Here is a 128,372-nt window from a genome sequence, read left to right as displayed (position 1 = left end):
TCTCTTCCTGAGCATGCCAGGGACAACCTCCGTGTCTATGGCCTCTGCTCCGTGCTGACTTCTCTTGGGGCATTTCCATCCACAGCCGTATGTGGGATGAGGTGATGTGGCTGCTAGGAGCGGTGGCCCCTGCCACGGGGAGGGGATCATCCCCGCTCTGCCTGGCCGGTCGTACACAGCAGGTGACAACTTGTCTGTCATTTATGTGATCAGAGGGAATTAAATGTCCCATGGCAGTTCACTGCTGTCAGCAGGAAAACCAATTGGTTAGTCTTATTTATAGTCTCTTTGCTGTACTCTAGGCTTATGCAACCTGCTGGGTTTGTGTCTGTGTCTGTGTCTATGTCCTGTCCTCCCACCAGCTTGAACTCTAGTGCCCATTTCAGTCATGTCCGACAGATGCCTGGAGTTCTTCAAAACACTGAATTTCCCCAAGTTTCATCAAAATAGGTGGCTGGGTAGAGGAAAGAATTTCTCAGCTGAAGAAAGTGCTACAAGATGATCTTGGACCTCAGCAGACACCAGAAAACACAAATGAAAGCCAGGACACATGTCCCACTTTCAGAAAAAGGGTCAGTCTTGAAACTCCTGTGGGGACCAAATCCATAGGAAGTCAGGCCTCATTATTTTATTCTTTGGTGTTGCACTCCTGACCTCTGTTGAACAATGAAGTACTACACAGGACTTGTATTTTACCTGAAAATTTAATACGGTTTTATTATTCAGAAGATTATTTTTGTCTTTCTGTGCATGTTTCCATATTCTGTCATTACATCATATGTCCTAGATGACCCATGCTTCAGAAATCCAGCTTTCTCAAGGCTGATGCATAATGAATCTTTCACCCTCAGTGACAAAATATGTTGCATTGATTTGTCAAGGCATTCCTTTTGCTACATTTTAAACTATATATTATTCTATAATTTATCGCTGGGACGCTCTTTATTAATGCACAGACAGCTCACATGCATTTCACATCCTATTTATAGATTTATTGATAACAGTAATACAGCAGCATGCCAGAATGCTAGATAAATACAGCTGAATATAATTTGAGAAAATATTAGATGCTTTTAAAACTCCAATATTTGCATCTTCCTACTGTCTCATCATGTAATTTGTCATTCAGGCCAACAGAGGTTTCCAATAATGGGATGTTTCATTTACCTTAAAAGAGAGAAAATGTCAATATTTGCCTTCTTCAGTATATCACAACACAAATCAAAATACGGAAAGCATGTATTTTGCTGAACTCCATAATCCCAAATTTAGGTGAAAATGGGTGTGCTACTTTTGCAAAAAACCATGCTGATACAATTATTATCACCTGTTTGTGAAGTAAAAATACTTTCTAAGAATCAAAGCAGTATTTCAGACAATATAAATATCATCAAGAAAATGTAATATGGAAAGAAATATCAGTCTGCTTAATAGACTAATTCAGCATTCAAATCTAGTGATGCCATATCTAAATAAATACACTCCAACAAATATTTCAGGTACTGTCCTGGAATATTGTGGTTCATTATTTTACATTTACTAATTTGGCTTCAAGTACCAGGTAAATACAGTTGTCTTAAAACCTAAAATGTGAATAATTAGGAACTCCTTCCAATTTTCCTGTGTTGTCTAAATACCAGAAAAGGGGAGAAATCCAGTTTCCATTTTACAAATTTCACATTTAGATCTCTGCATCACATGGGCGTCACTTACCAAATAGGAACTCTGAACTGAGGGAGCATTTTGTAATTGTTCTTTGTTTTGACAGCGATCCCACAGCAGAGAACAAGCCGCAAGGGCAGGTTTCGCATTTAGGATGAAATTGAACATAATGGCATGATTCACTGGAAATGAACGTTCATATAGAATTGTTGCTTCAGTAAATTTTTGCTTCCTGCTGCGATAATCTTTGTTAACAGATTTCCTTTTCTATTAAATTACATTCATGGATTATTTTTTTTCCCCTTCTGCAGAATAAGCGGAATACAATTCCTTTAGCTGTCTGTCTGCTATTGTCTCCTGGTGACCTCCCACATGCCATGAAAATGTGATTTAGTGACTACATAATATACATAGGTAGATTCTGGCTCTTTTGTAATTTGCAACTATTGAGAATATTGTGCTATTTATCACCACAGGAAATATCAAAGCAGCACCATACTTTTAGACCGACCTCATAGGGTCATTCTTTGTTCTCATCAATGGAGGAAACAGCCTGATTCATGTAAGAATATCGCTTTACATCCAAAGCCTTTTTTGACTATGCAGACTGAAAGCTTTGTGGCAAGATGAATTTATTCTAAGCAGTGAGAGCCTCAGAACAGCGCAAGTTACTTGAGGACTCTGCTGTGCATCTCTAGGCACGACATTCATCTACTTGAGGTATTGTTTCCCCCCACGTCATACTGTCACCACTGGGATCAGCAGAACTGAAATTTGGTCTTGTGTGAAAGGGAAGGGCTGCTGGGAGAGATTGTCTGTGGAAGGATACTTTTCCTCTGGAAAACATTTTCCGAAGTCGCAAGGCAGTACAAAGTTGTTGGCTCTTCAAATGTACATCAGTTCCATCTATTTCAGAAAGTATTGGCAGATGAGGAACGTTATTTCCTTAGTATTATGAAGACACATCCCTGTTGCTCAGAATGTTGGTGTGTTGTTTTGGTTTTTTTTTTTCCAGAGGGTATGTGCTAAGCAATTTCTGAAAGCTCGGTCCTTATAGAGCTTAAATGTCAGGCATGATGAAAAATGAACTACACAAATACTCTAGAAAAATCTCTGGCCTGGCACTTATTCCCACAGTTTCCACAATCTTGGTACCTGACCTGGGGCTAGTCATTTATCTTCTCCATGCTGCTTTTGTAAAAAATGAGTTCTTTTCCCTCATTCTGAGACTAAGGCCATTCAAATATATCTTCCCGTATCTCCGGGTTTGCCTGTTGAAGAAGTTACCACCCACAGCACCTTCCCTTAAGGGGGTTTATTACTGCCTCTTTTCTGGGGCTGCCCCAACAGATTTGCTGACTGAAAGCTGTCTGCTGAGTTTTTCATATAATTGCTTTCTTTTTGTCACTGAGATCAATGTCCTTTCAGTCAGTGCTGACTGGTGATGCTCACTAACTAGTTAGTTTAAGCTAACTTAGGCTGCTTTGATCGAGACAAATTAGGAAGTAACCGTATGAGTAGCTCTGCAAGAGGATGCCTGTATCTCCCACCTCTCCCAAAAAAGCAGCAGAGCAGCTGAAAGTGGTAACCTCAGCTGGCAAAACTAGAGTAGGGAGATGTGTATTCACTGACTTTAATCATTAATGTCTTTTAGTTCATTGGAAGGAAGGAGTGGGCACTAAAGGTTATTATTTAGATAAATGATCCAAAAGACAAGCATAAAAAAGACAGATATTCTGGGTGAAAGCAGAAACCCATTTCCCCAATCCATTAGCATTTTTAGTTTTAAACTATAAGGAGATTATCTAATACGTGACACAAGGATTACTGAAAAAATGTAATCAGATGACTTTCTTGTTATTAAAAGGAAGAGGTAGGTTGCAACTAAAATGAGCTTTTAAATTAGTCCTTTGTGCACATCACTGTTAAAAAAACAATTATAAATCAGGATAGCGTCATTGATCGGTGTCCCACATTATGGCACTTTGCATTTCCTATATGAAATTTTTATAATCAAAGTTTCTGTGCCAAGAAATGTAAGTCTTTATGGAAGACTTACTCTATACTGAATGCTGACCTTATCTAAGGAACACTTGTATTATATTGTCATTTACAAGGTAGTTTTCATCAAAAAAAAGGTAAATATTTAACAAGGGACACTTCCTTTTCCTTCTGTTCTTTCTCCTTTGTTGTAGATTGCTTAGCTTTAATATACCAATTGTAATTCTATTCCCTGAAGATCAGTCTTTATTTTTATTAGCTATTTCTTTAATTCTGACAAGGCAACTTTAAAAAAAGAATACTCGGAAGTAGGTGTGACACTCTGGAATAAATACCCATGAATGTTTGAATTCAACATACAAATCCCCTAAAATTAACAGTTACTGTTACCTCGTAAAAATCACCTTTTACCTGCTTATTTATCTATAAAAAGTGAAAACACTGGCAAGAATAAGTATTATGCCACCGACACAGGAGCAATTGCAACAGGAGTAGTGTGCATTGTTACTGTTCATCCCACTGCTAACACTGTCTTTTCTGTACATGGTGCAAGGTGATAGTTTTCAGGGACAATTAATTTCCAGCTGCTTTTTCTAGCTCAGTGGGGTGCTGCTAGCTATTAACAAAGGTCTTAACTGCATTTTTCCCGAGGCTTTGCTAAACATGCAAAATATGATATGTATCTGAGCCAAATACAGTGAAATATTTGGAGGTCTTTCTGGGATGACAGCAAACTTTGGATCTGGTAACTTATACTGTGACAACATCGATTTGTTGGTTGCCATTCCACATCTTAATCTCAGTTGCTATAATGCATTATGTTATTGTTTGTAATGTAGCGTTAATTTAATATACAGTTCCTGTTCAGGAACTCCTTACCTGACCATAACCAGAGTGCAGCAGTGACTTGTGCGTACCACATTTCTAGTTAAAGACCCTTCTCTCAAAGTACTTTGAAATAGCAACACTGATTTAACCCTGACAGACAAGATAGATAGAGTGATTCTCCCTCAGTTTAGAGACATATACAGCAGAGCCAGTCACCCTACTGTTTATAGTCAAAAGGAGAGAAATAGTCACTTTCAGAGAAAAATCTCATCTAATCCATTTTAGGCTTCTGCTTCAGGATGAGATGGACGGTGCCTTAGACTCTATTAACCTGATGGTTTAGATCTCCGCTGATTTATAAGGGAGTCTCTATATAAACCTGATAAGGCTTAGATGCAGGCAACTGCATTGTAGATACCTAGTTAGGTGGTGCGTACGCGAAGGACAAGAAAACACATACACATGAGCTTGAATAACCTCATCTTTTTACAGTTTGTGTCTGGTACATATCTGACATTAGAAACCACCTGAATCTGCTCCTACACCTGCTAACACCCCTTTCAAGCAATCATCGTCTTTCAAGACTGCAGTTTTGTGGCTACTTTAGGACAACCTCAATCTGCCATACGCTTGTCCAGGTAATGCATTTCCTCATCCTTCTTCATGTTAACACCAGGATTTGTGGCATAATCCACCAAATCCAAGATTTGATCCAAACAAAACTAATAAATTTTTCAATTGGGCTATGTTAATTTCCTGATTCAGCTACAGAAAGAGGTACTTAGCAATGGGAAAGTGAAGAGAACTGCTCCTTCCAATGATAGCACAGACCAGGATCACCCTAAATCAGTTATGAAACTACACGATTAGCAGATTACAAAAATTATTAAATCAGGGTAGCCTGCTGGTAGGACAGTTATTTCCAATGCTGCTCTAAAGGGGAATTCATTACTCTTAACAACTACAGCTGGTCCTTCTGTTGTGCAATCTGTAAGCGTGTACACCTGTGCCCAATATAAAATAGGTTTTGAAACACAGGTAAAAACAGGAGCAATTACAAAAGCCCCTTTTGTATAATTACGTTGTTTATCATGAAAGGATTTGTCTTTTTTGCACTCCTGAATAATTTTGCCAAAAAATAGCATAACAACAAGTAAGCTAACATTAAGAAACAAATCCCTACACAACTGGATTACGTATGTGTATGCCTAGGGAGCTGGCTGGTTCTGTACAGCTTGAGTTTTCTTTTTCTCAGTGGAAATTTCCTGCTTGCTTACTGGTGGCAAAGGTATGATATCTGTTTTTAGGACAATCCACATTTGTCTGGATGCACTTTCAGAGTGGTGGTGTTAAGCTTACTGCAGCTCATTCCTGTACGTAATCATGGGAAAACACACACTTAAAATGAGGTACGTGTTGGTGTCATTTAAAATATTATGATTACAGAAATCAACTGAAGAGACGTTTTTATTCTTCATCTTATAATTGCAGTTGTAAATTCTTAACTGCAGGTGCCATATTTTCATTAAGTGTTTAAATAAATCCTCACAGTATGGGGCCCTGATCCCTGATGGGGGACTCCTGCAGCACCATAATGAAAAAGAAACAACAAGAATAAGCAACTGTGCCCTTGCTTACAAGCCATACCAAGATGTTTGTTTGAATTCTAGCTCTTTAATTAATCCTGGGTCCTGCATGTTAGTGATTCCAGTTCTAAGACCTGTTACCCGTGCAGTGATATTACTGCCTGGTTTTGAGGTCTGTAGACAAAAGAGTAAACTTGAAGAGTAGCATACTGGCAATTTGACCATATATATATGTGTTAATTTTTTTTCAGTAGAGAGGATAATTAAATGTATAATAATACATGGCAATATTGATGATGTTACCTGTCTACAGATGAGCTACCTATATGCAGGACTCATTTCCTTCCTTGGCATTCAGAGAAGTAGAACACCACAGGCTATGTGATCCTAATGCTGCTTTGTAAATTGATTGCGGCTTCTTTCCATTTCAATTTCAGTAGAAAGAAACTTGATCTAATGTGTTTGAACACAGGACCAAAGACCAGATACAACTGAGTTCCAATCCTGACACAGTTAACATCCTCTTTGTAGCCTCAGGCAAGTCATTAAATCTTTGAATTTTGAAGCTTCAAATTTTGTTATGTAAAATAATTATAAAGATGTTATGGTGTTAACCTGAGCCACGTTAGTGGTGGGAGAACTGTTTAGATGTTCTTTGTAAAGGATAGTAAAGAAGGAGGGTGCTAGGCAAGAAGTGTTATTACAGATACATCCAAGCAGCAACATTCAGGCACTGAACCTAACCTGGGTGTCCCTAAAGATGAAAGAGCACTGGGATTTAGGGTTCAATATGACCTTGATTATTTTTTTATTCACAGAAGCAAGCGGTTAACCTGTTTTGTTAGAGATTTGGAATTTCTTATTCTTCCATAGCTTTCACATGCCCAAGTTCAATTGCTTTTTCCCATCAGCAGAAAAGGTCATTCTCATTAGGAAACAAATAACGCAAATTGGATTAATCCAATTTGCATATTCAAATATGCAAACGAGCACACTTCTCATTTTTCTTCCCAAGTACTGACCTCTGAGTCAAATGGAATTTCTTCTACTCTGAGCTGAAAGTGAACTTCTATACAATAAAGATGATTGGGTATCACAGGGCATCTGACATATTTTATCTAATTGTGATTACAGATATTTGATGTTGGACAGAAAGAAAGCCTGTGGCTGGATTTCACAAGAATGAAAAATTAGAAGTCAGCCTAGATTCCAGTTTTTGTGTAGAAACAGAGGTGATTAAGCGAAATTATTAGACCTGTTCAAGGCCAACATAAAAAATTGTTTTAAAGACCAGTGCTTAAGATTGATGTTACCAGCAGCCTCTTGATGCAGACTGGGAATGTAGCCATGGAACAATCCCAACCTCCAGCAATAAGGATACAGAGATTCAAGGTCACTTGCAAGCTGAGATGCTTTATATAGCACATTTCAATGCTTGCTTACATTCTGGACTGACCATAGGTTCTTATAGTACCAAGGATTGTCCTTTTATTAGGTAATCACTATGAGTGATTATTAGATGAGAAAAATCTTGCCATCATTACCTGTGATGGACAATACACTATTATTCTGCAATAGAATTTAAAAACATTGTCTCGTTTTATTCTTTAGTAACTAAGTTGAATAAGGGTGTGATCCAGTATTACTCTCCAGTTCCTTCAAAAATAATTACACACTAAAAATGGTAATACATCAAAAATTTAATTACATTAAAAGTGCTTACTAATGTTTTGTTATTACTCTGTTTAATCTTGGCATCTGCATGCCATCCATTAATTTATTTCAGTAAAAACTATAGGTCACATTGTGAAGTTCTTATTATATTTCTATGTAGTCAAAACTCCCTTTTTTTTTTCCGTGGAGTGTAGCTTCAGTGAAGACATTGATTTGGGGTACATGGCTTTGTGTATGCAGCGATGCATCTAGCAGAGGAAGGTAACTAAGATGGTGCTTTAGTTAGTGTATATTTCAGATTTCTATATAATTTTTTTTCAATTTATAATACTTAAACTTATTAGTTCTTGTATTTAAATCAAGCAGCCATTTAAATAAATAAAAAAAGGACTTTATTTGGGGCACAGGCTTCAATGCTGTTTTTGAAAAAATATAAACTGCATAATAAAATGATACACTGAAGAGACACTTCAACAGTAATTAAACTATATTTTTGTTTCTTTCGTATACATACTCCTACAAACTCATATGAAAGAATACTATAAGCTGCTGCTTCTTTATAAAGACAAGAATACTGTTTTCAGAAAAGTCAATACACAGCGATTTTGTCAAAAAAGAAAAGGCAATACCAGTATCTTGATGCAAATTAATTCAGCGTACAACTTAGTATATTTTGTCTCTTGTAAAGAAATTATATAGAGGACACTATGCAACACTGTCTTCTGCACCAGCTTGTTTTAATACTGGGGTAACCATATTTTTCAGATAACTTTAAATATAAATAAAAATAAGCACACACACATATAAATAGGTACATAAGTACACAGACATACATTATGTATAAGTATCCATAAAATATATAAATTCATTTAATGATTTTAAAACGTACCCTTTAAAATCTATTGTATGAGTGAATCTTTAAACAAATTCTTCCAAAAAATGCAATAAACTTGTCCCGCTGACTTTGTGCATAAGTATTTCCCATTCCGTAACATAAGACAGGAAGAACGATCTGAAAATTATGGTCTATAGTTATTTCTTGACTCATGAATCTTTTATGAGGATTGTGCATGTGTAGAGCAAAAGGACAATATAGTTTCTCACATTTTCTAGTACTCTCAGTACTAAAAATGGCATGGGCCAGACAGAAGAATACAGCTGTGATTGCTTTGAGTGTGCAGTGTAGCTCACAAGCATTTCTCTCTGTAACAGTGGTGGCCGGAGTGGCTCCCTCTGCTCAGTTATATCATTCCTTCTGCTGTGTGAACATGGAATGAACTGGCTCAGAGAATTCATTCTGATTACATTTTTCATTTTTGCTAGGTTATTTTCCCCAGGTGTGTCTGGCCATGTATTACTGTGTCAATACTGCTGAAGAGGTAGTGGGAACATATTGAACAAGAACAAAGCTGGACAGGATCAGCGCTACAGCCCTAGAGGTACTTGCTTAGGTACTTTTACGAAGTGCTGAAGTGAAATCCTCACTTGAGTTTTTCAGAAGCTCCATGGAGATTATTAGCCTGCAGTAATATAAAAATCAATTAGATGTAGGGAACTTGGAGTTGGTATAGTGTCTGCTGCAGGATTACTTCACCAATGCCAAATTATGTGAAAAATTTTATAATACGAACAGACAAAATAGTTTTTGATTCAGTTATTCTGTAAGGGTCTTTAGGCCACAGAGAAGGAATTTGAGGCTTCCTTCAGAGCTATTTGACAGGAAAGCTGATGTTCCCTCAAACCTGTCATGACTCAAGGCACGACCAGAAAATATGAAGGGTAGAAGGATGTACCAGTAGATCCTGCTGCCTGGTGATGGTGTTGAAGATGGGAGTCAGTGGTGGGGATGTAAGACAGAGGAAGGGAAGGAGTATGGATGGCATTTCAGCCATTGAAAAATTGTACCTCACTAAGGCACTGCTAGTGTTTTACTGTGGTGCGTGGGGTGAAGAGAACTTGGAAAGGTTATGAGTTCACTGCTGTGCTACCTCTACCACTACAATAGAAAATCCAAACATATGTCTAGCATGTAGTGTTATTTAGGACAACATCAGTGTTCAGTAATGATTTCCCTTACAGATTTACTGGCAGCCTGAAAGCATTCAAGACTAAATGTCACTCTGGTAATAGAGTTGAAAAGTGGAGAAGACCCATCTGAGAGAGTCGGGTTGTTTTCTTACTTTGTTGATGAGATCCAGGTGTTAATACACAATGGGACAGCAAATAGGTCTAAAATTATATTTTCATTATGCTAATTCTGGGAGCATGCAACTATAAATGGATGCAAGCATGCTGTGGGCTAGGGTTTAAAAAAAGTGATCGTATCAGGTCAGTGTATGCCCAGAGTAATAGCACTTGGATACCCACAATGATAACAGGACAGAGTGCGGTATGGGGAGGTGCCTGTCAGGCTACAGAAACCGCATTCAGCACAGACATGGCTGCGTAAACAGTAAAACTCTGCCATGTGCTATGCAGCATTATCTGTACTTCAAAGAAAGCTACATCCTATGCAATACTTCATCAGTGACTGCAAACTGCAGAGTTATTTCCTATGATTTGTTGTTTCTACTAATCAGGATGAAGTGACCCCTTTGTATCCAGGTTTCCCAGTGTGCCTTATAGTGTCTTTTAATGTAGGCTTTTAGTGTATATTTAGCTTTTGACAAATTAACCAACAATACAAAAAATATTGTTTCTGTAAAAGCAATTAAGTTTTGAGACATTGACACGCAAAATGCAAAACAATACGAATGTATCCTCTGTAACCTTGTTAATTTTGTACTATCCCTACAGTTTAAGTAAGTGATTACTCACAGAATGACGTGATTTAGAAACAAAAGACCATCTGTCTCAAACAGATGACACCTTTGTAACCTTATCAGTACTGAAAACAGAAAAACTAGATTCTGCAAGTTTATCAGTAACCAGTTTATAGGGAATATGCTTCAAAGAAGAATGAATGGATGGTGTACCTGGTTTTACATTGAAAAGTAGGTCTTGTCTTTGTCTCTCTGCTTCTCTAAAAGCTCTGCAGCCTTCTCTCCTTCCATGTATCATACAGAGTCAGCGTATTGTGGTGAACTAAGGTCATCAGCAGCCCTGAACTTGTCAAATGGTGGGCCATATGGAGCTCTATGCTTTTTTTCTATATAAGGTGGGACCAGAATTTTGGGAAAGCCTGACTGCAACAGCCATATCAATGTGGAACATGTGAAAAATTGGGGGAACTGGCTAGAGGTAATAAAACTGAAGAACACCTATAGCAAGGCCAAAGGTAGGATTATCTCCTTGGCCCAGGGAGAAGATGCACTCCTGTGTCAGTTAGTAGTTATTACAGGTTGAGCCATGCATGACCACATCTTTGATGAGAAATGGGGTCAGTGACCATTACCACACACTGATGGAGATGAAAGGATGAATATTTACACTTTTAACCTTACGTGGATAAGGCTGGGAGTTGTCCCACTCCTCTCATACCGGCCATTAACAGCGTGTAGGAGAGCAGGGTGTACCTGGTCAGGCAAAGACGGCATCTTATACAGTTCATCAAGTTCAAGATGTATCTTGAAAGCCAGTAATGTAGGCAGACCTTCCCCTCTGCAGCTCCTCTGTTGAAAGACCAGGAGATGCATACCTTTTCCATGTGTAGGATTCAGCTGACAGGGAGAGGGCTTGGGATGACTTCATCCAGGCCATGGATGAGATTTACTGAGGGAATGGCAAACAGACAGGCCAAGGAATAGTGGCATTGTCATGAAGAACTTTTGGCCCTGCTTGCACACCTCTGTTTGGAGCACAGGAAAACCTGAGACAGAATAAGATGGTGGCATTGCATATCCACGATGGCATAGCCTGAACCCACCTCATTGGGAGCAATTGACAGGGTCTGCTTCTATAGTTGACTTATCCGGGATTCAGGTGCCTCCATGAATCCCCCTGTCTAGGCAGCAGCCTCAGATATCAGGCTATTAAGAGGCTTTCAGGTATCAATGATATTTGAGTAGACAATACAGGCAGAAGAAGGGACAGAGAGAGCATCTGCAACATTTCTAAAATAGTTGGTGGCATCCCTAGCTTTATGAGATCAGGAGAAAGGGATGCACAGGACATCATAGCAGCTGACTGATGCCCATACCCTACCACTCTTAAACTGTGATATTGGGTTTTTATTTTTTTTTTTATTGAGCACATAGACTGGCATGTCCATCCCTTTAGAATCCATGTCCCTCCTTTAGAGTTACAGTACCTATAGAGATGTATGCACAGGAACTTTCCCATAGGGTTGCTCACAGCTCCAGGTTACCTTTAGAATCCTGGTGGATACTAAGCCCAGCCACAGAGGCAGATCGCAGCCCTGACGGCTTCTGCAACACCCTCATACCCAGAGTAATTCCTGTTCCCCAGCACCTTCAGTGGGGACCAGGCAGGGTGAGGTTTTTTTTAGCTGGATGTGGCTAATCTTTTCCACCTACCCAGAGGTCAGCGGGTGGATGTGGCATAGGTGGATGTTCCTGGTGGAGCTGGTCAGGGGCCTTTTGGGACATTTAGGGCCCTGCCAACCTGTCCAAGCGAACAGGCTGAGTGTGGTCTCTGCTTGTACTTTGACTGTACTTTGAGAGATTCCAGTTATCCCAAGGAACACAGGAAGACAGAACTATGTCTTTCAGCGTGTGATAAGTGTCTGCCTAGTTTGGGCTGGCTTCAGGAAGAAGGGCTGACCTTTATGAGATATTTTCTCTTGTGGTTTTCTCAGTCATCTTTTTAAATGTGACCTGGCATTCAAGGCACAGTCCTTAGCAATAACCTCTCTATGCAAGTCAGAATAGGTGAATTGAAGAAAGCGGATGATGGATGAGAAGTGTGTGGACAGTAGTTTCTAGACAAACCTTGGATTCGGAGGGTTTGTACGACAGCTGCATACTTTACTGTATGTGGTGTAAGTGGACCTCTCCTTTTGCACAAGCCAAGGCTTATGACTCAATAAAATTGAGAAAAAAACTAAGCAGGCACAGTGTGATAGTGACTTTCAACGTTCTGCCTTATGGAATGGAATGAAGCTGTATCAGCGGAAGTTCAGACTGGACATTAGGAAAAGGTTCTTCATTGAGAGGGTGGTTGGTGACTGGAACAGGCTCCCCGGGGAAGTGGTCACAGCACCAAGCCTGTCAGAGTTCAATGAGCACCTGGATGACGCTCTTAGTCATAGGGTTTAGTTTTAGGTAGTTCTGCGAGGAGCACGGATTTGGACTTGATGATCCTTATGGTCCCTTCTAACTCGAGATATTCTATGGTTGATTCTATGTGACATGCCACGTGTAAAATATGGTCAAATATGATATATCTGCCTCGTAGCATAGACATATATGAAATATTCAGCACGAGGTATCTCTGCAGTTGCTATCGCTGGCAGGGTGTGTATAATTTGAATCTAATGTATGGCTTACAGGGCCTAAAATTAGGAAGATAAAAATACTTTAAAGAGTTGCATGAATCACAACCTATTCCTTCTTCTATCCTCTCACTTTCAAGACAGTATGAAATCTCTGGAGTGCTCCATTCAAATACTTAGATATACCCAAATGTTTAAAGTCACTAGAGATGGCTTTTGCTTTTATATGAGGGCCAGAGGACTATATATCATCCCAGGGGTTGAGGATCCTGCTATATTTTTGTTACTTGGAGGTGTAATTACTGTAATGTAGCATCTACTTGAGAAAGGAAGTCAAACTCTCAAGAACAAATTAGCTAATGTCACATTACTGGCATGATTTTTGTTAAAAGGCCTGCTAGATCTGAGTCCAGTTTCTGAAAATAAGTATCGCCTTATGTTATAAAATAATCTATTCTCATGATGTCAGCATTTTCTGATATACTGCTGGTGGAATAGATGAGTGCTATATGTTCTGTGGATCAAATACTGATCATCGGAGCTCTCCTTAGAGCGTAGTCTGTGATGGGATGAGTGCATAAAGTTCTCCTGGTCAGGAGATCAGACTTGACAGTTGTAGTGTCCCTTTTTGGCCTTCCAGCCTTTGATGCTAGCAATAAGCTTATATAGCAAAGAGAAACTTTAGCATGGCAAATGGCAGATACCGTAAAAGTGCGTTTTACATATGACTGTTGCATGAAGGGATACCTGATGAAATTTATTTGCGATGTCCTTGAACAACATTGAATTCTCCAGATTAGGTGGTGCCTGTGGAGCAAACCTATTCATTTTGCTAATGAGACAGAGGAGGAAGATAAAGATTTAAAAAATGCCTGGCATCATATTTTATTAGTCACCCAATATAATTATTGACAGGGATCGAGGATGTTAAGTTCCAGAAAAGGACTACTTATTATCTTAACACTCCTGAGATGCATTAAACACATTTGAATTTAATTAGAAAGGAGTATCCATGATTTAAGAATAAATCTTGCGCCTATTAATTTTAGAAATTAAGATGATTTATTTCCTTTAAAATTTCTAGCATTTTGGATAAAAGTCCTTCATAAAAGGTGCATGGCTTACTTTCAAAGACTAAATTTATACAACGTGATTTTGTCAACCAGACTGAAAAATGGTTCTAGTTTAATACTGGATAGATTTTTGAAATGCTTTCCATGTGATATTTAACAATACAGTCATCTTAGTCATGATGAGTCAGATACTGAGTTTAAGTGAGAAAAATAAAATGATTTAACTAATACCAATGGCTTTTATTGTTTAAAGATTTGTCAGTGCAATGCATTTACTCCAAAAATTGTGAAATTTCATTTCTCAAAACTATGTAACTAACAAAAAATAACTTGAGGGTAGTTTAGAATGAGCACAGATGGTCCAGCAGATTAATGATTTCAGTATTTTTTTTTAAAGGACAATGAGTACAGCCATGTTAAGTAGTCAGGAACCGATAGTACGTGTGAATATTTGCATTTTCATCATTTATAATACAGCTAACGTATGGTCACATGTTTTAGAATCAATAGTAAATTGGCAGACTAAGATGTCTGATGAAAGATATCGAATGGCCCACAAATCAAAGAAGAATATTCAAAAAGGACAGAGAAACAATGAAAGGTAAACAATCAGCAAAACTCGCAGAGAAAGCACAGGCGTACTGATGGGTGAGACCCTATAGCCTGTGCAGCATGTTGTGTAGATGTAATGCTATAGTGCTACATATGCAACAAACCGAGGTGGAGCAGAGGCTGGAGTCAATTTAAATGGAACTATGTAAGCGCTTAAAGAATGGGAACTAAACATAGATTGAAGAGAAAGCACAACAGTGAAGAAAGCACCTGTTCTGTAAGAACAGAAAAATTATGTGTGACACTGGTTTCAGAGACTTATGCTGCTGCTATTATTCAACCAGTGGCAAAACAACATTAAAGCTTCTAATGATTATTTGCTAACACAAAAAATACTGGCTTGACTCTCAAATAACTCTTTTGGATTCCATTATGAGGTTGCCATGGAACCCACCCATGATATTGGCGAGCTCGTATTCCGTATGGGCAAACATAACACTTGATACCAGCAAAATATGTATTATATGTACTTAGTATGTCAGGAAGTCCTCAAAGACAAGAAAAATTATAAGGAAAATGGTTTTGGATAAAAAAAAATGGGATGCAAATGATTTTTTTTTTTAAAAGGATGTATTTATTCTGGTCGACAAATCACTGCTAATACTACTGGCAGATGACACAAAAAAGTTGGCAAATACTGGAAGTAACAGAGTGGTAAATTACAAAGATAAACTAATCATACAGAGCAATATGAAATATTTGGGAAGCAGAAAACAAAAGAGGCTTCAGTTCCATGAATGTCCATGGATGCACCAGGAACAAGGAGTCAAGGTCCTGTCTACAGAACCAGGGCTATGTCTGTAGAATAATGATTCAGAATAAAAATTATGCGTGGCTGCTGGTGGGTATGAGCAAAGTTCAGAGGTAGCCACTATTTTCTACCTGAAGGAAATGATTGCTATAGCATTTGGATTACAACGCCCCTAAAACTGGCTTTACTGTATATAAACAAGTAAGTGGACATGACAACCCAAAACAAAGATAAAGAGCCGTTAATCTTACTTTGGGTCCACCATGAGGAAGCCTTTTACCTACAGCCAGACCTCTGATAGCAGGAAGACAGGAGTAGACACAAGTTTCTTCGATTGCACATCCCGTTTGCTTCTGGGAAGTAATCATGTTTTTTCACCTCTGAAGCTGCGTGGTGTTTTCCTCTATAATGACTAAAAAGGTCTGTAATAGCATAAAATAAGGAGGTGTTTTACATCTGTTCATAGACTTGATAAAATCAAGCCTAGAATACTGTTTTCAGTTCTTTTGCTTGTGTTTTAACAGATATGTTAAAAGTTTGAAGAGAATTCAGGGAAGAAAAAAAAAATAGGTTCATGGTTAAGAAAAATCTTCAAAGAGTAGATTTACTTAGAGTAAATCTTTTTAACTGCCTGAAAAGGAGATTTTGAGGTGAATTGTGATTATCAGGAAATATCAAGTATTAAAGTTTTTAGTTGTAGCTGGGAAGGACAGAACAAGAACCATAGTTAGAAGCTGAAGGCAGTAAAATTCAAATCAGAAATAAGGCATGATTTTTAATACAGATGGTAATTAAATATTAAACACACCATAAAGAGAAGTAATGAGTTTTCAGTGTTTTGATCCATCCACTCTAGCTGAACACCTTTCAGAGGCTGATTGAATCAAACACTAATTTCTGGGCTCAAAACAGACACGGTAAAAGTAAGGCTTTTTTTTGTTGCAGGGTTTTGTGGTGGTTTTTTTGTTTGTTTGTTTGTTTGATTTGGTTTGGTTTTGATTCTTCAACTCTGTAATAATATTGACCCTGGCAGGAGTTCAGGAGTTCTACCAATAAATACCTACTTGAAGAATCAGCCGAATCAGCCGAATCAGCCGAATCAGCCATGGATAGACAGCATGGAGCAGACGTCCCCGGCCTTGTTCATATCTGCATAGCAGGTGAACTTTGAGTTTTATTTGCAGTCACATGTCATTGAATATTTTCTTTTATCTCATTCCTAACTGAGTTTAAGCTGCAATGTGGTGGGTTGGTTTTTTGTTTTGTTTTTTTTGTTTGGTTTTTTTTTTTCCTTTGAATCCTCACAGTGGGACATGAAAGACACAGTAAAAGTGCAAGGAAGCAAAATGAGTTTTCGGTCACTTCATGCTGCCTAGATATGGAACTCAAACTGTTCTAACTTCCTGACATGATTTACGCTTCCTTTATGTAACAACGCCGAGCTCCTGCAGAGTTTATGCTTCTGACTATAAACTCTGCAGCGGTCTGACTCTGGGCTTCTATCAGTGAAGCAAAGGTAAGGACCAGAAGGAGTTTTACTCATCACTGAATCCAGTTCCTTGGTTATTGAAAGCAATCTCCTAAACTTTTTATAAATGGACAAAGCTCTAAGTTAAAAGTAGTGGAAATGTTTTACGCAAATGCTCATTTCAAAAGCTTGTTCAAAACTGTATTACTTCGATGAATCATTTTTTTCCTTCTGTTTTTTTTGGGTATAGATTCATCACACATCATATATTGATGAATAGATACACCATATCCAGCACATACCTATGTGAGTCTATACTGAACTAGTTTAGATCATTTTTTTGGTGTCAAAATTCGCATTTTTAATTTAATTTTCTTTCCCTTGACTGTTTCAAAAATATAAGTATTATGCTGTAATATAGCATTTAGCTGGGGAGTTAGTGTTACTGGGTTGACACGATGAAGATACAGGCTGGAAATATTTGGAACAAAAAAAATCATGCTTTTTTATTTTAAAAAAGCAAACAAATATAAAGAAAGTATGAATAGAATTGAAGTGCCAGTCAGCAATATTTCAAGTTGAATCCAGATCCAAGTCTGATGGTTCTGACTTTCTCAAATTCTAATGCAATTCTTGCTATGCTTTATCTTACCCAATACAAGACATTGAAATGATCACCCATTATGTATGTAATTATGATAGCATAACATTTCTTTTATACCATGATCAAGTTATTTTAACTTTTCAGTCTTTCTTTTTGTCTTTGTAATTGGCTTCTGTGTATGTAAAGTGCTGGGTATCATCTGTGGCGTCTGTGTACCCTAAGTTCTCTTTAAAATCAATGGTCACTCTCAGCAACATACTAAATTGTGCTTCAGGCATCAATCTGGCCAATTCTTAGTGATATCTTGCATGTAATCATATAAGTAGTCATGTTAACTGGGAGAATAACTTCCTATTTTCTGTGTAGTCCAAGCTGCATTTGGCTGAATAATGACTGGAAAAGAAGGCATCACCTGTTCAAATGCTGCTAGATAAATTGAGATTTAAAGGCATGGTGCCAATTTCACATTTACAGTCAAAGACGGTGATCTAAAATCCATTGACAAATTCTGTGGGCACCTTCCCAGTGAAACAGTTCCAACTTTAGCAACTTCAATTCTAGCCAATTCAACTAATTTTATTAGCGTGAATATCCCCACATTTTTCTGGAGAATCTCAGAGATAATCCAGTGTGCATAAAACCCTCCTTGGGGATTCAGGATACCAGGCACTTACTGGTTTACCCAAAAGCTGAAAAACTGTTCATTTAAAACTAGTAGGCTGAAAAAGAATAAACTGAGCAAAATCCATTAACTTTGCTCAACCTCTATGCTGAGGGGTTAGGCATCACTATATGTAAGTTTAATAGAAGTCTGTTTTTCATTACTGCCTTTGTGTTTGTATATCTGTACATTAGCAACTTGAGAAAATGTTTTATTTGCACCTAAGTCATGTCTAGATTAAACCTAGACCAAGCTCCTTAGAGTTACCGAGGATGTCCTAAGAATTACTGAGGAAGTCCTAAGAATTGCTGAGGATAGTCCCTCCAGCCCTTTGTTATGGCTGAAGTATGGAGGAACAACATAAAGGCTTTTAACCGCCTTCTGGTGCAAGGTACCTCAGGCTTAATTTTCGAGGTTTTTCTTTTGGTATGCTTCAAAATACTACTTTTGTACTCCCATCAAAAAAATCAACGGGTTCATCAGTCAGCCTTCTCGTCAGTTTGCAACAGCTGCCTACTCTAGACTGCACTTCCTTCAATATAAATAGATTTTGCAGTGGTGGCTACCATGTCCTTCCTTCGTGATGTAGACACCTTGGAACTGAGCAATAACATCTGTCCAAGAAAGGATCGAAGCTAGGGGGTTTTTTTTGGGTTTTTTTTGGTTTGTTTTTTTTTTCTCTCCTGTCTTCTTAGCAAATATGAATGTGTATCATGTTTCTGATGATTCATCTGCTAGAAATGGAAGAAAGCACTTGCCAGTCCATAGTATGAGACATATTTATATCTCCTCCTTGGGTATATTTCAAATATATTAATATATTTATATATATATTTATATTATATACATTTTATACATATATTTCAAATATATTAAAAAGAAAACATACAGCCCAAGTAGAAGCTGAAGGTTCAATTCTGCTAAGCTTTAAACTTAATTTTGTTTCTATAAGAGCTACAAAAGTACAGCTCATTTTCCTTACAACCTTCTATTCCAGAGCAGTGTTTACTATATCTTCACATAAAGTTAGAAATATATTAAATCCTTGATGCCTAGATGCAATGCTCAGACCTCCTTAATGAAGTAAACTTCGTTTCAGATTCAACAAGCTGCTAGATTTCCCAGGTAGCTCAGGAACTAAATCTCAGCTCTGGCCCAGATTCCAAACAACTGGCAGCAGGCGTTGGTATTTACTGGCAGAGATTCCCCAAGAGCCTATGGCTTGCCCTGGCCTAAGCTGTGTTCCTTCTCTTGACTCCTAACTACAGCTTCTGCTGTCTCTTCTTCCCCAAACTGCCTCACTCTTCCATCTGCTTCTTGTGGGTCATCCTTGTTGCCTGGGTCAACTTGCTGCTTGCCTGTGGCCTGAACTCCAGCAACACTCCTTGTTTGTCTTGGTGCTAGTATGTGTATTTTAACATACTGATTGCTGGCCTAATCTCTGATTGTTCCCATTTTTCCCCTTTGACTGGACCTTCTTGTCTCCCCTGTTCTTAGCTCTGGTTTGTTCTGGCTCCAACAGTTTTTGTTCCTCATGCCCTGCTTCTAACACCATTGCAATTTATTGCGTAGGTCTTTATATAGGATGATGAAAAGTGGGAATCTGTCTGTTCTGTATAAGCGTTAAGCATGATGCTTTGTAAGAAAAGAGGGTTTCTCTTTGAGACATAATTTCTATAGGCGACTCTGAGAGAATTTGATTGCTCTGGGGACAGGTTCTTGCATACCAAACAGCTGTCTGCTTTTTCCAGTTGTATTTGTTATTATAATAGAAGATATTACTTCTACCTATAAACCTTGGCTTCAGTTACACTGTTCCCTCTGGACTAAGTCTGGAGAGAATAACAGCTGTAGCCACTCTTACAAGCCAAAGTCTCATGTGAAGTTCCTCTTGGCAGCTACAGATGCTTTCACCGCTTTCAGGATCGCAAGAAGAAATGGTGATTGAAGATAAGTGGGAATAGCTGAAGAAAAAAACCCAGCGGAGTAATAATATTGTCCATCAGATACAATCTAGTGCTGCTCGGGGAGTAGCTGTCAAGTAGGACAGCTTTTCCTGAGAATAATCTCTCTGCCCCCTGCTCCTCCAGGTCTGCTTCTAGTGGTCCTCTCCTGTTCCTACAGCCTAGTGAATGCCTAGAAAGTCTCCCTCCTCAAGCAGGGGGCTTCAGAAGGAGAGAGTGGGGATATCTCTGACCTCTTGCCCCCATGGCGTGATTCTGCCTGCAAATACCTCATCTGTTCTTCCAGAGTATCAGAAGAACGAGGGTGAAACCGTGGCCGTGCTGAAGCTGAAGGAAGTTCTGCATCCATTCAGAACTGCAAGAAGTACGTTAGGCAGTCAAAGATTGCTTTTCTAACCCTAGAATTCAGTAAGTACTTCACCATCTGCGTTTAATCAAGAAAATGGGCCAGAGGCTGGGAAGCGAATATAATTGAATTATGGTTGGCGTGGACGTCATGTATAATATATCAATCCGTGTAAACAGGCAGAAAGTGATGATCCTTATTTTTGATACTCCCTTGGAATTACATTATGTATTTGGATAGAAGCGAGTGTTTGGTTTGCTAAATCACCATCTATAATTTATAGTGTGTCCTAGATTACTAGGTTTTTTGTGTATATTTAGGCAGTTGATCTACTTGCAAACTTGGAAACAAAGACAATTGCGTGTGTGTGTGGAGGGATTGGGGAGCAGCTGGGAGACCGGGCCTTTGCCCTGCAGCACAACACCAACACAAAGCTGCTCCAGACAAGCGCAACACGAGTTTGAACTTCACTTTTAAGTACAATCTTCCAAACCCTGGTGCATCCGCGGGCGTTCAGCCCGACCAGGGCACCCCCGGCCTGTCCCGCCCCCGCCTCGGCCACGACCCCTTCAGCCGAACTCCCGCCTTCCTTCAGCCACGCCCCCGGGCATTGGTTCGCGCTCCCTTCGCTCAAAGACAAGCCCCGCCCCTTCCCCCGCCCCCGCCTCGGGGAGGGTTGGCCACGCCTCCCGCCCGCTAGCCCCGCCTCCCCCCCGGGCTGTTGGGGCGGGGCCGCGGTGTGCGCGGGGACGCTGCGTGGTGACGCAGCAGGAGGGGTTGAGGCGGCACTGCCCGCCCTTCCTCCACCTCTTCCTCCTCCTCTTGCCGCTCCGCACCCGCCGGTCAGTGACAGAGCGGCGGACCCAGCCGCCAGCGCCGCCGCCGGGGCCCCGCAGCCGCCGCTGGGCCCGGGGGAGCAGCCGGCGCTGCCGCTGGCCATGGTGGCCCGCCTGCCGCCGGGGGGGCAGGAGCAGGCGCGGCGGCGGCGGCCGCCATTGCGCGCGGGGGCCGCGGGACTATGAAGGATGGAAGCAGACGAGGTGACGATCCGCGAGCAGAACTTCCACAGCCAAGTGCGGGAGTACACGGTAGGCGACGCCGCCCCCGCACCGCCCTGCCCTCCCCCATGCCTCCCTGACCTGTCACTGCGGTGCCCCGGCGGCCGCGCTGCCTCCGGACCCCCGCCTTGGTCTGCCCTCCTCCCCCCTTCCCCCCCGGTTGGGCAGCCGTGGGGTTGTCCCGCTCTTTCCCTCTTTCCTTGCTTTTCCCCTTGCCCCGGCTCCCGTGTCCAGATTGGCTCTGGTGGGCTGTCCCGTGTGGACTCCGCGGTGCGAGCATCTCCCCCTCCGGGCTGGGGGCGAGGGCGGGCTGTGAGGACCCCCGCTCTCAGCCGGCGTGGGTTTTCCTCTGCCTGTGGCTTCAACGGAAAGGGGAAAGGCTGTGCATGTGTGCAGGACACGGTGTGCTCCTGACCCTGCTCCTGTCCCCTGTGTTACGTGTTCAACCCCTCAGCCTTCGAGTGCAGCCCTGCTACTGCACGGTGCGCGTGGGGTTTCGTGTTATCGCTTGTGACACGAACATCCTCCTGCCTTTTCCTGCGCTGTTTGCAGCGGATGCGTGTAACCTTCGTGTTTTCCCTAACCCTTGGTGTCGTTCCCAGTGCTGCTGCGTGCCCCGCGCTCTCCAAGCCGAGCGACGTAGAGCAGATAAGCAGTGCCCGTGCTGTCCCATCTCCCTCAGCCTTCTGTAGTCAAGTGCAACACCGCACCGTGCGTGCGGATGGAGAGAGCTGTTGTGGTTTCCTCTCCGACTGCCTCATAAGTGTTTTCGGGACTATTGAAAGCTGAAAGAGGTGTTTTGATGGGGCGTATCTCTCTTCTGCCTCAGTTCAAGGAAGGAAATATGTGTTGCATGTAGGAGACGTGCAGTGTTGTCTTCTGTGCACGTGCTATCCTAACTCAGCTGGGTAGTTGCATTCTCCTTGCAGTTACTGCTGTTTAAGAGAGAATAGATTTATTGAATTAAAATATGATTTCATAATTTAGCTTCAATTATTTTTCAGTTGTATTGGGAGACAAATACCACTGTTAACTGATTTATGTAGGTCTATGGCTAGGTTATTTGATAAAAGATAAATTGCTTCGATCCGTTGTGTTAGTTGCTTTTCTGTATTTTACAAATCCATATGTTAACACCTTCTTTCTTCTGGTAAAGTATTAGATTTCTGGGATGTTTTTTTTCTGAAGAGTGCAAAACAAGTCTGTATGAAGAGAATTGTCACTTTAGGAGACTTTTCTGGACCTTCTCTTTTCTGTGAGTTGGTGTAGCTTATGTCATGAGAGCCAAGACCAGTGGAGGGGCATAAAAAGGAATATACTTTTTCGTAAAGAAGTCTTTAAGCATTATCTCCTTTGTGCTACGAAAACACAAGTGTATACACAAATTGTGCATCTCTTCTGGATGCTAGCATCTGTCTCTTCCTCAGTGTCTGTTTTCTCATTTGTATTTCTTTGTGCGCTAATGATCTATTTAGGTCCACCAGGGTCTTGTTTTGATACATCGTATGCTACGTATTGTGCTTTTGTAACTATCAGGATGCACACATTTTGAGTCTGTAGGAATGTCTCTGTGCAGCCTCTCCAGATACTGTTACGAATAGTGAAGGTCTGTTGAATTGTTAAAGAACTAGCTCATCTATACTGCAGCTGCTTCTGTTAAGCTACTTCAGCCCATCTAGAGTAACTGCTAACTCTTCCTGTTGGTGTAGTCACGTAAGAAATCATGTAAGACGTCAACAACTCAAATTTTAGAGGTGCAATGTTGCTTTGTTTGGACAGGGGAGGCAGAATATTCTTGCTCTTGAAACCGTACTTTGATCTTTAATATTAATGACAAGGTATCTGTGTTAATGTTTAATCAGTGGGAATAAAAATAATAATAACAATTTTGCCTTTTAAATCATGCATTGGTACAGTTGTGATGTTGTCTTTAATTTATGTTGGAAGACCGGAGGGTTTTAAGAGTGCATAAGCTGCTGCCATCCACAGCTGAGAGTATGCAACCTTCTTGTGGCTCTCGCGTTGCTGCAAAAGCATATTGCAAGTGTGATTACACTTGTGGTTAGTTTAAGCATAACAAAGTACACAGAGTATGTTGTTTACATGTAGCATTATGCTAAACATTCCTGGCCTTGCTGGTCATGAAGTTACATGGTGACTATAATTTCTTAAAATATGCAAATAAACAGTTGTTGTGTGGGTAGTGGGTATAATCACCAGTCCTTCAGCTGGAGGAGGGAACATATTCCACGTTCTGACACGTGCACAAGGCTTTCATTCCAGCTGCAGGTGAGCTGGGGGCAGGGGAGAAGTTAATAGGAGGATTTGATGTTTGTTATGTAATATTACGCAGCCAAACTCCACTAATATGCCTGTAAGAAGTAAGTAAAGTTTATGGAATTTGATAGTATTGTCTTTGGAGACCTAGTTGTGTGGCCCAGTCTTTCCTGGAAGCTAAAATGGTATATTCATGAGAGAACAGAAATCAAAATAAGTTGATGTAGTTGAAAAGAAAACCCTTTTCACTTTTCTTTTACAAATTTTCTTCATGTTATTTGAATAGATATAGAATTTCTACGTTGTGCTTTCTGATGGAGTCCTAAGGGCACACTAAGCTTAACTTCAGTGTAATGCTTGACTTCTGTTTCATCTAGTCTCTCTTTGTAGCTGGCAAGCTACAAAGTTTTCCATAAAGTTGTGTTCCATAACAAAAATCCAAGGCTTGTTATTCTTTTGCGGGTGGTGCCTGTTCTTTCTGTAGGTGCCAACTTCTGCTAATTCCACATTGAAAAGACAAATGTTTCCGACACATGTTTACTGATTGAGCAAGGGTGGAAGATTATTTTTTTTTAAATAAATCCTTCATCTGCTTTTGAGGTGACTGTCTCTGATTTAATGCTTAATTTAACTCCGGCCCGTTCACTCTTGACCTCATTTGGAGTGTCTGTATGGTACCTGTTTTTATTTTTTTTTTCAAAAGGGTGCCAGTTTGCAAGAAAATAATCTGTCTTGTGTTTTGTTGCTTCACGAGGATGATCTTTTATTAATAGGAGGTTAACTTCCCTGTTAACTAGGTTAAGCCCCTAGTTTCGGCGTGGCTTTTCAAATGTGAATCTGCTGTGTTGAGGATCTGTTGTTTGGATCAGTTATTGAAAACACCCGGTCTCTTTCAGGCTTGTATGGACTTTAAAATTCAGATTCGGTAAGGTAAACATGGAGACTGAGAACTGATGACTCGGTTTAAGAGTCATGGCACAGCCATGAGTTTGCTCTAAGTCAGTGAGTGCCTTGACTTCAGTAAAGCCAGAGTCATCCTCAGTTCTAACTAAAAAGGGCATCTTTCTGAAAAGCAGCTTTAGTTGGTTACAATATGTAGAAGTGTCTGTGTTCTGTACTTCAGCAGCATCCATATGAAGGAGTTGTAAAGGCCAGACAATGTTCTGTGCTGGTCTGATACTATCTGTTATTTTTGTACCGTTAATTAGTTGCCTTTCTTGATCCTTTAGGTTCATTTATAGTTTGCTGAGATCTTGCACATCCATGGAAGATACTTAAGCTTTTAGGGGACTGCTTTTCTCTTGTGTCCTGTTGTTATGTCTGTTTATACAACATAATTATAAAGTGTTCTGGTTTCAGCTAGTGTTAGTGTGAACTGTTTATTTCAAACACAAATTATGTAAGTGCAGTGGTTCAGTCTCTTTGTGTTCCCTGGGTTTACTTTTTAGAATATTCTTACACTCTTTTTTTTTTCTAATTTGAGTTTTCTATTCTGCAATATTAGTTTGTATTTTTAAAATTCAGTTCTACTTTTTGTTGTTATTTTTCCATTTACATGATGTGGGATTTTGTATTTGTGAAAATATACACATACACTTGGTTATGAGGTTGCCTTGGCAAAATAAATACACTGTGCTTGCATTTGTAGTGTGGGGAAAACTGTGGAAGAAAACAATTTGATGACCATGGAATTATTAGTTAGAAAGCTTAAGAACAAACATAGTGTGTTTGGAAATGACTTTATTATAGTAAATACGTTATGAAAAAAATCAGTCCTGGTAGAATAAGTTCAAATAAAAAAAAATTGCTATTATAACTCTAATTGCTTCATACAAGTCCAGGCAGATGTTGAAACTGGTGTAATATATAGTTTTATGATTAATGTCAGATGCTTCAGTTTGAAGGACTGAATGTTTTCAGGGGTGGAAGCTTCAGATGCTAGATATTTGGAGAAGCCTAGTTTCTCTACTTTCTAATGCAATTTCCTCTACGAGAAGGCTTTTTTTTTTTTTAAATCGTACCACTTTTAAATAGTAAGGGTTTTTTTTTTTTACAGGTGATACAATGGTTATTTAGTGTGTGTGTAAATCTGAATCTAAAAATACTTTTCAGCAGTTTAGAAAGGCCTTTTTAGGTAGTTGCAACTGCGTCATGTCTTTGATTTTTGTTTGCAACTTCACACTAATACCACTGACTTTGTTTTCTTCTCTGATTTCTTTTTGTGCCTTTTGTCCTCTTGTCCTGTTTTTGGGGTAGAGAGGTGTTCAAGATTCTTCTGTATGAACTAGTGCAGTGTGGATGCTGCTGGCGTTTGTCCCCTATGTGTCTGTAAAATGAGAAAGGTGATTTGAGCACTGGGCGCCTGTTGGTAGTGTGCTCCTGTTCCTGACCAGTTCTGCTTGCTTAAATTTATTCCCCAGGCAAAGTATGTAATCCTCACAGACCCTTTTTTATGCCAGAAGTGATGATATTCTGATAGTGCGCCAGGAAGAAAATGCTAATTAGAAGCATGGGTGATTTTTAAGGACAAACTTATTACAAATACTGTAACCTGGTCTAGTGGGAGGTGTCCCTGCCCATGGCAGGGGGGTTGTAGCTAGATGATCTTTAAGGTCCCTTCCAACTCAAAGCATTCTATGAAGTGTTTTTGTTTTGAATGTTTATGCAAATTTATCTTCAAGAAAATTGATGCCTTTCAATTTTTGTATCCATACACTGAAAGTTGAGGAATAATTTATATCTTACATGGGTTCTTGTATCTCAAAAATAACTTCACCTAGGTTTCTCAGTATTGCTTCTTTTTAAAAAAAAATTTTTTTGGAAAAGAACTGTAACTGAATAAAGGAGTGTTTGTGGTAGTGGCATGAGATGTAAGGCTGAAAGACTGGTGGGCATTTATCATAATTACATATATAAGATGTTGGCATCATTCTGTCCTCTTAAAAATATACCTTTACTTGTAAACATGGGTGCTGTACTGAACTTTAAGAACTGGTGAGTCATCTTCTGGCTGCTGGTCCTAAGGATCAGCATTGGTGGATCCATCTGGAATCAATCGGCATCTCCAAATACTTGGCATAGACAAGTGGATAGAGATATGCTTATCCCAAAACAGGAACAACTTTTGGCGAGTTCCACTTTTTCCATTTACATAAAATAAACATGAAAGGCTGAAGTGTAAAAAGCTGCTATTAGTTACAGTTCAAGATAATTCCTTTTGAATACTTGAATGTTTCTTTGTGGTAGCAGTTGACCAAAAGGGCAGCACACTTCATGGAAGATACAGACGTCTGTTTTAAGAAAATTTAGATTAAGGTGTAAATTAGATTTGAGAAAAATCTAATGAAAAGTGAAATAACTGACAGCAAACAAAACCAGCTATTGATTACAAGACCACAGACAGCACAATCCGAAATCTTGGATTTTGTTTGGGTAGCTGGCTATGTAGTAGAGGGACTGGATAAGATGGCAGGATGTAACTGGGAGATCGTAGGGTTTTAATGAACATCTCTATCTTTGCTGTGATGTAGGGATGCTGAGTGTGATTGACTTTATAAGCAGAAAACCTTCTGGAAAGAAGTGTTTTCAGAGATGTGGAGGATGGTTGAGGGGTGGGTGAAGCGGAGAGCAGAGCAGCAGAGGACATGGTAGTAATGTCAGAGCGGAAAGAGAATCTGAAGCACGTTGCCGGTGAAGTTCTGGTAAGAAGGCGAGAGTTCAGTTCTGGTGACACAGATGGAAATTTGGGTTAAGGAAGGCTATCTAAAGAAAACACTTCATTCTATATAAGCTTACTGCTTTTATTTGAAGATTATGTAAATTATTTTTTTTAATTGCAGTGCTTTCTCCTTTCCTGTCTTTCACCCTTCCCTATTTAATTTGGTATTAACCCTCATTTAGGAGGGCAGTGATGACTCTTGCTGAGAAAGTCTCAACTTCTGCAATATTCTCTGCTCTCTCTGTGCCCTCATCCTTACCCTGAAAACCACTGAAATTTTCCTGTAAACATGTGCTGTCAAATCACTGGGGACACTGACTTCTTGGTGACGTTAATGTGCAAGAATTTACATCATTTATAACACAGGAACAGGAGAGACTTTGAAAGTCATGATTGTAGTTTATGTTTTTATGCATATAATAATTAATGGTGTTGGTTGTTGCATCACTCTAAAATGTAAGCATACAGCTAGGTAGAGATGACCTGGAATAAGTTACTGTTGTAACCCACTTATTAGTAATTCACGTGACAAGTGAAACTGCTTCATACTTTCAGCAGCTTTGATCTGTTACTTTTTGGGGCCCAATTTACTCTCATGAAGATGGTGACAAAACTCATGTTGACGTTTTATCAGCTTGGTGTTGAATATGTATTGTAGTGTTGCTGAGCTGCTTCCCACACAGAGGTTTCTAGTTTCTCGATTACCTGAATATATTAAAAGTTGTTTCTAACAACTGTCAACATGGTTCCAAGAAAAAGCCCAGTGCTTTTTACTGTTTTAATATTTGATCGCGTTGTTAATAATTTGGCTTTGAAAATTTTGATTAACTGGAAAATATTATTTTACTGAACTTTGTTTCGGTTTCTCTATTTCCATATCATGTGTGGTCTCCACAGCAAGTAGTATGTGTATAAATGGCGTTGAAGTCTGTATGGCGGAGTTTAATATACAGAGGACAGAAGCAGAGTATATGTGTGACTTCCACCCCCTACCGCCCTGCCTTTAACTTCTTGGCTTATAGTGGTGTGGTTTCCAGTGTTAGGCTCCAAAATTGTCATCAAAACGTGGTGCTTCACAGTTTCAGTGTTGATATAAAGTGCTTGTTTATGCCTTGAGTCTCCCATTTTTTCCATTACCTAACTGTGCTTTCTATTTTTAACATATCTAGCTGATGGAAAGAATTGATGCTGATGAGTTTGTGTTGAGTTTGACAATAGCAACAAGTCTAAAATATTTGCTGAGTTTAAAACTGTGATAACTCACATCCAGTAGAGAGTCTGTATAATTGGTGAAAATTATGAAAACATAGAAGTATTGCAGTTTAAATATGTTTGAGTTTTGGGAATGGGGGTGAAAAGGAAGATAAGCTACTTAAAAATTCTACAGTATGTATGTGTTGAGAAGACAAGGAAGAGGATTTTCATGAGTTAAGAGGAGAAAATTCATTAGCTCTGTTTTCTAAGATAGTTATGTATCTTGCCCTGGAAATTAATATTAGCCAAAGAAACTGTCTTAACACAAATAAATTGTTTACCGAGTTTGTATTAATGAGACTTTTGAGGTTATATTTTTGTTTTAGAAAAGAATTTTTAATGGAATGACTCTGTGAAGTTTTAATATAACCGATTATTATACCATGGCTGTAAAATGTTGAGTAATACCTTCAGTCAGTGGCAGAATGTTAGGGTGATCGAGGTTGCTGCTGTTGGTGTTCATTCTAGAGGGTGTTTTTAAATCTTGCACTAATGCTGACAAATATTCCTGAATCAGATTTTAATGGCATTGCTGTAGCCCGTACAGGTCAAAGGAAAAATGACTCGCAGTCATTTTTTGAGGGGTTTTTGAGTGTATTACTGGGTATAGAATACATTACCCTGAACAAAGGTATCTTGGGCCTATTACTAAGGGTCGTGGAGGTGTCATAAGGTATTTTTCCCCTTTACCCAGCATCATAAATACATTCCCATTAAGTATATAAAAGGGGAAGTAAAAGCTAACACTTGTATATTGATTTGAATTTCTTCATTACTTTGAAGTGGGGCTTTGCTCCTGGTGTAGTTAACGTGCAGGTAGTTTTAAGCGAGTGACGTATGGAAGTTACCTTCTGAAGGGCTAGAGAGGCTGTTTTTATTTTAATCTTCAGCTGAGCGTTGTTTCTAGCACATGGGATATGTTCTTGGATGTTTTGTACTTTCTGTTAGGTCATGGAATTTTTTCCTAGATGAACAAGTCTGGGCACCCAGCCTTTGAACCACTTACGATTTCTTTGTGACTTAGGAACCAACTAAAAAAGTGGGTCAACCTCTTGCACACCTCTTGTCTTAAGTCAGGGAGGAGTCCTGAGAGGAGACCATACATGCGGGGGAAATCATAGGTGTGGAGGGTTGTGTTAATGAGTAAAATTAATCTGTAGTCATAAGACGTATTTGACATTTTCTCATAAGCTTGGATTTAGCGTGTCATGCTAAGTGTATAAGGCTGACTAGATTATAGTGAACTTAATTTAAGCATACAGTGCAGTTTTTAAGAATAAATAGTTAATATCTCATTTTGAGAAAAATGAGATGTCCAAAGCAGATGATATTATGAATGCCAAGGTCAAACTGAGAGCATAGCTAAAAATTTTTGTTTTCTTCAGTATGCATAGTTTATTATGGGTAGCTTACTGTTAACACATCTAAACTAGGTGGAATACCTTGTTTGCTTTTTAGATGTCAATGGGATAGTGGAGTTGTTAGAAATAGACGAAGCAGAACTGCTTGTCTCCACCTGTATTTTCTTGCTGTTTATTCCTGACATCCTTTTCACAAGTAAACAAAAGTCGTTGCCAAGTGGGACAGTAGGAGGAAGCTTTTTAGTTGCCATGTGGCATTTTAATGCACATTTAAAATACTTCAGCAGCATGAGAGCGGTAAGAGATGGGTGTACAATGTCATATTTACTTGTTTTCTGTTGTAGAAATCAAAATCCAGAAGTGCAACACTATTACTTTTCTGTAGGTAGTAATCACAGTCAAGCAAAACACTGATAGTTCCGTTTGCAGCCGTTAAACATGTTCTTAGACATCTTCTACAGGGTGATGTTACCCAGAGTGACCTCTACCTTCTCTTCTCTGTGCTGTTTTTTCTATGTAAGGGAAAAGGACACATTCTGTAAAGTAAACAGCAAGAAGTGGGGATATTCTTCGTTATGTCATTTTGTTTTTTTTTTCTTGCGTACTCTTTGCATAGAAATGCTGGTGGATATAACACCAGTAACATTTTTGTTTTAATACTGACACAGCCGCTACTTTATTTTAAAGTTATTTCCTTCCTTCCCTTATTCTGTAGTTTTTTGGAGCTTCTTGATCTTTTGATTCCTACCTAGTATAGTAAAACACGATTCATTTCTTGTCTGTTTTGCTTCTCCAGATTTACTCTCCCTGTTCTAAATGCTAGTATGCAAGCAAGTGGGAGGAAATGATCGCTTGTCTGCTTTGATGCTTTTCAAGTGGAACTGTTGAACCTGTGTTTCATACTTTGAAGTGTGCTATATCAAAGAACGTTACTAAGGTGCCCTGGTTTGAGGTAGAACAGAACCAACTTTCAGTACAGTAATTTTACTTCTTAGCTAAGATTCTTCTAACTCCCTGAAACTATCAGCATATTCTGCAGAAAACACTTTGTTCTCAGAGTGCTAAGACCTGATTATGCCACGGAGTGGTACACAGAGAGGCTCTTGCTTATACTTATTGCTATAACAACCAAGGTCAGCTGATTTCATTATTTGCCCCATTGGAAGGTTGGAACCGGAAAACCGTAGAGGGGTTGCACGTGCAGGGAGGAGTGGACAGGACAGGTGACCCAGAACTGACCAACAGGGTATTCCATCCCATCTGCCCCATGCTCAGTATAAAAGCTGAGGGATCAAAGGGTCAGCCTCTTTCTTCAATGGCTGATGTCTGAGGAGGACCCTGTCTGTCTGCCTGCCTTTGATCCTGATCTGTGTGTTCCTGACTCCAGCTCTGGAATCCAGTTCCCATCCATCGCTGAGTCCAGTCTGGGACTTCCCCAGTGCCTGCCAGTGATGTCACCCTGGGAGCTTGATACAGTTTTGTATATATTGTATTTATTTCATTATTTCCTTTTTATTTTATTATTAATATTTCGTTAAAGTAGTTTGGTTTCTTCTAAACTTGTAAATCTCTTTATCTCTCCTCCTTCTCTCCTTGGAGGGAGAGGTGGGGGGAGAGCATCTGTTGTCTCGTAATTGGCCAATTCGTCCCAAACCACAACATAAGGTCTGTGACTTCTTTCTGCAAAGGAGTTCTGTGGTGGTTCCTTACTGCTAGGAGGTGTCGTTCTGTAAGACGTCCAGCTTTTTCATAGTGGGAGGACATCCCTGATGTAGTCCTACAGGGGACTGTGTTTACTTTTAAACACATCCATAATACTCACAAACACACTCATAAATAACCTGGAGTATGGTATGAATTATGAGGTGACAAAATTTCTAATGGTGCTACTTTATTCAGGATTGTAGAAAAGAAGGCTGACTGGACCCCAGCCTCCTGCTCAGAGCAGTGTCATATATGAGATCAGACTAGATTACTTGGGGCTTGAAAACCTCCAGGGATGGAGATTGTACAGCCTTGCTGGGCAACTGGTTCCACTGCCTGGCCCTCCTCATGGAGTGGATTTCTCCTTACCTCCAGTCTCATCCTCCCAACATGCACCACAGTCAAGAGCCCTGCTCTGCCTTCTTAATGACCTCCTCCTCATAGGTACTGGCAAGCTGCTATCAGGTTCTTTTGAAACCTTGTTGTCCTCAGGCTGAACAGGCTGAGGTCCTTCAGCCTGTCTGCACCAAGCAAGTGTTCCAGCCTCCCGACCATCTTGGTGATCCTCCTTGCTGCAATTACCAATGTCTTTCCTATATTGAAGCATCAAAATTGGGCGCAGCAACTACATGTGACCTGATGAATGCTGACTGGAGAGAGATAATTACTTCCCATGATTATGTGCTTCTGGTAACATAGCCCAAGTTGCTCTTGGGAGTGCTTGCTGCCACACCGATTTACAGGTATTGAACAATTACTGGTCCACGCAGCTGTATGCTTTCTTCCTAGTATAAACTACAGCTATATGTCCTGCACAGCAGTTGGGAAGAATATCACGCTATATAAGTAAAAGCTGTTGATCTTTCTGTACACAAAAATGCAGCTTTCAATGCACGCACATGAATTACAATTGTGAGGAATGGTCGTATCCTGTGCATCAGGGGAAAAAAAAATACCTTGTGCATTTTGAGCATATTCCTTCTTAGCATGAAAGTGTAGCCCTAGCACTTGCAAGAGATGTTTTACCAATCCGAGGCATGAATTTCAGTGCTAAAGTGTTAAAGATCATCCACACAGACAAGTTAATGTCAGCTGATCTTTAGAAACCATCAGTAGGATAAGTAAAATGGAATGTGACTTACTTCAGACCTTTATCGCATGTTTTTAATGCTAGACTCTTCAGTGCCAGCCCCTTAGATGCACATAGTTATGAACTGAAATGCATGGTGGTTTATCTCTAGCTCTGTTCTGACAGGAGCTGAGAGCTGTCTGGTACAGATCCAAAAGTATGACTTGGATCATAGTTGGATGACTTTGGATGACAGATCCAAAAGTATGACTTTATGGAAGAGCTGGATACAAGATACCTAAGAATGTAGTGCAGTGCATCTCCAGAAGTAGCCTCTCTTGGCACGTCTAGTGCGTAATCTAAGCAGAATCATAAAGCACTTCCTTTTCCAAATGAAGATTAGCAACTCCAGGGGAAGACAGGTTTCTTTTGCATGTCCTACCAGAGGTTGTAATTAGTCCATGGAAAGAAATGTAAGTGAACTATATGCTCGAGGTTTGAAGACTTCTTAATGTGCCACCTGTTAAAAGGGAGCCCCTAGATGTAGTATAGAATCTATGCATTTTGCTTTCAGTTACTGAGTGGTGTGGGGAACACAAAAAAGACATTAATAATAAAGAATTGCTTTGCTTGACTGTTTCGCTATAGCCATATAAAATCCTCAAACTCCTTTTAATTTCCTTTATGTTTTGATGCAGCTGGTCAAATGGGGACTGAGTGTATTTCCCCTATAATGTGGCAATGTACCGTAGCTGGTCTTCAAGTAGCTTCCCAGGAGCAGTCTAACTGTGACAACAGATCCACAACTGCTTTGCCCCTCTGTAAAGTTGGAATGAATTTAAGGAAATAAATTTCAAGATTAGAAGTTACTATTTGTTTGTTTGGTTTTTGTGTGGGGTTTTTTTTGTTTTTAAGTTGACACTATTGGGAATGTCAGAAATCCTTATTCATTGTAGTTGTGTACATTCTCTGCATGGTGTCTTCACTGTCTCCTCAAGTCAAACCTGGAAGAGCTTCATTTGAGCTCCAGTGAAAAGCCCCTTGCAGAGGACATGGCGTTATGAGGAATGTAGCATGTCCTACGTTTCCTGCATTTGCATCATCCGTAGCTTTTGTCAGCTCTTACCGTAGAGATGGGGGATGGCATAAACCACTGCTTTTTGATTGAAAACATGGCTTCAACAATGTATTCCAATATTGGCTCCAATACTGTTGCATAATAGTTTTCTGAAGAAAAGATTGAATTTAATGAACGTAGTCTTCTCTTTCACTGAAGATATCAATGTAGCTTTGTGTATGTTGATCTCTTTTGATTAGTGCCCTATTTCAGTATGACTACCTATGCCTTTTAAAAAGTGATTAGAAATTAAATTTGGCAGATAATTTAGGGTACTATGAATGTACGTATATGTGAATTTGCCCTCTTCTAAGGTTTTTAAGAAAGTCAAATTAGGAGTTGTTAAGAACTGTATTTTCTGAAGACACATGACTATAGATAGTTTCTTTTGCATGTGCCAAGGGCTGTATCCAGGAAATGCATTGAAAGGTATTTCTTAAACTCAAGTCACTGCGCCGTAGTAGAAGAGCTGTAAAGTGAATAAGAAACTGGCTGTAGTGTACGTGACAATAGTGTTGTATTTGGGGAAAAAAGATACTATACAGTTTCCTTAGGTATCAGTCTTAAGAGCAATCTTGCTCAACTTAGATGAAAATGAAGTAAAGCATTCTGTTGTTAGCACAAAACCAGCTCTCTAGGAGGTGTAGTCAGTACAAAGGAGGGTTGGAACATGGTGCAGAAAGGACTTGATTACCCCCAAATAATAGATATAGTATGAAATTAAGGTGTGGTTTTTAAAAGAAAAAAAGATGTGTTGATGAACTTGAACCCTAAAAATGGGTTTCTGCTGTAACTTGAGAGCTGCTCTGCTGGAAGCAATCGGGAAGGACAGCATGAATGGATTCAGTGATGGGAGGATAATGCAAAGTTCCTAGCATGATTCTTAAGTAAATATGCTGAAGTATTTTCAGGACAGAAAGGAAGGCTTAGTGTTGTTATATGTGGCCACAAGATCTTACCTGGAGTACTGCGTACAAGTCCAGTCATTCTTAACTGAGAAACGTGAACTGAAGCTAGAACAAGTAGAAACAAGAGCTGTATTTTTTTTTTTTCCAGTACAAAAGATCCTGAAACAAAGAGCAGCATGAGGAATAAGAATCCAGGGTTGCAGTGTGACAGGACAGTGGAATCTATTCTTTAGCTGTCATGGACAACGCATTCCTTTTCCCCAGCTTAACTGAGTTCCACTCTAAAAATAGTTAGGATACTGGCTTTTGCTACTCCCTTCAGAAAGCTGTTCAGAACACATGGTTAGAAACACTTCAGGATCACAGGTTTCACTAAGTAGTAATTGAGACTGAATCAATGTGTCTGAGTTTGCTTATTGACTTGTTTTGGTCAGTATGAAGGACTTCTAATTTACGGATTCTCTTTTGTTAAGCTCCTAAAGCTTTCACTGATTAGAATTTACTTCTTTTCTTGCTGATCACTTTAAAATTATGTGAATTTTCAATAATAAACAACTTTAGTGTATTTACAAAACTGTTCTTGGTTCGGACAGAAGTAGAGGGATAATTACACCAAGATATATAGTTACACCTTATTGCTGAGTTGCAAAGTAGCTGTCATCTAAAACTAGAAATAAAACATTTGACAGTTCGTGTTACTGGACAGCTTTCATCTGCCCTCAAAATACCTCAGTTATCTCAGTGGTACCTTATAAGTAGAGACCCACATTTTCATTGTAACCTTGCTATCACAGATAGAATAAAGGTCATCTATTTTATTTGAAGATGCAAACAAGATTGTGGTAATTTTTATTCTTGTCTTAAACTCATTTTTGGTTTAATTTTATTTAAACACGTCTTTATTTTACACAGGGGCAGTGTTATTTGGGTCTGACAGATTTTTAAAGAATTTTACTGACCCTGTATACGTGATACCTAATTTTCAAAAGTGGATGCCTAAAATTAGATGTCTCTGTCTGTAGCCTTGGTCTAGTTTTCAGAGGAACTGGAAACTTAGAGCAGGACTCTTTCAGCTCTGGCATTGCGTTTTCCGATACTGACAGGACAAGCTGTGTCAGAGTACTCTGAAGACCCGAGGCTATTCTCAGGTTCCTTTGTTCCTGATTCAAAAATACACCAGCATATTTTTTTATTGAATCGTAATAAAATTCTTTATTAATAGAATTAGTTATTTGAAGAATTAAATTCTTTATCAAGACCCTTTCCTCTTTGAAGTGTCCTCTGGAAAGTTGGAGTGGTGAACTCTATTCAGATTAAATATTTGAGTTCAGAGATCTAGTTATGCAATCTAATTTTCAGCATCTATATTTCAGATATCGCCAGTGTGTTGCCTGCGCAGAGAATGAGCTCAGCAGCCACTTTCAGACCTGTGGCACCATAATACTTCTGGGGGACATCTGTAGGGCAGTTGCAGGCACCCAAATACCAAGCTCAGATGCTTGGCTATGCTTTGTTTTTTTTATCTAAAATGTCTGACTACAGAGAGAGAAATAACTCTCCCAGTTTATTTTTATTAGTATTTCTTAAAGTCTGTCTTTCCTGATTGATACATTCGTTCACCTTCTAATTCTGCTGATTTGTATGTAATATGGTTATTTAGATGTAAATTTTTAAGGACTATCATCACTACCTTCGCTTTCACTTTTTACTTTCACTCAGGGTAGCTTTTTTGCTCCTGACTTTTTTTTTAAGACACTGAGTTCTTAAAAGCAACAAATCTTTAAATGATTGATTAAATAAATACTTCAGCTATTGCCCGGTGAAGTAGTTTTGCAATTCCAGATCATAAAGGAGACTAAAGCTTGGATTGAAATAGAACACATTTAGCAAAAGCACACAACATTTAGCAAGAACACAGAAGCAAAAACCCTGTACAGATAATAGGGCAAACTGACTTTAATAGTGAAAACTGCTACAACAGTTTTGCCTCATTCAGTTGGCGAACTGCTGTGTGTTAAGACTTACGAGGTGGCTACTGGTGTTGTGCACAAGCAAAAGAGTCTTAACAGTTTGGGCTAGCTCAGGTACCTTCTCAGCCTGTGGGTGCAGGTAATCCAGTTCCCGCTGGCTACCAGAAAGCAGAGTATGCTGCCGTTAGTAGCACTGTTCACTGTGACTGCTCGGGTACTAGTGAAGGCAAAGAGCCGCAGCGTCACGGGATGGCATACTTCGTTCTTGTTCATTTCTGACTGACTCATGTTTTTAATAGGTATTAACAAACAAGATTAAGGAAGCAGCGTTGAGCCACTTATGCCTCATTCAGAGGCAAATGTTTTGTTTTTTCTTTTTGTTTCCCACAAAGGCTTGGAGGGTTAAAACTGTCTTGCTGTTTGATTCTTTTCCTTCAAGATTGCCAACATATTTGTAGGTGTTTTGGTTGTCTTACCTTATTGTATTGAAGTTCTAGTGCCAAATTTTAGAAACAACTTGATGCAAGTCACGCTGGGCTCAAGGTGCATCTGACCTAAATAAGCTACCTGCCTTATGAGGAGGGAAACTGTGCCCTTGGCCTCCGAGTGTAAAGGAAACGTGTTTGACTAGTTCATGCTTGGACATCCACTGTAGGCAGATGAGTCCCTCTTGTGCATACTGTCTCCTGGAATTTGTTTGATTCCAGACATGATGGAAACAGTAAACATAACTGCTTTCCTTACACGTATGTTGCTAGTGTACTCCAAAATCGATCTTCAAGAGCCCATTGTATAAAATACGATTACCCTTAGGTTACGAGTGAAGGGGATACAAAGTGTGGTAACTTTTACAACTCAAGTGCATTCAAACTTCAAAAAACAACCCAGGCAACCCTGCCCCTCCCTCCCCCAAACAAAAAATTGCACTGTAAATAATTCTTAAAATTTCTTAATTTTAGAGTAAAACTTGCTGGCCATATAATTGATCTAATACCTGTTACTCTAAACTGTTCTTATTGGTTTGACTTTCTATTAATAAGATATGAAACATAACTGTTGACACTTACATGGAGTTTTGTTTATCTGAATTCAGTTTTAAATTGTCGATACTGGATTTTCTGTTTATTTTATTATAATCCAGGCATTTCTTCACAACATAATAAATGCAATTTATTTTTTTCCAGATCTGTTTTCTCCTATTTGCTGTTCTCTACATAGTTTCCTACTTCATAATCACAAGATACAAAAGGAAAGCAGGTAAGCACAGACTTTTTTTAAACATATTCAAAAATAATTTTGTTTTTCAAGTGAATAGGTGATTTTTTTTTTTCCTTTCTGCCTCCACAAGGAAAGCGGAAGGACTAGATATCTGACCAACTGTGTTTCTCAGGCTGCTGGTCTATGGCAGCCTGGGCCGATCTGATTGTGTATGCTGCCGTCTTGCCCTTCTTCTGCTCCCTTTGTCCCCAAGCCATGAGTTTCCATCACTTCCCTTGTGCCCATCTGGCACTTCTCAGACCCTTCAGGGTGCCTTCTAATATTACTGACCAAGCGAGGGAGAGCACTGGAGCATCTTGGAAAAGGATCAGTGAGTGCTGTAGCTGGAACTCTGTGATTGAGAGAGACTGGGTGGCTGTTATGGAGGTGGTCTGGATGGCCACAGTCAGGTCTTCTGTTGTGGCTCTGTGGCAGCCTAAATTTTATCTGTTTTGAGAGGGAAGAAAGGGGAGAATTGCAAGTAGATGCTTCTGCCTCACTTGCCTTTAGATCTTGTTGTTCTCCTTTTATGTCAGTTTTTCCAGAGTAAGTATCTTCAGGCTGTGTTCTAGCATCAAAACCAAGTTCAGAGCTTTAGCTGGTAAAGTGAAAAGGTTTCCAGTAACACAGAAGGGAAGTAGCGGATTTCTTAACTATACCTGAGCAAAGCAGGATTTTTTTATTTCAGTGTTCTTAGCCTCTTCCTTATGACTTCACCACTGAAGTCTTATTCCTTGAGATAATTCTGTATTTTTTTCCTTTAGAAACATTGTCTTTCTGAAACTAGTCTATAGGAATCCCTGTCATTTTCTTCTAAAGACAAATAGCATAAAAATCTGTATAAAATGGCAGAATCTTTGACTCTTGACAGCCTATCTGGGACCTTGGTGCTTAGTAATACTCAGTTGGTCACGCTGGAGAAGCATTCTTATGCATGATGATCTTGGCACTTTGAACTTCAATGGAAACTGTTTATTGAACTGTAGTGGCCTGTGTTATGATAGAGCTGCTTTCATAGATGGATTCATGTTTAGGAAAGTAAACTCTTCAGGAAATTTAATATGTTTTAAAAAAAAAAGTGCACCCCTTTAAACATAGGAAATAGTTAAACAAGTAAGATGAATACTGATACGTATTTTGGATACTACAAAGCTGTTACCATTTGGAGACAGGGAAGAACAGGGAAGGGGGAAATGATTTGGCAAACAGTACTGGATGTAAAGAGACTTTTATTACCTTTTTGGCAGCTGATCTCATCAGCTAGTGAGAAGAACTGCTCTGCAGCTGTCCTGACTTCATGAAAGCTCTGTGAGCATTTAGTGAGGCAAACTTTGTAGCCTGCTCTAGGATCTTCCTGATGAGACATGTTTGAGGAGTTAATACGTCTGGAATTCTTTCAGGACAAATTGTTTGCTGTTTCTACAATAAACTTTTTAGCCAGAATGATTCATAAGGGACCTTGACTTAGTCTCTCAAAACACCATGAGATTCCCATCAAAAAAACCCAGAAACTATAACCCAATCTACTTTTCACAGAAGAATTTCGAAATAGCATGCTGTTAGTGGCTACATGTTTATTTCCAGTGTGTGCCAAGACTCTTAAGAACTTGGAACACCTGGCTGTATTTATTCTAGGTTTTTAAAATACATTTGAGTTACCTCTCATGGAAAACCTGGGAGACGCAAAAGAAGAAAGCTGACTCTAAAATCATTTCACATGTAGAAATGCATACATTTGTGTAGAGATGTGTGTAGAGAAGGCTATAAAGAATAAATTAAGGATATATTAGTGATTGACCTCTGAATTAAATGTTGATAATATTTCAAAAAGTTGGAGTATTAATTCAGGAATAAATGAACAAAAATAATCTAAACTGTGAGATACCAGAAGGGAAGCCATGGTATCTTTAATCTAAAACAAGAACAACTCTCCTTTCCCCCTCTCCCAAATCCCCAGGAGTCAGGAGGAGGGATGAGTAAGGGGAAGCAACTGAGTGGTCATCGCTACTCTTCTGTGTACACTTTCTTATTTTAAAAATACATTAATACCGAAAGTGAAACATCTATTTAGGGATTTATAGCAGTAGTTAATATGGGCTTGTTGCCCTCCGTGGTTTCAGAGATGCCCAAAGAGAAAGTTCCTTGCAGCAGCCATGGTAGTAGTAGTCTGAAAGCTTGTTTGACGTAGGGCCCCCTGGAAGATGTTTCCAAGAAGTTTTGATCTGGATATTTAAATAAAGGGAAGTAACTTCATAGTTAAAGTCAGGCAAAAAAAAAAAAAGAAAAAAAAATATTCACTTTTGGTAGGAATGTTTTTAAAATATAGGTGCTAATAAATTGTTTTAGTAATTCTAAATTTTAATTGTAAATTAAAATCATTCCTATGTATATATGTTTTAGCCTGAGGAAAGATGACTAAGTATTGAATATAACCTGCTGTAATTTAATTTTCAGATGAGCAAGAGGATGAAGATGCCATCGTTAATAGAATATCGTATGTATAGCTCTTCTTTGCAGAATGCTTTTTCCTGAATATATTGCCGTATGCTTCCAAATAAATAACAGTCCACTTTAAATGTGACAGTAAATAGATTGCTAGAGGTCAGAGGAAAAAGATTTGATCAAGTGGCACCTTGTATTATGGAAGGCATGACAAGAAGCAAGGCAGTTTGGTCCAGGGCTCTTTTTCACCTGTGGTTTTCCTGGTAGGCATGAAGTTGGCCAGAATATTGCATGAGGACCTGGTGCAAGAGGTGGAGTTCAGTGCAAGACCTGCACCTAAATGTAGGTCTCTAAAATATAGGTGTTTATCGGGGAGGTAGGCGTTTAGGTTCCCACCGCAGTTGATGGAAGCTCTGTGAAGGGTGGCAATGGATCCTGGAAAGAAAGTTAGCTCACCCTGAAGTAGACAACTGTATTTGATCATCTTAAAGCTTAAAAAAAGAATAACAAATGGAAGACAAGCACTTGCCAGACCTGCTGGTCTGCCAGCATCTCTGTCCTCTTCCTGTTCCTTTGTAAAGCTAGATATTAATCTCCCCTGTTTAAATGTGTCTCAAGATTTACAGAACATCTGTGAGCTGTTGCTGCCCTCTCAGTGGTTTGCTAAACTATGTGCACTTGCTACTTGCTTATTACAATGTTCTTAGTTCTCCCGTGGTGGTACTGTCATCCTCTTGGAAGGAGAGCTCATTGAATATTTTATTGATTTGTCTTGTACCCTGGGAAAGTGCCGAGTACATTGCAAGCTGTTCACTTTGAGTCGTGCATTTGTGGCAGGCTTGAAAGATGTACAAAGATGATGTAAATCTTAGGCACGCTTCTCCCAGTATTGTCTGACACCAATACTTTTTATGAATTTGGAATACTTACTTGCCACAAGGTCTGCTTCAGATCTAGAGAAAAATTATGTACTTTTAAATGTTATGAAGCTCTTCCCTCTCCGGTAGAGAAGCACCTCTCCTGTGCTTTTAAGACTACAGTGAAGGCTTTTCTAGATTGAATGATTTTCATAGCAGCTGTGGTCTTAGCCTGGTTCTGAATTTTTCAATATTCAAAGAATAAAATTTGTGTTGTTAACTGTTATCCCCCCTCCATCTATTTTCTAGGTTAGCTTTAAAATACAACAAATATCAATTGTAAATACTGTGTTCTTCATGCGAAAAGAGTGTAAGACAAGATTAGCACTTCCATCAGACTAATAACCTTTTGTTAAGTGTTGTTATAAATACAAAATGCTGCTTGTTCTTTCAGCCTAAGCTTTCTTATTTCTTAAGTGTGCATGCTACTTTCCAAAAAGCAGTAACTGTCAAACATATGCAGATTGATATTTCTTTGCATAGCATAATCGTCAGGAGTTTAGAGGCTGGTGGGGGGAGAAAAGAAAACCAAACTGCTGTAGGACCTTGAAAGGCTGTAGTTTGTTAGGTTTCACAATTCTGGCTTAGAATACTCAAACATCCTTAAATAAAAGGAAAAAAAATACCTCACCAACCACCAATAAAAACATAATAATATTTTTAAATTAAACTAGTCAACCAGACTTTCTTCTGTACGGTAAGTATTGTGAGAATGAAAAATGGATTTGTAGACTGCTAAGGAAAAGAAGATCTCTGTAAGCGACTTACTGACATTCCTGTTGTAGGGATGATCTATTTAAGCTTATCTTTTTTTGTCATGCAATTTTTTTGAGAATTACTTCTGATTTTATTCTAGCATTGGATTAGTTCTGTAGGAATGTTTTTGTTTGAAGAACAAATGTTTTTTTGAAGAACACAGTGCTTTTTTAATGCCACAAGATGGCATTTGGTATATTGTATTTGGGATCTAAAAAGAATAAGCTTAAATATTTTAAATAATTCTGACAGTTTCTCGGTATTGACTTTACAGCTATCAGAAAACACCAAGCTATTAGATGATACTCTAATAACTACTTTGAAATAAAAGCAATTTTTTTCAGTTCGGTGTTAAAATATTTGCTTATGGATAATTGTACTCAGTTTTTAGATATTAACAAGCTGCTCTGCTATTAAAAATTGTAGTAAGAATATAAAAATGGATTTTTTTCGTTATGAGTATTTATGTGGAAAATGAAAACTAAAATAGGAGGCTTATGAAAAGATAGTCCATGAACTCCAATAATTTAACCTGCGTATGTCATTGGAATTGAATACATGCAAGTCCCAAGAGAATAATTGTGGTAGTTGGTAAAAGCTAATTATTTTTACTGGATTCTGTAAACTACCTGGTATTTGAAATTTGCCTTGTGGAAGTTACAGTTTCTCCTGCCCTTTTACAATATAAGGATGTGTTGCCTTCAGTTGCTGATTAATAGGTAGGCTAACTACTTTTCTTTTTCCCCTGTTCAGAGCATGTTGGTGGTAACAGTGGTACATTTCTTTAAATTTCAGGCTGTTCTTGAGCACCTTCACTCTAGCAGTTTCAGCTGGTGCAGTCCTGCTTCTACCTTTCTCAATAATCAGCAATGAGATCCTGCTTTCTTTTCCACAAAACTACTATATTCAGTGGTTAAATGGCTCACTAATTCATGGTTAGTACTCAGCATAATGTAATTAAAATGGATGTCTTCATTATACGTGCACAGATATGTTCTTATTTTCAAACTAATAACTCCATTTTCATTTAAGAATCTAATTGAATTGTTAATATGTTATTGGCTGGTTAGTTGTGCTGCTGCGTGATATATTGCAAAAGTCTGTCTTAACTGTTCTGTTGTTTGTTTGGTTTTTTTAAGAATTATGCTGACTTGATGGAATTAAACCAAATTCACTGCTTTGAATATTAATGTAGAATAAGAGCTACTAGAAGCTAACTTGAAAACACGCTGTCAAACTTCTTCCTTGTGTGCTCATGCAAGATTCATAAGCCTCTGTCTTTATGATGATACATATAAATTTATTCTCAAAATAAAAAAAACTGTTTTAAGAAACTTGCTAGCTATGAGCAGTTGGGATTAGATACAGTTACCTTCAGCTGTTAGTGATTTATTTTTAAACAAGGGAAATTACAGAATGTAAGTGTATTTGGTATAGTAAAGAGACACAATAAAAATAAGCTATTTCAAGGAAAGCGCGATGCAAGAAAAAAATATTACTTGTACAAGGTGCCTTGGCATCTGGCAGAGTGAGTTTTGCATGCTTTCCAATGTTGGTTAACGTGCTTATGGCTATGACATGCATAACGGATACTAATATTTGAAAATAATTTGGACACTTCCACGTATCTAGGGGAAATAACTGGTGGAAACAGGACATTCTTTAATAGATTTGGCTGAAGAGAGGACATAGTACCTTCACTATGTAAAACAATTTATTTAATTTGGAACAAATAATTTACAAGTTAACTGTGGTGTCCTTTTTCTGTTCTTGTGAAGAGATAGTAATTAGGCTTTGGAGGATTTTTCTGTAAAATGTATGCTTTCTGCTAAATGTCTGATAATACAGATAGCAAATTAATGAATTTGCAGGTCCCTAATGTGCAAGGGTGGGTTTTTTGTTTTGTGGGTGGTTTAGTTTTGGTTTTTTTTTAGGTTTTTTTTGAGATTAAAGTTGTTTACAATAAATTAAATGTGGATAAGTGAAGACAGGAAATAAAGCATATTGTCTGTCATCTTTCTGAAATTAGTTGAGTATTTTTTGTTATCTGGACAGTAAAAGAATTTTTTATTTTTTTTAAACCAATGAATAAGGAGCTGACTGTAGGTATGGTGGTCAACGGTGACCCTAGCTCTGGTGAGTTTAAGACCTGAGAAAAGCGAGGACGGAAAATAGTAGAATAAAGACATTAGATTTTGAGAGAGTAGACTTTGTCCTCTTTCGGAGATGTGTATGTGAGACCTTACTGAAGAGTGCCCTGAAGGCAAAGGAAGCCAGGAGAGATGCTTACTTTCAAGGATAACCTTCAAGTACCATAATGTGCACTTTGGTGTGCAAGGAAATGAGCAGGTGTAATAGGAGGCCACTTGGCTTAATGGGGAACTCCTGAGCTCAAAACCAAAAAGAAAGTGTACAGAAGGTAGAAGTAGGTATGGACTGCCCGCGAGGGGTATAGAAATATCACCTTTGTTAATAAATGGTGTGAAATTAGGAAAGCCAGGGCACAGCTGGGTTTGCAAGTGATGAGGGGTTTGTCTAGAGCCAGTTTCTTCCCTGGAGCATGCAGTGTGGGGCAAGAAGCAATGTTTGCAGGACATAAAGCAACAGTTCTTCACACTGGAGATGGTTGAACACTGGAAAAGGTTGTCCAGAGAGACTGGGAGATCTAAATCCTTAGAAGTTTTCCAAAACTCAGCTGGGTAAAGCCCCGAGCAACCTGATTGTACCTGCACCTGAGCTGTTTTAAGCAACAGATCAGACTACATGACTTCAGAAGTTCTTTCTAGTTGAGTTGTTCTATGATCTGTTTTGTCACACATCATGGGGGGGGGATTGCTAATTTTGTATGTCTCCTAGTTGGAAGAAAAAATCCTGGCTAATTCTCATTTTTTCACACAGATTTAGCTGCTCAGACATATTTATATTCTTTACTCCCAGACACGGAAAAAAAATACTTAATGGAAAATAATTTCTTCTGTGTCTGAACTGACTTTAGAAAAGCTACAATAAAATATTCCAGAGTGAAAATTATATAATAACCAATTCAGAAATTTTCACTGACGGAGTTGCTACAGTACTTGAGCGAAAATGGGTTAGTTAGAAATCTGCTGGAAAAAGTAGCTGTCACATAGGAACATCTTTGAATTTTCCAGTGACCATCTTTTGATTTTAATGTGATAATCTCTTGAAAGTACTACTTTATACATGCATGGTATAATTTATATTTCATAAGTCCAATGGTAACGGCTAGCAAGGAAGCAAATTCAGCATCTTGGTGTTTCCAAGTTTGACTGTGTATTGCAAAGCTTACGCTAGGGTTAGATGTGACTGAACTAAACCAAGATTTACCACAGTTGATGTGAAGACTTCAGAAACATCAGTAGATTTGTTTGGATCTGACCATCGGCTTCTCTTACTGCAACTTGACAGAAATGGGTGTACTGGTATTTCCGAGCATTACCTTGGGGAAGGGCTCCCTCTTGTGGTGTTCACTAGGTTTGCACGGTAGCATCGCATTGCTTTGTAAAAACCTATTCCGGGTAGTGGCAATACCTTCTTGAAGTTAGTTATGAAATGCCTGTGCAAGTTTGGAGAACTGATAGTGCTGTCAGAAGCACTCAAATTCAGAAAATGTTCATATCTCCATAGTACTCCGTCTAGCGTAGCCTTCACGTACGGTTTGCTTACCGCTTTGCGAATGTTATCAAGTGGGAAAATTTGTATTGCTTTTAAAAAACGCTTTGGTTTTGCTAGATTTATCAATTACAGATATAGTCTGAGGTACTTGAATGTAGCATTAAGGGTTTTTATGCTGTAGATTGTTGCATTAGTTGTGGCACATAGAAAAATAGAAAATATATGCCTTTAACTTACGGAACCAGGCAGAAAGCCCATGCCTGGCTCCAGTATAAACATTCGGACCTAATGCGTGTTGAACTAAGGCCAGCAATACTTCTGACAGCTCTGTGTTCACTTTTGCTGTTGTTGGGCGCAACCACCAGGTGGGGGTAAAACGTAATGAAACAGCCATGAATAAGATGAAAAATTGCTGGGAGGGTATGATCTGTTTGCCAAAGTCTGAGAGATTTTTAATTTTTGTGTTTTATTAACTTATTTTATGGGGGATATTCTGAGGTCTCTAAAGAGCACAAAAAAAAATTAATAAATTCCTATATGCTCCTTAAAGCTTCTATATTGTGTTGATATCTGCAAGTCTCTCCCCATGCAATTTTATGATGCAGTCAGTGTAGTAGGAAATAGTTATTTTTCTGGGTCTGTTTTAATTTGATTTCGGAACTATCAAGTTAGGATAAGAAATACTGTAGGGGCAGAAGAGGGCCCTGTATGTTCCTTCCGTTGAGGAAAGTGTGTACGTGTGTCAGCAGCAGTACGGCACTGTCCTTGCCTCTCATAACTTTACATGCATGCTGTAGCTCTGTAGTTTAGTATTCTGGTTCCTATCAGCTGCTCATGTTCAATTTCTGGATTTTCACTTTTTAAAAATCATCCTGGATGTGTACTACTCTTTCCTCCCTTAAAAACTTCTGTATATACTCTGTAGCTCCTAAGCACTGTTTTACGTTGTAGACATGTAATAGGACTGCTGAAATCAGGACAACCAGCTATTCAGTTTTGCATTAGGTAACTCAATGCATTATCTGTCTTCAGTTAGAGAAAACGGCTGAAATAAAAACCCTCACCCCATCTAATAGCGTTTCTACTAACACTGGCATCTTAATTTTCTGGAGGAAAAAAAAAACAGACAAAAAAGAAAATAGGCAGAGTGCTTGAGTTAATGTATCCCTGGTAAGGGCCGTTAATGAGATTCTTGCTGATGTTGCTATGTGTGAATGTTTCTTGAATGGTAACAGGAGCTTCCTGGCTAAGCAAATTCAAAAGGAAAAATCCCCCTCTTTGTTAACTGGAGTTTAGCCACCTTTAGGCAGTCTGTTTTCTTTAGCAATTGAGTATTATATTTCACGCATCTCTTGTAGTTTTCTTATTTTGTTTTCTGTTGCTTATTTGGCTAAGTTTGGTTCCTGGTGTCCTGGTGCTGTCAATTGCTGAAAAAGTACATTTCTTGGCCCCCCGCCTCCCCCCTCGTTTTTATTTTTCCTTGAAATTTAAATTATTTGCAACTAAATACAGGAATATCTCTCAATAATGAATTCCCCAGACATGCAGTAAATGTATCTTTCATTCTCTATTCTTTCTAAAATGGGCAATTTCAAAGAAAATGAACAAGCCTGTACATGAGAATAAAAAAAATAATAAACAAAGCTGTTAGTTCAGATTTTCTTATCGTGGGGGGTGTTCTTTTTTGGATTTCAGGTGATGTAATATAGTCCTGCAGAATTGTGAAAATGTGTGTGTTTTGGGGAAGGTGGGGGGACTAAGCCTGTTTTTCTCAACTACAAAATAAAAGCTGTGTTTTTAGGATGCAGACCATGTGACACTAGTTAAACCTGTTAGATACTAAATTGCAGGTAAGCTTCTGCTTTTATAAAGAAGAAACACTGCATCCTGCATAACTTCTGATAGGATGACGATGAGCTCATGTTGAGGCACCAGAAACGCTGTTCAGAAAGTGTTCAGCTTAGAAAATCTTAATGGAGCAGATACCCCTAATGGGTATCACATGATCAGTTATCACTTCAGGTTGTTTTCTAAACCTTTTCCCTTCCTGCAGATGTCACATGTGTCTTACAGATGTCCCAGTTTTAGTCAGTTGTTGATTTTTCACCTAGATCACGGGACGGTTGAGGTTGGAAGGGACCTCTGGAAATCGTCTGGTCTGACCCCCTTGCTCAAAGCAGGGTCCATTAGAGAAGACTGCTGAAGGCAGTGCCCATTTGGGTTTTGAATCTGTTGAAGGATAGAGATTACAAACCTCTATGGGCAACCTGCAGTGTTTGATTATGCTCACGATTGAAAAAGTTTGGGGTTTATTTTTGTTACCTCTTATGTTTCAGTAGATTTTCTGGTTTTTCAATTCATGGTCATTGCCTCTTCTCCGTTCACTGGAGCACCGTGAAGAGTCCGATTCTATTTTCCTTTCCCTCTCCCAGATCAGATATTTATGATACGTTGATAAGATCTCCCCAAGTCCTCTCTTCTCAAGGCTAAACAATTCTGGCTTTCATAGCCTCTCCTTGTATGACAGGTCTCCAATCCGTTAATCATCTTTGTGGTCCTTTGCTGGACTCACTCCAGTGTGGCCACGTCTGTCTTGTACAGAGGAGCCCACAACTGGATGCAGTGCTCCAGATGTGTGCCACCAGCGCTGAGCAGAGAGCAAGGACCACCTCCCACGACCTGCTGGCAACACTTCTAATGCAGCCCAGGATGCTGTTGGACACCTCTGCTGCAATGGCACGTTGCTGGCTCATGTTCAACTTAGTGTCTGTCAGAACCTCTAAGGCCTTTTCTACAGAGTTGCTTTTGGGACGATTGGTCCCCAGTGTGCTCTCTGACCATTTGTCCAGCCTGTCTGAGGTTTACCTGAGTGCCAGGCCACTGTTCCTCCCCATCTTGTATTTTCAGCAAACTTGCTGAAGATGTGCTCTCTCCCATCATCCAGGTCATTAATGAAATGTTAAACCAGTATCAATGCCATGGGTTATACCAGTGGGTGACTGGCTTCCAGCCTGACTTTGTACTGCTGGTCACAACCCTCTGAGCCCAGATGCTCAGCCGATTTTCTGTCTACCTCAGAGTCTACTTCCCTAGCCCATACTTCGTTAATTAGACGATGAGGAGATTTACAGGAGATGATGTTGAAAGCCTTACTAAAGTTGAGATAAACAACATCCACTGCTCTTCTCGTGCCCACCGAGCCAATCGCCTCATTGTGGAAGGCTGCTGTTGCTGTTACTGTGGTACCTTCTTCTGATTTGGAGGTGATAATGGCATTTGTGTATTGCTCATGTTAAAATCCATGATTTGTCAAAGTTTCTTTTGAGGAAAAAATATGGGAGAAAGTGAGTACACAGAACCAAATTTTGAGGTTTGCCAATAGTAGTAAAATGCATTTTGTCCTGGAAACTTTTAAAATGGTTATCTAACGAGCCTTCAGTAGGGTATTGTGGAAGTAGTCCATCTGAGTTTGCAGTCTGTCTCCCAAGATTTCAGACTTTTGCTGCTATTTAAGATGGTATCCAATTTTTGCTTGAAGATCACTAGGCAGGGAAATAGGTATTTTTCAGCAATGACCTGTAAATAACTATGTATCCATAAAAGCCTGGCTTCTATTAGCACTTGTATGTATACTACATTGTTATATGTAAGGGAGGAAGATGTAATATCTTTAACTTTTAAAGCTGGGAAACTTATAATGTAAACTTGTTCTTCTTTGTTGCAGGTTTATGGAATCTTGCTTCTCTTTTTTCAAACTTATGTTTGTTTGTGTTGATGCCCTTTGCCTTTTTCTTCCTGGAATCGGAAGGGTTTGCTGGCTTAAAAAAGGTAGGAAAATACTGTTAAATACAGAGTAATGACAGTATATATTCCATTTTCAGCCCTCTTTTCTGATGAAACTGAAACTACAAATTTGGGAGGGTTTGGTGCTGGGATGTGTGCGCTCATGTGAATGTGTATATACGCGTGTGCTCTTGCACAAGCAGGTAAAGCGACTATACAGCATGTGGCTGTGAGTAAGCTTGAGGGGAAGAAAAAAAGTCCTTGAAAAGCCATGTAACTGACATCAAGAAAATGACTGAACTCATGTCTGTCTGTCTTTTTTTTTTTTTTAATAATGTTTTAATCAAGATTTTATGTTTTGGAAAATGATTCTGTTGGGATGCTAAAAGGAGAGAAGGTTCTATAAATGCACTAGAAATAAAATAATAAGAGAAAGAAGTACAGGCTTTGTACTAATGGGAAAGGTGAGTAAATAACAGATGACCTAGAGAAAACACACTTGACTTGTGAGTTTGAAAGATTATAAACATCCCAAAAAAGGTTCAAGTGTGGTCAGTATTAATAGTAATATGTTAAGAAAACTCTCTTAAATGGGTAGAGGATAACTAAAATTACTCAACTTGATTGAATATATTCAAGTTGAGGGCTGAGTATTTCAGAGAAGTATGGAATTTGGCAAAGCAATTTCTGAACAATAAGATGATAATTACATTAATATGTGAACTAAAGAAATATAATGAAAAATTACTATAATGGGATGCACAGCAAAAGGAGTTTCAAATCATAAATATCAAATTAAGCTGGAACGACTGTCTGGGGACCAATTGTAGCATGTTTTCATTAATCTTTATAATTCAAATGATTACACTTTTGTTTTTAATGATACTACACTTGAGGGAATTCTGTGCCCTTTGGATGACAGTTATTGGAAAGCAAAGGATCTTGAAAAGTGGTCTGAAATCAGGAAAACGAAATGCATTAAAGATGGATGCAAAAGACTGTAAGTCGTTGGTGGATTGCACATACCGTAAATCAACGAGGGGATGATTGTGGTGGGAAGGAAAATATCATTCCCGATTGCATTGACAGGAATTGGCATGGAGGAGAGGAAGTTGCAGTTTTTCTTCTTGGTGGAGTTGGGATAAAATCAACTGAAGTACTGCATTCAGTTTGGGATTTCAGGGCTTCTCTCTAAGAGAGAAAACATAGGGTAGCAAAAAAACCCCAAAACCTTAGAAAGTACAGCCTGAAGAAAACTTTAATTTGGAGAGAATAATGTGACGAAGCAGAGACTTTATGCTGTAGCTGAAGCTACCAGGGGATTACACGGACTGAGCAATATAGCTGTGTCAAAAGGACCCTGCAGGACCCAACCAAGATGTTGTGTAAATACTTGTTTGGCGTAGTCTGTTCTGAGCTCCTTGATGCTACTGCTGTGTTCCTTGGTATTGACCGAACTGTGGATGTATCCAAGTTAACTTCAGTTACCAGTTTGAATGACTAAGCTAATGAGTTCAGCTTCAAAGGAGCTTGGTGGTGGACTACTATGTGTAACTGTGCCTATCCAACTTGGCTGGAAAACACTCTCCTCTCTTCGTCTTCCTTCACTTTGGGTATCTATAGGGCTAAGAAAATTCTTAGCATCTCATTTTGTCCTTCCAGTTTTCAGCTGGAGGCCTTTTGACTCGTAAGTGTCTAGCTGCAGCTAAGGTATATGTTTTTTTCTAAAACAGAAATGTTACTGATTTTTGTGGGTTTGTGTATCCTGCAGTCCAACCAAGACCAAGGGTTCTCTGCATTAGTGTACCATGTACGGTACTGCTGGTGTGTCCTCTTGACTTGTAGATTTCTGTTGGCTCCAACAGATGCATTGTGTATTCTAGCTGTGTTAAACTTGCACTTTGCATAAAACTTAAAACTTATGATACTGGCTATCAGTAAATCCCACTGAGGATAAATTGAATCACTGTTGCATGTTTCGACTTGGAAGTTACAAACTCCAGATGAGATGCATCTATCTGCAGGTGTCAGGAAGAAGGCAATTGTTGGTGCTTTAGAGTAGTTTTGCTTCTTCATGGGAGTAGGTGAAATCAGATTTTAGTATTAAAACCCACCTATTGTGTTGGGGGGAAACACGCAATTTTAGGATGTTTTGTTACTTTCACTTCTCCTGGATGTTTTTGGTACAGCGCAGAAGCCAAATGTGATTCCTGCTACAGGTACTCAAGGCCTTTGCCCAGTGTCTGTTCTACCTGGCTGCTCTGTTTAAAAGTATCCAAAATGGATGCAGACATATACTGAATTGTTTTGAGTGAGCCCTAAAACTATTGGTGAAGATGTAGGAATTGTAGTTCATTTTTATACAAACGTACCATGTCTTTAGTTCCTTTTCTTACAAAGTAAGTGGCACATGTCACTTCCGGACTAAGTTGATAGTTAAAATCAAGTGTTCTGTCCAAACTCTGATGCACATAAATGATTTTACTTGTAATAAGTAATATATATATTTTAAAGAGTTACATCATGTAATAGGGTGATTGGAGTCTGGGAAGATTTATGGTTAATTGAACGCAGGATTACGTGTAAGCTTTTCAGTTCTAGAGTCTGTGAAGGATACTTACCATCTCTTTTGCTTTCCTTAGATTTTGGCACACTGTTTATCTCTTTTCAGAGAAGATTTTGAGACCATGGTTACTTTGTAGAATTCTGGTACTCTTAACAAATTATTTTGGTTTGGTTGCACTTGTGTGAGTTTTGGTTTTTTTTAAATTTTCCTATTTTGTCATTCATCACATCAGACTAATGGGCCAGAGAGATAAAAAGTCATTCAAAAGCTATTACTGTTAACTGACAAAATCAGATTTTAGTGATCTCAATTTAAAATAACATTTCATACGTTTGGCAAAACTTGCAGCATTTAAGACAGGAGCAATCTACTGTAAATGTGAAGACATTCAATAAGGAGGTTTGGCACAGGATATGTAATCTTTCAGTTGTGATTTGGATGCAAGGAGTAGGGAAAGCAGTTGATTCTAGATACCCAGCTCAGCTCAAGATTTGGATAAATAGACTGTTCCAGTGGAAGCTTTTATGCAGGTCATCTTGAATTTGTTATAGAATTACCTTCCTTCCAATGAATAAATAGTTCACTTGAGATTGAGGTGTGCCTAGTCAAGATGTCTGTTCAAAGATGTTCATGTAAAAGTTACATGTTGGATTTTAATAGAAGTTCTGAAAAGGATTGATTAAGAGATTCATATCTGAAATTGAATGGATTTTTTAATTTTCAGTACATTTCTTTGTTCATCTTATAATGTGACAGTAATGTTAGTCATTATCATACATAGGCCTAACCCCCGAAGTTTTTAGCCATCTGTTTGAGTGTTTATCATAGATTGTGTTATAAAAGTTGATTTTTATGTATTCACTGTAATGTGAACTTTTTGCAAGCTATGATATTCCATATAGCTCATGGGTTACTATTACAAACTTGGTGTAACTTTGCTTTACGTGTTCTTGTAAGGAAGCATTGCCCCCTTAACTGTTTAAGTTTCATGAATCAGAATGGATTTGATTATCCATTTTCCAATTTACTATGGCTTCTTTTCTTGGTTGCTAGTATACTAAAAGGCACATGGCCCCTCTTATAGATTCTCTTCGATTCCCCAGGGCAACAGTTTAAAACAACCAAGGACTTGCATATTGTGCAGAGGAGAGAAATACGGAAATTAGACACTCACCATGGACGGATGCAGTGTTGTACTGAAAAATCAAACTGATTCTCTGCCTCGTTTTTAATTAAAACCACTATGTTAATTCAAAAAGGACGTTTTGGGCCTAAGGGGGTTGACTATGCCCTTTTAAAGAGCTTAAGTGCTCTTCCTTGCCATAGTTTATTTCCATTTAATGTCAGTTGCAGACTTCGGTTATCAGGAAAATAATTACAAAAACAATAGTGGAAGTGTATAATATATGTATGTACATGCTGTGTGTGTATTTATGCAGACGTGTATTTTCATGCACATGTGTGAATTAAGTATTTCAAGACTGTTGAAGCAGTTGGAGGTCATTGTCGTAGATTACACCTCACTGGTGCTAGTAACTGAGCTATTGGAATACCTGAAGTAACTTTAATCTCCTGCATCAATATTAAAAACTTTCATATCTTTCTGTATTCTTCTTGTCTTCCTGTGTAGAGTCTGTGCATGAAGTTTTATTTTTGTTTAGATACTTTTCCAGTTCTTTGTCACTGGCCTTCTCAAATTGTGTAGTACAGTTATGAAACAAAGGTGTCAACCATGTTTCTTAATGTCAGAATTAACCCCATTCTTTATCATTCTCTCCAAAGAAGGAAAATTGTGGTATTTGCAGTTGAGCATCTGTAGTTCACAGTGCTGATGTTTCCACGTGTGGTAACAGACTGCGCAGAAAAGTGCATGTGTGCTGCTGTGTGGAGGCAGGCATTTCTGAGGAGATAATTGCTGTATCTTTGACCTTTAAAATATGCTTTCTCTTGATGTAACTTCAACTGAAATTTGTATTTGTTTGAAGTTGACAAAGATAAAGACGTTTAGGAGTAATTTCCTTGTAAGAAAATACAAATAGTGCAATTTACTGCCGTGAGAAACTGGAATAACTAGGTATTGCATAATCACGAGTGTAGAGTTTTAAAAAGGCTTTATGAAGTATTTTACCTTAATACTGATCTTTGAACTTGAAGTCATGGCATAAAGTTTAACATGAGCGACAGCAACATCCTGACCAATTATCCAAATTATCCAGACATCCCAAAATGTTCAAGAACACAACACACAGAGTCTGTGGATTAAGAGGTTAACTCCTGGAACATCAAAAGAAGTGCATGATAATAAAAACAAATAGTACAAAAATTTGAGGTAACTTCCTTGCTTAATTAATTAGGTAGACCAGGTGGAAGCGAAGAGGCCAGAGCTGGTGCTCAGAATGTCTATAAAGCTGAGCAACATGACAGCACAATGGAGGAGGAACAAAGATTTTTTTAATATACTTCTATCCTGTGTCACAGTTTGAAATTGTCCTGGTTTATGTCCCTTTTGGCAAACTTACATAAAAGTGACCCTGTACTGTATTTTATGACCAGATGACTTTTTTCCCAGTGGCTAATTTGTATCAGACCCCCATCTTAAAGAGACACAGAAATGAGTAGGAAGTCCAAGCCGGTTTGTCTCAATGAGCTTTCATTGCATGCTTTCATTATTTTTGCTCGTTTTTGCCACTGATCATCCATAAATTGTTGGAAATGAGTGATTAAGGAAGTGCTGCTTAGTGTTAGTGGCACATGCACATTCTTGGTATGTTTTTTGTGGGTGAGAGGAAATCGCGTACTGCACAAACAAAAAGGAAAACTCCTGCTGGGAACCTTTCAAGGAAATTTAACTTGCATAATGTTTTGATCTTGGTGTTTATTACAGAAAATAAGAGTAATATTTCACCAGCTATTGTTATGTGTCAGCTAGTCTCTCCATCTGCTTGCCTTTCCTTGATATCTCTTCCCAAATTCTCATGGAGTTTATTTTAATAAAAACACCACTTAAAAAAGTACCAGTTTTTTCATACACTTAAGGCAGGTGAAGACGGGCCAGTGTTCAGAACAGTTTATTGCCTGGTGCTTGCTACTGTATAAAGATTTGGCTGTCAGGACTGCAAATTCCTGCCTGTGTTAGCAATTGCAGCTTAACCCGTGCAAGGAAAATGTGGTGTCTGGGTTCCCTTTCAAAGAGTGAAATACAGTGGTTTCTGCTGTTAAAGGCAGATTTCTTCCCTTGCCCTCTCTCTCTCATGGGAGCATGGCTTTAACAAATGTGTTTCACAAAGAAAATTACTTATTTGGGGAGGGAATGAAACACTGAAGCTCTGCGGAAAATACAGTTACTAACATTTTTTTGAAACTGCTTTTTTTTGCTGTAAAGATAAGCTTTAAGTTAACTTGCTGAACAGCCGCAGTGCGTACAGCTTCCGACTCCTCAATATTTGATGTGATTCACTCTGTATTTGTCAATAGTAATGGCTTCTCCTAGTCATGTTACTGTGTAATAAGACTGAACTAGGCTTAAGTTTCTAATGGGTTGTGTTGCAGTGCATTGTGTTTGCAAACTCTAGGTAACTAAACGTAGTAATAAGCATGAGTGAAAAATAAACCTGCTGCTTTTTCCTTCCTTGGTGGGTACAGAAATTCTAATTTCTGTATTTTTCCACGTAGAAAAGCTGTACTCCCCAGTTTTGCTGTGTATACCAGCAGAACTCTGGTACAACTGTAAGTGTAAAGCACTGTAAGATACATTTTTGGTATGTGATAAAGCCAGTCTAGTAAGTATGTTCAAAGTTAGTTTTGAAATATTTCCTTTTAGAAAATTTTCTGCTAGTCTCAAGCAGTATTCCATGGAAAGCAATTGTTCTTATAATACAGAATTATTGTGGCTTGGAAAGTGGCTTTGGGAATCCTTTCCAATATGAGATTATCTCTAATTAAAACCAGTCAGTTTTCTAAATTTGTCTTGATTTTTCTGGAAAAGTGATTTGGAGAGTACAAGGCACTTGAACCTTGTTTGGAAACAGCATTTGAGTTGGTGTTTTATGCTTGCATGTATGTCTGACTGCGATACCCACGGGCCACTGTGTGTAATGGCTCACCAAGTAGTCTCAAGGTACCCGGTTAACAGTGTATGTTTATTTGGCATTTAAGCTCATATTTATTTGTCTATAAAATCATTCAACATGAGCTGAGACTTTAGTGCTCTGATCTCCATGAAATGTTTACTAGTATGTAGCTGAATTATCGTGCACTGTATTACAACCCATTTATTCATTCCATTAGTAATACCAGAGACAAAAGTTATTTAATCAGTCACATCAAAGGCAGCTGTTTGGTTTTGTATTTTTGACATAAGCTAACATCTTAAGTTCAAATATGAAATACAGTTCTTTAAACTGGAGTGATTTAAAATGACACCATTTAAAATTTATTGGACTTTTTTTGTTGTTGTTCAGGAGCAGATACTGATTATTCTGGGATTTGGATTTGGCAAGTGGTTTGATCAGGGTTTTTTCTCCTCCCTATTAAAATAAAAGCATGCTTACCTGGTAGTTATACAAATCCATAACAATCTGTAAAATGTAAGGTGGATAGTTAAAGACTATATTTAGTGGTAGATCTTTCATTAAGAATGGTGCATATCTTGGCTCTTCGTATGCTTCCTGCTTCCGCTGACGTCCGTGTGTACGACCATTCGTACGTAGGTAAATGTAGAGTGTGTTTATAACTTGTAACGTAGAGGACAGACACATCTAATATTAAATTTGAGAAGAGCTTTATTTATAAAAAATGGCAGGAAGTGGAAGATGAGAAGGTTTAGCATACTTGTTAGCATGTCACATTGACAAGTGTCTACGCTAAACTCTGAAAACATGTTAAAATTATAGCTTTACACTACCAGGTCCTTTATTTGCAGTTCTGCAGAGGGAAAAAAAAAAAAAAAATCTTACCTTACAGGTATATTTCAGCAAAATAGTCTGAAAAGAGTTATGTGAGTGTATGGCCTGCTTTTGAGGACCTGTGATTGGAATATGTGGAATATGTAACTATACTGTAGATTAGCATGAGATGAAAATACCTTTATCTGTAAAAGTATTGCAGGGATGTCTGGTTTTCTGTCCTTTCACAATGACTCTAAGACAAAGTTAAGGTAAAGACTGTAAGAACTTGAAAATTACTACAGTTAGGTGAAAAAGAGGTCGGGAATGTTGGTTGTATTTGTTTTTGTATTACAAAGCCTAGTCTTCAGCATGCATAACTGTTTGTTTTTTCGTGTCTGTATTCAGACATTTAGGAACAAAGGCTGTGCAGGACAGGTAAGTAATGCGTGTGTATTCTTTGGGCCATGTCACGTTTTATTGAGAGCAAGATAAAAAAATCCAAGAATTGGTGGCTAGGAAAGAGAAACTTGTGACTGTTGAGGAATAATGGCTTAAAGTGAATTTGTTTTGTAGATATATAAAACATTTTATAAGGTTTTATAAGATGTCTTGCTTAAGTCAGTTGGGGACGTTATCTGTCCTTTTTATTTTACCATAAAGAGATCTGTGGTTTGTTGAATATATGTAACAGTTCTGTATCTGGGGACAGCTGAGGGGGAAATAAGTGGATGTTGGTTGTTGCACACATTGGATCAAGATGTGATGAGATGTGATCTGTGCTCCGTTTCATTGAAGTAGTTAAATGTCAGTTGGTTGCTTTCATAAATTAGAATGTACCTCTTTTAAAGAGGTCTCGGCGTAAGTTACAAAAACGTAGGCTAACAGCAGATAAGCTAATGCTAGAGTTTATTCGGCATAGCTTTTCTGCACTACCTGCCTCACTGCGACTTCATTAGCTGAGCAATGATTCAGCCTTTCTGCAGGAGTTTATGGGCTTGAGATTATAATTACTTTTTTGACTAACTCTTTAATGTAGATAGAAAAGCAAAATGTGTCAGGTTGGTCTCTCTTCTTGCAACATTTTTGTGTATTTGAGCTATGGAAATTAGTAGAGTAACAAGATGAAACAGGGATTGTTAGTAATATTGGGGTAAAAATACTGTGCAAATAAAATCCCAAACACCCGTAGTGTTATTTCAAAATATGGTTCTCTGACCGTTACTTTTCTAGCATACCATGAGAAACTGGATGAGATGACATGCACTATGAGTAGGTAGTCATCAGTAAAACTAACTAGTTTTAGAAGCTAGCACTGGAGCATTAGTTATTCCACCTCATCTGAGCCAGGAACGAAGTGCGTTGCTGAACTCTTGTGCTTTCCCCACTCCTACATCGTTCTGAACTTGTACATTTTTGCTGAATTTAGCATGCTTAGTTTTGTGGAATTTCCAGAGTTCTTTGCTAAAAACTTTTAACACGTAGCTGAAAGCCTGCAAATGGAATAAGGCGTGAATATTTTTCTCTGCTGCTCTCTTAGTGATTAAATCGAGTGTGTTTTGGGGTTGTTTTTTTTTATTGTTACAGTTTTTATTTGTTATTAGGATAACTTATGGAGTACTGCATGAGTAAAAATAGACATGCTAAGTATTTCTACTACTGGTAAAGCGTACAGATGGTACAGTTACCAATACTAAGCTTGAATCTTTTCATTTTGTGATTGATGTAAACTGAAGCACTGGGTTTTCGAATACTTTTTATTTTTTTTTTCCCTGAGATACTTTTTTTAGGCAGAAATGAGTAGTTTTCAAATTTTGTTTGGATAGAGCATTCTTAATGCCCTCTATAGACCCTTCTGTTTGTGACAGACGATATCTAAAAATCCTGAAACGTGTTTCTTCATTTTTTATTATTGCCAGTTTATCATATAAGTCATAAAACTATTTAATTTAAACTAGAAAATTTTGCCGTCCTTTCGGAAGGGGTTATTCACACATGCAGTATCCCTGAAATGGCTGTGATTGAGGGGATCCAGAAGCCCCCTCTCCTAGTCACAGGAAAAAGGCAGATGCCTCTAAGAATTGGGCACGTCTGAGTTAGAGGCTTCAAGAAGGCAATATGAACACGTTTCCATCTCAGTATTTGCGTTCCTTTTATTAAATGGTAAGAAACATTAAATTAATCTGCTGCTGTTTTTATTTGAGCATGGTGATTTTTTTTTATATAAAAATGGCTGGTTTGTGCATGAGGAATATTTTATTAAGATTTGAATACTGGAATATTTGCACATTAATCTGTGTTCTCATTTGAGTCTTCATTGACACCAAGAAGTGACCTTTCAGAACAAACAAAAACATTGTATCTATTTTAAGTCTCTTTATGCACTTTTGTTACTTCATACAAAAATGAAAAAAGACTTTACAGATTTAATAGAAATGTCATTTTAATTCACAGAGATGAAAATTGCCGTATAATTTCATATTGATAGTGGCAAGTTTTAATGTAAATATCTTAATCATATAAAGGTATGAAACAATTTTCTAATTGGCTTCCTTTTATTAAATGAGGCTTTACTAGGTAAACACAACTTCTGATTCCCTCTCTAAAAACAATGGTTTTTTTTCATTATTACTGATAACCAGCAGTAGTAAGAATTTGTAAGGCAGCCAACAACTTTATTTACAAAGGAGGAGAGGAAGAAGGACCAGTGAGTTTGTCTCCCATCCCTGACCATCTTATTTTTTTTATTTTTGAAATTTTTTTCTTTTTTTTGGGTGTAGCTTTTTGAAGGATTTCCCAGCTTATTAAAAGGAGCTTCCAGCAGTTTGGAGCTCTGGCCAATTCCTAGATGTGTGCCTTCTTTCTGATCTTGTTTAACCTTGCAGATGGTTAGTAATAGACATTGACACCAAAAAAACTTCAGGTTTATCTTTATTTTAGAACTTTAATAGTGACCTGTGTATTTCTACATGTCATTTGCTTTTGGGAACTGTCTTGGTGGTTTCTTTCTGCTAGAAACACAATGGCAAATTCCAAGTTTTTCTTTATACTTTTGCATTACTTAATCCTCTGCTAAGCTACAAAGAAGTTGGAAAATATCTATTTATCTTCCTATCGCTCCAGTCTAGCAGGAAAGATTCTTTCTGATCCAAAAGTAAATGATTAGAGGGAGACTCATAGTGTCAGAAATCCCGCAGCTCCCATGTTGTTGTTGCAGGTGGCTTTGGAAAGTCTGGGAAACTTGGTAGGTGGAGGGAGTGGAGCATCTAAGAGCTAATTAGTGAGGGCTGGGCTAGGAAATGGAACAACAGAGCAAACTTGGGGGAGGAAGGGGTAGCATTGGGACAGTCATCACTTTACTTGGTGTGTGCTTTCATTTCTTACTTCCCTTCCCCCCAGAAAGGTTTGGGTTGTATGCTTTTACTACACTGTAAATAGATCCGCATACATCCTTTTTAATGAGAGCTTAGACATAATCCTGGTGGTTTGGGCTTTTTTGTTTGTTTGGGTTTTTTCCCCAGTAGTTTCTTTCTGCAAAGGAGGTTAGGGCAGGCTGCAGCAGGGTAGTCACATACATCTGACGGCTGCAGGCTGTACTTACTTTATTGCAGCTAGTAGGTGTTTGCATTTTCTCTGATATTCTGTCTAGCTTTTCCTCGTTTTAAGAAATTGGTATGTCTTCTGTTACAAAACTTGGAAGGAATGTTTTTCTAATACACTATTTCTATGTTAAATATGCCGGAATGATACCTAGATGTAGAAGAGTGAAGTGTATGCTCTTTCCTTAAGCAATTTGAATCCATGTATTTGAAACAATGCCTTAACTGCTAGGCAAAAAGTGAATCTCACATTATCGTTTTCACTGGAGTCCGTCTTGTATTGGATAATTAAATAGATACTAGGGAAAAAAGGAGAAAGAAATGTGTTTTATCTCAGTCGCAAGGATGCAAGTCTGCAAAGAGCCTGTCATGGTTCTTAGGTTATTTCAGTGAGTTATTTGTATGCAGTGATGTCAATAGGAAAGTTTGATGGATATGGACCCCAAAATACACTGTAACACTGTGGTTTGGATACTCTTCTGGGACATTGGAGAAGTGGGCCTAAGTTTTCTTTGGCAGAGGAGTCACTCCAGTGGGTGTGCTGCATCCTGGATAGATGTCCTTTTCACCAGTCTACTAAATAAAGGCATCTTTTTTTTGACCTCTCGTTGAGGTCAAAAATTGGTCCTTCATTTCCAACTTGGCAGGCATAATTCTTATGCGTATTGCTACATGTCTTTAGCCAATACCCAAAGAATTAATCATGGTTTTTTTCCTTCAAGTTCCTTTAACTTTCATTTTGTTTTTCTCATGTTCATTTTAATCTTAAAATCCCCATAGGCTGGAAGGATTCTGTGAGGGAAGAGGTGGTGTGGGACAAGACACAGTCAGCACTGGTTACAGTTTGAAGTCTTTGGTTCTTGCGTGGAGACTTTTTTTCTGATTGCTTGACTCGTATGCCTGAATATATTATTTCTTGATTAAAATTTTTTAGTTTGCTCTGTGAGGGTTCTGAGTCATTGGCTTCTGCATTTTTAAAATGAACTGAGTTTTCCTAAAACTACAGCTTCTGTTTTTGACTTGGTAATTTGTTGTAATCTCCTAAGGTAATGATTCCTTTACTAAATATCAGTGTGCTAAATGTAGTATGTGTTTCCATGCTACCTGATGGAAAATGGGTCTCCTTCACATAAAAAAAATAAATACTTCTGCATTGCCTTGAATAGGTCAGAACAAAGATTGCTCCAAGTATGGTTTTTAACCATAGAAATGGTTAGAATGCTTGAAGATGATCTCTTCACTAATGCTCACAAATTGAGAAGGTTGGGGGGGGTATCCCATGCTACAAATGTAACTGATGTTAATACATAAAATACATAACATCCCCAGCCTCATACCTGCTGTAATTCTCATGGGTTTTTTAGTGCCTCCATTTGTTTTCCGTGGATGTTAGCTCGCGTGTTTGTTGCAGTCAGCCTCTTGCTGAACAAACCTTAAGGTTACTAAGACTCCTTTTTGTCACATGAAAACAATGGGCTTCATGTGTGCTTTAAATGTGCCATGATTGCAGAAATGTTTCCCAGGCTTTCCCTGTGGGTCAGGGCATAGTGTAAAAAGTAATGTTTGCCTACCTTGCAAGAGGTCAAGATGTCCAAGCAGAACTGTGTTCAAATATTCAACACCATAGAAACTTTGTTAGAACTCTCTGGTTTTGCGTGTAATGTTGTAATTTTTACTTCCTTGATAATAACTCTTTTGATTATTTTTTTTTCTCCACAACTTGCAACCAAATTAAAATGTAGAATTAACTAGAATTAACAAAAGTCATACTGTGTTGTACGTTAGTGATGTAGTTCCAAAAATGTCCATCTGGTAAGAACTAATAATTTGTTTATCAGAATAACTATAACCAGGTAATGTTCCAAGAAAGAAACATTTTTTTCTTGAGGTAGGGGTGGGGCTGTACAAACCTCAAGATCCTTAGAATGTGTTTGTAGGACAGCTTTCACTTGTAGAGAGCTTCAAATGCTCTATTTGTTCATCTTTTATTTTTGTGGGTTTTTTTTCCCCTCCCCTCATTAGTGCACAGGGAAGATGACAGATATTACTGTACTTCTGGCAAGTTCCAGGCTGCTGGGGTTGATGTATTAAACGTCTTCTCTTTAAGAAAATATTTCACTTCGTTAAGCACTCACGTTAAAAAACTAGGTGGATTTTGAAAATGTGAGTAAAAAGTGTAGGTGAGCTGTTGTGCCTAAACTGTGAAACTTTGATGTTTATAAAAAAGAAAAAAAGGAGGGGGTTAAAGTGTATAATGTGCCAGTCTTTTTTTCCCCGATTTTCTTGATAAACAGTTTAATTGTAACTTCTATCAGATTATAATAACTAGCTTCCAAAAGTTTTTGTTGACCATATTTTATTTTTTTAATCCTCCACATGAGACTCGTTCTATGTGTCAAGTTGGCCTCTATGATGCCAAGCTTCCGTGACAATAGGGAACCACGCAGGTAATTCACTTTCAGAAGTCCATTTTGCCTTATGGATTATCTGAAACTCGCTTGAGGAAACTGCAAGCTGTTGGATGTGTTTTTGTTTTCCCGCTTAGCAGTTACCAAAGACCATTTTTCGTGTCTGTAGTGCTGGAAGCAATGACAGTTCATGTTTTGGTCTAGATACATACCTTCATAGAAAAAGCCTTTAAAATTGAGCTACTAAAACTAAAATCACTGTCTAGCAAGAGGCGCGCCACCTTCCTTCACGTTGCGGTTCATGCTTCCCAAAGGAGGGCCCTAATTGAGTCTATCCTGGGAACAACATTCCTCTTATATTTGGACCTACAGAGAAACATATGTGTGAATTGAAGACCAAAGATCAGGTGGTTCTTCTCAGCACTTCTACCTTTCTTTTAGCTCACATTATTGCTGTCCCTTTCCCTTTTGCTCTTTCCGTTTCACATCCAGTTCATCTCTCTCTCCTCCTTGGTGTTTGATAGCCTTCCCTCTTCTCTCCATATCCCTTGGGAGCAGGAGCAGCACCTACAGAAGTGAGAATGCTTTCTGAGCCCCTTTTCTATAATAAAAAAATGTGTTCATGTCATGCTTGTTTTTGGAGATCTTCAGGGAGTGTCTGAAGGAATAACCATTGTCTACATTGCTTCATTCATTTCCTTTGAGGACTATGTGTCCTGGTTACAGATTCAGATTTTTCTAATCTTCCTGACTGCCAAATAATCTTTCGAATCCTAGGTTTTATTCTAGACAAGCTTTTTTTGAAAGCAATATTTTTTTTTTCTAGGTCCTCCTACATCCCTTATTTCTTTCCCACTCTTCTCTCCTTGTGCGCACAAATATAAGCTGAAGTCACAGCAATATTCTTAGTGTATAGCAGTGAAAGTAAGAAAACCCAACCACCTTAACTTGTATTTCTATTCCCCATTTAATTTTATAGCTTCAAGCTCAATTACATTTTGTGCAGTTTGTGATTTTCTTTTTGATATCTGGTATTTGTAGCACTGTAAAAATTATTTTTTTTTTTTTAAAATCTTGGTGTGGGTTGTTGACTTGTTGTTTTTTTGTTACCTCTCCAGCTTAACCAGTATCCCAGCGGTAAATGACCAAGAGAAAGTAAGGGATTTGACCTCATTAAAATTAATGTGCTAACAGAAGTACTGCAGGGGCCAGCTTGCCTTACTGAAAAGAGAGCAAGTGTGTTGCCTGAGCTCACTCTTCTCGTTTAGAATTGTCTTATCACCATATTTTAAAACAACACAATTTAGCCTGAGGTGGAAGGGAACATTTAAAATTATTTCTAAAGACTGTGGTTGTGTTCGTCTTGTAAGTCTACAGCATGGGAGAGTTATTTAAGGCTGTGTAGTTAATGCTGTACTGAAACCTGGGTTTGATGTTTTAATTGATAGTGGTGCCAAGGTACCACTTATACCACCAAGGTACTCCTTATACCCTCCTTAATAGGCTGTGCAGACATTTTATAATTTGTTTCAGTCTGCATCTTATGTTTGAATTCTTCTTTAGATACTAGAACATAGGGTAGATGTGAACCAGTCTTTTTCCCTCACTGTGTCAATACCCTGGAGGTATCCTTCTGGTGTTCACTGTGTGATTCGTGCTTGGTTTGGAGATAAGGAAATTCCTCCTCCCTTAAAACAGATTTAACTGCAAGTGGAATTTGGTATCTTCATTCTGTTCGTAATGAAGGACACCTCAAGAATGAAGTAGTACGTGTGTTACCAAATGTGGGTTTGAAAGTTGAGATCTAGAACAACTTTCTGAAAAACCTGATGCAAGCTGGTTGGTTGTATAGCGCTTGCTTTCCTTGTTTTCCGCCTGTCAGAACCATTAGGAAAAGAAGACTAGGTGAAGACTCGGACAACTTAGTTTTCCTTCTCAAATACAATACAGAAAACTAAAAATACAAAGCATTTCCCCATTCTTCTTTCTTATAATCAGTTTAGTTTCTGTAGGAATGTTAAGCAGTGATCCCAGGAGCTCAGGAGCTGTTTTCTCCTGATTAAACAGTCGAACTGGAAACCTCTGATGTAAAAGGTGACTGTTCCCTGCTCCTTGCCTTGCCTGCCCCTGTATGTGTACATACGTGTGCGAGTGCACACACGCTGAACTTGCTGGGTAGGTCACCTCCTTCATTCGTGTGGCAACAGTTTCCTTTGGTTCCATCTGCACACTGACAATGAGGAATCGAAGCACTCTTCCAATTGATTCCATCACAGTCACTTTTTTGACACTAAGATTTAGTGCTGTATTACTATTTTTTTTTTCCTTGCTTACTTAGAATGCTAATCTGGAGTAGTCCTACATACCTACACTACGTGTTTTTTCATAGTGTACTCATTTGTTAATTCTGTACTCGAGACAGATACGATGGTGTAGACTGAAGATGAACAGTAAACGTACTTTTACAAGCTGACTTGAAATCTCCATTTTTTAGATGGGATTGTCACTGTTTTTGAAGGTGGCAGACTCTAATGCTCCTTTTCACACAAAAAAATGTGAGGAATAAATGGTTTCATAAAGTGCAACAAGTATTATGTGAAATAGAAGTGGCAGTATCTTCTGTGCCATGAAGATATGCCGTGACATTTGGTTCATCTAAGAAATCTGAGTAATATAATGGAGCTGTGGGAGAGAAGGGAAATGACTCAAAGAGGAAATGTTAAGCCAAAACCAAAATGTCAGCGAAGAAGTCTTTGCTCAGAAAAAAGAATTAAAAATCCAGCATTGAATTTCAATGGTTATTTGCATAGCTCTGCTTTCATTGAAAGAAAATTAAACGTTGCTTGTATTTACCTGTGTTTTCTCTGTGCTCTCAGTCAGGAGTGTAGATTTTTGCCCAGCTCTTAAATTAGTGATGTTACTAATGATAATGTTCAAGTGCTAAACTTTTCACCTAAACAAACAAAATTACCTTCAGCAAAAATAAGTAGTAAGGGTGCCTAAGGCTCACCTCTCACTTCTTTTCTGTGATTCTCCAGAATTTTTCTGTGTGCCTGTGGGGGGAAATTGTGTACCTTTCATTCCTTACAAGTAGCAGCTAATAGGTACGCTAATGTAAGTAAGTACGAACTAATGGGCCTGGAACATTAATGTTTTAATAGGGCACAGTCTTACGGATGCCTAATTGAGATTAAGTATTTACCTATAGGCTTTAAACATCTTAATTTTTAATTTTTCTTAATCCTGGACTGTTACCAGGTATTCATTAGTGCCTATGACAGAATGTTTCTATCTAGTCACTTCATTGAAGTTCTTAAAAATATTACTATTTTACTATTTTTAAATGATCATCAGTGTGTGAATCCTATTGTCTATGTGCACTGTGGAATGTAGCAATTGTTCCACCCTTGGAGTTAACATGTCAGTCCTGCTTTTCAATGCATATGTGAGACTGCAGCTTTGCTCATGTGTCACATAGGTGCAGAAACAGGTGTAACTAGTGAGAACAGGAGATTGGTCCAATTTTCTGAGAATCAAAGATTATTCAAACTAGCATGGAACCCAAAAACCAGGGAAGGCTCGTTAGGCAGCTAACTGGCTTTTTCTAGAGTTTGTGCCAGTGGTACTTCTGGCCAAAAGCAGTGGTTACCTCCGAGTACGTGCTGTGGTCATCTCTCTTTTTGAGACAGAGTGTTATTTGTATTGTCCTGGTCTTACCTGACTTCGTATTACTTGCAGTAAATGTGAAAAAGTTATTTACAATTGACTGTATCCATCACAGTGTATTTCTTCTTTATCTGTTTTGACAATTGTGCTACTCCATCCAAGGGAGGAGGATTTGGTGTTCAGGTTGCCATGTAAAATGAAATATTTTACAGGTTTGTCCAGAAGAATCTATTGCTGTGAAATCTGAAGTCAGAGAGCCTGAGATTTGTGCATGTGTCTTGTAGTAGGGAAGTCAGGAATCCACTTTCTGTGGCTAAGGCTTTCAGAAACCCAGAAGGCAGCTTTGTGTTTTCCTCTGCCTAGGAGAGGAAAGGAGCCTTCAAGGCTTTTCGAAAGCTTGAAGCAGATCTCTGTGCGTGCATCCTTGAATGTTTTGGGTTTTCTTCTAGTCCTGTAACTTCCTTCTGTTGTAAGGTGAAGGCTCTATATCAGTGCTAAGTACTTAGACCGTAATCTGGTTGTTTCCTGGTAATTTATTGCTCAAGTTCAAAACTTTAATAATAGACATGTGGCTATTTAATCTTCAAATATATATATTTGGCTTAGATGCTCACCTTCAAAATAACTCATGGAAGGCTGAAGGCTAGTTTCTGAGAACTACAAAAATAACCTTTTTTAATAACTTTTAACAACATCAAAGTCACTTTTATTGTACACAAAATACATTTTAGGGGTAAATCTATATCCTATCCATAATGCCTTTAATTTGAATTTTGGTGTTTGAGATCCTTTATGAGTTGGACTTGATCTGCCCACTTAAACCTTACAGGGAATTTGGTGAAGGGCTTTTTTTGTCTGTTTTTCCTTCATGCCACCATAGCTGTTCTGCAGAGGGTTGAGATGGTGGAGAGGAACTGGTGTGCTAGACGAGATAAGTGCTCACGGTTAGGATGCCTCATTCGTGGTGGGATGCAGTAGTTATGTAGGGAGGCATAATTTTCAGGGTAAATGTCATGGAAAGATTACCCTCTTGCATTAAGCAGTGAGGGAAGAGGTGATAAAAGTAGACAAATAATAAAGTAAAACAAGCTTTCAGCTTTTAACTATAAAGTAGACTTTTCATTGGAATATACACAAATTGGGATGAATCTGTGTAAGGAACAAGAGATGGAGTTTGTTTGTGGAGATGTATACTGGCAAATGAAAAACAAAAGTAAAATTGTTATGTGAACAGCAATCTGATGGTCCGTTAATAGCAAGGATGACTGAAGAAAGTGTCCGAATAACTCTGTTGCTTAAAAATACAGTAAACAACGATAAAAAAAATTAAATATAACTTTGTGTATTATTTGGTATATTTACACTTGCAAATCTAACACTCAACTATTAGAGTGTTGTTACATTTCTAGACTGGAGCGAATGCTGTGATACATAACCTTGTAGGCCTGCGATTTGTGTGTGTTGGAAGCGAGACGTTGGTGTTCCGCTCAGCTGGCAGGTTTTGGAGGCGGCTGCAGCAGCAGAACGTGGGCAGAGTCGGGGCGGGCAGTAACGCCGAGCGTACGCTTGAGGGCTCTGAAGACTGCGAGGAACGGCGCAAGAAGCCATTGCCGTTGAAGAATGTATTTTAACTAAATTGGTGCATTGTACCTGCGCAGGGTTTAATGCTTGCGGGGCCATTTGGCTGTTCGCCATAATTGGCTTTCCATTCCCTTGATTGGAATCATAGATAAAAATTTGCTAATCCACTTTCTTTGCTGAAAGTATTAGAAAAGTAATCCATCTTTTAAAAATGCTCAAGCAAAATCATATGGTATAAAGAATACTTTATGGAATAATGAGATTAATGAGAATTGTGAGGCATATGCAATTTAAAACATTTTTCTGTGGTTTTAAGGGGAAAAATGCAATCTGGGCACTATAAAGCCATAAGTACTTCCTTTTTTATGCGCTGCCTTCTAAATGTGCATTACATGTTATGCTTTTGTCTACACGTTAAAATGTGAGTATATATTTAGGAAGAAGGAACTGCTATTTGTTTGTATTTTTCTTATGTTTGAAAATACCCGATTCTAAGTTCTTGGCTGTGTTCTTCCCTCCCTCTCCCCTCTTCTGCCCACAGGGCATCAGAGCACGCATTTTGGAAACCCTTGTAATGCTTATTCTTCTTGCACTGCTTATCCTTGGCATCGTATGGGTGGCTTCAGCGCTCATAGACAATGATGCTGCCAGTATGGAGTCTTTGTATGGTATGGAATTCAAAAAAAACACCACAGTAGTTTAATTTTAATTGTGGAAATGGATGTTTTCAATTAAATGTCTTTCCAGAAAATGCTATATGAGTATTGCACAGCTTGTGAAGAAGCTGTATTAGTTTAGTCAATACCATTTTTGCTGTTAAATCTGTTTTTAGCGTGCTGAGAAGTTCCATGCTCATGTGGACGTGACGTAGGTTAAAAACAAGTGATGTAAGTGCAATGGAAATAAAAACTGAAGATATTTTTCAAGCTAAAGTACTTGGGGATTTAGTTGCCTACAGGAGATTATTAATTGAGTAATTCTTAATTTATTCTTGAAAATACAATTGTTCATTCCTGAATGCTTACAAAAAGAAGTGAATTCAGTTGTACTTGTGACATAAGTAGCCTATTTGTAATAAGCTAAGACTGTGCTCAATATTTTCTTTACAGACCTCTGGGAATTCTACCTCCCGTATTTATATTCCTGTATATCACTGATGGGATGCTTGTTACTTCTGTGTAAGTATTTTCTTGATTATTCTAAAAGATGAATGATTTTATGTATTTTTTTTTTAAAGATCAAAGGAAGATTTTGTTGTGAAAATTAAGATTGTGAAAGTTAAGAGTGTGAATTTTTTTTATTATTAAGTTTAAATTTAGATGTAAACTTATTAGGTTTGAGTTCTGAAGTTTGTACAAACGCTACCTTACATTTTTAGGTTTTGATGGACTTCACGCCTCACCCAAAATAATTTCAACTTCTAACTTTTTAAAGCAGGTATTTGAAAAATAGGGACTCCATTCTGCAAAGAAAAACACAATTTTGAAATGAAATGTCTGCAGGAGGTCAGTAGTGTGGAGAGGAAGTTAGTTTGGAACGCTTAGTTTGTCCTATATTGAGTAAATGATCCTTCTTCCTTTCTTTAATTGAAAATCTCCCTGTATAGACAGAAGTTGGAACACAGTGCAATTAGCTTTCGTAACCACCAGACTGGTACCTGGCCAGTCTGGAGGTCAGTTATAAGATTGCATGTAAAACAGTAAAAAAACCCAGCCCAACAAACAAACCCCAACCTTATACTGACTGCTCCTAACCAGAGGTCAGTCATCCGTGTTTAGGGGGATAAGAAAGATGATGGAAGGCTCCAAATCCCACTTACAATTTCAGCACCCCCCACCTCCCACCCTCCTCAAATAACTTCTAGAAAATTGCTGAAAGGGGGGCAGAACAGCTCCTTTCCAAGATTATCATGTTTTCACCTGTTCTTCAGGCTTTATAGTTTACAGCTAACGCTTACAGGGCTGTCACTGTGGAGAAAGGGTGGGGAATGATAGATTAAACCAAAACTGAGCAGATCTGCATGAAAGGTGCTGCTCAGAGAGACCTCGGTGAGTCTCCTTAGGTTCTCTGTATGTGGAGGTTTGTAAATCCACGGCAATGGAGGGAGGCTGGGGGGGGGGAAGTGTAAAAAAAAAAAAAAAAAAAAAAAAAGGCACCAAGTGGTTCTGAATGTCTGCTGTGGGCTGTTCAAGAGTGGGGTTCGCACAAGTTGCTGAACGTTTTAACGGGGATGTCAGCTTACAAACTTCCTACATCTGATTTGCAGTTCGTGTCAGCGGAGCTGGAAACACAGAGTGTACTCTGGGGCTATTGTAATCCAGTTCACCATTAAATAACTGGGATTAAATGCTAATTTTGGGAAGTTATTTGTAGTTTGTACAAGCAAATCACTGAAGTTATTTAAGGCCCTCCAAGCTGGTTATAACTGTGTAGCTGAACAGGCAGCATCCAGCACGTGGGAAAGTGGTGGATGCTGGGGGGGTTTCATTAGATCTTCAGCTGGCCTAGTTGCGGAGGCAGCGGATGAGTGAGGCTTATTGCAGTGGTGATTTGGAGCATCGCTTCCTTTCTCTTTTCTCCTTTTCCCGCAGGCTTCCTCTGTAGTAGAGAAGAGTAGCTGAAGCTAGCCTTTTTGAATACTCTTGTGTTTTTCCTGTGATACATAGTAGTTGTAGTGAAACACTAGTTAATAAAAATAAATCTAATCCTCACTATAAAATCTTGTGTGCTTTTCCTTTCTTTGGCAACACTGTTTTATTATAATGGAAACTAAATGTATGTTCTCATCCATGCTGTTACAAATTCCTTCCATCTCCTAAAGGCTGTGGTGTTTGAAGGCTGTTCTCCCTAAACTGATGATTTTTACTAATCACTTTCTATTATCATGATTTGAGCCCTTCTCCCAACAAGCATATATGCACCATACCTGAAAACCATCACAGGCTACAATCAAAAAGGGCCAGTTGTTGTTTCTTAGAAAAGTAGCTTAAAATCTGGTAGCTGAGCCTACTATGAACTGAAGCTGCAGTATAACTTTGAGAGCAAAGCAGCTTCATGATCTCTTGGCCCGTGCTAGTAGATTCAATGCACCTGAGATGTTCTCCAGTGCTGTGGCTAAGTAGTGTTGTTCCATCCGTGATATTGCGGTTTGCAGAAGGTGGCTGTGCACGTATTGCCGCGTGATAATGGTTCCTGGACTGCCTGAACTCCACAACTGCACCTGGGAATTGTTTGGGAAAGCGCTAACTGGCCCAGGGCAAATCATGCCAGGGGTAGTTCTAGCAATTTACTGGTGTAGACAATCAAGTCTTAATGCCCAGGAATGTATCCTGGCACTACTGAATTTACTAGTATAGACATAGCCTCTGGTTCCTCATGCTTTGAATAAATAATTACTTGAGCAAGTTTAAGATATCTGATTATATGGTGTTCCTTGTTGAATAAAAAAAAAAGGCAGTTATGCTCTTGGAGGGGAGAGATGCTTGTCTTGTTCAAAATTCGTATGATAGTAATGTGTTTGAAAGTTTGTATGGGAGTTTGAAGGTCTTGCAGTTCTCTTCAAAACCATACTTAGTTATATGTGGAATAGCATATTTGAACATCCAAATAAAAATCGGGTTTTGACTGACAAATGACTGGTTTGCGTGATCTTTCTTCCTCTGCAGTATGCACACCAGTGGGACTTTCACGGATGTTTACAGTAATGGGTCAGTTACTGGTGAAGCCAACAGTAAGTGTTACACAAATCTGTCCTCGTGTGCTATCCGTTAGAAGGTGGATAGCATTAGGGTACTTTCCGACAGAATGCTTACACTTCCACGTAACTCTCTCTTCAGTTCATCAGATTTTCTACAGTCAATGTTTGGGTACTTGTTTAAAAATTTTTATATAGGACAGAAGTCTCTTTTTTTTCATAGGAAAAGGGTTTTTTTAATAGTATAGATCTCCTCTGATTTTTCCAGTTTATATAACTGCTACTAACATTAATATTTATTGCCAGTGTTACCTACTACGTCTGTTTTGCAAATACCTGAAAAGCGTGGGCTTGTTCTGAGTTCAGGAGCAAAGGATGCAAGATTAACTAAGGCTGGATAACAAGAAGGGTACCTGGGGGTACGCTGGGATGGGTGAAACGTAGGTCGTTGGCATGTGTAAGAACTTCTTATCCATAGATACTCTGCTGTTCCTGTGCTGAACGCTGTGAGGGAACGGTGAAGTACAAGTACATACAAGTGCTCTAGTGACTTTGCTGTCATGTTTCCTAGTTTATATTTACTAAAATTTGGGTGCACTTAGGCATTCCTTTTCATTAGTCAGTTCAATCCTGAAAATACTAAGAAAATATATAGTCTTTTACTATCTATAAGCTTTAAACCCAAAACACCTGAAAGCATGGTAGGCAGACTTCGTTTATTTGGTTTTAGCTTCCAATAGCAATTTATATTTGCTTGAAATATTGGTTTATGTGAAAAGTCACTTCTTAATATACTTTTTCAAAAACTGAAGTTATTTTTGTTTAAATCAAATTGAGTGTGAAGGTTGATATGATTTGAATATGGGTCAGGTGTACTGTCCCTTCCCTTGTTCCCTGAATGTCTTTAGTTTGAAACAACATAAGAGCTTTAACCTGAAGTGGAAACTTAACAGAAAGTTTGCTTACAGTAAAGAAATAGGTCTGTAACAGAATGGAATAATCTTTTGTGGAGTTCTTCTTTGTTACCGGTATTGTAAAGTTGTGGACTATATATTTAAGATATAGGTTACTAGAACAAAATGAACTTGACTGGGTTAGCTCGGTCAGAAAAACAAGTGACTCTGATACTCAGTTCAGCTCATGTTTCTGTTTCCAAATACAGATCCTTGAAGACCTAGATGAGCAGATGTATATCATCACGTTAGAGGAAGAAGCAATTCAGAGGAGGCTTAACGGTACGCTTGTTCTGATCCTGCTTCAAATACAGTATTTAAAGTAGAGTGATTCTGGTCAGGGGTGTTGATCCTCACTGTTATGTAGTCTCTTCTCTCAAAATAGAAATTTTCAACATTTTAGTACGTAACAAGCGTTATAGGCTTACATTTCGTCGCTCACTGTTCAAGATTGGCTCGTGTGTGTGCGGTTTGCTTTGGTTTTGTTTTTAACATGTTTGTTAGCTCCAATATGTGAATACTCTGAGACTGAGGAAGCAAACTGAGTAGTTGACCAGACCCACCACCCTTACTGCAAAACAGTTTGGATTGGTAAATGACCGTACTTTAGCTTTGCCTGGAGAACAATGAATTTACATGAGCAAGAGGCTCTACTTCCTGCACTATGAGTTTTGGTTTTTATTTGGAGGATTTCCTCGGTTTCAGTTCATTATTATTTAGAATCTTAGGTAATAACTCATTAAACATCAGAGCAGTCCTTTATATTCTAGGAGATATTTGATGAATTTAGTAATTTAAATAATTCTATTAATGAACAGCTATACAAATGTCTTAGATGTCTTGTATTTAGTATTACAATTTTGCACTTCTTGATAAGGTGTTTCTGTTTTGAAGTATTTCAAAAACAGTATGAAGCTTTGGCTTTCTAGAGAAAGAGTATTGCAGCATGGCAGGCACCAATTACGGAAAATGTATCGATTCTATAAACCTGGAAATCATGTTGTACAAATTTTCTTCTGAATTGCTTTTAACAGCATGGGTAAGCGATCCATCCACAATTTATACAATTCCTTCAGGTTGGAAAACCGAAGATATTCATGTCATGACACATCCGTTGTTATGTTGTCTTATGACTTATTTTAGCCTTAATTTTCCTCATTTCCTGCCTTTCTCTCTGACTCTTCTGTCGTGTATCTCAACCTTTTCTTTCAAGTCTCCGTGAGGCTCCTTGGTCAGGGAAAGTACCTTTGATAACAGTAGATCATGGTGGTCGTCTTTATTGCAGTGTTTAAAATCTGTGGAGGAGTAGCGACTTTTGTGCTAAAGTCAGCCAGGGTTTCAGTTTAAAAGCAGTGTTCACCTTTGCTGTTTTAGAAGCTTAGGTTTTTACACTGACACGTGTATATATACACATTCACATACAGACATGCAAAAAGGTGCATGCAGTGAGTGTCTTTGAAGCTGGGATGGAGTAATTATAATTGTTCTGAGTGTTTGATGTTAGCTAGCAACTGTAAAATATTTGTTACTGAATGTTTAATGTTGTCATGGTGATTGTGCTTATGCGCAAGAAAAGCGATACAGAAAAATGACCCAATGGTTATTCAGGTATCTATTAGAAGTAGTGCCAAGTGGTTCCCGCTATTCAGGTGGAGAATGTGATTATTTAGTTGATGATTGTCTGCTGTTTTTCTGCATAGAAGTCTATGCAACAGTTGTTTGTATTGCAATTTAGTAATATCACTCGTGAGGTGGACCTAGTCTGTAGGTATCTGCTGATTGGATCTGGATTAAGGACCTGTGCAGGTGGCTCCCCCAGCCACTAGCCGAAAGACTGCGTTCTCTTGCAGCGAATCGGTTAGTATTCAAGGTAAAGTGGAACTGCAACCCACCCGTGTTCCCCGGAGCTCTCACCAGCCTGCTCTTGAGAGGTGAAAGATGTGGGGCTTAAATGTCTTTTGACAGGAGAGGGAACTGAATTCTTCTGTTTCATGTGCTGAAGGAATGGTATTGACACCACCATCTGAAGGAATGCTTGAAAACCCATAATCTGGTATACAGAGAAAATTAATGGACTTAAGCAGAAAAGTAAATAGAAATCTAAACTTGGATATAGCATGTAGGTGGAGGGCAATGCGTTATAAGCATTAGAAGATACTCTGCAGGATTTTTGTGAGTAATTATTTAAGTAATTTTAAGCATGGTTCCCATTTATGTGGCAAACGTGGAAAGCTTCATCTTCTCTGCCAAAAGTCTTTCTAATACATACAGATTATGCCAGAAAAATAGACACTGTTTTTGCCAGAACTATGAAGACTCATGATTATCATGTTTATTGCATTTTTAAAAAATTTGTACAAATGGAGGTGTGGTGCTAATTACATCAATAAAGGTAGTGCTATGATGTTAGAGGCAGGAATCTGTGACTTAACCCACAGATTGTGTAAGTATTTTTGTTGCTGTATCGGAGCAGATATATTAAGCTACACACTTCCCATGCCCCGGCTGTTGAAACTCTTCCACAGTTGTGGTAGTGGAAATATATGTGCTTAAGTAACCCTGCTGGACAGTTTAGCAGTAAAGTCTTCTGGAATATGTACTCTGTTTATATGTATAACCAAAGAATTGAGTTTTTATTAAAAATGAAGAGGACCAGAGCACAGGCTTAAGCAGTACTTGGTGGTTGTCAGTGCTGATTTTTCTTCTTGGTGGAATAATTGCTACGACGCTCCTAGCACTGCTTTGCCCTGCCCTAATTAATGTTTCCTCAGACAATGCCTGGACATAGGAAGGGTGTAGCATGAATCGCTGTTCCCACTGGATAGACTGGGTAAAGCCTCTGTTTTCAGACAACAAAAAAAAGTTTAGCTGTGTGAGCTGGTGCCTTCTTGATTCGTATAGATGTAACCGTTGTGGCGGTGATGCTGCTGATAGTATTCTGTAAAGCTCTTCATATTTGAAAATAAATCGAACTGTGAAGCTGCTTATCTTCTTTGCGGAAACTAATTTTCTTCCTTCTCAGATGTCTGCAGTGCATAACTGAAAATCGGAGGAGGAGGGAGGGGAAAGTTTGATCGTGTTATCTACCCTAGTATTTTTATCTATTGAAGAGATACTGGGCTTTGGGAAAATGTTTGTTTCCAGTGTATTATATTTCAGTACCCACATCACTCCTACAGTCGAAGAATAAAGCTGGGACTTTTTTATATTAAAAGAAAAAAGTTGCCTTCAGCTATTAGTTTTCCTGAATCCAAAGAGACGGGTGGGGTAGGATCAAAAATACTTACTTGATCAAAGTTATTGGCTCTGAAGGTATCCTTACCTATGTAAGAAAGATGAAAGGTGTTGTTTTTATTGCACGCTAGTAACAGTGTAATTTTGAACTAATTGGTGTTGAACTGCCAATCACCTAGGGGGAATGCAAATAGATACTCTTACAATTTCCTTTGAGGTACTGAAATCTTATGTCGGGGCTGGAAGAAAAACAGAATAATACCGTTAAATTGACCTTAAATGAGCTGCTTTGTGGCTTTCGTGGAGAATCCCTTCTAACTTTTCATTGCTAGTCCAAACAAGTCTTGTCTACCAATTTGATTTATTGGCTAGACAGCGCTGACATTGAACTTTGTGCGTGTTTGAAATAAAGCTAATGTTATAGAGCTTTTAAGAATTTAGCTGCATCCTTTTCAAATACTCTTTTGACTGATCTGAAACTTTGCCTTCCCCTCTCATAAAATATCCTTTTGTATAGCAACCTGTTGTTTGCTACTATTTTTAAGGAGGAACTAGAACAGCACGTAAATATGATTCAGAATGTCTACTCAAGTGTCTCCTAGGGACCTAATGTGATCATGCTGACTTTGTTGGAATGACTCCCGTGAATATCAGTGTTTTGAGCTCTAGATTTTTATATTGAGGGGAGGAAACAACATATATCTTGAATAAAGCTTTTCCTCAGAGACCCCTAAATCAATTATGGAGAAGAACATGTCAGATGCTAACTTGAGTTTTCTTACTTTTTCAGCTGCTCCCTTTAAAGTTCTTGAGACTTTTTCCCCCAAGCTCTCTAGCTGTCCTTTTTCTTAACTCGTAATTAATTAGTCATTCCATAAAACAAATGTCTTAAACTTTTTTTGGAGGGAATGCATGAGCACAAAAGCTTATTTTTATGTTGTTGATAAGATTTGGGTTTGGTGTGTTGTTTTTTTTTTTTAAATCTTTTTCTAAAAAAACCCCATATTATGCTTACTTATTTAAAAAACACCGAGAAATTAAACTGACATTTACATTGCAGGCACTTCAAGTGAACTAATGCTGTTACAAAACAGTATTTGTAGGTCCTACTGGTTAGTCCTGGGATTTGAGATATTTATGTACTTGAAGCCACTGTAAATACTACCGCATACACATTATATCACTGGTATCAGAGATAAATGTTTAGGCTTAGCACAGAGGTTACATGTTATATGCAAAACTGTGTGTGGAAGAAGCAGGTAATTAAACACTTAAAAATTAATTCTTGAAACAGTTGGATGCCTCATTGATAATTCGACTGCATTGAACAAATCAGTATGAATACTCGGAAGAAAAAAAGAGTAAAAGTTTAAAAAAACGACAAGAAATACTTTTGTGTGTCTTGGTTTTCAGGTAGGAATTCACTGTGCTGGAATATGGAGAAAGTGCGGGCTGGATGGGATGAGAAATTTACCTTCTGTCCTTGTATTGAGATTGCTGGATGGATGAGCAGAGACCAGAAAATAAGGAAATGATGAGACTGGACTATAGAGTAGTGTGAGTGTGCCAGCAACCCAAGTGCTGTTTAGTTTTTGTAGGCAAATGATCAAGATATGAGATAAAAACCTGGACAAGACTACTAATCTCACAGAAATTTATTAGAGAGTGTTTAAAAAAAAAAAAAAGTGCCTGGAATGTGGTGCTATTACAGGTTACTCTGCAATCAAAGGTGAGGCTGAGGGTAGGGAATGGCCGACAGGTGAAGGGTGTCAATGTAAAATCAAGAAAGATGACAAGAGAGAGGACTTATTTTATTAAAGCCTTGAACTGTCACTGCCACAGTGTTTTTGCAGAGTGAGATTGGCCTGGAATGGACAGGAAAATATGAGCCCTCTTAACTTATTTTCAGAAATAAAAGGTATGATACTGGGGTAAAGATGAGAGTGGAGAATGTTTCTAACTTATCCCGGGAAACATATTTCCAGTTTGTGATTGCAAAGAGTGAAAGCTAAAGCAGAAATGATGAGATCAGAACTGAAATAGTAGATCAGTTAGATGACTATCAGTAGATAGTCAGCATTTCAGAGCTGTGTCATTGCTTGAACATTGGTCAGTGTTTGTAGAGGAACTGGAATCACGAAGAGAAACCAGTGTGCTTGCACTGGAGAAGGTGGGTGTTTGGAAGAGGACGGAAGGTTGAGGAGAAAAAGGAGGAAGGGGGGAAAAAGGTCTGAGTTTCCTAGAGCCCATGTAGGGATAGGAGGAAGAGTTGCTGAGCAACTTTTGGGAAGAAAATTAGCAAGGGAGAGAGGAATTAATATTATGGTTGTCAGTTTTGAGCTGGTGTAGAGGAGAGAGTTTGAGGAGTTGCACAACAGTGAGACATGCATGCGCTGTAAGCTGTGAAAAGGAAAGAATATGGTCTCCTCATGGGTGATTGTGAGGAGGGTCTGATTGTGGTTGTCGGAGGGAGCTCTGCGGCACAGAGAGACTGACCGAATCAGGCGAACTGATATGAGCAGAAAAAAGATAATGTCGAGCAGAAGATATGTCGACAAGCCAAGTCAGCAGTATGGAAACGGAGTTTGCTGAGTAAAAGGGACTGGGGAAGGGGAGGGAGAGGCAGCAGCTGAAACTGGAGGTCCAGCCACCAGCTTATTTGGTTTGGAGGCAAAAGTCTGCTTTGTCTTTAAGTTGATAAATAATAATGGCCTTGAAGGGCATCCAGAGATTCTTTACATCCTGATATACAAATCAGAGAGACATACAAGAATGAGGCATTTGAGCCATGCTGTGTCAAGCTGCCACACCATAACTGGTTTTTGGACCTGTGCGACAGTTCAGCAGTAGCTGGTCAACAGAATAGGCAGGGATCACAGAAGGTCATACTGTGAAACCTCTGGTGTGTTGAACTCCTCTGGTTAGACACAGTTAGAAGGTTCTTGACTAAGCCTCTGTTTTTTTTTTTTTTTTTTTTTTTGAAAAGTAGTTGAAGAGTCTCTGAAAAACACCTACAGTTTAAAGCCGCAAGTGTTAATGTGATGCTTCCTAAATCTGAAATGTCACGGTGTGTCTTACAGTACTGTGGTTAGGCTCATCCAAAAGAAAATACTGTCTTCTCTTTTAAAAGGCGTATCTTCCATGGTGGAATACCAGACAGCAGAGTTGGAACGAGAGCTTGAAAAAGTGAAAAGCAAGAAAACGAATTTAGGTAACAAAATTTTTTTCTACTGTTTCATGTGGATTGCAGTTTAATAAATGACCTTAAGGTGCGGTGTTTAGCTTGTAGCAGTCACTCAGTTGATTCCAGTTTGTTCTTAACGAAACATGTGCATTTGCAGTCCTTTCAAATTGTCATAGTTTCTACAAATACAGCACATGGAATCATTACGCCCCTCTAACAAACAAATTTAAGTAGGGAGTCTGATTTGGATCTTATTTTTAACACAACTTTAGAGAAAGTGTAACACTTAACTTCCCTGCATGGAGCTCAATAGCACAGTCTTTTCACAGAATCACGAAATCTTCATGGTTGGAAAGGACCCTTAAGATCATCGAGTCCAACCAAACAACCTACAATCTCGTATTGATATGATTATGATTATTTGGGATAATCTAAGACATTACTTTCCTCTCTGTTTTTTGAATTATTTCTATAGAAATCAAATTGTGTTTAAGAACACTAAAATAATTCTTAGGAGGCTTGTGTCTTTTAAAACTGAAAAGCGATGCTTTTGGCAATGGCAGCCACTCAACAGGAATCTCCTTACTTATTCAAAGGCTTGCAGGATTTTTCATTTATCAGTGTGTTATGTGCAAAGCCAGGACTAAAAAAAGTGGTTGGGTTTTCTTTTTAGACGTACTGGTGATGTCCAGTGCCTTAGTCTTGTCTTTCTTGCCTTATGTTATAAGAGGAAAATACTGGTTAAATATTTGAAATACCCTTCTGTCCCTTTAGGTCATACTAAAATATGCCTGTAAACAGCACATTTTTAAATTCAGTTTGTTTAAAACTTTTCAAAATTGCTTTATGCCAGGGAAAGAAAATGTTATGGTGAAACGTGCCTGTAAACAAGAAAGAAAAATCTACTTCTGTGTGTCTCCCCAGCCTTTCTCTTCAGAGGCTTCCTGGTTTTGGCATTGCTTTGTACAGCTCTTCGGGGTGGGTGTTTTTATGAACTGGTTGGTGTCGGGTCAAGATAAGATTCCTTTTGTTACCTATAGTTATAATGAGCTTATAGATACCTAAATGATTTTTACTTGTTTTATTCTATGGTGATCTACAGTATTAAGCTTCTCTTTTTCTATCCTGAACAGAACGGCGGAAGAAAGCTTCTGCTTGGGAAAGGAATTTAGTCTATCCAGCTGTTATGATATTGCTACTGATTGAGACAGTAAGAATTTGTGCCTTTTTTTTTTAATTTTTCCCCAGCAAAAAGTACAAAGAATTCTTTGATCATTTGAGGCAATAGTTTTAAAATTTTTGAGTGATGTCTTTAAGGAACAAACTTCCTTTCTTGACCATTTTAAAAGAATTTAATGTTATGAAATCTGGTGAGGATAAATGTATACGCTTTTAAAAACGTGGAATACTTTTAAATAACAAGACTGTTTCTACTTCTTTATAGTCCATCTCAGTCCTCTTAGTTGCTCTCAACATTCTTTACCTGTTGGTTGATGAGACTGCAATGCCAAAGGGATCAGGGGTAAAGTAAACTTCTCTTATGATTTTTATAATTTTAGAAATGTTTTGGAGCCCTTACAAAAGTGCAAGTGAGAACTTCTGCTTTGATAACATTGAAACTAATGAGCCTCAACCCTTCTAGGTTGCAGTCTTGTGTGTGCGTAAACAGCTATTACGTGACATGTTCTAATGAGTTCTCCATAAAACTAGTCCAGAATCTTTATGAAGATACAGAGATTTAGTAAAGTAAACCGGTAGTTTGGAGTTTGCATTTTACTCGCGTCTCCTATTTTTATATGGTCTAGAAATGTTCAATTTAAGGAACTATGTTAAAAAAAAATATGTGAGAAGCCTGTCTTCTGTTTGTGTCCCTCTTACGAAACATGACAGGTTTTTTTCTCCTTTGTGATAAAAATATTTCAAGAAAGTAAAGAACAGCAGATTGAGTAGTAGTGTCTTTAATCATGAGGGTTTTTTTTTATTAACTTGGTAGCGCTTTGCCCTGCGTACAGCTGTATACGAGCTTGCCGAGCTGTAAAAGGTTTTTGGTGATGATAGCTGCTCTGCCTGTGGTATTGCAAACAACTAGAAATGCCTTCTTTTGCGACCTCTTATTTTAGTTTCCCAAGTGATGGAGTATGTGTAAAATGCAGCATGGTGGGTAGATGCAGTGTGAATAAAATGAGAATCTTTATACCTTCTGTTTTAGTATACGTTGCGCTCGGGTCTGAAAGCTGGCTGCTGCAACTGCACGGGGTGGGGGACTCGCAGGTTAGACCATCAGAATGCTCCTTAAATACTGAATTGAGAAAAGGCTGGATCTTATAAAGTTGTTGTTTTTTTTTTTTTTTGGTCCTAGTAGAAGCTAACTTTCTGAACAGTTGCATGTATCTTCTTAAATTATGCAAAGTATTTTTTTCCTCGTAGGGGCCTGGAATAGGAAATGCCTCCCTCTCCACCTTTGGTTTTGTGGGAGCAGCACTTGAAATCATTTTGATTTTGTATCCTTTCTTTAAGAACTCTGTCTGTTAACAAGTATTCTGTCTAGTTTTCTGGGACACTGGTAATTTACTAAGGCACTTGCCTGGAGAGAAGAAAGAGATAGGTCAGTCCTTCTCAAGCACTCGAAGTGTTTTTGTTATTTTTCTTTGGTTCTTAAGACTTTTAGGACACTGCTGAGAACTTGAGTGAAACTTGCATTCCTTGGAGGTTCCTTTTTCCTTGATTCTCACAGCTATCTTATGGTATCCTCTGTCGTCGGCTTCTACAGTCTTCGCTTTTTTGAAAATTTCACTCCCAGGAAGGATGACACGACTATGACAAAGGTAAGGTAAAGTCTGTGATGGTGATGGCCCCCTCCTGTCTTTCTTGCCACCCAAGACAAACTGACTCCTTTAGTTAGTAATTGCCCTGAATGGCTCATTTGCAGTGATCAGTGTTTGTTTGTAAGCTGCGTAAACACAAACTGGAAGATTTTCAAAATGCTGAATGAGTGGGAAAAAGGATGTGCTCTGTTTAGTTTGGATGGCATCCATTCACTTGTGAAAAGCCGGGAATAGCAGAGCTTGTTAACTGGCTATAGAAAAGCTAGTGAAAGAACTTTTTTCAAAGGAAACGTATTGCTAATGAGTAACTTTGATTGTGCTAACTGTACTTCAGGGAGCTTGTTTGAAATCTGAAGAACTTGGTTGCTCGAAGTAATACAGACGAAGTAATTCAAATTTGAATAATTAAACTAAGACTGAGGAGGTCTATTCAGCAACATTTTGCAGTCTGAGGCTAATTTGACTTTCCACAATTTAGCTCTGGCTTCAGAATAACAAACGCTGTTACCTTACGCGGAGGAACATGCTCAGGGGTTTGGCAAAATATTCCCACAGCTGACAAGGGGAGGTGATCAGTAACCAAGGAACAGATGTTGAATTTAATTATTTTTTCAACGTGTTTCATTGTTTGGTGTGTTTGGGTTTGTTTTTTTTTTTTTTAAGTAATAGATAAAAACATTTTTACCATAAATTTGTAGAAGTGAGACAGTAGATAAACACATAGAATGGTTATAGGAGATAGATAGTAGGGAGTTGGAATGTTCTTAATGTTTTCTATTGTTTGTTTACAGTACACCGGGAATAGCGTAGAAATAAAGTAGGTAGATATTTGTGCGCTCACTGTTTCAGTAAGTTTTCTGGTGTTTTCTTTTGGACTTTGATAGAATTAGAGCTGAAGAAAGTGATCCCTTGTGAGAGAAAGTTTCAATTACTCTTTATAAAGGCTTCACAAAAACTAGAGTAAAATCTAACAGCTGTGAATTTTTTCGTACTATTTAAAGTAGTCAACAGGCATTCAGTTGAAAGGAAGCTCTTTGTTGTAATTTTTTAAATAATGCTAATCCTCCAAGCAGTTACATACAAAGCTTAAGCTGATACATCAGTCATCTATTCGAAGTCCGTGGAATGGTTCTTTTGTAAAAAGTTTGCAGGAATTAAGTAAACAGTCGACGCTTTGCAACATCGTAGTTGTGAATTATTTTGAACCTAAGCATACGTAACACTTTGATTAAAAGCAAATGATTACATATTTGATTATTTTTTTAACTCTCCTCTTGAATCATCTTGCGTAACACTATACGGAGGAGCGTGACAGAAGTAAGCAGGACTAACTATGTTATTGTAAATTGCTTTAGCTTCAGGATGAAGAATGTAATTTTCAGGAATTCTTTTTCATCTTGAAGCCCTGTTTTTCTCCCCCCGCCCCCCTTCAGGAATCCCATTTATAATTTTAAATTTATAATTTAAATGTCATTTGTCATTTTCAAACAGATCATTGGAAACTGTGTCTCAATCTTGGTGCTAAGCTCTGCATTGCCAGTGATGTCAAGGACACTGGGTGAGTGAAATGGGAGTATAAAACATTGTAATAAGGGAAGTTTAATTGAGTTTAAGAAAAAACAAACGAAACCCAAACAGTCTGTAGCTGTACCTCTTACAGTATGTATTTAATTTGCCATCACTTTCAATAGAAAGAGCATGTATGTGTTGCCGCCTTTTCTACACCAACATGAGCTGTCGAACGTACATTCTACGTACATGAATTGCAGAACATACGTTCTAAAAAAAAAGCAGCTAAGCATTTTCTAGAGAAAATGTTCTTTTAAAAAGGTAGGTCAGATGTTAAACTTGTTAAAACAGGAGATGGTGAGAAGAAAAGGTATGGAGACCACTTCTTTAGGGTAGTATAAAATAGTTGCGTGTTCACTGTGAAATTATAGTGCTCAGTTTTTGTGGAAAAAATACATTTGGGGATTTCAGGTATAAAATTTGAAATAATGTTGAGTGCAAATGTCTCTTTAAAAACAGTTAATGACTCGTTATTTTGAAAGCTTTTTTTTTATCAGCAATGATACCAAGCTACTTTCATTTTCCCTAAAATAATCTGCTTGCATTCTTTGTCACTTCGGTTTCCAAATATAAAAATTTGGAATCTGGCATAGTAGAACTGAAGTTTTGATCTTGTTGTTAAGAACTGGCCGTAGCATGTGAATTTGAACAACTATTTTAACCAGTTGGAAAGACGAAATATTCTGTGTCTTCTCTTTGTTTAATTAGGTAATCTTCAACTTCACTTCTTGAAGTTAGATTGCAAGGCTGTTACGTGTTTAAGTAGTGCAGAATACTTGCAGCTAATGTGGATTCCATTGGGAACATTAAACAGAACAAAATAAAAATCTTCACCTGGGGCTGTACAAGTCTTAGGTACAAGTTCAGGAGTTTAAGCTCAGGCCCACAGAGCAGTAACGTGTACCCAGCGGTTCTGTAGCTGGTTTCTTTTTCAACCAGAATTCTGTCAAACCAAGAGCGGTTAATATTTTCCAGTAAGCTAGCCTGTACATGTTCATGCCATGTGTATCTATAGGTGATGAGTTTTATTACATTTGCTAGATCACTTTTATAACAAACAAAAAACCACCTCTAATGCATTTTGGAGGATTGAATCTTAAACATTCTAGAGCTTATGTTTTAAAAATCTGTACTATAAAACTTCACAAAAATGCAAAAGTATAATTCAAGTATTTAACTAGTGCAGTTTTTAAATACAGCCAGTATGATAAAGATCTAAGAAGCAAACCAGTTCTAGCACTTAGAGCAAGATGTTATGTTGAAAAGTTAGTGTTTTAGAACAGAATTTTAACGTTAGTATTGTGTCCACTAAGTTACTGCATTCATCACGTAAAAAAAAAAAAATCATTGTTAATGATCTGTGAGATTAACAGTTGATAATAAACGGATTCTGTGGAAGTAAGTATACATGCTGGGTGCATTGTTGTCTCATAGGAAACAGATTAATGGTAAAACTCACTTAAAAAAAGACTGACAAATGAAATTCCTGAATAGTTTGCCATAGAGATAAATAAAAGAAGAAAAAAGATGGAACAATTAACACACAGCTAACAAATGCACAGTCACAGCTGTCCAAACAGGATTAATAGAGTGTATTAGAGTACAGTGAGTCATGTGGTGCTTTGCAAAAATATCGACATGTGTTGCACTACGTGCGCCCGCCCTGTGGCACTGAATAGATGAAAAGAAATAAATATGTTAAGCAGATTCATAGTCTTTTCACTTTATTAAAAAAACCCCAAAAACGAGTTTCTGGACTATTCATAAGAGACTAGACTTTATCATTATGGGAAAGGTAAAAAAGCAGAAGTTATCCAATACATGTAGCGACCCTTTTCAAGCTTTAAAAATGGAAATACGAGAATTTTTTGTGTGTGTTTCATAGCATTCTCATTAAATATGTAGGTGGTGGATGTCTCTAATCATCTGTCATTCTTTTGGAACTCCGGGAGAGTTTTTACTAAAATAAGTTATGTTACTGAAAGAAGTTAACTGATCTTTTCCAGAACTTTTCAGCCTTTTAGCAGTCCTTCTTGAAAAAAGTTTCCCACCAGCACCATATTGCTAACCACTGTGGAACAAATGGGGAGCAGAGAATAGCCAGGAATACAGCAACAAACAACACTGAATTTTCTAATATAGAAAAGTATTTCTAGTATTCTTCTCCTGATTTTTATAATTAAGTAAATAGTGACTTTAAACTTACTTGTATGTACAGTCTAAAACACATAGTTGGTTTTTTTTTTAACCTGAACAATTCTTTATTTGGTAAATTGTCACCAACCTTATTGGATATCCATGTGTGTCCACCAGGGATGTGGCTTTCTGCTCAGTTACTGAGTAGTCTTTCAGATTGCAGTCTTGGGAATTTTTTTCTCCCACAAGCTTACAAAATGATATTCTGTCAGATTTTTTTTTTTCTGATGAGCAGTGACTTTCTTTTTTTATTTGGAAGAGCAAAATGAATGGAGAGGACATGGAGAGGAAAATGAAGAGGACAATATTTTTCCCACCTGCTTGAACAGAAGTGTCAGGCTTTATTTTTGTTTGTCCTCATAACGCCTGCTCTCACGCTCGCTATTCTTCTGAATCCCTTTGTGTCAAGGAGTGTTTTTGCTTTTCCAGAGAACTCTGTAGTGGGTGCTCTCGCTGTTTGTTTCGTTTCCTTTAAAGGTCTGGAAGCCTATGCATTGGAACTTGACTTTCTCAATTTTCTTGCAGCTCTGTAGTCTGAGTAAAACACTCTCTGCTTCCTTGAAAATATTCTTAAGGACGCGTCTGTTTGCCTTCAAGTGTGAAAGCAACTCCGCGGTTACTATCCTTCATCTGTTTACTGGTTGATTCAGGCAGCCAGTTTCCTCTTCTTGTGTTAAGACCTTTTGTGCTTTTTGATTTTTCTCCTGCCTCTCTTGTTATTTCGATCAGCTTCAGTAATTTTTTATTTTTTTTGCTTTATCCTTTGAAAGTTCTCCTCCTTTTCACTTTCTTTATTTTGGTGTGTTTTTCTTAGATGCTATATTTGATTTCCCTATTTTTTTTTTTATTGAATTGACTGATGCAGAGTACAAGAGGAGTGTGTACCATTTAACATTGTGACAGCCGGCTGGAAGCCTTGGCTGTCAAGGTACAATGAGATTCATATGTGCCAGGTTTACCATTGAAAGGAAGGTAACTGGCCCTTAGTTCTCTTCTGTTTCACTTCATTTATTATCACTGTTAAAGTCACAGTTCTTAAAGCCCCCAAAAGTTTTTAAAATAAGGTGATAGAAAACTCACTTCCAGGAATGTCAGAGACAGGGTTGTTATTCTGATTGTCTTCTGATTTCTGCTGCCATGTTAGTTCGGGGGCGAGGTGAGCTCCCTTCCTTCGCACTGTGGGAGCACACGTCACTGTGCCATCATCTGTGCCAAAAGTTGTGGGGGTTTGGGGAATATAATGGCTCATCAATCCTAGACAGCTAATATTGCTATTCTGCCCTTTATTCACTGCAGTCCTTGATGTAGACCTGGCAGAGGAACAACCCATGATGGTTCTTCTGCCTTCTGGGGTAGACCCTATAGCTTGTAGGCACTTCCACGTTTTGGAAAACTTTTTCTCCCTTAGCTGTAGTGATTGACTGGCCTTTGATCAGCACAAAGCCCAAGCGTCAGTGGATTGGGGTCTGCTGTGAAGACAGCCTGTCAGCACTGTCTTTCAGCCAGACTCTTTCCCCTCTGCGCAAATGCTCTGTGGCTCCAGTGGTGGGTAGGTCTGGGAGAAGAACTGCAGCTGGAAAGATGTCCCAAACTTCCGTTTCAAAAGCAGTGGCTCTGAAGAAACACTTACAAAGGCTTAGTGTTTACTGTAAGATGTTTTGGCTCTCGTGGAAAAGCTTTTTGCTACCTGTATTTTTTTTAATAAGAAAGCCCACGGTGCATTTCATCCTTTTCTGGAATAGATGAGGATTTTGTAGAAACTGAGATTTCAGGCAGTTCATACTAATACTGATTATTTCCTAGGTATATTTATTGAAATTATAAAAGCAGAATTCTTATCTAGAATAGACAATTTACTTCCACTCACATTATTCAAGGATTTTACCAGGAAACTTAACAAACATTTTGATAAGTGTGTCTTACAGTTTTATAGTGCTCCATGAAGGGGAAAATGACCTTGAGAAGATTGTCTTGTGTGTTTAGCCATGTCTCTTATAGCGTGTTGTCTGAAAGAATTTTGTTTCCATATGTAAAAAGTAATAGAATTAAACATTTGTTTCTTTAAAAATCAAGTTTTTGATATAAATCTTAAATGCAATTTTAACAGGAATCACCAGATTTGATCTTCTTGGAGACTTCGGAAGGTTTAACTGGCTGGGAAACTTCTATATTGTATTATCTTACAACTTGCTCTTTGCTATCATGACAACGTTATGTCTGGTCAGAAAGTTCACCTCCGCTGTGCGAGAAGAGCTCCTGAAGGCATTAGGTAATACTGCCCTGAAAATTGAGTTGGTCCTTGAACGTTTCCTTTCTCCAGCACTGATACCTTGATGTTAGAGTTCTGTTACGACCCCCAGAAACCTTTTCTTTGGTAGAAGTTTCTATAAGCTAAGGTGAGAATGCATAGCTTTGTGTTACTCTTTCGAAGAGTCAAGAGCGAAGGTACAATGTTGATCTTAATGATATGTCCATGCACTTCTTGATCTGCAATTAAATTTTCAGCCTTTAGAGAGCACAGAAACTTTCCCATCGCTACTGAGCAACTATTCCAAAATAAAACTTCAACTTGGGTGTGGGTTGGCTTTTTTCTTTTTTGTTCAAACCAACTTCTTAATTCCCTAAAAGAGGTTAGTAGAAGTCTTAGCTGCTTTGTTGTGATGCGTTTTTTTTGAGCACTACATGTTCAGAAAATGGTTGTACAGAACGTACATGATCTCAGTAACTGGCTGAGTAAAACCTGTACTTGATGTAATCAAAATTTTGATCAAATTGTGCACTCACGTTTCTTGGTTGTAGAAGAAAGGCTTGAAACATATTTGATACTAAAAGGATAAAAAGTACATATTTAGTAATTAAGTTGTTACTACATTTTATCTTTACTAATTAATGAAGCTCCTATGTATTTAGAGCCCTGGAGTAGTATTTGATTAAATTGAGGGAACTAATGGGGAAACTTCAATATTTATAACTGCAGATTCAGCTTGTGGTGTCTGAAAGGTACTTATGTTTTCTCTGATTACTGCTTTCCAGAGTTGTGACCCTGGCAAACAAAATCCAAGCGCTTCCTGGAACACAACTCTACTGGCGGCAATTAAGTTAAAATCAGACCTACTAAATAGGGAAATACAAACTGTCTGATAGTGTAGGATTAAAACAAGCCATTCTGTGACTTTTGTTTTTTATGTTGAGTTTTGAAGCACCAGGGGACTGATTAGTGGGCCAAGGGTTTGTAAATCGGGTTTGACCTTTTTTTTTTATGCTGAAAATATTTTCAGAGAAGCTCTGTTGTTGATTGAGACAGATGATGCAAGTGTGATGTATTTGACGTTATCCCCAGCTTTTAGTTGAGGTCATTTTATGAGAAGACCTTGATTCATCCCTTTCAGTTGACTTGCATAATCCTTTTCTTTTGTGTGCAACTGTTTTGACTGTAAAAGTATTACTACTTATAACGTAATGGCTGTTGCAGAGCTCTGACGGAAATAAATTAACATCAGTCTGCGTGGGCTTACAGCAACAGCTCTGGTAAAACTTTAAAGTTTCTGTCTCAAGGCAAAGGATTTAAAAGATTTATCTTGATAATTCGTGGCTGTATTAAACAGAGTTTAATAAAAAAACACGTTGAAAGCAGATGAACACACTTCAAAATGCAGGTGTAGTAGGATGTAGCCGGTGTAGCAGTCACTGGATGGCATCATTCTAGTGGGTGTTCTAGGGATTTGTGTTGGCCTTTTGCCATCACGTGTTGTGTGACTGTTGTGTAAATATTGTGATCAAAATGGAAGAGCAAAGTAATTGGTAAAAGGTTTGCATTTGACACAGGCAGGGAGTTACAAATCCCGAGGAGCGCAGGTTCCTGACAGAAATCGGGTTTGTTTTCAACGCTATGTGTAACAGTGTCTTAAAAAACGTCACCTGGAATTCAAAGAATGGTAACCAAAGTTTGTGTGCTCGTTTCTCCCCCATGCTGAAAACTCTGATAGCGAGGACTAGAGGTTGGTGGAGCATCATAGGTAATTAGTGGAAGCTAAATTCCTGCTGCAGGCCTGTGACCAAAAGAATTCATGTCATATTGGGACTTACAAATAATATGATATTGAGCAGATTTTGGTTTTTTAGTAATGCAGTCAACTTTGGAATTCCAATGGTGCAAGCAATTTAACTTGGGACGTCACGGCGCTTCAGTAAAACATTCAGGATAGCCTGTGCTAAATGAATAAGAAACTTTTTCCATTTTTGATCCTTAATTTTAGAGACTTGATGGAAGACTTCAGAGAGAGACTGTAGCAAGCAAGGAAAGAATGACGTTGTGTTCTTTGTGAATAAAATATGGTTAAATTTACCATCTTTCCCCTCCTCCTCCCAAAAAAGAGTAGTTTAATTACTTGCCTGGGGCAAGATGGGCAAGCATTCACAGTAGAGACATATGCAGTAAGAACAAATGGCTGGAAACGGAGATACACAAATTAGTAATAACATAGGCTTAAAAAACATTATTAGACGTATAAATGGTTTAGAGAGGTGATGTGCTCATCACCAGTGATCTGAAGATAAGAAATGGATGCTGTTCAGAAAGATGCTGTAGTTAGAAGAAACGTTGTAGGTAATTATTTTGGTCTTTGTAGGTTGACGGCGTAAAGGATTGCAAGTCTTTCTTGGTTCTTAACGTCTAAGTCTGATTCAAGCACCGTGCAGTCAGGCTTCTCTCACTTCCCTGTCTACCTGTTGTCTTGGGCTTTTCTCCCTTAAAACACAACTGAGGGCATGTCCCAGAAGGCATTCTTTCCTGAGCTAGAATGTCAGTCCTTGTCTTGGGCAAACGTGAAGTCCATAATCACAAAGTGGAGCTTGGTTTGTATGTATTCTTTTGGACACCTGAATGCACGAGACATGGGAGAGTTTCAGTTTTTCCTTCTTGCTTAATGTTTTGCAGGATTAGATAAACTTCACCTGTCAAACAATCCCAGAGACTCGGAGACAAAGCCGTCTGCAAACGGGCATCAGAAAACACTGTGATTAACAATCACCTGCAATCAACAGAGCTGAAAACGTCAACCTCATGGCATTCCTGTCATCTCATCAGCATTTTTATATTGATTTTATTTGTTGATAATTTGGGTCCAGCCTTGTCTCATTTTTTGATGCTGTGTGCTTCTGAGGAAGTTAGGTATATCAGATTCTTCTCTTTCCAGTGAACTTTTGGTCTGCTTGTTTATTTCCCAGTTAGTTAATGCAGGAGGTGCCTTGAAGACTGGAAGCTGAGGAGAATAATGCATTCCTTTTTCTTTGTTGACAGTCTCACATCTTTAGATATAAACCTGGTACCATTTGAATGCACAGTACCTCCTGTGTGACACAGACACAGCTACACAGAATAACTTTGGGACTTGGTTAAAACAAAAAAGAAAAAAAAAAAAGAAAAAAATGATACACTTGAAGCCCTGTATGACCCTTACTGGAAATGTAAACGACCTGGAGTAGGTATCCTTGGCGGTAGATGACCGGTTCCACTGAGGCTGTGTTAAAAGTGACAGTAACCGGTAGAGATCACGGCTCCGTTGGCGCTGGATGCAGTAGGCTGTCCGTAGTCTAATGTTGCGAAGCTTTCGCGGGAGGCCAGTGTTTTCAGCGTTCTGGTCTTAGCTCCCCATGCCAGGTTGCTTTACTGGTAGCCAGACAGTGTCTTATCGAATAGAGCGAAGTACAAGATGAAGATTAACTTCAGTGTTAAATCTGAGCCTAGTATGCTTTGTAAAAAGCTGTGTAGACCCCCTGTCACAGCTCTTACAGTTCTGTAAGCTATTGTGCCGCGGAGGTCACTTACCCTACTACGTACACCCCTGTAAAATTCTTTATGAACTACTGTGTATAAGCAGTACTTGTAATCAATGCAAGTAGCACAGGCCGAGGAGGCTGCAATTGCAGTTTTTTTACAATCTTCTTTAATTTGAAGTAAATTATTTCTCTGAATTTATACTATAGTTACCAGGATTTCTGTTCAGTGGCGTAATCCAGTATCTTTCGCTAGCCTGTTTTTTTAATGTACACATGAACATGTATATAGGCCTATATGTGTAGATACCGTAAATGAAATTCTAAGCTTATAGAGATGCGGTAGGTGGCTTGGTAAGTAAAACTTGCGTGTTCAATCTCGGTCGTATGAATTTCTGTGGTGTTACAGTTTAACTGCTTGGAGGCCTTGTATTCAGGATGGCATCGGTGGGTGGTAGCGTCCTTTTCCTTAGAATTACTGCAGCCTTAGGGGTCCTTTAAGCAGTCTAGAGTCAAGAAAAAACCAACCACCAACAAAAGCCCAAGTAAGTATTCAAAATCTGGTTGCGTTTTTGTCCTGCTCTGCCACAAGTAATCTGCAAACAGCTTGGAATGGGGACACCTTCAGTGTGTGCCGGTTACGTAGTGAGTCAGATAACGTTCCTGTTTATTTCCTCTTCCTGTACAACGAGTCTGGCTGTAGTTTGAGGTCTTACCCGTGAGCAGGCGGTGACAACCGGTTAGCTCTCCAGCGTGGTTCCGAAATGAGCTAAACCTCGTGTCAGAAACTCTTTGGCTGTTCTCCTGAGATGCCTGCTCTGGGCTGCAGACCTCATTGCTCTCTCTGTGAACGTGAGCTTTTATTTTATTTACTCCCCCCCTCCCCGGAGTGCTTCAAAAATCAAGCTCCCGTATACACGAGGATTTCTCCTTTTCTTTTTTTTTTTTTTGCAGCTGCCTTTTCTGACTTGAACTGGGGCACAATGTAAATACTGCTGTAGTAAATATGAAGCTAGAGAGTTCCTCCTTTTTGTGTGTGTGTGATTAGTATAAATTCAAGGCTTATGAAACTGCCTGTTGATGTGTTGTACTGAGTCTTGGAAGACTTAAAGTAAAATTGCTTGATTTCACTAAGATTTACAAGCATCTTTTCTGTTGTTTGAGTTTAATGCCGACATTTTAGTGAGAAATCTTTATATGAGTCAAAGTTCTGCAACCAAGAACAGAGCGCTGTAATTAAAAGTTGTTTTAAAATGTGTTTACATTTAAACTATTGGAAGATTTATTATTAGGGACGTCATTCAGGTATTCTCAGAGCTTGTAGCCTTATGTATTAGAATTATAGTTAAAAAAAACCCTAAAAAGTATCCACTTGTCCATGCAAGTGATACAATTGTCCTCGTGTCTTAATGGGGCTGGGGAATTGTGGTGTGCGAGGCTAGTTAGCTGTATTAAAATATTTCTATTGCGGCTTTAAGACAATTATTTAAATACACTCTGCGGAACTGAAGAAATTAATTTAAGGAATGAATTCAGGGAGTGTGAACCAGCACAGATAGGTCTTGCTCTTTGTGCTTTTGGAGAGATGCTTGTCCTGGCATCAGTGACCCAAGAACATGGAAAAAGATGGGATTATAACGTGTATGTGGCTTCTGAAAGTGAGCCGGGCAGTTCCTTAAACTGAGCAGAGACAGTTCCCGCTGACAAGCTCACGGGTTTCAGGCAGGACTTTACAACTCTCTTTCCAAACCGATGTTACAGCCTTGCCCGTTCCCGGTCCCGCTGCGGGCAGATGTTCGGGTCGAGGCGGCGTTAGTGAAGAGTTTACGCTGGAACGCGGAAGACGGTTAAGATGCCGTGAGGCTTCCAAGGTGGATGAGGAATTCGGCACTACCTTGTGCGATTAAGGACTGGTCTGTTTCAAAATCAGCTGTTCATATTGTGACACTGTCCATGTTAAAATATACCTTTGGCCTTGAAAATGACATGCTTGTGCAAAACTTCTTTACAAATACAGTGCTACAAATATACTACGTGTAAGATACAGGTCACTATATACTTTTCACAGAAGCATATGGTCACTTAAATACAAGCAACTGGTAATTCATTAATGGATATTGCCGATACATTCCTAGTATTTTGACTCATGTAGAGTCAGGTGGTCTATACCTTCAAGGTATATACAGCTGATCTTAGTAACATTAACATCTGCCTCACTTCTTATGAGGCAAAAAGCACATAAATGCTTCCATCTTCACCTAGATACCACACAAGACCAAAAATTAGACGTAAACTAAGTGTTTTAAGTTAGCCGTTTCTTGGCTTTATTCTGTGTTGGTAGCACAATATTAGATGCAGTGGCAGAACTGTAATATTGTGGGATTTCTCAGCGTAAAGCACACATACTTATCACTTTAAGCTAAAAAATAGTAGTATTGGTTACTGTACAAGTAACAGGTTTTGCATTCACAGGAAGCTTTGTTTACTGTCTGTAATGTGATGTTTATCTTTGGCCCTGTTCCTCCGGTACCTCTTACCCTGTCGACTGTTTTAGTGTCATAGAAATTAAAGGATTTGACGAGTTGTTTTCCTTGTCTGCTTCCGAAGTTCCAGAGGCTGGTGCTGCCTGGGGTGGACACGTCGGCGGGTGCTGCGGGGTGACGCTTTCTCCGGCCTGTCACCTGGAGTGACCAGTGCGAAGGGGGCTGCAGCCCTCCTCTGTCCTGCCGGCGCTCTCCTGCTGGCCCGTACGTCTCTGCAGCCGCTGATGCCACTTCAGGGGCTCGCATCTGCCCACTGCTGCGTAGCAAAGATGAGGTGGCCCTTTTCTTAAAGAATTTACAATCTCAATTAGAGGAATAAGGTAGAAACAAAGAGCAATTGGTTCTTCATGCATCTGAGTTTCCTTGAATTTTTGAAGAATGTTCTGGGTTATTTTTCTTTCTTTTCCTCCTCTTCCAGAAGCGGGATGGGCTCAGGTGGCGTCCGTGCAGGAGCTGAGCCTTGTGCTTAGTGGACTAGCATCTACCATTTTGAAATAACAAATACAGGAAAACAGCTAAATCCTGTTATTTTAAAACCAGAGTATATGTAAACCAGCAATTTTTTTTAATCTAGGGAAAGGCATTTAAGCAGAGACAGTACACTCTGGCCATGTTAATAACCTCTTTAAAAAGAAATGTGCTTAGTTTTGTTTAAAAAAGAGTTGATGTGAACTGTGCACCTTTAAGGAAATAAGATCCCCTACCCCCTAGCGTCAGTGTGTCTGTTGTTGGTTTAGTGCTGGCTGGAGACGATATAGCAAACGCTGCCTTCCTCCCCGGCCCCTCTATTTCAGGAGCCGAAACCTTGAGCTGAATATTGAGCGTACCGTTGGTGAAGGGGCAGGTTATTTCAGTCGCATTTAACAGCATTGGAACTTTAGCAAAGATGCTGCTTTTGAATTCATCCCATTCAGGGAGAGCAATGGAAGCCAACAGCCATCACCCAGGTGGTGATGACCTCTGCCACCACCTTCTGCCTTGCCCAGCGCCGTTACCTCAGGCAAACAGCCTCTGGCGCTGCCACAGGAGGTGGTGATGCTCCATTTCTGCCCAAGGCGTGGGGAGATCAGCCCGTGGTTTGTCCGTCTGCCGCACACAGTTCTAGCTGCGGAACTGGGGTACTTCCGACTGGGATCGCAGACTCTCAGGGTTCTCAGGTGATGGCTGTGCATGTTCTTCAACTGTAGCTCTTCACTTTCAGCTCCGTTTTCGTTGGGACTAAGAAATCCTTCAGGATTTCCTGGTGGTGCGTTTGTGCAGGCCCTTCTGCGTTTGAATGGCTCCTTGCTCTCTCCAGAACGCTGCACGGTTCTGGGTAGACCACGCAGAATCACAGAACGGTAGCGGTTGGAAGGGACCTCTGGAGACCATCTCGTCCACATCCAGAGAGAATCTGCTACAAGTTTTGATCTAACAACTAAAGCCTGACAATACTGGTCAGAACTGTAGGAAGGAGAACACATCTTGTGGGGAATTAACACTAAATGTGGCTTCCAGAGTCCCCACTGTGCCCGATAACTGGGGGGTGGAAATGACACGGAGCTCACCTGTGCAGTCTGTTTTCAATGCTTTTTCTAGTCAATCTTTAAAATTCCATATTGCTAAAATTATATCTAAAATCCTTAGGTTCATGAAATTCAGGGGCTGATGAAACTTTTTTTCCTAAATCTGGACTTAATTCTTGAAGACGTCTAACATCTTGGCTTGCTTTACTCTATGTTTTCAAGTCGTTCTCTACCTTACTCAGTGACGCTGATGTTAAGAACAGATTCTTTTCTTGACGTAAACAAAATGTGAAATAACAGAATAAGAAGAATCTGCGTAGGTGCGTAAGAACACACACCAGCAGGAAACTTAAATGGGAAGGGTTTTTTTTTTTTTTTTTTTGAAACAATTCACAGTTGAAGCACCTCAGACTATTCTTTCAAAGAGTGAGAAGAAACACGTGTATCGTTAGTATATGAAAGTTAATTGTATGTTCTCCAAATATGCCAGTAATTCACTAGCATTGAAAAGAACTTTGTAAGTTCTTCTAAAAACTGGTTTTGTGTTTCACAGGGCAACAGTATCCTTGACTTCAGATTTGCAGACGCCTGTGAACTTGTGAAGATGCCTCTTGGTAGCAGAAAACCTGAGGATGCTTGCTTGTTCTGTGTCACCACATTTTTTTGAAGTAACTTTTTCATTGTTTTGCTCATAGATTATTATAGAAGGTGACTCCACACAGGGAAAGTGATAGTGTAAGAAATATCTTGTAAATGTTGACAATCCTGACACATCTAAAGCCAAGGGATTTAAAAGCTGTGTCTGCATTAAGACCTCACATAAATATAGAAGTGAGGGAATCCCAGTTTTTAAAGACTTCAGGTATCCACCTGTTCATTTGTACCTACCTGAGCACTTTGCGATACTGCTTTTAAATGTTTGTTGTATATTAACCTCAGCGTTGCTTTTGCTTCTATGCCCCATTACAGTAAGTTTTATAGTCGGCATCACTGGATGAAGCTGCTTTCACAAACAGTGCTTTATTTTGCACTCCTCCTATGTTCAGTGCTCCCACAGATACCAGCTAGTGCAGTATTGGGGCACTTGCTTTGATTTTGACGTATTTCTTTTCCTGCATGATCTATACAAAAACAGTCCCTGCTTAGAAATGTTCTTCCAGTAAGAAAACGTTAGTATTTATTCATTCGTTTGTCCTTGATCTGTTTTTTACCACTAGAGACCGTTAAAACAATCCTGTCATTAGAGTGGGTCCTCTAACAACTTACCAAGAGCTCATGAAGTCTGAATTAGGCGTGAGGTGGGAATGGTTTAGTCATTGCACATAGAAGTGCTTTTAACCTTCAGTGGTGTGAGGGAGCCGGGCCCCCTCTCGGTGAGAGCGCGGTGCTCGTACAGCTGGTTTCAGCTGGCGGTTACTGCTGGCGTTCCCTGGAACCGCTCCACTTACCTTCCTTGGAATTTGTAGAGAAAGGCTGCAGCTCCCGACGTGCCTTCCTGCCTCACTCCACTGGAGATGGAGACGCATCGTTCCTGTGTGCTGGCGCTGCGTAACTCGCGTGTTGATCAAAGTCAAACTTTGCGTGGTGCCAAGGTGACTCTCCACGCGTTTTCTGTGCCTCCTGTGCTTCATGCGTATGAGCATGTTCCGGACCTTCTCTCTCCAATGTAAAATGACCGTTCAGAAACGCGGGGTGATGGCGGTTCCTATATTGTGAATACGATGGATGTGTTTAAATGCTTAAGGAGAAAATTAACTGGTGCATGACTTCTGTTTTCCCACTCTGGGCCAAAATAGACTCACAAAATTCAGTGCAAGTAACCAAGTAACTTTCTCCTCCCGGGCTTTATGTAACAAAACCAAGTTGGGCCACTTTTTTTTTTTTTTTTTTTTTTTTTTTTTAAGTAGGTGTCAGAGTATTTGTCTTATTTGGCCTGACTTCTATTGCTTTAAAAACAAATGGATAGAAAATGAAGATACATTTGGGTCATGGATTTGAAATCTTAAAGTCTATGAGACATGTACACAAAAAAAAAAGGCTGGATTTCCTTGTGGGATTAGGGACCCAACCCTGCATTACCTAAACAGAAAATGCACATTGCTCTCATCTTCACGAAGCTTTGGCGCTGAAATTCCCGCTGAGGAGACAGAGAATGTTGTCAGAGCGCTGCTGGCCTCTCGTCGGGTGGGATCAGCTTCGCGTGGACCTGGGTGACGCGACCGTAAAACCACAGGTTTCTATGTTTCTGTGGATGTTGTGGCTGCCGGCGCTGTGACAATGGCAGCAGACAGCTTCTGTCACGGACTTCCAGGTTTTTCAGTGCAGTGTTACTGGTTCAGATTTCCATTCACAAAAAAAAAAAAAAAAATTACGCACAATCTGAAGGGCGTGTGAGGCTGAGGGATGTTAACTGGAATCGGTGTCCCCTCGTGTCCGGTTTGTGCTTAGGGCTCTGTAAACTCTGCCGTCTTGAGCACCTGGGGTTTCTTTCACATGGCTGTATCGTGGAGCTGAAAAACTACGCTTTTAGCGTTATTTCTGTGTACACACCTTCTCCCCACCAAACCCTTCCCCGTTTATTTTTCGGTCATCCAGAAATATGTTTTATAATGCTCTCAGCTGTGGATACTTTGCTGTGCTACAAAACTCAATGAAAACACTTGCCGCCTTAGTCAGGTTGAATTTTTTGTGAAAAGCAGTGGTAATGTGGTTTTTTTTGTTTGTTTGAAATGTTACACAGAATGTTTTGTAGGAATATTTTTTTTTACTGTGTTTTCAATAAAGTTAAAGTGTGATTCATAGTGGAGTTATGCTTTTTTTTTTTACATTTTATTTTAAGCAATGAAAGAAAAAAATCTCTGAGGTATTCTAAATTATCCTGTCAATAGTTGGTGTGAATAGTGGTATTCCTCTCTCTTCTTCTTTCCTCCCCCCAGTTTAACGTGCTTTTGAGATTCTCAAATGGTCAGGTCTTTAAAATACGTGGTGTGGGGTATGTGATGGAGACTCCTGTATGTTCGGAGGCGTTACAGCCCTCTGTTTAAGACGGGTGCACAATTAATTTGAACCCTCTACTTTAGGGGAGTGGGGTTGGTTTACAGAAGATTATGCGGATTATGTAATATGTTTTCATTAGCTTAATTTTCAATAGCTTAATAGTTTGACTGAAGGGCAAATTTTCTGTATTAAAAACTTGACCACTCTGATTCCTAAATGATTTGAAACTTAACCAGCTTCAGACTTTCCATTTCACGGGAGATTTTAGGCCATTTTTGAAGTTCAAGAATCATGTGGCTGGAAGGGACCTGCCGAGTATCAAACACAGATACGTTATTCCCGCTATTTAACCAGCCTGGCCGGGGCTCTCTGCTGTATGTTCCACTGTTTAATTGTCTGAGGTTTCCTAAATGTCAAATGTGAGCGGCCCTTGCCACACTTCAAGCTTTAATTTTGTTCTCAAGCGTCTGTAGTGAGACAAGCCTTTCTGCTCGCATCAGCTCTTCCCACACCTGAGAGGTTACATTTCCCTTCAGCTCCTGTGTTAGAAGTGACCCCCGATTCCCTCTGCTGTTGCACACAGGCCTCGCGTCACCCTCTGCTGCCTGTGGGGACCCTCCTGTTTCTAGAAATGCAGGGCTCAGAACTGGACACAGAAACCTCCAGCTTGAGCTTTACAGCTTGAGCTGGAACTCACTTGGCTTGATGTGATTCTCTTCTTGGCATATCCCATGTCAAATACTAGTTCTTTTTAAGTAGTTTGTACCAGGTTTGGTTTTTTTTTATTTTCTGGTAAATGAAGTGAAACTAATGTCTGCAGCTCCATGGGATTTCTTCCCTCCTGCCCAGTTTCAAGACAGGTTTATCAGTTCCTGGCCCTTTGGAGTGTGACATGTTCTCCACAAGTTCCTAGAGCAAGCTGAAATCTCCACAAGTTCCTAGAGCAAGCTGAAATCTCCACAAGTTCCTAGAGCAAGCTGAAATCTCCACAAGTTCCTAGAGCAAGCTGAAATCTCCACAAGTTCCTAGAGCAAGCTGAAATCTCCACAAGTTCCTAGAGCAAGCTGAAATCTCCACAAGTTCCTAGAGAGAGCCCAGCAGACAGCCTTCTGGCTGCCAAAAAGCAGAGTCGATTGGCAACTGATCTGTAAAAGACTTTTTCTCTAATGGTTCCGTAGGACAGCCTTTCCCACTTCAGCTGAAGACTGCAAAGCCACACAGCCGGTACTGTGGTGACCACCTCACTTGATGTGTGACATAATTTGATCCTGTCGTATTATTTGTAAGTTCTCTATCATTTGCGTAGTTAATCAGATATTGCCTTTTTATGCAAAATGAATTTTCGTGTTACCTTGGTACGTTGCTACTTCATTTTGCTTTAGCTTCTGACTTCTGTTTTTATGTGCTCCTACTTTTCTTATGTGTGATCTGTGGTGACCTGATTTAGTTCCAGCACTGCAGAGCTGAAAAGTCATAATTGTGTTTTTATTTCTCTTGAAGTGTCCAGTACTTACTGGTTGCATGGTTCTCTGAAGTTCTAAAACAATCCTGCATCTTTGAGGGCTACTTTTATCTACCTACAGCACTCTGGAGTTGGTCTGAGTTGTTCAAGCAGAAGCAGCAGCCAGGGTTCGAGTTAGTAAACGTGGCTGAAGGAAAAAAAAAAAAAAAAAAGTGTTTCTTGCTACAACAACCAGTTGCAGCCATGGCAGTCCTTGTGAGGGGAACATGTGTTGCAACAAATGGGGTGTAAAAACTGGGTGAGAGATACCAGTGGGGTATTGCTGAATGAGCAGAAGGCCTGGAACAACTGCGGCTCATCTCTGGGAAAGGGAAATGCAAATGGAGGAAGGTGGGAGTGACCGAGGGAGGAAGAATAAAAATGCTGGAAAACCAAAGATGAAACTGAATATAAAGATGAAGCAACAGCACCCTTCTAACTCTTATTTCTCTAAATACAAGGCGAGTACCATTGTCCATACAAAATCATTTATTCTTGGAAGATACAGCTTGAAAAGTCTCTGAAGAACTACAGGTGTTGTCAGCTACCATCTAGGAGGTAGTTCATTATGAGCTGTAGGCATCAACATTTGAGGATTTTCTTTTGATAATATGAGCGACATAAAGGACAAACATGTCGCTCTCCCAAGGAAAACTCTTCAAATGCTTGAAGACAAGGATGATGAAACAAATGTGAACAAGAAAGCAGAACAACCTGTCGTGAAAACTGATCGCTGTTACCAGAAGAGAGATGGGCAGGATGAACCGTAGGACTGAGTGGCATGATACAGATTGGACAGTCAAATATCTCTTGCCGAAATGCCTGAGTAAAAACAAACAAACTTGTAGTGAAACAATGGAAGGTAAGTATAGCAGCAATATGCTAATTCACATCTTCAAATTTTATGACTGTAATGTGTTTTGAGAAACAATTAACACTCTGATTCTCAGTTTTGTCTACAGCGTCTTTGGGCTCTTTGACTGAGTAGCAGAGAGCTGCTGCTGAGGTAAGTCCCTGAACTGTAAAAAGTTTTTAATATTTTTGATTTAGAAGAGATAGACGAAAACGTCAGAAAACAGGAAATGCTCAATTGTGCTGAAAAGACTGCCATCCCTCCAAAGAGCATAAAAGAGCTTATAAATGCAAAAATACTTAAAAAAAAAAAAGTGCCAACTAACCTGCATCTGGATCTTCTCCCAGTCAGTTTCACTTATTAATATTTGTTTTCCTTCCGACTGCTGGAACACATTTCGACTTGCGGCTATAGAAGAATCTATCTCAGAAAAAAATTCATCTAGGTTGATGTCTTAAGAACTCAACAGGCGATTGCTGATCTGCTGAACCTGAAAAGAACATCGATGGCTGTTAGATTTGGAGTTATTTACAGGTAGTCCATGTGTGGATGAATGGTGAGCAACTGGACAAGTTGCATGGTCTATGGAATCTTGTTCCAGTTTCAGCTGGTGTCCAGACCTGACTTAGAGTTAAAAGCATCAGGTCCCAGATGGACCACTATTTTCCAGAGAAAACACAGGACTTTCATCACTGAACTTTCCCAAGACAGAGGTGCTGTTCTCAACCCGTATGGGTGCAGCACAGAGTGTTAGAGACTGAAGCGTAGAACTCAGCTGAGCGTTGGTTACTTGATGGGAAAACAGAGCATCCGCTGTGGGGTTAATTAAAGACATGATAAGCAATGAGAGGAGCGTGGTCTTAGGTCTTGTCCTTGGCATAGACTTAAATATGTTTCTGCGTATTGCACGTAGGCATAAGCATTCTGTTCATTGTGTCTGAAGATGTTCCTGTCAGTGCTCAGCAAAATAAATACCTAAAAGCAGTGAATGCTATTCTTGAACTTAATCATCTCCTTGAGTGCTGTCGCCGCTCACTGTGGCCACTTTCTCTCATTGCTACCACGATATCTGAAAGTTCCTTCAGGAGCCACACAAGTCTTAGACTTGACTTTTGTGACTCTGCTTGTAAATGCCTTCAGCAGTCTTCAGGACCATTTCAACCATGTAGCGTGAGCCTTCCTCTCCATGCATTTCCTGGGAGTGAGAACTTGATAGGAAAAGAGGGAGGATGGGATGGGAAGTGGGAGGTGAGGTGGCAGAAGGGTTGTTGTCAAGGTCAGACAGCCTTATGGTACCTCAACACTTCCCTGTTGTTTCATTTAACATTTTTTTTTTTGGTAGATTTTCTCTACTGGGACGTGTTCCCTTACAACTGCTGAAGTGACCCCTCATAGCATATATCAGAATATTCAAAGTGAACTCTTCCAGACCCAAAGGAATCAAGAGCCCAAAACCCCCCCAAACACTATCTGAAAAGCTCACTTAACGTTCTAAGATTTCACTAAACTTTGAATTTCCTAAGTTGCTTTCTAAAACTATGAAAAAAATCATCAGTTAATTTAAAAAAAAAAAGTCCACATAATATGCACATATGAAAGTGGCTTCCAGTGGAACCTATGACGTTTCTCAATAAAGACTTTAGAGAGAAACATTAGAAGCGTCTAGTTAAGGGAAATGGTGAAAACCATCAAGTAGGGCAAGCTGTTTGCTTCTTGACATTAGATTCTATCCTGTGTATTTCTTTTTATTTTATGGTCTGATTCACTGCTAATTGAGACAAATTATGACTTAATGTATTTCCAAATGATCCTTAACACAACAGTATATTGAAAGGATGTATCCATCTGTCAGCACAAATCAGATTTAGTTACCTTGTTAGTTAATGCTGATGTATCAATATCATGTAACTTAAAAAAAGGAAAAAAATAATCCCACAAAACACGTTGTATAGCGTGTGTATTTAAACCACAACGTGCTGGGAAAAGCAGCAGCCCCTTCTGTACTCTGTGAGAGAATTCCATGTCCAGCAACAAGCAGATGGGTAATCTTGTGCTGCCCTCATGACTCTTCACTGAAAAGAAAGAAAACCCGATTCTGTGCCACGCAAAGGTGCACACTGACCTTCAGTGGTATGTGTAAAACAGAAAACAGACAAACAAGAATCCCACCGCAGGCCTCCTTCAATATTTACACTTTGTGGTCTCCAGACAATCCCAAACCATGACACTGTGGGCTTCCTGAATGAGACGTGAAATACTAATGCACTACACTTTAATCAGGTTATGTCTTTAATATTTTAATGTGATTATGTATTTAATTAAGCAAGTAAGTTTTATCTGAACTGTTGTTTCCAATGTTCTAGAAATGCTATTCCACATTGCAATTTTAACTGCTCTTAGTGATTTCATTTTAAAATTGGCTTCAGGAAGAATAGGGTAGGATTACACCTAAACCTTATCAAATTCACAGTTTCTGTTCAACATCAAGTAAAGGTTGATCCATTTGAGAAAACTTTTGGTCCTGATTTATGCTCGGTCTTCATTTATATTGGGATCAAACTTGAACAGACCTGAACTGTTTCCATAAGAATGGGGGATGTAACAGAAAGCCAGAGCAGCCATGACGATGCTTTCTAATAGGCTCTCGGGACCCAAAATTTGAGGAGACGCAACTATGTTTTAACTCTGCCATTATCCAGTGTCTGTGAATGTGAGAGCAACACAGCCAGCATGTGGCCAGTTCCAGGACTCGGCCTGTCCTTGTGACTGCTGCGAAAGCTAACCAGCCCACGGAGCTGAAAGCAGGGGGCTGAGAGGGGCTGGGGCTGCACTGAGCCAGCAGTGCCCCCCTTCTCTCTCTGCCTGCGCTGCTTGTTCCTTTCTCCCTTGGCAGGGAGAAGCCCTGTCTCTGCTTCCTCCCTGAGCTTGCACTTGTGCTTCTCTTCCCCATTTCACTAAGTGATCCTAAAAGTCCTCTCACGAGCCTTCTTGAGCAGAAACTGTAAGAGAGGAAAACTCTTCTCCTGCCTGACAAGAGAATCTGTTAAGTTCCCCTGCTGCTAAGATACTATCTGCTTTGAGCTACTCCCGTATTTTCTGCAGTATGACCTGACCCAACCCATATCCATCAATCAGCAAATAATGGCTAAGGTTGGGAAGAAAAAACAAGTGTAACTGAAATTTAACCCCAAATTTTTGCTAACTGGCAAATAAGTTTGAACTATAAATGTGAACAGAAAGGAAATAAGCATTTTGTATAATTCGTTAGTTATACATGTTCTACAATTTAAATTTAAATTCTGCTGTGTTTTAATGCATAACCTTTATGAATAACCTTTTTTCCCCTTAGAACAACTGGAACTGATTAATTGAATTTATTTCTGAAAACACCAAACCTCTACATTTTATGTCTGTGAGTTCTTAAAACTTGAATAGAATGGCACAGACTGACTATTTGAAATTCTCTATTGGTATGCAAAACTACATCACTCATCTGTACAGCAGCACAAGACTATGATAAAATAAAATGATGAAACAAAGCACCAAGGTGAACTTTGTCCACAGGGAAGCCTTTTTAAGTGATCCAATGTCAGCAAATTGCTTACTAATGTGTTGACTTATGGCAACCCTCAAGAGTAAAATGAAAAGGCTGGAATTTACAGCATATCAATGAATCAGTTGATAAGCTTTTACTGGTTTAATATCCTCCTGGTTTTGCTGCTTGGAGCCACTTCAAGTTAGCAACAGAATGTTTACCATCTCCATGTGATAAAGGAAGTCAAAGGACTAAACAAATTCCAGGACCATTATACTGTTTGGTGAGATTTAAATTAAAATCTTTGGGAGAAATCACGCGGAGGCGGAAGGAAGAAACTAAAGTCAACTACATCATTTCACAATGACTTACCTTGCTTCCCAAACAATGGCAAGATTTTTAGCAAAGCTGGAGATAATGTAATGCATTTGAAAAGATTTAATTGCACCAATAAAAGACTATACCACAATTAAATGACATACAGAAGTGACATTTATAGGTAAGATCAAAGAAATTCACTACCTAACATGCTGAAGCAACACTCTGCTTTCTGTGTATAGTAGTGCTAAAAAGTAGTCTACTTTGCTGTCCGTGACCTGCCTTATCCCCTTTGATCTATATTATTAAAAATTTTAATGATAGGTGTAATAAGGGCTACTGTAGCACCCTGAAACAAGTAATATGTGTCCTTCCTAATACTAATATTTCAGATGTTATTTTTTATTTTGTGATATTTATTTAAGCATATGCAACTTGATGTTTAAGGTTTATGATCCTTCCAGTGGAGGTAGGGTTATTAAAAATTACTTTTTCTTTTTTTTTTTTCCCCTCCCAATTGTGATGCCATTTGATTATGCTAATGTGTAGGGAGTGACATTTTGAAAGCACAGCACAAGCCTGAGAGGCAAAATTTATTTTAGAAAAGCTTTTTAGCATCTGGAAATGGATAGCTCCTTGTGAAAAATTTCTTCAGTGTTTTCGTTAACCAACACTTAAAAGTATAAGAGCAAACAGCAGGAAAACTCATCTGTAATTCCCACTTGAAAGCCAGTAAGAAAAATAAGTATATATCCTTTAATCACAATTGGTACTGAATTCATTTAAACCTGGCTGATCCATATGAGAAGACTTTATAAATTTGTTCTTAATAGAATGTGAAAAATTAGAGCCCATTTTGTTCCCTGCAAAATCCTGAAGCGTTACATATGAGAATGATTTCCTAATGCTGTGGACTATATATGGAAACTATGCTAAATGAAGACCTTCCCATGGCTTATAATCATGTGATGAGGTGTGGGCAGTCTATCAGGCTGTTTCTCTGTAAAACAGGTATCTAAGATAGGGCCCTAAAAGCTCACTTAGCATTGTAGGTAGCTTGGTAGACTGCTGTACTGGAGCCATCTGAAGTCCAGTGAGAGAAACTTTAACAAATGACACTCAGCTGCAACTTCCAGTGTATTTAGAGGCCTTCCTCAACTTCCCTTTACTGAGACCCTGTTTATAGCTAAGCATGGCTATAAGCCCACGGAAAATCGACAACCTTATTGGGAAATAAGCACCCAACTGTTTCCCCAGTCTTCCATGCAGAAAACTCTAAGTGTTTCTGTTGTCTGTTCTCATCGTGCTACTCGAGGACAGTCACAGTCCACTGAAGGATTCACTTCTTCCAAACTTAAGTGTTTGAGCACTTTCGAGTGTAACATTAGCCTTCTTCAGTTACCTCCATATTCATTTTCTCTGTTACAGGGAAGGACTTTGCATTGATTGCAAAGGTAGCATAGCAACCAGCAAAGCTGTCTCAGTGTTAAGGCTGGGAACAGTGTTTCCCCTCTCCCGCCTGCCACTGTTACCACACAAGCAGAACACTGGTACCAGTTTTGTTGCAACAGCCTGACAGATCCCACTAGGGTACTGATCTTACTATCATACATAAAGGCATAATACAGCAAGAGGGGGTCTTTGCCTCCAAAGCTCTTCTCCAACAGGATACAACCAAGTAAGCATGAGAAATAATGACAGACAATAACAAGCCTTTTTCTGTCAAGAACTCTTCTGTTTTAACTAAAGCAGTGATTTAAAAAAAAAAAACAAACACAAAAAACCACAAAAACCAAACAACTGATTTAAGTATTGTTTTAAACCTAGCACTGATTTAGCTTGCAACTTGGGGTCAGAGTATCTTCCTAGTTGCACGCATTAGCTACATTTAAATGGCTGTCCTGTGTGGCTTCGTTAATCTCTGTTAACCAGGCTGTTTGGTAATCTGGACTGGGAGATGGCATCTCCCGCTCCATGAGGGACGGTTTGGTAATTGCCAACGATGTGTCAGAGCAGTTTTTGTTACTGAAAAGCTGAGCTGGGCTAGGCGTTACTAAACCACGGGAAAACTGGAAGTCGGCAAAGGAGAATTTGAGGATTGCACAGGGACTCTGCAGCAGCTGAGTGCTTAAAGGCTGGCAGGGTCATTGCACCTGATTTGGCCTCGTTTGTATTGGGTCAGGACCCTAATTTACTACAGTCTGATTTGCATCTGAGCAGAAGTTAGAGAAGGGCAAAGTTATGGCATGGAACCATCCAGTTCAGCATCCAGTGAGGGAATAATGACAGTGAAAAGAAATTATGATTGTTTATGGATTTATTTGTTTCTCCCCTTACTCTACCCTCTTCGTATAATTCTATAGGAAAACAGATTACTGTGATTTATCAAAAAGAGATGGGAAATACAGAGCCTCACAAAAAGCCCACTATTGTTGGCCTATGCCTCCAGTGCTGCCTGTTTGATATGAATAAGAAGGACTAAATGAAAAAGTAGAGAGCTGATATTTAGGAGTTTTGATTTAAGGGAGCCGAATCAGACCAAAGAAGCAAATGAACATACCTTTTCTTCAAAGAATTGCTTTCTTAACTTGCTATCTTTAGGAGGCACTGTTCTTCTCAAGTTTTTATACCATTTCCTAACAATATATCCCCTCCAGGAAGCTTGAATTCTGTAAGACACAATTTTGCTCAAGAAGAGGAAACTCAAATTTATATAATTTTACTATTTATATGAAACAATCATTTTATGCATTTTTTAAACATTGACTTTTGTAGTGCATTCGTTCTGTCTAGTTTCTTATTATATTAAAGTTTTACCACATTTAGAACATTACTTAGAAATAAATATTGTCCAGTGACAACACCTGTAGAAGGAGTAAGGCTTACCTAGTAGCACACTTTATTTTAAACAAGCGTGCCCCATCATGTATTACTCTGGTGTGATACTGCTCCTTTCTACACATCAGACAAGATTTTTTACCTGTAAATTTTTCAAAGGCTTTCAGACATGCCTGAAAAAATAACTGCAATCACTTACAATATATTTCATATCATTGGAACAGATAAAACAGGATAGATTACAGAATGTAAAAACAGTTTATTCATCAATCCATGAACACTATAAAAGATGCACATTTTATAATTAAAATGTTAAGAGAATTTTGTAGATCTCCATATAGTTGCATGAAATGTCATGAATTAAACTATTCCCGCTTAGTATACAAATGTATAGCTCAGTAACAAACTACGGTTTTGGTTTTAATAAAGGTAATAAAATGCAATAAAGTGCCTCATCATAAAATAGTCTTAAATTATATTTCTTACCATAAAAATCTGGAATCAAAATTACTTTTCAAGATGATTACACTTAATTCATTAAGCTACTCACTTAAGTAGTTTAATTAAAATACTCATGTATTACGTGCTTGAATAGTTATATAAAAATGTACTCACTTTATGGAATACATGGGAACATGAAAGCAGCACCTGTTTTTCAAAGGGAAAAACCAACAAAACCAACCTGACTTCAAACCGTTCTAAAAGCTGAAAAGTAAAAAATGCTGACAAGAAAAATTCTGACTGCCTGAAAGGTCATTATTTTCTTTTTGTTACTACTGCGGTTTTTCTGGTGAAAATAAAACTAGTCTTCTATAGAAATTACTTAATATATTACATCTTAAATGAATGTGAATTTTGAATTAAAAACACATGGAATGGCAGAAAGCGAGAAATGCCAACTGCTATTGACTGGAGGAAAAGATTATAAGACAAGTACTTAAAATGAAAGCTGATTCACTTTTGTCCCTTTTCCCCACAGAGATGTTAAATTTCAAGAAGTGATATACATCAAATGCAGCATTTCACACATACAAAAAAAAAAAAACCAACCAAAAAAGAAAAGAGAAAGCATGTTCACAGGCTACAAGAAAACTTCACCTTTATCTGACCTAAATTCCCACCAAATGCTGACGATCTCCACCCTGACAAAAGATATAGAGTTGGACAAAAAAGGCAGTTGGCTCTTAGAGGAAGGAAAAACTGGGAAAGGAGTGAAAACCAGAACAAGTAGTGTGCACTATTGAGCTGGCAAACACAAAAGGATTAATGGCTAGCAGCCAGCTGAAGGGAAAGCTTTCAGATACAGTGGCTTTTTTCCCTTGAGGGAGGAAAGCTAACGAAACACCGAGGACAAAAAGAATTCCAGAGGCATTTCCCTTTTTGTGCCAAATCTAAAGTAACCTTCTTAATGAGTGCTGTCTTTTGCTCTCTCTTGTCAAGCTTGAGACTTTCAGGGTAGCCAGAAATTGGCAGAATGGTCTTTTGCCAGATCCATCCCACCTGTCTGTGGACAATTGTACACCTTCAGTTAATGTTGCTGTAAAAGGAAGCAAAAGCCCTGTACGTAAGTTTATTGAAAGACCTCAATTCACATTACAAACTTGGCTGTAAAAAGTCTTCAAGAAAAATTAAAAAGGGAACAGGCAGAAAAAAACCCCATAAAATGCAATGTGGAAAGAAACTTGCAAGCAGGTGGGATAATTCTTGTAATTACCATCATCACTTCTCTGAAGCAGCCCTCTTTTCAATCAGTCCCTTGTCCCTTTTGCTTAACATTTTTAAGATGACAGAATCTAATAAAGCATGATGTATTTATGCTTATGCTACAAACATGCATTGAATAAAGCCATCAAGGTAAAATGTACGCATTTCTTCTGATAACCTAAGGAAGCAACTGACTGGTATTAGGAGCACACCTACTTCCATTTTCCAAACAGAAATAACTATTGAACTAAACTTCAAAGTAACAAAACTTGTGAGAAAACAAAATATATCTTAAATTTTATAATTAGTGAATATTTACCATTCTGATGAATCAAGGCTAGGATTGTATCTAACAGGAGTTTAAATGAAGCAAAAAATAGCCTATACCTGCTTTTAACTTCAGAAGTGAACAAACGTTACCAACCTTTCTCTACCACATCACGTCCAAAATACTTTCAGAGTTCACTACTGATAGCTGGGTCCAGCTATTAAATGCTAAATGCTGTCTTAAAGTAGAATAATGTCTTTCCTTTCTTCCTAGCCGTAACTCTGGAAAAAAATTTTTACATACGATTGTGTAGTCCCCACAATTATACAGTTATACATGTACCTGAGGCTGAAGCGCAAATTCTTCCCTGCATATTGCACAAGGCTGCATGGAGTCTCCATGCTGTATGGATCTCTGCTTTATTCTTCCCCATTCTTCAGCAGTAAGTGGCAAGGAAGGAGGCTCAACTAGGCCTAATTTCTGAGCTGTAGACAACAACAACAACAAATCACTTAATAATACCTATTGGCAGATGTAGATAATGCATTTTCTTCATGTGAAATTAATCGATGAGGCACTTATTTAAAAATACTTTATACAGATACTTCATATAAATCTATCATCAGACAAACCACTGGCAGGCAACATACTTCTTACTATTAGTTAGCTATTAGTAATTGTCAGAACCTCTTTAATATACAGAATATACAGGAAATTTTTAAATGTAAACTTTTATTTGCTGAGTAATTTGAATTTATTTTGATACCTTTCCACAGCCATTACAATGGGGAATATTAACTACACAATGCAACAATACACAGTAACGTAATTTTGTTTGTACAACCACAATCTCCATTAGAATTAATTTCTGAAAGTTTCTTCAACATCACTTTTTTGTATTCTCAAAAATAAAAATAAACAAAATGGTATAATAAAAAACTGTTGCTGGTGCGAAATGCTGAAGCGTATTGAGACTGAGAGAGATACAAGAGAAATAAAAAGCATAAAGAAACAAAGAGATGGTCACAAGACACCAGTGATGGCCTTGCTGCATGTCCATGTGAAATCTCTGTCTTCTCAAAAAAGGAATCAGCGAAAATACATACAATATTTACCCTCGTCCCCACATATGGCAGATAAAGTCCAGTGTCAGTATCTCAGTAGTAAAAAAAGATGCTAATAGGTACAGCAAAGACTGGATCTTTGTCATCTTTGAAGACCAGAGGAAGCAGCTTGTATGGACTGACCAAAGCCAATGGAGGAATGTCCAAGGTATATGTAATAAGCCAATAACATGAGTCCATGACAAGGCCTCAACGGTATTTGCTAAAATGAAAGGAGGGACATGCAATAGTTGGAATGCAAGCTGATGACACCTAGATGAGTTTTAGTTCTAAATGGGAAGGAAAGGGTCAACTCTTTCATTCAGACCAAAATCTTTTTATAAACCGGACATTAATAAGCAGCCCTTATTTGTTCTGTGTAAGCTTTCAAAACCCCCATCAGACAGACTGTGTGTCCAAACCCATTATACTAGTTAGTTATGAAGAGAAAAGGAATCCTAACAAACCAAAGAAAGAAGGGGGTTTTGGTGATCCCCTTGCTCAAATATCTGATTATTCTAGGATAGGATTTGTTCATTTTTGAGACAAAAATTCCGCTCCTGAGTTCATCCATCTACAGATGTATATCGTTAGTCATTTAAAATTTGCACAATACTGTCTTTGATCTTAAAGAGCTTTTGTGATGTACTAAAGGAATTATAAGAAATACTTCCCTTTAGTTGAACTACCTGCCTAACCTACTTCCTCGTGAGGTCATGACATCCTTCAAACATAAATCAATTTGATTCCGTATCTTAGAACAACAAGATGGCTTTGAGATTTCAAGCTAGGTCAGTTTATGCTTTTGGAACAACATGGAAAGTGCTTTCTCTACATATGGTTTGGTTCACATACACCCCACCTTCTTACTTTGTTACCCTTGTAAAGGTATCAAGTCAAAGGTAAGCAATGCATGTAAACCTATGTAGCAAAAGAAAATTTGGAGCAATGAATGCTGTAGATTACACCGGTGGTCACAGATGAATTGTGTTAGAGGCACGATGTTTTAATTCCTGGACAACTCATACCCAGATGCAAATACGGCACCTCCACATGTGCGGAGCTCACAGCTCTGCCTGCAGGCTACGGGCTAGAATTCAAACCACTCCATGTCAAGCAGCAAAGCACGTATGTATGTATTTACGGCATCATAATTTCAGAATGTAAAATACACACTGTATTAACATAAAATAGCATTGTCTATTGATTTTGGTGCAGTAAAATGCTTTTATCTGGTGCTCCTGGTGGTGAAAAATAATTTGAGGTTTAAGAGAAATATGAAGGATCCTGCAAACTTTTTAGAGTCTAAAAACTAGTTTAGAACATATATTTTGCTTAAAGCTTATGCATGAATTGCTGAAATTGGTAGCTGAGTGACAAGGAAGTTTTCCTATCCAGGAGTGCTTTCCCTCTTGACCATTCAACTCTTGAAGAGCATATTTTGCACAGAACAGTGTTCCTGCTACAAAAGAAGACTCAAATTATAAAATACATGACAAAAGTTTCCGTAAAAACACATATCAAGTTTCATCTGACAGTAGTACCCAAAAGCATCAGTGACTGAGTAAGGAAACAAGATCCCGTTCTGATAGACCAGTATACACAAGCGATGGTCTTTATGATGAGAAAATCTCGATACCCAGGGAGCGAACAAGCTAGCAAACCAGTCACAGCATGAAAGGCAGTATCACAACAAAAAATGCCTACCCTTGATTTTCTTCCAAGCACAGTGGTCAGAGACTGTTTTAAGGAAGACAATAAGATGGCTTTGTGGAAAGCCTTTTGTATACCCCCAGGGTAAGAAGAAAATGCTTATTTAAAACTTTCACAAATGGATGATTAAAGCTGCCAAATAGGAAGAAATTGGCGGCAAAACCTATCTTCTAAATAATATAAACCAGATGGGACATTTGTGAGGGACAGGTTATACAGGTGTTTAGAAGGAAAGCTTTTGTACAACATAGCTGATGAACGAAAACTGGCAGCAGGACACACATGCAAGGACACGTGGTTGAAGCAAAAGGCTCTATGAAGATATTCTCAAAACAGCACTTTGAATAAATACAAGCAATTAAATCCTACATTTATCACAGCTCGAGACATCCAAGCTTTCATCCTTATGCATCGTTTACAAGCCCAACCCATTTACTGACACACCCATTTACAACCAAGTGAGTTATTTATCCTAAAATGAACAGTAGCGAAGTAATTACATACCTTAACCTCTAAACTATTATTATTTGATTTTAGTATTCAGGTCTCTATTGAGAAAAATTTAATGATAGAGGCCTGTGAGATTTTGTTTAGTTACCCACAAACTCAAGGAGAAATAGTTACATTAAATTACATTTTCAAACTTGTTTCACAGCTGTAAGTTTTAAACCCCACAGTTCTTATTAAGAAGAGAAAGCTCGACACAAGCATTTTAAAATAATGTGAGACTATAGGTGAAAAACTAATAAGCAAAACCCAGAAACAATTGCAATTTAAAAAAATCTTTCAGCACATTCTTTTGAATCTCTTGCACAAGCATTCATATGGGACATTTCAGTCAATGCTGTGATTTAAAGAGAAAATACTTTGTCTTTCTTATAATTGCAGAGAACATGCTCACACTTGGGCTGCATTTTTTCACCACAACCTTCAGCTTCCATAATCACTCATTATTTATATTTGCGCTAACCCCAGTACCTCTCTGCTCTTTTTTCCCCCCACTATTCTCTCTTCTTTCAAACTCCTCTTCAAAATGAACCAGAGAAAAAACCCTCCTATCTTTAGAACTATATCCATGTAAACATAGTAATAATCACCATGTCTTACTACCTTTGTCCTATCACTTGTTACACTCACTTGTTGTGTATTATCTTAAGTTACCCTCTTAACCTTCAGCTGATTCCAAGAGGCAGATGCCTGTGCTTGTACGGAGCCTCATTGATTTACATGGTTCTCTTTAGAGCCGGGACTACTGTGACAGTTACTATAGCAAAGGCAACATGATCTTCAGAGAGGCCTAAGGGCATTTGTATGAAGAAGAGTAAATAAAACAATTATTAATGATGATGAAAGTTTATTATGCTTAAAACTGCAAATTGTTGAGCTGGAAGGTCCTTTAAGAAAAGCCTAATCAAGACAACTAAAAGGATGGAGACAAGAAGATGTTCATGGCAAGAATACTGTAGAAACATTTCGAAAAGGGAAATACAAGACCGAAACTGATAGACGGGAAGCACATTTAGACTCCTGGTCTGATAAGATGCTCCCTGGCCTTGTTTTTTTAAGCAATATTGTCTGTCGCTGCTGTAAAACTGTATTATTATAATACTATTTAAAAGTGAGTTTTCTCACTAGGCATCATTCCAAGCCCTCACATCTGTGACTTTTATCTTGTTGCATGTTTGCTTCTAAATTTGAAAAAGGTATTTAACTACAGGTGTTAATTCTTCTCGGGTTTAGCCTCAGGACCATTGTAAAAACAAACCTTTTTAACTTTGAGTAAAGGTGGGTATATATTAACAAAGAATACATTTAACGCAGTGCTAGTAAATGTCTCTTTACTGAATAAGGAATAAACCAAACTATTTTAAATAGACTTAAAAAAAATCTTAATATCAAAACATTCCCCAAAATAAATACAATATCTAAATCAATGGTGTTTGCTTGAGAATATAAGGTAAAGAAAGCTATGACAGTCAATATAAAAAACACATTTAAAAAGTGTAAAAGACTTCCCACCTCGTCATGAAGAATTCTTCATGAAGATGCACTAGCTTCTGAATTTTTACCTTTGTTGTCACAAGAATAATATTTTTAATACATTTTAGATAAGAAAAGACACTTTCAAGTCACTGATGGCAATTCTATTGTTTAAATGACTGTTTACCTGATGGCATAAACTGCTGAATTTGTACAAATTCCAAAATAATATTTTATGCTGTTTAGCATTAAATTATCTTATTGAACACAAAGCTTCTTCATTTTAGTTTATTTTACATAAAAACAAAAATCTACAATTCAGAATATAATGGTTTACCTAATGTTAGCTGTGGAGGACTGGGATCAAGAACACACTCCGTTTCTGCATCTTCTGTGTTTTTGTGGCGAGTGCTCTTTTTTCTTAGTCCAGTATCTACTACTGCTCTGACCATTTCTTTGCTCACAGGTTTGTAAATGTTCTTGATGTTCCTTGTCCTTGACTTAAAAGGATCTGCTAGTGAAAGATGTTGGAGCTGATGACAGCATATTATATGATCCTGTAAAGCAACTGCAGAAATTGCTATCGTCTCTCGTTTGGAGGAGCAGCCCTAAAAAGAAAAAAGAAAAGTAAATAATTATTGTTATAAATGACTTTAAAACATATATATTATACTAAATTAAAAGAAATTCTGCTCTTAGCCAATGTTTTTGACTTGTCAAGTCTTTTATACACATGCATCTCCAATACTTGAAGCCTAACATACAATTACCATAATATAAAATTTAAGATTGATGTTTCTGACACATCCTAGTTTTAACTTATAAAAAGTAAAATGAAATCTTTGATTTATCATTTATATTAAATAAAATAGCAGTAATTTTTAAGTTTTAATTACTAAGCCCATAATTATTATATGCAATAAACTCATTATGGACTACAAAAGTTTGGCATGCCCAAACACATTTTTACTTCAATATAATTAAAAACAATCCCAAAGGCTAACCTTGCCTTCCAGAACCCTGAATATAAACAAGAATATATTATTTTTATGCGGGGAATGGGCTTATATATCTATTCCTCCATTTCGCCCCACCGTTCTGCCATATTTTAAAAGATGTGAAATCGTACCTTGTAAAAATCATGATGCTCCATTGATTTCCAAAGATGCTCCATCCATTTCCATAAGATGCTCCAACATCTTTAGCTGATTTTACAAGAGTCATGTGGCTCTACAAACAGACATGTACAAGAACTTGAATATTTCTCAGCAGAAACAGCCTCTCCGATAGCAGATGAGAAACCTACAGTTTCACTCGTTTTCTCCTAGGCCTACCATTGGAGACAGTTTAACACGTATTCCAGGCACAGAAGTTAACTCTGGATCCATAAACCACCAACCGTGCCCGGCAGCCTCATCTCACCCCCAGTGGACTGCCCTTAACGTACACAGAATAGCTTCAAAATGAATGGAATGGCGGTAATCACAAATTTCAAGCTGAACTGAGGAAAAAAATATGGCCGTTGCAATAAACCCCATTGACCTGTTCTGCCAGATAAGTTTATTGTAGACAAGGAAGCCTGTGATACAGAGCGCAAGGATGAGGTTAGCAACCCATTTGGGGATGAAGCTGCTCCGCTGCAACCTCACCATCCTTATCACTCCTCAGCAGGGAAACCTGTGGCGCGGTGTGGCTCGGCAGGGGAGAGGAGCCTGCAGAGGGCAAGGTGACACCCTGTAACACTGGCTGTGGCAAACAGGAGCCACCGCTTATGACCATACTGCTCTGTTCAGTGCACAGTTGTTCCTCCTGCTACCACAGCCAACCGTGCGCTTCCCCAATCAGGACACTTGACCGCCTTCCACCTCTGAGTGACCAGAGTGGCACTGCTGTCACCGCCACAGCCCCTCACAGTGCTGTCCCCGGGCAGGAAGAGCGCCTCGGGCCCTGCCTGCCAGCCGAGCCACCTCACCGCACCGCTGCCCCTGGCCTCGCACCAGCGCCCTGCCCCCGGCCTTGTTGCTCTTTTTTACCATTTTTACCTCACGACCCTCGCCCGGACCGAGGGCCTTCCGCCGCGGGGGCCCCCGCCTCCGCGCCTCCCGCCGCCGGGGCCCCGTTGCCAGGCAACGCCGCTCCCCGGCCTGGCGGCGGCGGGCGAGCGGGAAGACGCGGTGAGGGAGGGCGGCTCGGGCCCCGCCTCGCCTGAGGGGCCGCCGGGGCCCCGCTCCCGGGCCGGCCCCAGCGGCCGCTCGCAGGGCTCACCTTGCCGATTTTGTCTCAACAGCGAAGCTGCACGCTTCCGTCTGTCCCCACCTTCCTGTGGTTAGTGTGGTGGTCTCGCCTTTAGCTCCAGCGTCTGCGTTGTAATGTGGGTAGTGTTCGTAGTGCACAATAATGGCTGCTCTGCCCTCTGTGTGCATTGTAACTTGAAGACTGCTTTTCACTCTGCATGTTTTTCAATTTTTAATGAGTGTTTTTAACTTCTGTGTTGTGTTTAACCTGGCAGGTGGTCAGATGAGAGGGAGGCCCAGTAATTATTACACATGGAAGGACTTCCTTCACCAGTGGCCTTCTGGCAGAGCTCTCCAGCTTCTCAAAGCTTTCCAGTGATGGTTCAAGGCCAGGCTGGATGGGGCTTTGAGCAACCTGGTCTAGTGGGAGGTGTCCCTGCCCATGGCAGGGGGGTTGGAACTAGATGATCTTTGAGGTCCCTTCCGACCCAAACCATTCTATGATTCTGTGGTGGCAGGCAGGCACAGTCTGGCCATCTGCTCCAGTAGCCTCCCTGGTTAGTGATGAACATTGAGTGAATGCTGAGTCACTATTTGTGCTACATTAGGGCCAGCTGGTTGTTGATCTGTGATCCTCTGGGGATCAGTTCAGTCACGGGTGGCTCTGGCATAAAAAACACCTTTAAGGTGATTATTTTGATAGTTGTGACAGCGCCTCTTCCATAAGTATGGCTGGGTGGGGATTTACATTTTCTTGTCCATTTAGCAAAGTCACGGTGGCCCCTTTGAAATTATGCACTGGTGGCTTTAAATTCTAAGGGAAGCTACATCACTGCCTTGCTGGGTGACCTGTGTTTTTGTCAATTCTATAGTCACCATTATTAAAAAATAATTTCTACACAAAGAGAACAGTGAGCGGTGTCCATATGGATCAAACCCAAGATCCCTGTCACCTAGTGTCCCATCTTTGGCCATGGCACCAAGCGGATGGCTCGGGGAGACTGTGAGAGGGGGATCAGTGTGCAGCAGCAGCAGCTCCATCAGGGACTTCCCAGGCTTCAGGGCATGGCTTCCTCAGCCAGAAGCACTGCCCTTATTTTTAATAACCATTGGTGTGTTCCTTTCAGATCCAGACCTGTGCAAAGGTACTTTTAGCTCCTAGTAGGAGTGTAGGCTTCCTCTGGCTATTTTCCTGGTTATTCTCACTTGGTGGCCCTTTATTTCCCAGAGGAAGACAGGCACAGATGCTGCCTCAAGTTCAGGTGTGCCATTTCTTTAATCTTCTGGGTTTAAATAGTTGTCAGAGTCCTTCTCAGCTGCTACTGACTTGAGAGATTCGTTTTTTTGTGAAACTGACATTATCTGAGCAAAACCAGTGAGGCTGTACTGAGAGTAATCCTTCAAGCAGCATATAAATGGAGTGATTAAGCCACTGGATGCACTTATTCGCTGTAATTATAAGTAATTACTTTAAAGTCAAATCTGCAAATGAGAATACCTCTGTGTACTGTAGGGGAAGATGTAAAAAGCAACTGAAGTGGCTACCTTTAAAATGACATTAAATCACTGACTGTTTCTAAAGACAAAAATAAAAAGATAAAAAAATGGTTTTTAAACTCTTGAACTTGCAAGTTAGCCTGACACCAAATCTGACTCAGTAATACCATAAAGGGATATTTTACAATATAAACTTTTGAAGAATTTTAATAATAAATTTTAATTAGGAAATAAAGTAGAAAACTTGATTTTCTGCTGTCTAAAATTTCAGTGAAAGTGTAAACACTGTAATATTTGCAAAAATAAACCCACTGATGTCTAGAAAAAGCATTATTATGTATCAATTTGAATACAAAGATACTGAAAAATAGCTCTCGTACCTATTTTGGTTTCACTGTTTTATGCTTGAACGTGGATCAGCATTCTTCTATTTTCAGTATTTTCAGCAATATTTCAGTATTGCATTACTTTTTTTTTTTTCTTTTTTACTTTTTTTTTTAGGAATCCTTGACTGAGTTTCTTAAAGTTGCTAATAAGCTTCTTTTAAAATAATGTTTGCCTTCTCTTCATTTCTGTCATACCTCATTAGGGTGATCCTATACACATGTATACTTAATTAAGGCTTTTCATTAAAATAAGCCTTTAATCCAGAGGTGCTGGGCCTTAATTGAAACTCAGAGAAGATTAGTGTCGTCTCTTATTTTGGTTTTCACTTTTACTGTACTTCCTACTGCTTCTAAACTGCACTGTCTGTATTAGTCTTAGCTGATACATGGTCAGGAAGAAATTAAAATTCATACTGCAGTCTTCTGGAGAGTAACATGGTTCAGTAATTGCCATTTCTTATTAAGTGCCACCTTTTACCAAGGGCCTCCACTTCAAATGCAAAAGGTTGCTTTAAACACTCCAAGGACATTAACATAATGAACACGCTGCCTGTTTTGAAGGTGACTAATAAGTGATGAATGATACCTGTTTTTATCCATATGTATGATTTTAAAATGTTAATTGTATGTTTAAATAGTGCTGAAATCGTGGATCTGTCTAGAATAGTTCAGTTTTACAGAATTCTTTTTAAGAAGATTTAGGAAAAATGAGAATTTTATCCACAGGTTACTAGTGCTCAACTGAGGTACCATACGGTGTAGAAAGTTTTAAAGCCTTTTTGAAGAAGTAAGACGGAGATTCAACAGCTACTAGCTGAAGAGCTAATCCATTTTCTTCTTGTAGAGCTGCAACCGAGCATGGTATTGCTAATTAGGAGAGGCAGGTGGCCTGCTGCCATCAATGCCAAGAGACTAACTTCTCAGGAAGAGCTGATAAATTGTGTGAGTTGAATAGATTTGATACAGAAACAGCAATACTAGAGCAAAGGTTTAAAGTAAACTTTCTAATATAGCAACTGTAATGAGCTTCACTGAAACTGCATCTTCATACTGTGATATTGTCTGTAATATGTTTTTACACTTTGCCATGTTAGAGGACTATATAAAAATATAATATATTTGAAAGGAATGTAGAAGTAACCTTTGTGAAGGTTACTTCAAATTGATCAATATTTGAATGGTGGTTTTAAAAAAAAGAACTCATTATAAAAATGTACATTGACATGATGAGTAAAGCCTGTGTCACAAACAGCAAGAATGGTGAGTGCTGTACCTTTCGTAAGCTTATCCCTGGAAGGGATGTTGTGTAGTATTGCTGCAGTGATGTTGGGCCGTGTTATTGTCTCCAAAACAAGCTCCAGGGTGTGGACAGTGAATAGGATGGGTAATGACCTTTGCACACATAAAGATATAGATTTTTTTTTTTTTCGCACTGGAAATAAGGACATTTATGCTGTTGAAATTGTACAAGCCAATAATTCTTCTAAGAATCAAGTGCACTGCTGTCATAAATGATGAGAGCTGAGTCTGAATGCGTTAATGAGGAATTCCAACTTGAAATATTCTGCTGGCTGAGGAAGGCAGGTTTTGGCAAATCTGCACATGTGAGCCATGTCTTTGACTCAGCAAGGAACACCATGTCGCAGAGCTTTGTAGTTGCCCAGTTAAAGGTTTTTTTTAAGAGAACTGAGTCAGACATCCTTAATTATAAAAATACAGTGTCTGCTCTTTCTTCTCAGAAGTTTGAAAGTGTTTTACCTCACTTACTACTTGTTCACATATATATTAAACGTATATATTTGTTTATATGTATGTGTACACACACATAGTATGTATTTTTGGTTGTTGTGTTATTTGTTTACTTTTTGCATTTTCTGTCAATTTCTACTAACTTTCAGGCATGTGCTTCCAACACAGTAGGAAAGCTGCATAGCTTAGGTTTGCAAGGGTAGTAGAGATGTTATTAGGTCCCATTTAAAGCCCTTTCAAGTCAGTGAAAAGGCTGTCAGTGGTTTATAGTTGAATTCAAAATCTGTTCTTATAAGAAATTAAGCTTTTCCACCCCGAGAGGAAATATTATTTAAAGGGGAAATTTAAAGGGGAAGTGTATGTGCGTTTCTGGAACAAAATTTTTTTTACTCTAATAATGCACTTACTAGTAAGGCTTTATATATTTTAAGTGCTTTATATTTGTAAAAACTTTCAAATATTTTAGAAGAATGCATTGGATATTACTTAGGTAATGATACTGTAAAAAAACCAAAACACCTGGTTTGCAATATTTCTGATGCCTGTGTATTAACTGTGTGTGCTACTGGGTTGTGTAATACTGTAGATGTATGACTCTTCAGTTTTGGATGTATCTGTGAAGTGCTGCCTGTGCAATTTCCAGTTAGATGAATATTTGCTCAATGCAGACATTTTCCACTTTGTGGGAAATCCGTTTAATTATGTAAAGGGTGAATTTTCTACAGATGTGTACTATAGAGTACAAGCCTCGAATTCATACCATTGTCAGCATTTAATGCACTGGTATTGTTTCTTCCTCTCTGTTTGTCTTTGGAGAGGTCCTCATTCCTTGAGGATGAAGTAAAGCTCTGGTTCCATCGCTGCGGTCTTCAGAATTAGCACTGAAAACACAGGATTCTTTTCCTGGGTTGATGAAAGTAATTTCTTGTTTGCTGTGTCAAACAAAGCATGCTATTTGTCACATTGTGGTTTGTGTATCTTTTAAGAAGCTTTCAACTTTGATCTGAGTCAAGGTACACTCAGTAGCACAGATGACAGAAGTAACAAACCAGTGATGTGCATTGTCATTCATACAAACTCTTTAAGTCAACAAATACTGAGACTTAGATGTAGAAAACCATATTGCTTTTGAGGGGGCTTGTGCATTCTTGTGAGAAAACGCAGACCTTTGCTTTTCTTGTTTCAGACAAAGGTGTGGAACAATTTATTAGTTAAGGATTCAGTTCAGTGTCTGCAATCAAAAGGTGCCTCTTCTAGTCCAGATTCTGGCCTTTGCTTATATTTTCTAGGTAAACAGTTTCATTTAAAAGACATTGTAGAGGTGGGCTCAGTAGCACATAAAAGCTGCTTTCTTCAAACTGTCATCACAGAGGTTTTCAGAGCGTGCTTTTAATACTTCCAGCACTGGTGTTTGTGTCTCTTTTGCCCTCCCTGTCTCTCTTTTTATGTTAAATGCTATTTGAAACAGGGGTGTTTTTTTAAATGCAACTTTCTCCTCCTTTTTACCTCATGTGTCTGTAGGGAAATTCACCTTTTGTGTAACAAGACAGGGGGTTAGAAAACTGTTTCACAAAATTACTATTTTAAGAGGATGTAAAAGAGACAATTCTAACAAACAAGCAGTTGTTTCAAATGGTTGTGTGATTCTGAAAGCCACATGTTAAAAGTTTCAGGTTTGAGGTGCAACTTGATCATCCAGTCTGACCTTCTAAGATTGTGCAAGGAATTTTATGCAGTTAGCAAAGTTTAGAACTTTAAACATTTGTTTGATTAAAACATATCTTTCAGAAAGCCATTCAGCTTTCATCTAAAAATTTCATAACTTGAGGGGTGTTGTTTGTTCAAGTGGTTAATCATCGTGACTGTTACTCTTTATTATATCTCATTTGAATTTGTCTGGCATCAGCTTTGAGCCATTTGCTCTTTTTATGCCTTTCTCATCTAGGCTGAAGAGCTCTTTATTAACTGGTATTTTCTCCTTGAAAAGATACATTAACAATGTCATCAAGTCATCCCTCAATTTTTGTTGCTAATCTGAATATATTGGGTTTGTCAGACCACTCTTGAGACATTTGCCTAAGCCTAGAATATTTTCCTTTTTTCCACCCTGTGGAAATAATTTGCATTATAAAAATTTTCGACTTTAAAAAATTAAGATACCTGAACAATATGGTATTCTGTTCTTTGTTTCATCAACAACTTGTGCAAAGCAAAAATGTTTCTTATTCTTGCTTATTACTATACGTTTCCTGATAGAACAAAAGTGTATGCAGCAAAAAACATTCTTTACAAGAAAGAGTATTTTTCCATAATTTTGCTTTTCTCTTCTTGATATTTTCAGACGAAAACGTCCCGTTTCTTATGTGCCTCTCGTCTTTGCAAAATATACCCAGGAGTAGGAGATACGGTAAGCAATTGCAGCTGCGTTGCAGCAAAAGCGAAAAGACATATTTAATGAGGAACATTTCAATAAAATAATAAAACTTGTAAATACTGATATAAGGAGCTTAAAAGAAACTCTGGGTAAAGCTTAATGTCTGGCATCAAGATAATATAATTTATCGCTTGTGAAATATGGTGCTCATGAGAAAAATCAATGAGCTACAATAATTCATTTCTGTATACTGTGTAGGAAGGACGGACTGGAATGTGGAAGTGGGAGGTTGTTCTATAAATTCCATAGTTTTTTTTTTTCCAGTCAAAAAAGTGAAGAGTGTCTGGGACTGTAGAGAATATGTGGGCTAAATACTGCCTTGAATAGGTTAAGTACGACAATAAAGAGCACAAAGCAAAGACTTTTATTCTCCAATGGGACTTTAAGGAGAATGTGAGTAGAGGTAGGTGACACCATCCAATGTCATGTCAAAATGTGATACACAACACAATGTAAGCTAAACACCTTATAAATCTAAGGTTTCTAACACATCTAAAACTTGGAATGTGACTCTGTGTGTATTTTAAATAAGTTTTAAAAAATTATTTCAAAGCCACATCACTGTAATACGAGTGTAATTAATCTCAAATAAGTTAGAGGAAATTTGAAGAATGTTTAGAATTACAGTGACAATGTGCTGGAAATGCATGAGGAGCCACCAGGGCACAAAGGGAACAAACTGAAAAGACAAAGAGCTTATGCAGAAACAATGTATTTTGGTTGCTTAGAACTTCAGCAGAGCAGATCATAAAAAACTACATGCCCTAGCGTCTGGTATTTACAAACAGCAAGTGTTGCCAAAAGCAGTGATGTATAGACAGGGTTTGCAACAACCCATGGAATTAAATGACAGTGAAAGTCAGAACATGTGGCATTCATCCAAGGAATCTGAAGGAGCTAAGGAATTGCTCTCTGAATTCCTATTAAAACTTAGGTAATTAATCAGCAAAATGTGATACAATAGAGGAAAACTGAAGGTAGCCAGCTTCATACAAAACTGTTTTTGGGGAAATGGTTCTGAGAATGATTCCAGGAATTGGAATGGGGAACCTTTCATTGGTGTCAGGAAAAGCAATTGATAAAATCATTAAAGATAAAAAAACCTATAAAGAACCTGGATGGAGGATAATACTAAGGAGAAATAACTGTGACTGTTGCAACAGTATATCTTGCTGCTCCAGCCTTATAGTATATTTTAAAGGTTAACAATTTAATGGAGAAGGTTGGCAACACAAGTACGTATGTAGTTTTATCAAAAAGATCTGAGTTACACAAAAAATACTAGATGAGGTTTTAGACAGTAACTAGTAACACGACTAATCATAAAAAAAAGAACTTGATAATTAAGGCAATGCAAATAAAGCCAATGTGGGGAAAAAATAGGTTGGTGATAGAAAGCAAAAGATTGCATCAGAAAAATAAACCAATCAGTGGACTGTCTAAGGATCATTGTGGACGTGTTCAAACTGCCATCGAGGCAGAGCACGTGCCACCTCTTGTTCTGAGGCTGTGCAGAATGTGGGTCTCGTTGCCGGAGCGGCCAGGCAGGCTGCGCTCCGCGCTTCCCTTCCCGCAGCACGCCGGGTCCTGGAGGTGCAGCAGGCTGCGACAGCGCTGGAACGAAGATTTTTATGCTGCACTCTGTTGTGAATTCTCTGTTCGCAGGAGAGGCTGGAAGTGGTGACTAACAACATCCCAATATGCTGATGAAACAAAATAAAGCATTTTATCACTACGTTTCTAAGATAAAAAACCCAACCTCAAATACAGGAAGGGTCAAGGGGGAAAATAGAAGTGATTAGAGGCATGTGGGGAGCTTCTTTACAAGTAAATTAATAAGAATGGTCCAGATTTGCAGCTGATGAAAATTGGCACGGTTCCACTAGAATCAGTGGCACTGTGCCAATTTACACCAGCAGAGAATCTACCCCAATGTCTTTTCAAAATGAAAAAACAGGGTGATTATAGCAGAGACCTACAGTAAAAGAGCAACATAATTACAAAAGCGAGGCTTCGAAGGTTAGGAAGTGCCAGAATTGATACTACGTGTGTCTTTAGAGATGCATTCTTTTTTCAGTGTTGGTTGCGATCAGTTTTTACAGACAATGCAAAGTTGCTTACTATATTTTGCTGTAGAATGTATATTTATCCCGTCTTATCCCAGTCTGCTCCAGTCTAGCCTTTTCTCCCAGTTCCTATTCTATACTCCATTGGCATCAAGGAGGTTTTTTTAACTACTCTGCTTAGGCATCACAAAGCGAAAAGGGGAGCAGTGAGAGCACAGGAGGCAGCTCAAATGCCCCTACTGCTGTCAAGATGTGCCTGTGCATCTGCTGTCTTGCCCAAATTAGCTTTAAGGTGGGGAACTCACCTCCTGCCGCTAAGTCTCTGCAACATACAGCTTAGTGGGAGCTGCAAAATCTTTCTGGAAAACTGAGTTATCACGTAGGTGGTTGGTGCACACTGAGCTTAGAGGCAGACCTGGTGATGTTGTTAAGCTGCCTGGGTTGTATTGCCCAGATGTGTATCCACAGATCTTGGGCAGCAGTGTGAGACTAAATCCATGAGCTTTTCTGATCTCAGTCCTTGTTCTTCTTATACCAGTATCCTCTGGTTGCAGAAAAGGTCCTGCGTAGAATTTCAGGACAAGGGTAGAGAACAGTCAGCTGCTGGGGTTAAAATATGGTCGATCGGGTTTTATTTTCAGAGCTCTGGGAGGATAGAACATGTTAGCAGTAGACAGAGGCTTTAAATCTGCCCTTGAGCATATATAGAAGGACGTGCCCAGATTTTGTCTCTTTTCTGCAATTGTCACACCAACAATATCAGTGAAAGGCATGAGTTTTTGAATGTAGACAGAACAGTTTTTCCACTTACATAGAAGGTTTTACAGAAACTTTCCAGAAAATTTTCTTCCCGAGACAGAAACCTGGCATGGAAAACAACTGAAGTTTGGCAAGGTTGTAAGCAACTGAAAAGATGTAATGAAGTGGTGTTAAACCACTTAATTATAAACATAGTTACCAGCTAAATAATTTGTGTAGTGAAGACGTGCTTGATGAAGTTAATTGCACTTCCTGATGCTACCTGAAATAAAAGGTGAATTAATGAGAGGGAAACACAAAGTTAATGAGAGCTAATAAGATACAAGAAAATGTGCATATAGATACATCCACACGGGGGAGAAAGAGAGGGAATCCACATTGCTTCTGTAGGGCAAGCTACTGCATAGAGTAGTGATTCCTTCTATAATTCATTTTTTCCCTGTAAGATTTAAGTTTGTTTTACCAGTCACCATTGCTTTATAAACTGTGATTACTTGCTCATCTCATTTGCTCTTGCCTCTTCACCTTATTATTATTTTTTTTGGTTTGGCCTGAGTGGAAAGTCGTTTGAGGAGTCAACATGCTCATCTCAGAGCAGAGAGGAGGAGAGGGTTTCCACAGACCCTGGCTATGCATTTGCTTGGCATTGTTTGTGGCTATTATCGCCTTGGGTGTGTATCCAGCTTGACAAGGGTATAAGCCATTTTGGGGGGATAGGTGTTATTGAAGAACAGTTACAGATGAGATCATTAGTATCCAAAATGATTTGTTTCTAGCCATAGTAACTCTGGCTGCTATACAAGTTCAGGTAAAACCAGGATTTTTCTCTTAGCACTGTATTGCACAATAATAGATCTTTTTAAGGGATTTTTTCTTCTAAAACAGAAGTCACTTAATATTTTAGAGACTGGTTACTGCGCTATTGGTGCACTCTGATGCCCTAGTATTTCTAATTTTAAATTATTTTTTCTCTCAATTTTTAATAGAATTTTTAAATTTCTATTTTAAATGCCTGTTTAAATGTCTATTTAATTTCTATTTTAATTTCTTATTAAAACAGAGTTAAAAGATAGTAAAGCTTCATGTTTTTACTCCCTTTAACATTTCCTTAATGACCCTGATATTTCTAATCAGAGTTTATCTCAAAGGTGGAAGAACCAATAAATGATTTGTTGTATAGGAGACACAAATGCTGTTGCTAATGATGTGGTACTGTGCCTGTGTGAGGCTTATGTGCCTGAGAGAAAATAAATATTCATTCCAGGTATATCTGTTAATCTAACAAAAGTTATTAAGTCTTTTTACATATATTATCTCTCCTAAGCAGAGGTTTGCATATTTATTTTTTTTTCCTAAAGACTATACTTTGGATTTGGAAGAATGAGGAAAACCAGACATTCTGTCAAAAAAAAAAAATGCTAACATTTATGGTAGTCTGTACAATTAAAAAAGTAAATCACAATTTAGGTTTAGCCTTTACACTGTCAATACTGGTGGAAAGGTAGCTGAGTAGTTCTTGTTGAATGAGATTTTCTCTAATGTTTAAGCCACCAATAAAACCCCCAGTTAAGCCCTTCATAGGAAACTTAAGAATTGACTGATGGGAGTCACATGGTTAAATCAGTGCTTGTTATTCATAATTTATTCAATGGTTGATGGAAAAAAATTGTCCAATTATTTGACAAATACTGCTTGGCAAGATGATTTACAGAGAATAATGCAAGTATTTGTTGAAGAATTTAAAGTGACAAAAAATGCCAAAATTACGGCCTTTATTCTCAATGCAGTGATTAGAGCTGATTGAATGATATTCAGACAGTTTGACTAATTTTGAATAGTCCTTACACAGGCAATATTCCCATTGACTTCAGCTGGAATTTTGCCAGAGTAAGGACTACAGGATTGGGCCTTTGAGTGTAAATGTCTTGAAAGGGTCCCTTTATAAAGCAGCAGCTTAAATTCTGAACTGCAATGAAAACCCATTTTCACTTTTCTCTGTTACTTTGCCTGTTCTGTGGAATTGCTCTGTATGAATGTTAATCCCATTCCCTCTTTATCAGCAGAGGGTGCTATGGGAGTTTTGTGCTCTCAGGTAGCCTTTTGTTTATGCACAGTTCAATCTAATTTAAGTTGAACTGACCATTTCAATGGGAGTCAAGTGTGTATTTAAATGGTGTGTGGGAGAGCCATAATTTAATGGCAAACCATTTCCTTAATTGATTCAAGTTAAGGAAGGGAGACATTTTAAAGTGGGTAGTTTCGGATTCCTGGCCTCTACCCCCATACCCTCCTAAATGGGTCACTGAACATGGTCTTATGCTCTGACGTGATAAATGATAGCATTTTCATGTGTTTTTGAAAGGCAGGTTCAGTATTCCAAGTTACTAGAAATGTATAATGAACTAAT

The 128,372-nt window shown here is 38.7% G+C and overlaps 2 protein-coding genes across 6 annotated transcripts; one reads left to right on the top strand and one right to left on the bottom strand.

The window, feature by feature from the left end:
* Window positions 1–21,353: 21,353 nt before the first annotated feature.
* LMBR1 (limb development membrane protein 1) lies at window positions 21,354–98,829 on the top strand. Of its 5 annotated transcripts, XM_063324412.1 has the most exons (17): window positions 21,354–21,710; window positions 38,243–38,315; window positions 40,770–40,809; window positions 43,226–43,365; window positions 49,791–49,894; window positions 69,094–69,220; window positions 69,662–69,730; window positions 72,218–72,282; window positions 73,409–73,481; window positions 79,564–79,644; window positions 80,751–80,827; window positions 81,062–81,139; window positions 82,045–82,118; window positions 82,352–82,442; window positions 83,934–84,000; window positions 88,315–88,476; window positions 91,144–98,829. In XM_063324412.1, the coding sequence occupies exons 1-17, from the start codon at window positions 21,648–21,650 to the stop codon at window positions 91,224–91,226; spliced, it is 1,467 nt and encodes a 488-aa protein (XP_063180482.1). In that variant the 5' UTR covers window positions 21,354–21,647; the 3' UTR covers window positions 91,227–98,829. The 5 variants fall into 5 exon arrangements, with proteins under 5 accessions (XP_063180482.1, XP_063180483.1, XP_063180485.1 ...); XM_063324413.1 differs by lacking the exon at window positions 40,770–40,809; XM_063324415.1 differs by lacking the exons at window positions 40,770–40,809; window positions 43,226–43,365.
* A 2,138-nt stretch (window positions 98,830–100,967) lies between these two features.
* On the bottom strand, window positions 100,968–116,935 carry RNF32 (ring finger protein 32). The gene is given in 9 exon segments (XM_063323858.1): window positions 100,968–101,350; window positions 101,707–101,871; window positions 107,795–107,903; window positions 108,121–108,245; window positions 108,688–108,720; window positions 110,387–110,529; window positions 115,178–115,448; window positions 115,970–116,070; window positions 116,883–116,935. Coding segments are annotated over 8 exon segments (1,131 nt in total). The 5' UTR covers window positions 116,015–116,070; window positions 116,883–116,935; the 3' UTR covers window positions 100,968–101,110.
* Window positions 116,936–128,372: the final 11,437 nt, after the last annotated feature.

Source organism: Chroicocephalus ridibundus, chromosome 2 (assembly GCF_963924245.1).
Source record: "Chroicocephalus ridibundus chromosome 2, bChrRid1.1, whole genome shotgun sequence".
NCBI classification, from domain to species: Eukaryota; Metazoa; Chordata; class Aves; order Charadriiformes; family Laridae; genus Chroicocephalus; species Chroicocephalus ridibundus.
This window is presented reverse-complemented; position numbering and strand designations above follow the sequence as displayed.

What these genes read in the sequence shown, in the direction of transcription:
- LMBR1 (XM_063324412.1), top strand. Translation starts at nt 21,648, where the DNA reads ATGGAAGCAGACGAGGTGACGATCCGCGAGCAGAACTTCCACAGCCAA. An exon ending in GCCATCGTTAATAGAATATC is followed by an intron (nt 40,810 to 43,225) that starts GTATGTATAGCT and finishes TTTAAATTTCAG; the next exon opens with GCTGTTCTTGAGCACCTTCA. An exon ending in CTTGAAATCATTTTGATTTT is followed by an intron (nt 82,119 to 82,351) that starts GTATCCTTTCTT and finishes TGATTCTCACAG; the next exon opens with CTATCTTATGGTATCCTCTG.